At 40.0% G+C, this 130,913-nt stretch overlaps 3 protein-coding genes and 1 long non-coding RNA gene across 6 annotated transcripts; 1 reads left to right on the forward strand and 3 right to left on the reverse strand.

The window, feature by feature from the left end:
* Window positions 1-4,952: 4,952 nt before the first annotated feature.
* Window positions 4,953-40,810, reverse strand: epb41l5 (erythrocyte membrane protein band 4.1 like 5). Of its 2 annotated transcripts, none has more exons than XM_061053784.1 (26): window positions 40,611-40,810; window positions 39,046-39,257; window positions 33,113-33,217; window positions 31,263-31,305; window positions 31,044-31,122; window positions 30,676-30,720; window positions 30,316-30,368; window positions 28,577-28,697; window positions 28,251-28,338; window positions 28,021-28,109; window positions 27,822-27,891; window positions 24,869-25,038; window positions 22,384-22,490; window positions 22,048-22,066; window positions 21,100-21,145; window positions 20,664-20,776; window positions 13,635-13,786; window positions 13,366-13,463; window positions 12,014-12,148; window positions 11,631-11,698; window positions 10,792-10,914; window positions 9,347-9,428; window positions 8,924-9,004; window positions 7,788-7,850; window positions 7,349-7,488; window positions 4,953-6,982 (listed from the first exon to the last, which is right to left on the reverse strand). In XM_061053784.1, the coding sequence occupies exons 2-26, from the start codon at window positions 39,223-39,225 to the stop codon at window positions 6,913-6,915; spliced, it is 2,340 nt and encodes a 779-aa protein (XP_060909767.1). In that variant the 5' UTR covers window positions 39,226-39,257; window positions 40,611-40,810; the 3' UTR covers window positions 4,953-6,912. The 2 variants fall into 2 exon arrangements, with proteins under 2 accessions (XP_060909767.1, XP_060909766.1); XM_061053783.1 differs by having other exon boundaries at window positions 13,366-13,466.
* Window positions 27,568-27,892, forward strand: LOC132987018 (uncharacterized). The gene is made up of 2 exons (XR_009675572.1): window positions 27,568-27,706; window positions 27,804-27,892. It is a non-coding gene; the product is annotated as an uncharacterized LOC132987018 (long non-coding RNA).
* Window positions 40,811-46,011: 5,201 nt separating the features above from the next.
* ptpn4a (protein tyrosine phosphatase non-receptor type 4a) lies at window positions 46,012-120,472 on the reverse strand. Of its 2 annotated transcripts, none has more exons than XM_061053781.1 (27): window positions 119,951-120,472; window positions 92,373-92,527; window positions 84,003-84,110; window positions 82,335-82,377; window positions 81,385-81,460; window positions 77,982-78,026; window positions 77,698-77,750; window positions 73,920-74,040; window positions 72,965-73,052; window positions 72,116-72,204; window positions 65,975-66,038; window positions 64,212-64,384; window positions 62,992-63,060; window positions 62,722-62,871; window positions 62,264-62,425; window positions 56,333-56,492; window positions 55,629-55,712; window positions 55,322-55,378; window positions 55,018-55,174; window positions 53,513-53,679; window positions 53,024-53,114; window positions 52,772-52,833; window positions 50,326-50,472; window positions 49,568-49,696; window positions 47,978-48,126; window positions 46,654-46,789; window positions 46,012-46,560 (listed from the first exon to the last, which is right to left on the reverse strand). In XM_061053781.1, exons 2-27 carry the CDS (start codon window positions 92,508-92,510, stop codon window positions 46,141-46,143), a joined length of 3,138 nt encoding a protein of 1,045 aa, XP_060909764.1. In that variant the 5' UTR covers window positions 92,511-92,527; window positions 119,951-120,472; the 3' UTR covers window positions 46,012-46,140. The 2 variants fall into 2 exon arrangements, with proteins under 2 accessions (XP_060909764.1, XP_060909765.1); XM_061053782.1 differs by having other exon boundaries at window positions 62,722-62,856; window positions 119,951-120,316.
* A 2,728-nt stretch (window positions 120,473-123,200) lies between these two features.
* tmem177 (transmembrane protein 177) lies at window positions 123,201-126,243 on the reverse strand. The gene is made up of 3 exons (XM_061053785.1): window positions 126,110-126,243; window positions 124,479-124,726; window positions 123,201-124,285 (listed from the first exon to the last, which is right to left on the reverse strand). Exons 2-3 carry the CDS (start codon window positions 124,677-124,679, stop codon window positions 123,554-123,556), a joined length of 933 nt encoding a protein of 310 aa, XP_060909768.1. The 5' UTR covers window positions 124,680-124,726; window positions 126,110-126,243; the 3' UTR covers window positions 123,201-123,553.
* Window positions 126,244-130,913: the final 4,670 nt, after the last annotated feature.

Genomic DNA, 130,913 nt, shown 5'->3' on the forward strand with positions numbered 1-130,913 from the left:
CGTAAGTTGAAGTTGGAGGTGGAGCAAAAATAAACAGTTACTGTGCTTGGGTCTATAGAACGTTATCTGTCAAACACAAACATCTGAACGTGGTACTTAACAGTTCAATGCAGCACTGAAGGGATCAGTATCCTCTCACATATGTTTTTATTATACAAAAGGCTTTGACTATGAATACCCCCGATACCACCAAGATACATGCTCTCTCACCCACCCAAACAAAGACACTAAAATGCCTGAGCTTTCAGCCTATTTAAATAGGGGGGTTGTATGCTTCTAGCATTTTAAACTAGAAGCGTATACGACCCCCCTATTAGAACCCGATCTCCTACAGTTAGCTCAGCAGGACCTTGTGAAACCTATCTGTGTGTGAGTAGGTGTGCACGTGCATGTGGTTGAGTCTGCTTTTCTCTCAGAGTAAACCTGTTGAATTTTTAGGCAATGTACATAAAGCCAGGTTCTTTTCAGAAACCACCAATGCTCGCTCATACTCACACACACACACACACACACACACACACACACACACACACACACACACACACACAGATGCTCCAACATTTGTTCACCCTTTGCAGAATTAAACTTTTCATCAAGGTCCGTTTATCCTGCACTAACAGGAAACTTCATAAGGATTTGACAGATAGAACAGGGGAAGTAATGGGAACAGATGTTAGGGCAGAAGTAGAGTATGATGAGTAGAGGCTTTACCAGCATCTGGATTTCAGCCAAGATGAAAAAAAAAAAAAACATGTTTTAATTAGGAATACACTAAACCTGCCTGATACAGATGTCATCTTTCTCCTCACAGGACTCAACGTATGAAGAAAGAGTTTTATCTGAATGTCCGACAACAGCCTTTATCCTGGGGAATTGTCTATTATCATCACAAGTTATTTGAATTTGAATTATTATAGTTTTCTGTTCATGAATATGACAGCTGTGACATTTTTGCAGCCCATGTTTCCTAATTTACATCAAAACTTCTCCCATCTGTGGAGACGTTAGCTGTAAGCTAGCAGCTATGTCTCAAAATTAATCAGAAACTCTGTTTCTGTCACTGTAATGTGTATAACATGGATTTCTAGAAACCCAGTTACATATCAGTATGCTTAAACATATAACAATTGGTAGTTGTTGAAAACCCTAACACATGTATCCCATATACATATTAACAAATATGCAACAAAATGAATGACACTGCTATCATACCATAGTCTCTGATAATCCTTAACACCCAGATAAACTGTGCTGGTTGCTAATCCTAACACTTTTTTATACTTTCTTCAGCATTCAGAGTATATAATGGTTAAAAAGTGTTTTCCCCAAAATGTTCAATGTAATACAATGTCAAAAGTGTTGGAACCCACGCCGTTAAGAAAAAGTTACAAACTCCTTAAACACTGAGAGACACCATCAACTTGCCAAATTGGCACCACATTTCTTGTCTTATAAATATATAATTCTTGTTAAAATAACAAATAACCTCCAACAAAGTCCTGTCATTGAAGGTGGCAAAAGGTGCCAAAACTGCAGTTTTGTCTGACCACTCAAGGCTGGCTCCAATAGTGTGTCAATCCCCATACACCCCCATGTTGAAAATACCAATTTAACAGCAGAATTGAACATTCGAACAGAAATGTAAACAAGACGATTTTGCAATATTTCTTCAAATTGCTGTCGTTCTTCTGTCTTTTGAGCAAAGTACAGCACTTTGGTCAGCTGAAGCTGTTTTTAGATGTGCTTCATGAACACGTTTCACTGGACTTTGGCTTTTTTTAAATCCTTTGTCTGAAGCCTTCTTCAAAAAAAAAAAAAAAAATACATTTTTTAAAGAGGGCTTGTCATGTTCGCTTTCGTGGGATCTAAACGGGTGACATCAGGGCGCGGGCCAGGAGCCAAATCTCCATGAATCCACCTAGAGCTTTGAGCATGCTTAAGCAATCATGACCTGGCATAAGGTCCATGTACGTAATCAATTATTCATTTGGAAGGTGGGGGAGAGTCGGTCCATCTGCTGAGGGGAGCAGTCCTGGCTGAGTTATTGAGCTGTGTGCTGTCTGCTGTTTAATAATGGTCCAACTATGCGTTGCTCTGTAGCCGGGACCAGTCGCAATCGATCAAGTTCAAATCACTGCATACTGAAATGTAAACCAGTATTGCAACTGACAAATAACAGCTGTGTTTGCTTTTCTTCTGCTTCTAATTAAAGATGTTCTACCATGATGCAACCCAAAAACAAAACAATTTTTCTTCCATTATTTCATTTAATTTGCAAAAAAAATTGTCTTAAAGTATTTGATTCCTTGACATTTGTTCACTCCAACATAATTACACAAATAGCTGCTGCAGACATCACTCATATCCTAACATGAGATTAACAGACTTTTCCAGAGAAAATGAAACACTAATCTTAGACCTGGAGATATTAGATTGTGATTTATAGACCTGGCAAAGTGCATCCTGGGGGAAATAATCACTGAAATCCTGTTTGAGTCTGTGTACATTTATTATTATTTTTTACTGTAATATCAGATAAGAAAGTCATAATTCCAGGCGCTGATTTAAAAAATAGATCTGCTCCCACTGAGTGGGCTCTCTCACTCTGGAGCTACACTACACTCTAGAGGTTAACACCAAAAATAATGCCGTCCTGCTGCTGCTGGCACTGAATCTGTATCTTATTAGAAGATCACATATTGGCTGCTTTTACTCGTGGACATATTTTCTAGCAGATTTTCAAAGATCTGACTAATTTGGCTAAATAGTCTGTACCAAAATAAATGAACAAAGACTTCTTTAAATTGTTGAAATTTAAAATAATGACAATAATGAGTTTGTTATGTCACTTTTCTGCAATGTATTAGAGGCTCATAATATATTGACTCATGTTTCACCTTCATGTAGGCTATATGTAAATATGTAAAAAAAAAAGAAAAAAGAAAAGGGCATTGATTTAGCTTTCTCAAATGTTTCTTTCTAAAAAATAAAAAAAGCCTTATTTTTCAGTTCTACCTTCATTAAAACATTATAAATGACTTTGGATATTAGCAGTTTTACATGAAGCTAACAGTATCAGGTTAAAATGTCAACATTTTAATGAGGAATAAAAAGCTCAGCAGCTCCGGTCGCTTCGTTCCTAAATGTTTAAAATTGATGCTATGCTTCCATCTAGTGGTAGATTGGCTAACATGCGCTAAAGTCTGTGATTTAAACTGCGATCATGGAGACAGAAATGTCCTTACAGCTCAGGGACCAAATGCTGCAGTGTTGATATGTTCGCAGCTCACAGCTATAAATGGGTGTCCTTTAGATTAACTCTCTGTGCTCCCTTTAGGCAAAAGATGAAGATTAAATGTTTCTGTCAGAGAATCTTTCTTTAAATACATCTCTATTAAGTTCAGCAAAAAAACTACATTAAATATCTGCTACTCATAACTTTCTTCCTTTACGCACATATATCACATAACATCACTATTTATTTGTTTTTGTGAGTCCAATTGTGATAAATATGCCTTCTTCATCATACACATGTCAAAATAAAATTAAAGGTTTCAAATGAATGATGCTGGATTTCATTTCGTTGCTTTAGCTTCAGGGTCCTGTTGTTGTGTAGACCGACTTAACATCACAATAATGTGTTTTCCTGGCACATTTGAACAGGACAGAGGCGTATTTTTCAGAAGTTTTTCATCAAACACTTGATAATGACGTGATTAGTATTCAAAAGAAAATACTCTGTACTCTTGTTTTGTGACAACAGTTAATATTGTAAGTGTCATCCTCTATAGGTCAAATAGAAAATGAAGCCAATAACCATTCACTACCTCACAGAACAAAAATCTCAAACTGCGTTCTGATGGCACCTAATGAGATTTTTTTTCAGTCTTATTCTGCGATCAACGACTGAAAGCTAAATATGAGGACTAAGAAGTGAATGAGTGTTTCAGATCAGCTAATTAAATACTATAATATCTCTTATTCAGAGAGTATAACACCATCAGTGGGGGCAATGAGGTCATTCATCAATATTCCTCATGATCAGGATCATATAAAGAATTGTTTACTCTCCTGGTGATACCAAAGAGATTACCATTTAAATCTTCTGAAGCACTGTGTTACTTATACCCTTCATCTAATGACACAAAGCCACTAGCAATAACACTCAAACCAGATCATTATCTAAAAGACATTTTATATTTAACAAGCTCTGCTGAGGAACTTGATTGTACTAAATTTCTGATACAATGCCCGACAGTACTCGTGAGTTTACTCTAGGGCTGTTGAAAGATTAAAATATTTAATCATGATTTATCACATTTTTAATTGCATTATTTCCCATTTAAATATAAAAATTGTTGGGCTTTTATTTTGAATTTTTCTGTACTGTCTTCAGCGAAAGTACCCAGCTTTTATTTTGAAATAAGGTAAGGACCTCCTGGTTGATCAACGGTTACAAAACACTCCTGAAAAAGGAACTCCTTACAGATTAAAACCTTAATGAAAACAGCTCAAAGGAACAGTGAAGAAGTGAAATGTCTGATGTCGTGAGGTGGATATTGACTCGTCAGCTGAGCTGTCTGAGAGCTTTTAAAAATGAAACGAGACTTTCAAAGATGCAGCAGTGTTTAGTCGTTCTTTTCTACCACTGCGACTACACAGAGAGGTTTATCCACGGTGACCCTAAAGGGACAAAATAGCAAAGAAAAAGCATTAGTTTCAGACCTTAACTAATCCCAATTAACTAGTTAATGCTGACAGCTCTAATCATACGTTTACTATGATTTAAACCAGACAAAATCTGTTTTTTTTAGAGGGAGCCAGGTTTTAGTTCATGTGTTAAAAAATATAATCACATGTAGACCATACAGTAGCTAATTAAGAATGTCTTGAATCCAGCTGTATCAACAGTCAGTAGCCTCAGAATAAAAATGCATGAAATACAAATGGACTCCTACTGTAGCAAAGCTTTACTGAGTCATGATCAGGTATTCCAGACAAAGAAAAAGTTCATATAAAATTGCATTTGAGATGTATAATCAGTGTTTTTCCAGTCAGTGTGATGAGTAATACATGTTCTACTTCTTCTGTAATAAGCAAACATGGTGATGCAGAAAACTTCTTGGGATGTGGTAAGAATACTGCTGACATCATTTTCAAAAATATATATAAATCTACTTCATATCTACAGCCAGCTGATAGCATTACTCTGACAATACATTACAACTGTATATACGCTACAACACCTTCAGACACTGTTTGAACACTTACACCGAGTAGCATAAATAACTGTCACTGCTAAGAAAATGCTGTATAACAGTCAGCTTCCCTTGTTGAATACAGATCATGACATCGACAACAAAGTGAAAAAAAAAAAAAAACTACCAAATTTAATGAGTCTTATTGATTATAATGTATGGGATACTGAAAAATAAAACAAATACAAGTCTTTCTTTAAGAGTTATTCTGATATCATCCATTAAGATAAAAAAAAGAAGGTAGGCCTCAATTTCACATACAAAACCAGCTTTAAGATATGTCACACGTTTGTCTCCAGTAATAAAATGTATCAGCAAATTGGATTTTGACAAGTTGTAAAACTTTGCTATCGTGGCATCTCCAGCATTCTTAGACGAGACTATTTGAATACATTCATTTTCCATAAGGCAGGGGTAGTAGCTACGACGTGTTAGTACAAGGAGTAATGTTCTATAACAGGGTCAGGTTATGTTATAGCATCAGTTCAGATATCCAGCGGAGTCATTCCAAGTATCTGGACACAAGTGTTTACCTGCAGAGATCACAGTTAACGGTTTAAACATCAATAGAGCCACGTCATGAAATGCCACAGGTGGGAAGAGTGGGTTCAGGAAAAAGGTACAGTCTCACATTCTGCTCAAAATGCTAAAACTTCATATTCTTATATTGTCATCTTTGAGTCATTTGAACACACTCAAGAACTAATTCTCATCAGTAATGATCACTTCCTTTTGCTGCTCGAGAACAGAACAGCAATGGGCAGTTTTAAACATCAGTAAAGACAGCATGAGTAAGAGCTGGATAATAAAAGTAAAAAAAAACAAAAAAAACAAGTGGTCATCTCTGTTGTCAGCCATAAAAACAATTCCTTTCTAGTTCCAGTGTTGCAAAGATAATCCAGTGAAGTCTTCGTAGGGCTGAAGTAGTAGCTGAATTTCACATGACGTATTTTCTGGGTTAAAAACAAAACAAAACAAAAGGGGTTGTAGTGTGCTTCAAGAGCAGTACAGTGTAATATCCACATGTGTGTCAGGTCAAGAGTCCAGGTGTTTCTATCTCTCTGAATCCACATTTTGAGTCACTGCCATTGTAGTTTCTACAGATTCTTTTTGTAGTCCTTCCTCCAGTGTACTTCAGCAGCTCTATGTGCTGTGTGATCAGAAAAGCTCAGAGCAGCAGGGATCCAGCGGTGTGTTAAACAGTGATAAAACAGCATGACTTACAAAGGGGAGAGGGAAGCAGCACTAAAAGAGACACCCTCCCCTTTCAGTCCAGCGGTGGCTGCTTTTACAACGTACCATACAGTGTGAGAAGGGTGAGGGTTTTTGACTGGATGGACTGAGTGAATGGCAAGTCACAGACAGTGAACATCATGTTAATACTGCAGCTACATGTTTCTTTAAAACTAGCCTTTGATTCATGATATCATTGAATACTCCTATTACTTTCCCTGTGTGCTAAGTTCAACTTGTTCAGTCTTTTTGTCAGCGTGGGTGCAGTTGTGTTCATGGTCCCTCTTCACAGGTTCCTGCAAACCCCCAGTGTTCAGCACAGTTGTCCCAGCTTGTGTGTGTAGATGGGTGATGGGGTTATTGGGAAAGTGGTCAGGGTAGAAGAATACTGTGAAGGCTGCTACTGTATTTCCCACCCTCATCAGAGCTCAGTGGTCAGGAGACCTCTGGGTTTGGCTCCATCCTCTGGCGCTGGCTGCTGACCCACAGGGCTGTTAAATGAGGGGTGAAAGACATTTTTGCATCAGAGAGAGAGGGACTTCTAATCCTGACAAATATGCTCATTGCATTGAATTCAAGTGTAGGGAAACCTGTATTTATCAACAATCTCTCCATGAAGTGAAATGTCTGCAGTAACTGACAGGACTTTTACAGATATAAGAAAATATTGAAAGCTTCATAGTGGACTTGACAATACTCATATTAGAAGAAACAGCATGAATTACATTCAGCCCGCCTTGACTTGCTTGCATTAGGAGTTCAGGTTAAGTAGACATTTCCCTGCTCAACCAGCAGGGGGCAGCATTCTACCAAGCTTGCTTTAAAAAAAACGAGCGCTTCGTGTTCTAGACTTTTACCTGGCCGAGATGGTGCTGCGTGCGTGAGCGAGGAGGGGGAGGGCTGGGGTGAGAGCTGCTCCCCCATCTGCAGGCAGAGGAGGGTTGACCTTAGCAGGGGGGTCGAGGTCGAGCAGGCCGTTAGTAAAGACACCAGAAGGCTGCATACGAGGGGGACGAGGGAGAAGGTGTGAGGTCACTCTACATAGCCTCTACATCAGCATGAGTGAACAGCCACTACACAAGTGCATTTGGTAACATAAGAAAACGTATAAGCCTCGTATCACTACAGTCAGGGCAAATAAGACGAATTTAGATTATATAAAAACACAGATGAAATCATGATCCCAAAGTTTCTCACTGTACAAAACTTTGAAAAGTAAGACAGACAATGGCACAAAACCAAACAGAGCAGAAAGCAGAGCTGTTAGATGGGTAGGTAAAGAAATCCATCACTCACAGCAGTTGTGGGAACGATCCAGCGGGGTGTGATGACTGGTTTGGGATGCTGCACTGGTGGTAGCTGAAAAAAAAAAAAAAATCAGAAAAGTATTGTTACACTCTAAGGATCTTTCTTATTTATTACCTGTAATACTTATTCAACCATGTCGACCTACTGTAGGGATGCCATGGTGAGAATGCCGCCCACATATTTATAAACTCATGACAAATCCAACGTCACCTACTTTTATATGATTCAGCATCTGAGGCATCTTTGCCTCTAAAGCTGATATAGTGCATTAATGATAGATTACAAACCATGCCATCATTTTGGCTGAAGAGAGCAGGACAATAAAAACAGGCTAAGCAAGAACTTACAGTACACTGCATGTACCTCTGAAGTTGAGCAAATAAACAACATTAACTGCTTCACTGCTGTATTACATTGAATCAAATGTATCTCTCATTATGAGAGTGTCAATATACTCATAAATGATGTGAATAGATGTAAGTAATAATTACATTTCTATCTCTTGTAGAAATGCCTAAACACTTAATGTAAAATCCGATGTATAAGACAGACTATTTTTTCATCTAGAAAGTTAGCTGCGTTCTATATATCAGTGCAACCAACAAATTCATCCCTGTTCACTCAGTGCAAGCCGTTCTGGGATACAGAACTAGACTTTTTAACCATCTTTTCTCCGTCATGAGAAAGAGCAGTGGTTTACTGTTCAGTGAATAAAGCTTGTGGCGTGCTGAAATAATTGAAAAGACTCCTCCGTTAACAGTTAACGAGTGACCAGCGGAGTTGTGCTGCAAGACGTGAGGGAGTAGGGTATGTAGTAATCCACAACTTTCACTGCAGGCTGAGAGCTCAACTACCGTACTGTAGCTAGCAAACTCCACACAGTAAAAACAGACTGAGCTATAAGAGCTACAGAGCTGCACAGCAATAGAATACAATATAAATATTCACGCAGTAAGACAGTTCAACCTATTTCTGGCTGGGAGACCACAAAAATCAGACTGTGTCTTATATACCAGTGAGATTAAGTATGTTTGAGTCAGACTCTTCCCCGTGTTCTTGAGTGTGTCATTACAGACTGTTGTTCGTCAAAGCTGCCTACACATAAAGTATTTTTGTGAACTTACCACAGGAGTTGGGTCAGTGAAATCAATCAGGTTATCAGAGAGTGGGGCGGTCATAGGCAGGTCAACCTCCTCTGCTTTAGCCTAGAGACAGTCACAACATGCCAACGTACAGTACAAGCTGGTATACATGCTAAATGACAACATTTGTTTACACGAGTGAATACACGTCAAAGAGATTCTTTTATGAAACACTATTCCTCAGTCTCAGTAAGAGTGGAGTTCTGCATCGATGTAAATCCTCCCCGTAGACACATTTTATAATATATTGTCTGCTTTTTATGCTTATCAGACCAGATGGATGTATACAATACAGTGTTATTAGTCATTGTTTACAATTCAACATTTCAAATAGAAAAACATGTATTCTTGTTCCTTTACAGCAAAACAGCTATTTTCTGCTAAGTAATTCAATAATCATGTTACCTTTGGTGCCATGACTTCAGCAGCAGACTCAGAGGGCATCTTGGGAACGGAGGGGTTCAAATCTTCAGCCAGCACCTCGACACTGATGAATGGAACAAGAAAGAAAAATGAAAGACTTCACAGAAGATGTCAAATTAATGAAAAAAATCTTTACACAAACATAACCAGCAATGTATTTCAAGTTCCTTGTTTTTGACAGAGTAGTTTTAAAAAAGCCTTTGGTTTGATGTTTTTTCTTAATTTACTTAAAAAATATCTTCATACTAGTCAAGAGTCCCTCATTTATTTAATTCATTTGATTTTGAAATACGCCACTAATCCCTGAGGGAAATTCTGGTTTACACTTTTATTTTAGAGACATGCTTCTCACACACATAAGCCTGAATCACACTCATGCACACACAGGATCTGTGGACATGTATTAGTGGAGAGATGTCAGAGTGGGGCTGCAGCACACTGCTATGCAGGGAGCGCACCAGAGCAGTTGGGGGTCCGGTGCCTTGCTCAAGGGCACCTCGACAGTACTCGGGAAGAGCCACGGCACCTCTCCAGCTACAAGACCAACTTCCGTATTTTTGGTCCGCACCAGGACTTGTACGAGCGATCCTCCGGTTCCCAACCCAAGTCCCACCTGAGCTACTGCCGCCCCCATGCAACAAGAACAAATATATCGCTTCAACACAACAGGTCCACATTCTCCTCTTCAGAATGAAAATCCCAGGAATAGTGGGAGCCTTTACTGCATCGATGAGCCTGGGGCCATGCAAACTCTGTGAACTGTCTAAGCACGCGTCTGTATTTTTTGTGTCATCCTACTGTAAACACTTAATGAGCAGGGACGGCAGCAGTTTCCAGGCAGAACTCAAGTCATGTGACTCATCATGCTCAGATGCTCACAAACACACACACACACACACACACACAATGCTCATACATGCCAACAGATGTCGACAAAGACTGCAAAAAACACAAAGCAACACCTTTGTCTCAAATTGGATCATTGTGAAATGTGCATTGTATTTGCTTTACGTTCTGCTTCCAGGGGAACGCAAGCTGGAAGTGTTTGAAATTATCTTCTTAAAATAGAAACTGTAGAGGCCAGAATTTTCTTCCAACTGTTCCTTGAATTAACAAAATATGCTCAGTCCATGTGGAGGTTCAAAGTGTATGGTACAGGCACAGTGAACCTTAGAAGACATTTATCCTTCCATTATGATTTGAAAACAAATATTTGAAAGACTTCATTGCAGTTTTGATTAAAACTAAGTAAAGTTGATTTTTTTCCTGAGAGACCTGCAATGATTCACCCTACACTAATGTATTCTCCCAGTTTCTCCCTCTCCCTTGCTTTTTTTAAGCAGCTACAGTGGGAATTATTGATACTCAGCACTTCTAGAGTAGGTGCACACAAAGGTATTCGGGACATAACGGACACACACACTGACCTGGCCCCTGCTGGAGACACCAGTGAGGCTGGCTTGAGCAGGTCCCAGGAGTCTTGAATGTCGGGGCGACTGCTAACAGACAGGGACGAGTTACTGCCCATTCGCCCGGTACGCACCTTCAACCTAGACAAAGACAATACAACATTTTGGTTTGTATTTAGGAATTTGTTGCTTATCTGCATGATACCTTAAGAAAAAAAAAAAACGACCTGCACAACAGGGTCAAATTGACCCCAAAGCACAGAGTGAAATCTTTTCCTAAAAATGAACAAACTCAACCTGAATCAAATCTGAATGTGCGACAGGGGATGAAACACAATGAGTTAACATCGCATTACTACACATCTTGTTAGAAAAAGAGAATTGTACATATAATTTATCATAAACATATTGTATACTCTCACAAATAGCACTAGCCAATCTAACATGGCTCATTCTCCTCTTCTCATCAGGAGCCACTGACTGTCTCCCTCTCATGCAAGACAATGCAGAGCTCTGCTTGTAAGGATGAGCTGAAGATGATGTCATGTTGTGAACTACTATAATAATCCTCATGAATATTCAAGTAGTTAATCGGCTCTAGCAGGAGGGGAGAGCTGCGATTGGACGAGACAATGTGTTGACAGTTGGATGACTCAGGAAGACGGAGGAGGAGGAGGGAGAACTTCAAGACAAAGCCATTGTCACTGAAATGCCAGCGACAATGGCATTCCTCCTCTCCATGTGTACTGCGACTGTTCGCTTTATTAATATTACAAGTTTACCTAAGAAATATGTTTGTAGAATTCTGTAGCAACAGACTTTCTTCTTAAAAACTACTAATAAGAGTGTGAACGTACCTGGAAGAAGGCTCCTGTAAATTACAGTTTTTATCTCCAACTATAACCACATGTTCCTCCGAAGGGCCCTGCACAGGGAAACAGAGAGGGATAAATCAGTGGGTGGGAAGATAAGCAGGTCAAGAGAGGGATGCTGAACTTATAAACTCACAATGACATCATAGCTATAACATGGGCATGTTTGTTTCCAACGTGTTTAAATTCAGATTTAATGCTGCTCTGACACAAATACTTAATCCCATTTTTTTTGGCCAAACTCGAGTTGTTGTCAAATAGAAAGATGATCTCTAAAGAATACAATGAATCAGTGCATTTGATTGTTCAAAGGTTTCTCTTTCCTCCGTCCATATCTGTGTGTACAGTTGGTGGTCTTTGTTCATCACCTTGAGGGCAGCGGCCTCAGCTTGTGCTTTCAGGATGTTGCTCTTCAGATCCTCTGGGGTGCGCAGTGGAGTGACAACTGGACTACTGCCTGTGCTGCTCAGGCCACACTTCTCTGTGAGCTTCACCACATCCTCCTGTTTGAGCAGGACCGAGTGAGGCCCCAATCCCAAAAAGAAGAACAGAGAGAGTGAAATATGGTTTTCACATCTGACAGAACTGAAACGTATGCCATGCCACCCCAGCCTCAGGGTTTAAAGTAGGGCTGCCAAACGATAAAATATTTTAAAATCAGAGGTCAGTCATCAGATTAATCACAGAATTTCAATAGTTAAAAACAATGAATCACATTTCTGATTGCATGTTTGAAATAACATTATTTTGCATCTCAATAAAAGTGTTTGTTATGCTTTTATTTTGTATTTTGTACTGTCTTAAGCTACATTGCTATACTTGCTGTTTGGATAAATACCTGCATTCATTTTAAGTGAAAATAAGGAAGCACTCGCACCGCTAGATCAAAGAGTATGATATGGATTTAAAGGCTTTATATGCGATTTTTCACACTTAAATGTAATAGAAATCAAGTATATCCTCTGAAAATAACTCTGTGAGTCATGACTGTCTACAATGAGTGTAACACCCGAGTCCCACTGTCTGTGATGTTTTCCGAGTTTTCCGAGTCCTATCTTCAGTTTGTTTACATCGCCAGGACGGCCGGCCGGCTCATCCCCGCTCGTATAAAAGTTGTTTAATTGAGGGACTAGAGAAGAGAAGAATAACATACTGTACTCACTGCTTAACTGAATGTCATGTTAGCGTTTCTAGATCACGGTCATTTCAGGTAAATTTACATGCAGTGTGAAGATATGCGCATAATAAAGATCGCTAGCATTAGCATGCTAACACAACAATGCAGCGCAAGTTGTTTTGGGTTCATGCTGGTGCTCAAGGGCGACATCTGCTGGATCAAAAAATTGCATATTCTTCCTTTAACCACGGAAAAGGAACTCTCCACATATCAAAAGTTATTGATAAAAGCTAAATGTAAAGGTAAAAAAAGTTAAATGTTTGGTGTCGCAAAAGGTGGATATTACTTCTGACTCATCAACTGAGCTGTGTGGGAGTCTCTTACAGTGAAATGAGCCTTTAGAAGGCGCAGCGAGCTGTGTTGTTCTTTTGGATCACTCTGGGTGCAGGAACATGTTGTATTAACTAAAGTGTCCCGCGAGGGTCAAAATGCCACGTGATTAACGCAGTTAGAAATGAATAAATGCATTAATTTCGCACAATAATCGCACTGACAGCCCTATTTCAAAGTGTTTACAAAGTAACTATAGAAACAAAAACTCACCTGATTATTCATGGCCATGTTGACATTGATGTTGTTTCTCGGAGTTGCAGGAAGTGGTGGACTGCTCTCTAAAGCCAGCTGCTTCAGACGAGCGGATGCTTCTTGAGAGTGACAATGTTACATTTCAATCAATACAGGTTCATACACATTGACCACACTCCTAGAATGACACTGTTTTCTGTTCATGATAAGTCTGTGAAACCACATTTCTGCATAGACCTGTCTCTGAATGCTCTTTGTTGTGTTTGCCAGGCTTTCTGTAAGCTCACCAGTGAGGCTGAGAGGATCGTCCCCGGCGACACCGGGGGTAGCATAGGCGCTGCTCGGTCCGGCCTCCTCTGTAGCCGTCACCGGTGGAACGACAGGAGCCCTGAGGACATCATCAATGCACGTTTCCATCAGGTCGGCAACCATGGGCACACTAGAGACAAAAAGATAAACAAAAGAGGGGGATAAAACAGAAGCAGCTGATTAATATGGGCGGTAAACATGGTAAGAGATTCAATTTTAAACATAAAGAGAAACAAGTGAGGTGATCAGATGAATACAACAAAAGATTGTACATCCATACAACTTACCTGCAGCATCCATTAGATAAGAACTGACTGCAAACATGGCAAACTCACAGATGATGACAAGGTAAAGTAAATCCCCATCAACAAACAAAAACTTGAATGAAAAAGAAAAATCTCCCTCTTCAACAAAAATGCAATGTCCTTGTAGTCTATTGTTTTTGAAAAAAAGGGGAGATTTGCTGTTTACAAAATGTAATATGTTTATCTTAAAAATCACATCATTGACAAAGTTTCTGATCGTGTAGGTTCGTTCACAGGTTTCATGTGGTCAAACATTCATTCAAACACTCCACTAGAATAATAAAAATATGTTTTGTTGTTCTTACAAGAATACAAGAAAGAATAAAAGACAAAGAACAGTTACTGTACACCTTATGGAAAGATATGGGAGCCCTCGAAAGAAAATCACCAAAATCAGTCTGAAGAGGTTTACATTCAGCCAATGAAATAACTTCAGTGTGAAATAAGGCAGGTTAAAACCCTCAGACTTTAAAGCAAACTGACAGAAAACGTTTGATACACGGGTTTTGGTAGAAGCTCTTCTCGCAGCAAAGTAATTACCTCATATAAATGTAGCCCGAAGACACGGTGAAACACAAGAGGTTTATATTACTGTATGGTGCCTGAAGGGAGAACAGGAGCTAACACACAACACACCCAAAAAAGTAAAAGAAAAAATAAGAAAGTACAGTGCTTTGCACAAGGAGAACTCATAACTCAACCCCCACATGTTAAGTAATCCTCTTCAAAGAAACAGCAAGTTTATATCCAACCTTCATGTGGGCAATAAACACAAACATGACAGAAAGGGAGGGGAGGCATATTTCACATACCCACAAAAGGAATTTTGCAAAGGAAACACATTATCACCACTGTAGTAATCATGCATAGAAGAGGGATTTCATTGTCAGATATCCAAGCAGTCAATATGTATTCAATTGTAACATTGTAATAATTCTTCGTTTAATTCTAAAAATAATCTAGTTGCAATATTTATTTTGTTATTGTACATCAGTGATGTTGATTGTCACATCTCTGTTGTTGATTTAACCTCAAGTTGAGAACAGCAACAAGGTCTCATTGCTAATGGTAAATTGACTCGAGTTTGTTTAGTTCTTTTCTAACCTTCTGACTACTCAAAGCGCTCCACCTGTTCACACACGGGCTGCCATGTAAAGTGACCATCTGTATTAACTAATCCCATTCAAACGCCACCGACGAAGCAGCGGGAGCAACTTTGGGTTAAGTGTCTTGTCCAAGGACACATCAGACATGTAGCTGCAGGAGCTGGGGCTCGAACCCTCAACCTTCCGGTTGAACTGAGCCACAGCTGCCCCAAGTGTGGTCTGCATTTTCAAACGGCTAAGTTACAAGTTTAATAGCATAAAGATAATATCATTAACTTTCCATTCTGAGCCCAACAACATGATAATCTTCTCAGATTGTGTATATACAGTAATGTGGTAGAGACTCATTACACATGAAGTACTCTGTATAAACCTTAATACTCTTCTGTGACAGATTTTGGTCTTTATTCTCATAAATAAAGTTCAACATACAATTCAAAAAGATATACAACCTTTGGTCAGTGATGTTGTAAACATTATACTAAGCAGTATTATTATAAATATCATTATTATTATCTTCTTCATTGGTGGAGCAGTGCAGGGAACATTTGATCAGTGGTGTCGTAAGGAATCAGTGAATATTCATCAGTCAAATCCACCATCGAACTTGGTGGTTGGGTCAATTTCCTTAAAACCCTACCCAACTGTGTCTGCACCATGGCATTGGTGATCACAGAACAAACTGTCACAGTGTACTTAAAAACAGACGAATTAAAAAAAAAAAAGAATTCCATTCAGTGTTGATCATCGTAATAGTATTGTGCTTGTTTGACTTCTTGCAAGAAGATGGAAGAGAAGGAAGCATTAAGGCTACGATATGTTTAGGTCAGCTTAATACTAGATGAGAAAAGACAAAAAAGAAGCATAATCCAGCATTTCTAAAAATGTGTTTGACACAAGTTAAAATGTACAAACGAGATGACTTTATAAAATATAAATAGTCTGTTTGAAAGGCGACATCCTGCTTCATTCTAAACTAGGCTAACAACCTCAGAGACAAATCTCTACGGATGAGAAATATATCAACTTCATTTCAAACAGTGCAGCAGATCCATGAATAGTGTACAACTGATTACATACAAAATATAACAATCACATTTGCTTAAGAGGAAATCATTTGAAGGAATTTAAGTTTAAATCAATAATACAGTTTTGAAAATATAAAAAACAAAGCTATTTTTTTTTAGATATTTAACCGAGGAGGGCAGGTTAAAACTCTCCTTTAAAACTTTGTAGTCACAGGTTAAACTTGTAGTTTCCTTGCAGAGATGAAAGTTAAGCTGAATTCCTAAGCCTTACATCGATACTGTGTCACCCAGCCAGCCTGTTTCATGAGGTTAAGTGTGAAGGACAGAAGAAAGAAGGGGGGGGAAGGGAGACAAAATGTAACATAATGGGAGGGGAAATAGGGAGAGAACGAGCAAATGAGGGTCACTTTTCAGAACTGTCATGAGTCAAGGGGCATGAGTCAAGGAAAAGTGGCATTCAAATACAGTGACTAACCGAAACGTTAAGAAGAAAAGGAGGACATCATTCCCTTCTTCGAGGGATGTTACCAGACTGAATATTTGATACTTTCAGTTGCTTGTGTTGAGGAATGTTTAAGGCTTGTGTCCTTCCATGTGGTAAAGTCACCACCACAAATACCAGACTGTTTTCATAGGCGTGTCACTGCTGAGCCATTCCCATTCATTAACCTGCTGTCCATTTAACACAGTACAGAAGGTGAAGGCCGTTAAAGAGTCACTCGGATCCGTTTGAAACTCCTTTGTAGGAAGCTTTGATGACACATGAGCAGGGAGGATGAAGGGAAATGGAGACCTGGGAAGAACAGGTTGGAGGATAGGGGAGGGGACAAACAGGAGGGTGGGGGGGAGGGGGGGGGGGGTGAACAGATGGGGATAGAGTGAGAGTGAGGGTATGTAAATTGTGAGTGAGATTAGAGGGGAGGAGGAAGGGAAGCATTGAATGACAATAATGCAGGAGAGGGAGATTGTATGCAAATAAGGGAGTGAGAAAAAGCTTGTTCGACACAGGATTTAGAGAAAAAACGGAAAAGAGGACGAGAGCAGAAGGCGGCTGATAACATGAGGCTGACAGAAAAAAAGTGCTAATTCTTATTTACTGCATGTTGTCACATACGTGCTTTCTTTAATGCAAACACGTTTCCTTGAGGATTTTCTTCAGTAGTGCCAACGCCTGAACTTTGTTTCGTCCTGTGTTCACTTTAAACTAAATCTTGCCACGCAAAATAATGCTGTTTAAAGTCATTTAAATGTAATGTTAGTTGCATAACAACTTTTTTTATAAACTGGATGTTCATGTCATGATAGCAGCAGTGTCAGGAAACTAAATAGACAAAAGTACATTGCCTCTGCAACACTGTACACAAGTGCTTATTCAAGAGTACTTTGACATGTGTTGTGAGCACTTGAGTGAAGTGAAGTAGACTGAATCTCTCTGGAGCGTCAGTGACCTGGCTTAGCACCTCTAACATCTGAGGTCTGATGGCTAACATGTAACTTGTGTTTATACATTCAGTCATAAAGGCTCAGAGTCACACGCTTTAAATCACAGTGACAACTCCTCTGAGAGTATGAGGGATGTAAGGGAGTGTATCGTTTTCCAATTGGCAGAGTAACGGCGGCTAACTTGATGATGACTCTTGATAGTGGAAACGCCACAAAATGCGTGCCGTACCGTGACAAACCGAACTGAACTGCTTGGTGGAAACGGGGCTTAAGTAATATGACAGCTATCGTTGTTTGTCCAGGTTCAGGTTAAACTCTTTGTAACGCAAAACAGTCATTATGGTCATGTTGTCATCATTAGGTTATCATCTCATAACTTTACGTGTATGTTTAATAGACTTGCTGTATTTATTCTGATGCAGGTGTAGTTGGGGAATAACGTTAAAGATAGCAGAGATAGGAGACTCATGTTATCAACGAAACAACCGAGGGGTTAAGAGCTTGTTGTTTCGCCGCTCCACGCAATGTTTCTAAAAGCAAAGGGGAGAAAAGCATGGCGTAAGAAGGGAAGAGCACCATGGATTAGTATGATGTATTAGAGATACAGCAATGTCTCTTTTAAAGCGCCCTCTTTTAATATGCTCTTTGAGCTGTAAACTGTTGCCGTGGGATAACAGCAAAAAAAATAAAAATAAACTGAGAGGTCATCTCAGAAAAATACACAAGAACTGTCAGTACTTCTATCTGTGATGGTGAAGCAGTTTTTTTTTTTTAAATCATGAAATGAGTTGATAAGAGAGGGGATAAGACTCCACAGAACTCTGAAGAACATACTGCTTAGTAATGTAGGCGTGTGTTTTGTTTGCAGCCATCTGTGGGTAAAGTTAAATTTTAAACACACTTAAAAGTGAACACTACTGTGGAGTTCAAATCAAGAGAGACCTTGCTGCACAGGAAAAAAAAAATGTGTGAGAAGGTTAAGTTCTAAAACTATTTACTATTACAAAGTCTCAGAGAGTAGGATACAGCATCATCAGTATGAATAGTCACCACTTCTGCAACGCCACATCTGTACACCTGTTATTGTTTTTTTAGGTTAGTAAATGAAGAAGAAAATGGCTGCTGCTCTACAGAAATGACAAGCAATCCTCTTACAACTACTGACCAGAAATGTTCTCTGTTAGAAACAGGATCACCCTAAGCTGTAAATCTGAATGAGCTTTTTTTCCTCCCCTGAAGTCAGAAAAGTCTGCTCAGGATAGAAGAGGTCCTACTTCCCAATCGGGACCAAATAAAGTGTCTCCCAACTTGAAAATCTAAAATTGTCTTTGAGCCGAGTGGCAACTTAACTCCAAATCGTCCTCAAGTATCATTCTTTTAATTTGCGAGAACATTTTACAGCTTAGAGAGGATAAATGAGGGTTTGCAGCAGAGTAGCAGGAGACTCACAGGATGCACAGCAACCCATAAGATGACTGAAAACAAAGACACCTACACAACAGAGCCGAGCAAAGTTTTGAACAGGACAGAGCCAAAGCCAAAATCAAAACCCATCGCTGATTCATGAAGCCAAACACAAGATCCCTGCAGAGCACCCCAAAGATCACATCAACATCCTGCACCGATTAGGTTAAAGTTTCATGCTGATCGAAAGTGGACAGACAACAAATCAAAATGTCATTGCATGAAAACCCATTTCCAAAGCCATAATTAAGAGCTCGCCACTGCAATAGCAACTGATTTGTTAAGCCGGAGTGATGGCGAGGTTCAGCATTTGATCGTACCTACCTGGCCTGCTTCCAGCCAAGGCCAATTTGCCCTCAGTACATGTTTATACTGGAACACACAGGGGAACATGGGTTTATATGTGATGGGAATGTGTATATATTCATCTGCAGCACACAAACAACAGATTTACCCCAGACAAAAAAATAACTGTCACATTGCACATTTACACACAGTTCACACAGAGGCAGCAATGCTGAGGTAATAACGGTAAATATAACACTATAACAGGGGACACATGCGATGTGACATGAGTATAGAAAACTTCATAACTTCATTTTTTGTCAAATAGCTGATCTATTTTTTATTTTGTAAATCTATTTTTTTGTACATTCTTAATTTTTATTTTTTATTTAAATTGTACTGTGTTCACTTTTTGTCTGCAATCTTTGCTCTTTGCTGCTGTAACACTGTAAATTTCCCCATTGTGGGATAAATAAAGGATTATCTTATCTTCTAAAACAACAAAAGGGTATAGTAATCATCATTACAGAGTATGTGTACCTCATCATCTCTTCACCGCCTGCCTGTTTTTTTTTTCATGGCTAACCACTACAAGTTTTGTCTGCTTTTTATCAAACTGAAGTCCATCTTTCATTATTTTTGACCAGACCTCTATGTTCAATATTATAACACTGCACTCTGGGCATTTTGGTATGTGCATTCCTCCTCTAAGACACTGACATACAAGCATAACAAACTTATCTTCCTCCTTAAAGTGTCTAAAAGTGTTTGTGAGAGCCCCTGACCAACACACTGTTCATACGCTGTGCTTCATGCACACTTAAAAACAGTTTAAGAACATGACAATAACAGAATATGACAGCCAATAAGCATCGAAAGGTCACACAGACACAAATAGAAAACTGCACCCGAGTAAACTAACTCTGCCTTCCTCTCTTTCTTCTCTGCCTTCCTTGGTCACAGCAAGACATGGTGAGTGGATAAGCCGTGTTAAGCCACTCTCATGGCATTAGACCGTAAAAAAACACACCAAGCTATCTACCCATTTCTTTCAGCAAGGATCAGTGGGCTGCTCAAACCTTCCCTGAAACGGCATTGTTTCAGGGAAGTAAGTAAGCACTTAGATGTTGTAAGCTTATGCTGGCATACAGTACAAAGCATTAATTGGCCTTTTGATAAAAAAAAGATATATCCATCAATTTTCTAAAGTTAAAATCCTCCTCTGGGGTTTCAAGGGGCAGGACCACATTTCATCAAATACTGGATGTAATGTGGGTTCATAAAATCTTTAGATAAAAAAAATGAAAGAAAAAAGAAAGATGTTCAAAAGCCCTGACTCTAAACCAGGAGGAAAGTTCAACTTTTCAGGTACCAACCTCCTCTTTTCTCCTCCAGGACTCCGGGGTAGAGCCTCGATTTCCATCGGTACACAAGCAGAAGCTGCTACAGGGCTGACCACAGGCACGGCAGACCAGGCGCCTCTAGTAAACTAAAAGGAAGAAAAAGAGAACAATGCATCAGAAGGTAGGGATATACAAACACTTAGTCTAAAAATGCATTAAACATTTCTTTGTAAAACAGCTTTTTCATAGATATTTTATATTCATGATATCCATACAGAACCGATATTTTCAATATGAAATCATCTAGCATCACTGGCATTTTAAGTTGCATGTCCTCAGATCTTTCTGTGGTGGTTTTGGGTTTGATTTCTGAGTTTAAAACATGTCTATGTCTGCTGCACCGCCACGTTTAATTCTCCTCCACAAAGCAGGGAGGATTGAAACACACACAGTAATCGTTTCTCCTCACCTTGTTGTCTTTACTGGAGCTGACTCCATTGCCAGAGGAATGAGCCCTGAGCAGAGAAAACCAATTAAGATTTTAACCAAGCAACAAATGTCATGTTCTAATACAACACATGTATTCATGCTGTAATTACTGAACTAGTTTTAAGTGGGGTATGTCTGAACACTTAAAAGTAATTATCAGGAACTCTTACAGCCTCTCATGATCCTCAATGATTTCCACAGAGCACAAAGCTGAAAGGTGCAGGCCAACATGGGCGACTTTATAGTTTGTGTCAGCCCACACATGAGCTGAATATTGCGCCAATACAGAAGTTCAATTTGGCAACAATTGTGAGAATACTTTTGTATTAATTTCCAGTAAATCAGGTCATTAAGAGCCCAGTTCTTGTTAAACACGTTAATGCAGCATCCTTTTGACACAGATTTAAAAGATGCACATATTTGGTTGCATCCTCACAGTGAAGGTCTGTCTGATCAAATGTGATGAAAAGTCATGGGAGTGTTTATCATCAGAATGGTTTTAGTCAACAGGTCCGGTGGAGGCATAAACTACCACTGATATCAGTCTTTAGCACACACACACATATCCCTTTAACAAAGGGCTACCTCTGTAACAAGATTACAGCGTGGGCTTATGGTGCAACTGAATGAATCAAGAGACAGAGTGAGTGAGTCACAACACTTTAAGCAATAGTATTTCATAACAGTAGACAAATTCATGTGAAATGTAATAAAGCTGTTTTCAATTCCAGCCGTGCACTGTTGACGTCTGTCACAGATCAGACAACAAGACAATGACCAGAGAGAGCTAAAATGAATAGAAAAATCTCATCTCGGGTTTGGTGATGTGATCAGTCTAAAATTAAAGATGTGCAACAAGGAGAGGATAGAACAAGTCATTTAATCAGACAATGGCACAATCACATTGGTTTGATATCAGTGTACTCACTCATGGGGATTGAATGTCCCTGTAAAAACACAAAGAACAGACATTAAGTATTTGGTTCAGAGAGATTCTTTGATGAGTTACGGTAAGTGTGTGTATGTGTGTGTGTGTGTGTGTGTGTGTGCAATAATGTGCTTATTTAGTATTTTCTGACTCTGTATAAAAAGTAATGTGTGATGTGTTTGTACTAAACGTACAGAGGGCTTTAGATTGTTTGCATTTGTATATTTGTCGCTATATTTTGGTGTATACAGAGTGTTAATCCTGAATGTCTTGTTTGGTCAGGCAGTATATTCACATGTGTTTACAGGTGTGAGACTGTGCGAGTGTTGTCGTCACCTCTGCCGTGCATGGTTCTTCTGGAGTAACGTCGACTTGGCCGCCTCTCAAACGAGGCTGACCTCCTTGCTTTATTGGCCTTAGTTGTCTGATATTCTGTCTTCCCACTGGTCACACAAATACAAACAAAAATAAAAACATTTTTTTCACTCTTTAAAAGGACTTTTTTGTCGTATTCTCCATAAAACAGAGACCTTGATAAATGCAGGCCAAACAGTTCAACACAAAACTGCTCGATGATTCTTGGATAAATGTGATTGACTAAAAAAGTAGAAGGCATAGTGATGACCCCTGCTGAACTCTGGACCCATCCAAGCGATAACCTTCTATTAATAACAAACCCTGTAACCTCTGTGTTAGACCAACATTACAGTCAATGCTTATCCAACTGGGTAATGTTTAAACACACATAGAAGGGATCTAGCTGGCTACTGTGGTATGTGGACACTGAGTGCCTGTCTTGTACCACTGCAAGTATCAGTGTGTACACACGTGGGGTTTTATGTTTGTTCAGAGAATGATACTTTGTGCAAAGCTAGGATTATCTCTGTGATATTCAATCACACACGGTACAGAAACAAACATGACGCGCTCTAAATGTGTGCCAGTTAACCTATCGGTAGATTCCCATCCCCCACAGTCTTCACCAACTGCAGTTTAAAATGTATTGTCACAATGTAAACTGCGGACCCCAGGAAGAATAGCTTCTCGCTATGCTGAAGCTAATGGGGATCCAAATAAAGAAACAAACAAACCACACCAATTTCACCTGCATCGCTCTTTCTGTTAGGAGTCAATAGTGTTTTGGGTGTGAGGCCCACAACTAACTTGTCAATCATTCTGACAGCACATGATTTTTTGCTACAGTTTGCTCTTAATGAAATGCATTTTCTAACCTAATAGTCGTTGGCAACAGTGAAGATTTGTGGAGTTGCAATTAAGAACCAGATCACTTTGACAATCATCTATTTCTATTTTAAAGTTTTATTCATTTTTTCCTTACTTAAAAAATGTAAAGTATCTGTCTTTGCCTTGACAATATGTTTTTAAGATAATAAGTACCGGTACATAAACCCCAAATTCATCCATAGTGTATTTTCCATCCACCCATTTTCTTTACGGTTTTTCGGGATCGAGGGGGAGGGGTGTGGAACTGGTCCCAGCTTTTATTGGGCGAGAGGCGGACACCCTGGACTGTTCTCCAGTCAATCACAGGGCTGACAACCAGCCACACTCACATTCACACCTACGGACAATTTAGAGTCACCAGTGAACCTAACCAGAAAGGGTGCATCCAAATTGCTAAGTACCTACTCAATCTATCAGTAGTCAGTAGACAGTACCTACTATCCGTGCTGTATACTGTTTGTACCTACTACTCAGTAGGAGTGCACAGTAGGCAAATATTTGTTCTTACTTCGTCTGATTCATTCAGTAAGGAAGTGGCGTCATTTAAGTTACCCGAACCGGCCGCATCCCCCCGTTTTTTTTGTTTAGCTTTATTCAAGAAGAGTAATGCGCGAATTCAGTCAGGTAAAAAAAAACATATCACAATGTAAATCAAGTAAAAGACAGATTAAATAACTAAATAACATACAGCACATAAAGGAAAGTATAAATGAAAGACAGTAATATACAGAATATAAAATAAACCAATAAAGACGCATTTAAATAGAGAAATCATTATTTAAATAGAGGGGGAAAGGTTTTATAATAATGTATATATTTGTTAAATCTTTTATTGTTAACTAAAAGTGGCGATTTCAGTCGGGACTTTAAATTAAGATTAAATTAAGATTATCAATGCTCGTTTGTTTTGATTTGGAGGCGCACGTGAAGTGACGATTTACGTTTAATTTCGCACAGCATTGTGGGTGGTAAAATACAATTCATTTCCTGAAAGCACGCATCAGATCCATACTGCATAAAACCCGGAAGTTAGTATCCGTGCTGAAATGTTCAGTCTACTGAGGTGAACCCAAAAAATGCATACTGAATGACCACGAAAGTTCAGTCTACTGAAATACCTACTGAAAAGTACGTACTGCATACTGAACTGTGGCTATTCAGAAAGGGCCAAAGTCTTTGGACTGTGGGAGGAAGCCGGAGTACACGGAACACAGAACATGCAAACTCCACATGGAGAGGCCCTTTCCATAATGCATTTAATGTTACTTAACAAAAAAACATGAAATATCAATGCTGTGGTTAATACTGTTCACTCCCACTTGTACAGCACTTTAATAATGTGAAGCGCAAAAAAGCTAGGCTTAACATTATTATGTAAAATCCATCCAACAAATCTGTTCTGTTTATTGTTGCCATGGGCATTACGAGTTCATTTTGAGAATAAAAAATTGCTAGATAACTTTAAGCCCAGTGAATTTTGTACAAAAGGAAATTGCAACCCTTGTATAGCAATCCACCCAGCCTCCAAAAGACATTCATATTCCCTTCGTTCTGACAGTGTATCCGTCTGTATTACCTGTATCTGAAGCGTGATCCCATGCGAATGAATCCAGAGCGCGCAGAGTTTTTCTGTACCGGCCCTCTCAGTCTAAAGAAAGCATGGTGTTCAACAGCACACTTCCACAGGTGCTTACAGGCCTTAGGGTGATCCATCCTGAACACAAAGGTGTGCTCCTGTTCCTTGCCCTGGGGAGGATTAGTGTAAGTTAGATTTAAATGATACAGAGGAGGATGATAAGTTCTCACTCAAGAGACAAACATACAAGACATGTAACGTGCATACGGAACATCTCGTAACAGGCTCTGTCACCAGGGAAAAGTTTTGTAGCAAGCTTCGCACACCACAGTTTTACTGGAATACCTTTAATAGGGCTGGGAATCTTTGGGTGTCTCACAATTCGATTCGATTTAGATTCTTGGGGTCAAAATTCTGGATTCACTGATCCATGGATTCAAAGACTATTTATGAATTAATACTTCAGGATATACTCCAGTCATCTGTGAGACTGGCTGAATTTCTTGTTGCTCTATTTGGCATTCTACTGAGTTAAAGAGCTAGCACTTAGCAGGGAGTGACTGATTATTCCCCCCCCCAAAAAAAAAATAATAAAAAAAAGTTTTTGGGAAGTTATGAATCAATTATAAATCTTAGAAGAGAAGAATCTCGATTTTTACATAAATCTATTTTTTTATCCACCTGTAACATTTAATACTTGAGAGAGAGAGAGAGAGAGAGAGAAGTCAAACAAAGCTCATGTGCTAGCTCATGCTCGTCGTGGAAGAGGACAAATATGTGAAGAATGATTGGCTGTACTGCAGTGTGCAAACGTAGCCTCATTAATCTGATTTCTCGTTGAGACATTAGATGAAAGTCTGTCCAATACTAAAGCCACGTACTGAACTTGATCTGCAGCCCTTGCATTGTCACAGTCACATTCTTTTGCGGTTCTTTTATTTCCCTCTTTTCTTTTGGTAAACTTGCTTCAATAAGCCCTCAAATGTACTTTAAGTGAAAACAAAATGCCTCCATCCGTCTTCTAATGATGTTGTGAACCAGCTAGGAAACCTCTAAATACAAACACCTGATGACAGGTTGACATTTAGAATCACAGGAGTCTTATGATTCTTTCAGATAACGAGTACATTTGTCTTCAGCTGTGATACATATAGAAAGGCAATAATAACTTGGAAAGCCCTTTAAAATCTCAACAATAGGCAAGGGAACATCTAGGTCAGAATGCTGGTTAATTCTTTTAGAGTAAAAGATATGTTTGCATGGCTCTGTACTCTGTAATGTACAATCTGTCTTTTGCCTTTATATCAGTCTAAGTTATTTGCCCTTTAAGGCCTCATTAAAAAAATGCATGATGCCCATTGCAAATGAACAGAATAAAAAAGGCACACATGCTCAGAGACAAACAGAGCATTCTTAAAGCAAGATTTCAAGTAGCCACCTGGTCCTGTTTCTTTAACATGACTGTTTCATTTCCTATGGCAGACATGTCTTTCTCAAACTATTTGCAGTATTTCTTGATGCAATGAACCCATGAACTCGATGTAATGAATTAACAATCAGCCCTCTCTCTAATAGTTCAAACTCTGATGCTCCTGTTGTGAGTGTGTGTTTGACAAACAAGCATCTTGAATGATAATTAGACGTTCAAGTGTATACAGCTCATTTTTGGGTGACCAGACCGTCATAAAAGTATATTACTGTTTTGGACATAGATGGCAGAACAGAACTGTGTGTGTATGTGTGTGTGTGTGTGTGTGTGTGTGTGTGTGTGTGTGTGTGTGTGTGTAGGAGAACAGTGCATACCAGAAATACCAGAGGGGGAAGGCTTCTTTATTAACCTCACTCACAGACCTCCAGGATGGACATAAACAGACTCCTTCTCTCTCATATACTCTAGCCTCTGGGTAATACAATACTACTGTAAGTCTGGTTTCATTTCGATGTTGAACCAACCTTTTCTAGGGCTCAAGCACTTCAAACAAAGCTTTTTAGAAGAAACAAATATTGGGTTTTTTTTTTTTTATTAATCTTTAGGGCAATTTAAAAAAAAATTCTTTCACACTCTTCCTTAGTCTGAGCTGGTCTCTCTTGAGAATGACATGTCTGTCTCAATGAGAATCCTTGTTTTTTTTTTCTAAAAAGGCAGTGGTCTTGATAGCAGATAGCAACATATTGTTTCCATTCCTGGTCAAAATATAATGTGAAAAATAAACCTCAGTTTAAACTAAACTTTAAACCTTCAAGTTTTGTGTCTAATTGTTTTCTTTTTCTGACAGAGGATGAATGCAGAATTTGTAGTTTTTAAGAATAAAATATTTTGCATTTCAGAAAGGAAAGAAGTTGAAATACTACCATTATTAAGCGTTTATTTTTTTAGGTGCATGACTGAATTGGTTGTGAATGACAAGCATGAAAAATGACTGAATAGTCAACAAACAAAAGTTGTGTTTTTAGGCACAGTTTGTAATATTTGGACGCAGGTGTGTGTAACTGGAACATACCAAGCATACAGATGGATACTAGAGGTCAAAGATATGGGGAGAACTGTGTCACCTTATGGAATCTGTTGTTTCCTGAATGCATCTGCAACTCTTCACCGAGCTACAAACTTTACTGCGGCTGGTGAGTGATTATTTTTGTTCCTGTGAATGCCTGAGAGAGCACCTCATAGTTTGATGAGAGTATCAGATGGATAATGATACCATCCATGATTATCTCTGATGAATTAGTAATAAACTAAAGTGCAGTTATCATTTTTTATGGTTTACTTGCAACTGGAATCAATCATAGCAGGTACATTTCATTCCTTATTACCATTAGGAGCTGTATGCTGGGAACGTTAAGACTGCCTTGTTAAATACTGTGTCATCAATGAAGCAGTCAGGTTCGTGTTGTGAATTGAAAACTCCTTACATTTTTAACATTTCATTGAAAGGTGTGTGTTCATGTTCACCTGATCATCATCTTCTACCACCACAAGTGTCAGTTTGCTCTTCTTAAAATCCAGACAGGTGATCTTGGGCCTAGAACAATAGAAACAAATAAACATGCATGGTTGAAGATAATAAGAGAAACATGCATTCTCAAAATGTTGAGTTTTCTATAATGCACTGATGAAAATATTTTAGTTTGTTTGGATTTGTACAACATACCAGAAAAAGAGGCCGATCTTGGTTTCTCCTTCGAACACCAGAACTCCCGTTGGTGTCAAACCCAGACTATATTCATTACCGTCTCTTGCCTGCAGGGAAAATGTAGGAAAAAAAACAGGGGAAAAAAGACAAAACCAAAAAACATTACAACTTTTTCACATATTTAGGTCTTATGTAAATTCTCCCAAACCCCTGTTTTAATTCAGGAACAAAGAGGAGGTGTCAGGTACCTTGACCATATGCATGTCCACACCGTACATTTCTAGCCACTTGGCTTTATTCAGGTAGTTGATTTCAGCTTGGGCTGGCGTCTGACCTCTGAAAGAAAAACGATGCAAAGGGAGGAGAAACAATTAAACAGAGATACTTTTGAATGATCAATAACTCAAAATGCAGCTTAAAGCTGAAAGGATGAAAAAAGAGAAACAAAATAAAAAAACTGTGTTAATACCATGTGGCATAGTGACTACAGAGCCAAGCACTGATCCCCACTGACATTCATTGAAGCTTACAGGCCCCTACATAAATCAGTTTAGTTATGGTAAAAAATGCTTACCTGCATTCCTTCCATGCGTTGTATATGGCCAGCTCTACATCTTCTGTCTGGTTGGGGATGAAGCGAAATTCTGAAATCAGGTCCAGATTGTGGTCCAATGGATCACAATCACCAAGCTCAGCTGGAAACACACAGACGTAAAGTGTGAGAGACGAAATTCACAAGCTAGATCATTCAAAGGGCTGTTTCTGAGGAATGTATGAGGCTGTACAAGTACACTGGACTTTAAAGAGGAAAAACAACATTCTGAAATATTACTAAATTGTTCACTTAAACCTTTACTTTCAACCGCTGGAAAAAGACCCCAGGAGGAGTGCCTCATACTGTGGGGGGTACGTGATCTCCCAGAACTAAACGAACAAACAAACCCTTCTTCAATGTGACAGCACAGAAAACATGTAGCATAGACTGATGAGTATCTGATCCCCCTCTTGACAAGGGGGCATAGATTTTATCAGCTAAAATAATCAGACTTCTAAAACAACACTGTGGTAAAAGGGCATTTAATTAGTGAATAAATAGTCACTAGATAAGAATGAGATTAGTGTGTTGTAAAAAGATTTAACTTTTTTTTTTAATTGTAGTTACAGAAATAGCAGACAAAAAGCCTTGGTTCTGATTTTATGGGTATTTGGGTAAAAACTCGGCCTTCACTGTTTAGAGAGTCCAGCTGTGAGTAAAGCCTCAGGATACAGAGGAGAGAAAAGATAAGCTTATCCTATCCATAGCCCAGTAAATGTCAGTGGACCAACATAACTCCAAAAAAAAAGGAAAAGCAGGACAGAGAGCTCAACTGAAGGAAAGAGAGAAGACAGAAAGGGTGCTGGATTAGGGGGCCTCCGAAGAGGATGGAGCACTAATGAGCTGGCATTTACCCCACAGTGACTATGTGTGTGTGTATGTGTTCATGGGTTTTTGCATGCAATCCCATTCCGAAAACATTTTAATGACTCAGTATTTGCTTCTCTGAAGCAGTAGCTTTAATATTGCGGTATTGAGGTTAATGCTGCAATTGCAACTTTGGAAAACTGTCGGCAAGTGCAGTTTAAAATGCAGAAGAGCAACGGCTCAGGTCTAAATAGTGTCCCACCCTTTCTGAAAAACGGACAAATCACATCTCAGCCACAAGTGTCTGAAATCTCACTCTTTGTGCCATTACTAAAAACGACAGCACTCCTTGTTCATCAGTCTTATGGTAGTGGACGGGTTTATGTCCCCTTGTGCCCATAGCAATGTCGCTGGGAGCGTCACCAAGACGTTAAATCACAGAGACAGCCATGACTGCTTTGAAAGGATCAAGGGAGACTTGGTGGTGCAGGGACACAAGCGTCCCCTCTTGTGAGTACATGGCTCCGTCTGGTCAGCATCAGACTCACTTTATTCACCAAATGTTTCATGCTTGCTAATATTGTACAATAAAACAAGGACATTTGAAAGCCAAAGCTAAATCAAATTTAAAGGTGAGTAGTATACATCCAGCTCTCAGAGCATTAACTACATCACTGCTGACTGAAAACCACTACACTTCCGGTAATATGAGTACACCATGCTCCAACTAATAAACATAATAGTCTGACTCACACTGGACCAACTGCTATAAACAAATGCTATATTTTTGCTAATTAGGCCTTTTGAGGATCTTAATTGCTAACACAAAATAAAATCTCAACCCTGCATACATCCTCCATGTAACAGCTTTCATATTGGCCAGAGTTGGAGAGAGTCTGCTGGGCTCTTACCTTGAAGGGAAAAGGAAGCCAACTCCACCGCTGTTTCAAATGGACACTCTAGCCTGAAAATGCAGAAGATTTAAGACTCAGACATAGAAGAAAAAGAAAGCTCTGATACGGTCGTAGGCCTTATGACATTAATGGAGGGCCTCTGATATAATGAAATAATGAAAATAAATAAAAGTTCCTTTGTGTTCATTTTGTTTAAAAATATGTACCGGTAAATCTGTTAATCTCCAACAGTAGCACTGCAAAGCTAACGAATAAACCACATAGATGTATATGTGAAAAAGAAAGCAACACCATACTTTGTCTTGTTTGAGTGTCATTAAGGTGGATGACAGCTAGTATGAGCAGGAAATGACTTACTTGCCACTGAGGATGTCTTGCTTTAATTGTAACACAAACAGGTATCTGAAAAAAAAAAAAATCACAAGGGATCAGATAGGTTAGGAGATGTCACTTTGTTACTTTTGTCACAATTTAACAATGTGGAACACAACATTTAGGACACACCAGCAGGAACATCAAGGTATCTTTTCTAAACGGCAAACACAAAAAATAAATCTGCTTTGTTGTTTAGATACTGATTTGTTTGAGTGAGATAAAGTTAAAATCAGAATTTTTGGGCTCAGGAAATCAGGCAAGAAAACATTAACACTCAAAGCAGCTTTTTAGTTTCGTTTACCTCAATGAATTTCACAAGACAAAGTTGTAATGAGTGTGTCTTTCCTCACCTAGTGAGCTCCTCATGCAGGTTGTTTGGTTCGGAGGAGTAAAACTTAACTCTCATGTGAAGGCAGTATGGTGGGCCGACTGAAGAAAGGGGGAAATCGTTATTATCAAACTTACTGTAGCAATCATATCATACAATAACCGAAACACCAAGTAAAATTGTGTGTGTGTGTGTGTGTGTGTGTGTGTGTGGGGAGGGGGGGGGGTCTCTGTATACTTACTTTTCACTTGCTTTTTGATACTCTTTGTCACATCAAGCCAGTGCTGAAACGACAAAGATAATATAAAGGCATTCTAATATGAAAGAACAAAGCAGCTTCAGCAGTAGATACAGAGGTTGGATTAAGAAAAATGTCAAAACAAAAGCCAATGCTACCTAAAACATTTGATCTTGTAAAAATATTCTTAATGATAACTTCCTTTATTGAAGATTAAATATTGATATGTGCTACTGAAAATATGAATACAAACTAGGTAAACATTCAGGTATATACACATTGGGAGGGTCTGGAGAAGAGACACACAAACAGTGAAGTCACTGTTCTGCTCTATGCTGTAGCTCTTCTTGGAAGTTCAGGCTCTATGAGGCATGAGAAATGTCAAGGAGAGGCGGTGGTGGCGGTGCTTGTGTAAGTAAGAGAGTTAAAGAGAAACAGAGAGAGATAACAGAAGAACTCGCAGCACTCTCTAGTCTCCTCTCCCCCACATTCCTTTATTGCAGGCCTCTCTCGCCCTCGCTCTCTCTTTACTTCAGCTCCCCCTCCCACTCTTTTGACTCTCTACCCCCCCCCCCCCCTCTCCACTGTGTCCCTCCCATCAGTAACATCTTTCCTCCCACCAGCTCTCCCTCCGTCCATGGCCTTCACAAAGTATCAGGCTGAAGGGACAGGGTCACTGGCAGACCAACTACTTAAAACAGTTTGTCTCAGAGCACAGGCTGACTCTCAGAGCTGACAGGAGTCCCATAACCAATCCCTTTAGCCCATTCACTGGAAGGGAAAGTGCCTGCCTCAAGCTCTCCTTCAAAACGGCTGAACTGTGATTGGTGGTCAAATCTGAATTCAGGAGCTGAACAGCAGCTGTGAAGACTGCTCGAAAATGGTGTAAATATAAACAGCACTGAAGACATGACCAGCATTCCCATCAGTTCAGTACAGTACAGAATTCACAATTATTGGCGCTAATGTGACATGCTTTGTATTTGTGAGGTCACACAGTTCAGGAAACTAAACAGGAAAATGAAATGCTCCCATTAGGCCTGCAAGATATGAGGAAAGATATGCAACGTGCAATAACATTTATCAATATTATAAATGATGATATAAAGTGTGATAAGTGTGCCAAGTGTGCATAATAGCTATGAAACTTTGTTTTATATGATGTATCTGCTGTTCTTCACAATACCTGTGTTTGCAATTTGTCCCTCCTGAATCCAAAATGAATCCAAAAATAGTTGTTTTTTTTCCACCACTGAACTGGCACCAATTAATGAGGATAGCAGACAGCTAGCTCGATCTTTAAACACATGGTGTAAAAGCATGCACTTTACGCACAAGCCTTCGCCAAATGGGAAATGTACACAGAACACTGAGTGGGAAAGCTTTGGTGGTTTATATATAATAACTTTTCTTACTATTGTAATAAATGTAGACTTTTGTTATGTATTATAATGAATGCTTACATGCTGATAGAAATTAAATTGTGATGAATTGTGCAGCCCTAGCTTCCACACAGGGGTTCTAATGTCACAGGAGGGCCCTCTAGCTCTTGATTCTTATTTCTGTTTGACATTGGAGGAAAAAAAAAACTAAAAGATCTCTGCTAGTCCAGGAGTCTGTGCTTAGCTGACTTCAATATTATAGCTGATAAATAACTGTAATAGCCGGGGCATTCCAAAACTTTCCAGGTTAAACGGCTTCTCTGGAGTTTATGTTTCACAGGTTGGAAGGGTCACATGGTCAACTGAACCAAGCAGCACACTAAACCAAATGATTCAATACAAACTAATGTAATGTTTACAGTCTAAAATACATTAATATACAAGGGACTATTTTGTGAAGTGCATTCTTACCGGCACTTGTGCCGAGTCCATGAAGCGCAGTCCAAAGTAGTCTTTCTCCACGATGTCCAGATGGTACATTATCTGGTCAAACAGCTCTTCACCTTTGGCTTTTTTCTGGACACGTAAACACACAGACAAACAAATGACTGCGTTATCTCTGTGACAGATGGCCTGACCAAGGATCATTTAGAAAACAAAAAGCTGTAAACTGGAGAGAATACTGATTATCATGATGGTCATGCAATGTCGGTCAGCACAATGCGCACAATAAGTGACAAAGTAAAGCACGTCTTGTGATAGTGAATACATCAAAAGTGTCCTGAAGAAACTGGCATTACACATCTCAGTTTATATTTCACAGTCCTGTTGGGTAAATATGGTGGTGTATCCCATGTTCAGAAGCCTGAAGATTGAAAGGGTCTTTATTCCCACCATGAATGAAGCCATCTAAAGTCTAAAAACAGGATTTATTAAAGACAACACATTGCTATCAAAAAGCGAAAAAAATACTGGTTAGGGTTAATACTGGCATCCTCTATGGAATTTTTAATTGTTGCTTAAAAAAGATTTAATAATAATATCAAAGTCATTGCAGATATTTATAACGCATAGATTATTTGAGAATGCATTAAAATATGCATCTCATTTCTCTGAAGAGGTTCCAAATTCGGTAGTTCACCAAAGAGAAAGTCTGAACATATGCACTCAATTTTTTTGAATAGGTGTTGCCCTCTCTAAAAAGGCTGTACCAGTTACTGCCTGTGTTCTGCCTGGGACTGGGAGAGCTCTCCCTCACATGAGCACTCACACTCACACAAACACAGGAATCCGACTTCTAAACCCTACCATGAGGCACAGCTACAGGGTTTCCATGGCAACGGGGGCATAAGTGCCCCAGACGCTGAGAAGCTGAGAGAAGTGAGGTGGCTGGTTACATCATGTGATCAGCTGGGCCCTTAGTTAGGAAAAGACGCCATCCAAGATCAGTTTACATCGCTCCTTTCTGTGCCTGGATTATGTCCTCTCCTGTCTCTCTTATGAATGATGTCTTTCCCCATTCTGATGCGAGCTTGACTGAATCTTAATGCTCCCCATTTGTTATTAACTAAAAATCTAATTTTGTATGACTTATTCATTTGCAGAACAAGTTCCATCGGATTGTAGTCTATTTTGCAGTTTACATCCTTATTTAAAAGTTTTTCGCACAGAATTTAGGAAGAAATCACAGTGTTCCTAAAAGAAACTGTGAAAAATTGGATGAGGTAAGCACAGGGACATGGGCTACTTAGCAGTTTCCTTGTGTGTCTTACACTCTGCCTCACACACACACACACCCCAAGAGAGCTCCTGGGCTGCTCAGGGGGGCTGGCCCCATGCTAGCTGGCATAGTTGACAAGGCATACCGCACCCCTACAGTACCCAGAGAGAGAGAGGGAGAGAGAGAGAGAGAGAGAGAGAGAGAGAGCACAAAGGACTCATTGTGTGTGTGTGTGTGTGTGTGTGTGTGTGTGTGTGTGCTCAAGTACTGCACCCAGGGCCTTGTTTTACTGCCTTCAGTATTGTTCGTCTGTTTGCAGTCTTTCTGTCTATCTGTGAGCATACAGCTCTGTCTTTCAAGTTACAACAGAGCCAAAAAACAATGTCACCCCAACCCCCGAAAGAAAAAAAGCTTTTTGATCACAATTACAAAAAAAAGGAAACAGGTACATTTAAATAAAAGAACATTTAAATTGCTGTTTTCAAATTCCTGCACATTCACCTCAAAGAAAGCTGCCCAGTGCATGCACAAAGTGTTTGCCATACATTCATTCATTTGAGGAAGCCGGCCAAAATATCAAAACTGACTTCCACACATTACTCCTCTATTTTTTTAAAAACTATTTAAATATAACATTTTATCTATGAAGCAGCACATTGATTTGTCCAACCCCCTTCATCCCCCTTTTGCTCCCTCTTTCACAAACATTCATAACAACAGACCGATCTTCAAAATAGCCCCACCTCTCCGTGCACACGCCGAACAAAAACATAATCATGACACGCCTGGGGAGAATGGTTGTTGTTGGCTTTTCCCGGCAGAGAATAAAAACAGGCCGTAGCGATAAGTAGACTGTTTCTTGTAAGTTGCCCCTACTCGTTTGGTCCATCCATCATTAGCACCTGGCTACAGTTCTACTAATCACCAAGATCCCCAATTTGGAAATGTGTGAGAGAGGCAAGTTTTTTGTATTTCACAATTCATAGCTCCATTAGTCTCATACAACTACTAAACAACTGCATGAATAGAAGCTGCCACCACACATCAAAACATCATTTAGATCAAATAGGGATCTTTGAAATGTTAAAATTCTCACCACTTATTAAACTAAGATTTTTTTAGTTTATAATAGCGTAAGACTTTCTGATGAGGAGATGTACTACCATCAATTTAAGGACCTATTTATGTAAAAAAAACAAAAAAAACAATGCATGACTTTGCTTCACTTTTTCTCATGGCTACAAATCTTGAATAGGTAAACAGGAAGTTGGAGGAGGTTGACAGTTGTGGGTGGATGTATGGTGGGGAGTAGGGCGAGAAAGAACAAGAGACAAGTGTGGAAGGTAAATAAATGTAAAAGTAAAGGAATGCAATCATAAGGTGGTGTGTAATTATGTATGGACATAGATGCTGCCTAACAGAGGTAACCCTAGGAGACAACTTTGGGTGGCCTCAAATGCAAAGGAACACAAACACAGCTGGAAAACCATTAAAGCATGTGAATGAGGCCTATTCAGTTTTAGATTGAGGCTGTCTATTTACAACCACCTAAAAATGTCTAAAAAGAAAAACAAACTGCAACACTGAGCAGGGGGTCACCTACATTTTTGCCAGCTTGAGCTGAATTGCCATCTACTTTCCTGACACCAGGCAGTCTGTTAACCCTCAACGGAGCAATATACCAAAACAGTAACACTTGAAACAATCGAAAAATGATTTGCTGTCTTTTTTAAATTGACAACCAAACCTGTTTGAAAGGCTGTCATTTATTTTAATCCAAAGTCTTTAGATCCCTGAACCAAATACAATTCACTAATACACAAAGAAACACTGCCAGTAAAAAGCCATGCTATGTCAAGTTGAACTTTTCCCAAAGACTGTTTACCTGAAAAGATAAGTCTGGGTGAAAATGCAAGAGAGAGAGAGAGAAGATACCTCCCTCCATTGTTCACATGGTTCCTCTATTTAAGTCAAGTTCCTCGTGTTAAAAAGCTAGTAGAGTATTTAGGAACTGTTCTGACTGACCAACATGACACAAAAACAACAACTCAAAAGCATCAAGGCTCCAGGAGGAGGTACACAGAAGTCATCTCTGAAATAATAAGACAACATTTTGAGCTGATATTTCCCCAGATGGGGAAATGTATTTATACATTTTCTGAATTGATTTCTGATCAAGAGCTGTGACTTGAAACGATACGCTACTCACACAAACACGTGCATAAACTTAAAAAAAAAGGTCTTGTTGCCAACACATACAGAACATCATATGAAGAACTGGCCTTTGGTTCTCGTAATGCTTTCAGCACTCTGCAGACTCTCCCCCTTCAAACTCAGAAAAGCCAAAAACGCTGAACAGAAAAATGTTTAATGCCTCAACAAAGCAGGGCCCATGGTTGCAAGCTTGCAGACTCTTTTATAATGAAAAGCAGCTGAAGTAGTTGAAGTAGTAGTAAGTTCTCATTTCAATAAGGTAGTGGAACTGTTTTTCTATCAGATGCCAGGGCAAAAGACACTACTCCAACATACTAAGTAAGAGAGGGATGTTAACTTATGATATAGATTGTACATGCAGTGTGTAGTTAGGGGAAATCTTCCCTTGATTTCTTTTCACACTTTTAAGCCAATCATTCAAACAGAGCAAAGCTCCAGAGCAGCTTTTCTATATTATTGTCCTATCACATAGAGATAACCGGATGATAAGACAGAACTGTTCGAAGAGGCTACTGATATCTGGGGGAGGGGAAGCACAAGGAAGGTCATAGGAGATGCATGCAGAGGTTTCCCCTGAAACTTCCTCCACACACACACACACGAGCACAAATCGGAGAGTTGACAGCACACTAACGCAAGAGAAAAAGAAATAAACTAGGAAATCAAACGTGCATTAAAAAGAAACACCTCAGAATTTCAGATATTCCAGCAATGATCACTGTCAAAAAGAAAAGGGGTTTTATAGTAACAGAGAGGAAATGGAACATAGAAAGAAACGCTCCTAGCAGATAACATTCCTGGAAAGACTGAAAGATAAGATGAGTCTAACCTCTCTTTGCACACAGCACTGAGCGGACAGGAAGGAGTACATGTCAACGATTGGCCAGGTCCTACCCCAAAACATGTGTGACATCACTCGTGAGACATCATGCTGAATGATAGAAATGCACCGATTGGGATTTTCCTCAAACCGATTCTGATTTCTACCTGGTCTGAACTGCCGATACCGACTTTTGGCTGATAATGATTTTTTTCTGTCTTTTTATAGCTCTATAACTGACAGCAAACTGACCGTTAAGTAACAGTATTTAACAATCTTAAAAACTGCAGCAGGTTCACTCTCACTCAAACTGATCTCCATCAAATTTTGAGCGTCGACCCCTTTACCTGTATTCTCTCCTTCATTTTTATGAAATGATTTATGGTGGAAGTTTATATACTGTATGTAAAGTAAAAGGTATTAAAACAGTCTTTATTGATACTCTTTAGCCCAAGGTTTTTAATCTAACTCATTCATAAATCTAATTATAAAAACAATGAAGCCAACTGCTTCACTCTCTTCACTGACCAGTCAGCAGCAAGCAGGCTGACAATCGGCAGATTCCTGTCACATGCCGTTCTATCGGTGCACCTTAACTGAATAATATATATTACTGCATTCTTGCGCAGTAAGCTGGTGAGGAATTCCAAAAAGCTGGTTGATAATCATTTACCAGGTTTCAGGGTCACTATTAAGTCACACATCAGTAAGCCATACTTAGACATTTACCTCCTTTGATTTTTAAGGAGAATTAAAAGAGACATGAAAAGGTACACTGTCTTTTTTTAAAATACAGCAAAAGTTGGAGAAGACAGATAAAGTTAAAGAGAGGACATATTGTCTATCAACACATCTTCTTGGGAACTCATGTCAAAGTGATAGATTTAAAGGCATGATTGAGCCTAACAGGACAGTAAGAGACCGGACTGGCCTCGCTGGAATGCTGCAGGCCTGACACATGGAATGCAAGTGGAAACAAAAAGATGAAGAATCTGTGAACCAGGCAAAAGAAAGGTCACAATCAGGGAAAACACACAGGTACTTATGCCCTGAGTTGCAGTCTTGTTACACAAGAAAAGGACTGCATCTCATTTTCCCAAGACAGAAAGTAGAGGTTTATAGAATTACACAACTAACCAAAAGACACTTGGTGAAAAGAGAGGAGGAGTTGGACTGAAGATAGGAGAGGAGAGGGCAGCCTACTTCGTGACAAGCCAACAATGTCATGTGATGCTGTCACATGATCAAGTGTGTGTTCTCCAGAGAGGATCATGGAATTACAGGTGATCAGCATAACTACAACCCATCCACACACAAACCAGCACTCCCTGTAGGCTTAGAGGAGCTGTTCTACTGACACAGGCACATGACAGTCGTCAAACATGATCTATGAACTCAATCTTCTCATATCGCAAATAAAAGTCACTTACAGGAACTTTTCTAAGAATCTATAATGCACAATAACTCCAGTGAAATATTTATTCTAATGTCAACAAATGTTACAACACAATAACACTTACAACAATCAGGTTTAGAAGATGAAAAACATCCGATATCAATGATGAACAAGCATCTATTGGATAAGCACAACAACCTCACTTTGGGGTACGAAACACCTCTGAAGGTTCGAACTCTAGAAACTTTTCTTACCGGCAGTTCAACACTGACGTCTGTCCCGTCCAGCAAGGAAACGCGGCACGTGATGATGGACTTTGCGTCGCCAGCAGCTGGGATGTGTGTAGTGGCACGTTGGGCCTCCCGTAACCGGGCCTTCTCTGCATGTTTGCGGATGGAGCGTCGCCCCAGCGTCCTGCGCAGGAAGCTCAGCATGATGGGGGAGAGGGAAGGTTACTCTACCAAACCTGTAACAGAAAGTAGATAAGATATAAACTCACATAAGTGGTGAATTTTGTATTTGTGAGGCGTACAGGCCTTTAGAAGTGTAACGTTTTTTAAACCAAAGTCTACCCATAAAACAAGCGAGAAGAGGAAAGTCAGCAGATGAGCTTTTGTGTACTAGGACCATAGAAATATACGGGGGCCTTTGTCTTTAAACATTCAGTGAGCAAGCTGGCAATTGCCTGCTAGTTATGCACCACCAGACATTACCTGAGAAAGTGGTGCACCTGCAAACTAGTCTGTGGCACTTTGTAGTCCTTTTTAGACTCTCAAAGTCATAGTGTGCTGGCCCTCAATTACAATGATGTCCTGGCAAATACCTATCTATTAATGTGGGTCTGCTAGCAACTATTATCTTCTCTTAACAATGGGTTATTTTCAGTAATTGCGTTGACGTTAAAAGGTGACAGGCTAACGTTTAAGTCCACATTAAACTTGAGTTAACTTAATGTTTTTGAATTAAGTGTTCTGTTTTGTTTTAATTAATGTTTTGTAAAAGAGGGGCAGATATTATAAAAAAATGTATCTTCTTTCTGCTCCTTTTCGTTCAAAATTTTAGATTTTTATGTTTGTTTGTTTTTCTTAACTTTATTGGTTTTTTTTTTTATGAAATAAAATTGACAAATAAAAAATAAAAAAATCAGGCAACAAATAAAAATAATAATAATAATAATAATCAGGCAACAAATAATAATAATACCAAAGATAATAATAATTTACCTACATTAAGTCGAGGGATGACGATAATGCTTTTTTTGTAATCACACAGATGTCTATTTAATAAAAAAAAAATGCAATGATTAAAGATTGTTTGACTTTCAGTTTATTATATGACTTTTAAGAAGGCACTTACAACTGCAAAAAAAACCAACAAAAAAAAGCATAAATTTAATGTTTAATATTTATTCGAAGAACATGGCCATACTAAGACCCGTAGGTTAAGGTTTAATTAATTATAAAGGCGTTTTTAATAGTAGACAGAAACATGAAAACATGGGAAAATGCTTGAGACAAAAGCTAAGATAGTATTAATAAGGAAAACAAACAAATCAATTTAACTCCCCGTCTCAAAATTCCCCCCAAGCTAAGGCCTGGGATACCTGGTGTAAGCGCACAAGCAACAGGTGTGCGTTTGTTTTATCGCATGAGCTAACCGTTATTAACAGAACGCACTGAGCATATATCACTCCGACCACACAAGCGGCTCTTCAACAGCAAAACAAACGCCGCCTTTAGCTCTGAGTGCCGTGTCCGACAAACACTTGCTCCGCAGCCACTTGTGGATCTGTAAAGGTCTGGAAGAAGGGGGTACTTACGAAAACCTCCTCGTTTGAATTCACGGTGAAAGCACGTCCGCTTGCATTGTCGACGACTAAAAAGCAACCTCGTATATTTCCATGGTTTAGATCTTGTTTCTCTTTCTTCTATTTCTCCTCCTCGGTACCTCTGTGGGGCAATTTTTTTTTTTTTCCCAGGTCCCAACAAAAAAGTAGGAGGCAAAGCTCTGCTCAGGATGTGACGTCACGATAAATCCCTAACAAACCCTGATTAGCATTTTTAAAGCTACAAACCCCTTTTTTGGGAAGAAAATGAAAAAAATATTCGTTACGAAGTAATTTTCTTACCTAATAACTCAATAACTCGAGTATGAGGTAACTTTGGTGTTTAAATTTAATACTAATTGAAATTTCACTTGTAGCGTTTTATTACCAGGCCAGAGACAGCTAGGCAACTAAGCCTATACATGGGCCTACATCAAATAAATTAAAAATGCTAGTGTTATTTTGATTTTATGAAATAGTTAACGTGACATTTTTAAATTCCAGTATAAAAGGATTGGCCTGCACCTTGATTTTTTTTTGTATACAAACACAAACCTCAGAGTGTCGTCTATCTCTATTTGACAACAGCGCCCCCTCCTGGTTATTTTGTGAATGATAGTTGATCTGTGTGGCCTTGCAGAAACAGTCCCGTTTACCCTGAGACTCAATGGGAATTAAAACGTCATTGAACACGATAGTGTAGCAAATTGCATAGTGTGAACAGAGGCAGTGATTAAAGTGTCAAAGTGTAAATTTAAGTGTCCTTCAAATGTATTTGCCTGACTTGCTGGAAGTGTTTAGCCTTATAATCATCGAAGTGTCCAAGTATACTCGATTGGCACTAATTCATGTTATACCTCACATCTTTGCATACATTGAAATAGTAAAACTTGATGTATTATTCGCTTGCAACATTTTTAATCCCTCAGGTCGGTCAGCTGTCTAATACATTTGATACTCTTATCTGTGTGCTTGATCTTAAGCATTATTAACTGCAATAAATGAATATTTTTCTAGCTTATGGTCTTTAATAACAAGTAATACACTAGATCCAAATATGCCTCAGCCTGATGGTACCATTTTAACATGACCAAATTTTTTTTTTTTTAACGATCAGACACCATAATAAATGTTGAAAGTTGGCTTATTTTAGGACAGGACAACTGAAGTTCTTTCCTCACAATTTAAAACTTAAAGCCTTTAATGTGTTTGTGATGCTAGCCTTGAAATAAAAAAACAGAAATTGAGCACTCTGGCTACGTCATATCACTAATGGTTTAACCGTATGGTATATGGTTTAATCACATTCAAAACTAGAAACAAATAATTCTGGTTGAGATCTTCAGAGCAGGTGCCATGTTTTACACCTGCTCACTCTGGCATTGCCCAGCCTCACTTTTACAGTGTGGAAAAGCAAGCTGATCCGAAGCCACATCTCCATGCTTTGACAGACAAGCTTTAATTGTTCACAATCAAGCTTATAGACATGTCCAAAGCACTGTAAAACCATGATAGCAGAAAGAAACAAGCAACTGAGGACAAAGGTTTTTATGACACAGGTAGAAGTTAACCAAGGGTATAATACGGTAAAACATTTCTCATTATTTTGTGTTTCATTATATATACACTCGCTGTTATAGACCAGTTTCAAATAAAACAAAAACTTTGAAATAGCAGTCTTGAAATACACACCATTTGTGTCACATTTGATTTATCCAAAGGAGAAAAAAAAAATCCAAAAATAAAATAAAAACAAAATCTTTCTGCTCACAAATGATTTTCCCTTTTATTTTAAAGATTTTTTTTCATATACAACATTGTATTTACATGGTCTAGTTTTATTTACACAAAATTAACAAGTGGCACTGTGTAGTTAGGAGTTCTCGTCTTTTTTTTTCTCGTCCCCTTACAGGTCGTACTTTGAAACAAAATAAACATGAGAAGAAAAAAAAAAAAAGAAGAAGTTTAACAATGCTTTATGTCTCCAACTTTTTTTATTTTCTTCCAGTAGCACTACCTTTCACTCAGCCTTCTACAAAGTGCTGTCCTTTTCCCTACCTGCCTAGAGCCGATTTCATCTTTACAAAAATACAACTTGCCCCGAGCCCTCCCCTTGTCTGGTCCCCCTCCAAACTACCTTTGATCAGTACCCTAAACGCACAGACAGTACCAATTATATGTCAACAGAACACTTTGAACACAGACGGACCACTGCTGGACATGTTGTGCAGATGGAAACCCTAGCAGCCCTGACATATCAATTATTAACTTTTTTTCAGTACAGGGCCGATGTGTTATTTTGCTGTTAGGAATTGTCAAGGTTTTGTGAACTTGTTACTGATGCCACTTCAGCAGGATGCCTTCAGCTTGAATGCATTTTCACCTTTTGGTAATTTACTTATTGTTGGCCCTGCTGCTGAATACAAAAAAAAAAGAGATGAGAAGAAGCCACTGGAGGCCGACTGTTGTTCTTCCAATGCTCATATTTTGCATGATTTGCAATGTATTTTTAACTTAAACCCCCCCCCCAAAAAAAAAGATTTAAAACCAGTTTTCACTCCTTAGCTAGCTAGTCTAAGCGTGTCCTTCAGGGTAAAACAAGCTAAATCCTGTGCTACCGTACCCCATGGTATTCTGCTCAGATGTGTTATTTGCCTTGAGGCAGTGCTGAGAGAGTGGGATCCGTGTATAATGATCCAAAAAGAGAGGCATCTGGGGTGGAACAATGAGAAGAATGGACTGTGGATGTTGCGTAGGCTTAGCTGAAATGACTGATGTTGCCTGAGAGAAGGATTTAGGAAGATTTTGGAAGAGGGCTGCAATATAGGAGAGCTAAAAAAAAAAAAAAAAAAAAAAAAAAAGGAAGAGGAAAGCATTTTCAAGGCTCTTTTTGATCCCACCTCTCCATGTGACAAAAAGTTATGATTCAGCTGTTTGATATGGAGGTATGAGCACACTTTGAAATGTTTCACAGGCAAAGATTCCGCCTGGTTCTCAGGACACACTTTGAAATGCACCATATATATTAAAAAAAAAAAAAAAAAAAGAGCTTGAGATCAGGTCAGATTGTGGCTTTATAACACAACCCTTCATTCCAGTTAACAGACAAGCAGGCTTAGACCAGACAGCTAACAAACTGTGTGTTAGAAATGGAGGAGGGAGAGGTTCAGAGGAAGAGAAAATTAAAGACTGAAACCTAAACACACACACACACACACACACACACTCGAACACACACTCTCACACACTCACAGCAGTAGGTTTCTCCAGCACAATCCATGGAAGGAGTTAATGACAGCAGGTACCGAAGCAGCCAATCAGAAAAAAGATCTCAAATCATGAAGAGGCTACACTTCATTCCATACCGATATGTAAAAAAAAAAAAAAAAAAAAAGAATGGCAGCTTTAACCTGTCTGTTCTTTGACAATTAAAAAAAAAAAAAAAAGACTCAAGAAAATCGATGCTGGGTTTTGTGAATAAAAATACAAGTCATCAATTAGTCTCTCATCACTCGTTAAACACATCATCTCGCCTTTTTAAACATGTGCCGTAAAATGACGTACCGTAGGGAAAATCCATTAGAAAAGGAAGAGGATTGGTTGAATGTTCTGTTTGAGCTGCCTTGTTGAACTGTCAACTGTTCTCAGGCAGATGATCAGACATTTAGAAAGAAAAAAAAAAAAAAAAAAAAAAAAAAATCGAAAACAGGAAAGGTTGTTTTAAGAGCCGCCGCTCCAGTGACCTCTAAACCCCATTTGCAATTTTTTCCTGAAGAAAGTGTTCGGTGAGAAAATTCCTGTGAAAAGAAGGAGTCAGTCATAACTGCTTATGTGTGCGCAGAGATCTTGGTTTGTCCTCAATGTCTTCTTGACCTTTTAGAAATCAATACAATACAAAAAAAGCAAGAGGAAGTGAGGAGGTCAGTGGAGGAAGCCTTTAAAGTCAGATTTCTTTTTTTCACCATTCACACTGAGGCTGAGATCAGTTCATTGTCAATTCAAAACGCAGATTTGAGTTTGAAACCTTACATGTACTGGTTGCATAACATTTTGTAGCAGCTTGGAGAACTAATTCATGGTACTGCTGTGTTTTTGTTTCTAAATACTGTGACCAATGTCTTTTTTTTTGTTTTTCCAGGTTCTGACGCGCTAACTGTTCTGCTTTAGTTGTCCTCTTCCAGGAAAAGAATCAAGAGTAGAGTGAGAGGTTCATATATAAAATACAGTTGTGTGTTTGTGTTGTCTGTGTCTGGCTCAAGGACACTTCAGCAGGGAGCGCTGACTGCTGCAGAATGTTGAAACTGTCTGCGTGTTTGAAAACACACCTGAACCGACCTCAGCTTTGTTTCTTAGCTTTGTCTGCCATGACGGCTCGGAAATAGCTTCGACTGTAAGTCAGTGAGGCCGTGTGTTTAGCGGGGCCTCTCTTTATGACACCACCTTTCATTTCTTGTGTTGACCTAATGTGCTGCTGAGCTTTATGCAGCGTCAGGAGAAATGTGTTTTGATCATTCAATCACTTCAGAATGTGATGTTTTTTGAAGATCATGTCTAACAATGATAAGTTTGTAGACTCTTTGAGTGGTACGGAAAGCGATAAGAGAGGTGTGCCCAGTAAACACAGGCCCCCTTTAGTTTTTGTAAACCAGTAACGTTCGTCACCACGCCAAACGACGGCCCGCCTCGGAGCGCGCGTGTGCCTGTAAGCTCAAAAAAACACCGCACAACGCAGGAGAAAGAATAACAACTTGCCACAGCACTGAACAAAAGAGGTGAAACACAGAGTGCTTTCAGCTGTCCATCTGTCAGTCTGTGCTGTCAGAACACGTAGACAAGAAAGCCGATAAAGATAAAAACCAAGTACAATAAATTAAATAACTGTTTTTTTTTCTCCCCCCCCCCCCACGAAAAGCAAATGAAATCAAAGAAGTAGTTAGAAGAAGAAGAATCGCACTACTTTACTAGCTAAGATTTAATCAGGAAAGCATGAAACTCTAGATTCATACAAACGAACATACACGTTTTTTTTTTTTTTGTTCAGTGGACAGGGTTTGACATAAACTAAAAACACAATAAATACTCTTTCTGAGGAACAAAAGATAAGGTATATCTCTTTATCAGCTAAAAGGACTAAAAAAAGGCAGGTCCGTCTGGCAGACTCGCTCAGAAGGGGACGGGGCGACCCTTTGGGGAAAATAAAAACAGGAAAAAAAAAAACTTTCCATCGCGAGGGCAGCCCATCCCCTTCATACTTATGGCACTACAGCAATTCCCCATCCACCTTTTATTCTCTCGTACGTTTATCTTTTATCTTTCTTTGAATACTTTTTATCTTGACCCTGAACAAACAATATCCCCCTAATGGTACACAGCTGGATTTCTTTTTTTCTTTAAATTCGAGCTTGTCCACGATTTTCACTTTTGTTCGTTTGTGTTTCTTTTTTTCCATTTTTGTCAGCATAAAGTGCAACAGTGCTTTTGTTCTCTCCTCCGGCGACCCAGTATGACCCTTGAAGATCAAGTGTCACGGGTTAGCAGGGTCGGGGTCTGGGTCAGGGTTCACGCTGGTCTCACTGGTCACGCTGGTGGCGCTTGCGACGCTTGGCTCCTCAACTTCCTCCTCCTCCTCCTCCTCCTCCTCGTCTTCTTCATCCTCCTCCTCCTCCCCCTCTTCTGTCACTTCCCCCACATCCAGCACCTCCACCTCCTCGTCGTCATCGTCCTCTTCATCCAGGCCTCCCTCCAGCAACTCCACCACGGCAGCCTCCCCGTCCTCCGTCGATGCCGACTCCTCCCCTTCTCCTGCGTTCTGCTGCTCTTTCTTCTCCTCCTCTCTCTCCTCATCCACCTTCTCTCTCGGCTGGTAGATGGAGGTCTTGAGTGGTTTGACCAGGCCTTCCTCGTAGACTCTCAGGATGGCCTCACATACAAAGCGATACTGACTCTGGTAGAGACAGATTGAGAAAGGAGTTAAAGCTAAAAGTTTTAAAAGGTTGCAGGAAACAACTAGAAAAAGAAAATCAATGCATATACATACAGGTGTTTGTATCATCATGGCTCTCTGGTCTCTCATCGTCCTGACAATATCTAGAGGATACACTGGCTGACCACACTCCATTAGACACAATGCGGTCTCCATGGTGATCAGAACCCCTGTCCGACCAATGCCAGCACTGGAAAGAGAACAGAAAAAAAAACATTTCAGTGAATTCACAAATCGCTCTTAGGAAAATGTTTCTTCTTAAAACCCACTAAACCCGTTTTTTTTTTTCTTAGGGTATTCTTAGCCAAGAACAAAACCTGCAAATGCTCAAGAGGATACTAGCGGCCATTTGTGTGCTGACATGCCAGTGCATTTTATATCACTTCAACTGGTGTGTGTCCTTTTCTGATGACAGCGTTCTCTGAACGACTTATGTTGTACCATCTGTTTGTGGGTTATATTTTATATCCACAACTGATGCTACTAATAACTCAGCCTGTTGGCTCTTCACTTCCAGCAGTATGACCTCCATTTAAGAACTACTAAAGGTATTCTTACAATCAGACTCCACAGCACAACACCACATTTCTAGATTTGTGTTTGGCCATTCTCAACTTCTGAACTTCTCTTTACAACAGAGTTCATTCTGTTAACGAAAAACAAACGATAACTGTTCATCAACAATCATTTTTCCATGATGAAGACAGGATGTTGATAAAGATACATCTTTGATAATAAAAACTCTGACTGCTTTTTTTTTTTAAAACAAAACAAGACTAAATGTAAGCGGTGGACTGTTAGACATTCAAAATCCATTAATAATAAAGTATTTCTGATTCTGAAGACATTTCCTCCACTCTGCGTCTAATCTGTCTCTTAAAATACAATAGGGAGAGAGGAGAGGTTTGTTTGCGCTGCCAGGCAGAGAACAGGAGGTTGTGTGTGTGTGTGTGTGTGTGCTTGTTTGTGTTTGTGTTGTGCAGAGCGACAGAGAGAGCTGATGAGCTGACGCTACAACGAGCTAACGATAGCCTGCCCAAGCTGTGCGTGACTGAGCTTTGAATGGTATCATAATATTTGTATAAAGATGAATAAGAAGTGGTTTTCTGTCAGGGGCAGGAAATGTACCTTACCACACTGTGAAAGAACCCCACTACTAAGTAAAAGTCCTTCATTCAAAGTCCATCAGTACATACAAGGACATGGCATTTATCAACTTAAGGTACCACTAATACTGCAGTTTAAGAACAGGGTCATGAATCTGCTGTAGACTTTTCTTCATAAAAAAACTGAAGATAGTGCAAGAGGCCGTGTGCACTTAAAACAGTAATAAATAATGAGTGTAGGTTCACCATTTCAAAGAAAAAAAAATCCGTACCTGCAGTGCACCACCATCGGCTGGTCCTGTCCAGCCCGTTTGGTCCGAACGAGAGCCACAAAGTCCAGGAAATCAGTGGAGTCATCAGGAACACCATGGTCAGGCCAAGCTAGGTACTGGATCTGTGTAAGCTCTCTCTGCTGCTCACTCTGAACACACACACACAAATAAAGGGGAAATACAAATAAATCCCTCTATATAACATTTACCGTCTTTCAGAGAGTTTTTGTTTTCTGATCTATAGGATACAAACTCACTTGAACCTCAGTTAAGAACCAAGAAAATGATTATTCTCAGATATTCATTCTCAAGATATGTTACTGTATTGCATGTGGGGCATCCTCATCGCATGATCTGTCTATCGAAGGAGGAGAGACTGACCATCACCCTGTTTGTGTAACTATGGCCTTTAAACATGTTATGAAACAGGTTTTTATTATCTCCCACTCTGCTGGACTGCTTGGTGATTCTGGTAGTTCAACCACATTTTAAGACATGGATGCTGATCACAATTTATTTTCTTGCTCTTCTACAAATTCATGTGTTCTTTTGTGGCTGCAATCATGCTTCAAAGAGAGACATGTCACACTATCTCCATTCAAACATTAAAGCAAAACAAATACAAAGAGTCAGCAAGATTCAAACCCAACAGGGACAAAGGGAGGACTTCTTAAACACACACACACACGCACACACGCACACACACGCGCACACTACAGCAGATAACTACAGACCACTGTTTCATGTGCAACTCAGAGCCCCTGTGTTCCCTTTTTAATACTGCCTCGCTGCATCGCCATGGTAACACATCTATCTCCATGGCAACAATCACAGGCAGAGGAGAATGCTAATTGCCTCCTCCTACAGCTGTACATTTCAAAGGTCACGGTGAACGGGCAACACAAAGGGAGCTAATCAGGAAAACAAAGACAGCGGGGAAGTGACAAGGAAACAGCAGGAACATTAAATCCGACGTTGAAAGTTCATTTTCAATGAGCCTATGTCCTCGTTAGCAGCATGGCACATCGAGTGTTACATAAATTACAGCAACACCACCACGGTGTGCACCAAAAAAACAGCATCGTCTCCAGTTACGAGGGATGTGAAAGTGTTCTGGACATGCAGGATGTAAGCATCTAAAAGGTAAATACAACACAAACTTACATCCTCCATTTGTCTTTGAAAAACTCTTATCATCCCACTCTCGATTTTTTTTTTCTTCTGCTCTCTATTTCAGCAATGTGACTGACTAGGGTGGTTGGGTTGTCATGGTTACCAGATCCCAATACGTGGCCCGCATGCAGCATCGGGAGCCAGAAAAAGAACAGCCCACACCGGTCACTATGGCAACACACCTCCTCGGGGTCCTCAGCGACTCATCCTTTCCTGAGACGCCGGTCCCTCTCTTTGATTGGACCCTGCGTCTCTCTCTGTGCTGCTCTGTTCCTCCTTCCTAACCTGTTTCTGTCAGCAGCTAACACCCTCTCACATCCTCCTCTTTATTAGTTTTAACGTCGCTCTCTGTTTCCTCTGATTCTCCACTCCTGAATGTTTTAAAAAGGTAGTTTGTGTTTGTGACTGTGTGCTTACCGGTGTGTGCATCAGAGTCATCTCGCGGACCAGGAAGGCAGAGTTGCCCTCTTCATTGTGGCACGTTACTGTAAAGTCTCCATAGGTGGCGCTGCTGTCTGGATTGGGCCAGTACTGGTGACACTTCACCTGTAAACACACACAAACAACTCTGTTTACAACTCAACATTTAATTACTTGTCAATCCTGACTGTTGTTTCTTTCTCAGATCACGGGGTCAAAGGTCAAGCTAAGGTACAGAACAGCATCTACTTCTTCTTAAATGAGCTATCTGTTGTTTGCTACTATGTTCAATTCACAAATATACAGTTTGTACAATGCACTCAGTCTGCCTGGAATCATTAAAACCTCCTGTGATGATTCTGAAAAACGTATGAATGAATGTTCAATGGATCAAAGTTGTTTTGATCACACTAATCTCTTTTTGTTTTGAATGAACTGAGCTCAAATTAACAAAAGACGTCAAATGAAAAAAGTTGCAGTGATTTATAAATTAAATATTTTGAAGAAAGAATCTCGTCTGCGTTTCAGACAGCTTCACGGTAAACAGCCATGAACCTGGCACTAACAGACTCACTCAGGATGAGAACTTGGCATTTCTACAAAGGGTAAAAGAAGGTTTTTCTATCAGACAAACTGAGTTCAAAGCTGTGCGGGGCTTTTAGCTGGATTCTTTCATAATAAAATTCTGTTTCCTAACATACTGTAGTCTACATATGGCAACATGGTCCTCATCTGTGCTGAACTCTTCTACATACCCGCCCTCTCTCGACCTGCGTAGTCAGCATGACCACCATGGATGAGCCCTGCTCCCATGTCATTTGCCAGAAGTCGGGGCAGGTGTTGGGCAGCGGGCCTTGGCAAGCTATGTAGCGGTTAATAAGACTGGAGGCTGGAATCTCCATCTAGAGGAAAGAAAAGAAGCACAGATTGAGCTACACAGATACAAGGTTGATAGGATTCCTCTTTATAGTTTAGTTTCTATTGAAAGCGTTTGCTTTGTGCATTTTACAACACAGAGCGAAATGCCTTTTGATTATTCTAAACAAAAAAAAAATCAAGCCTTTTAGACAAATTCTTTAGGTACTTACACACGCTGACAAGTTAATAGTGTTTGGTTTCCTGTTTGAATGAGCCTCTGAGTCACTCACAAGGTCAGACGTAGTAACATTATTGTAACACTCAGGTGTGCGCTCAATGTCACCACAGAGTGCCGATGATACAGAAGCACAAACACAGACACGTCAAGAAATCAGCTGAAGGTCTTAACACAACATCTTGAACACATTGCTGTTTTTTTTTTTTTGCCTTATTATGTTTTTACTGTTAAAAAAAAACAGCAGATATTAGGTTGTTGAGTAGATCAGTATGCGGTGGCTGTGGCTCATTGGTAGAATCAGTTTTCTCTCAACCGGAGGGTTCGATCCCCAGCTCCTGCAGTCACATGTCGAAGTGTATTCGGGCGAGACACTGAACCCAAAATTGCTCCCGCTGCTTCATCAGTGGTGTGTGAATAGATTAGTTAAAACTGATGGATTCTTTACAAAGCAGCCTCTGCCATCAGTGTACAAGCTCAAGTCCATTTACTCGATATAATAAATGTGTTTTCAGCACTCATGGTGACTCATAGAATAAATGAAGACCATTAGGTTCTCATAATATTTACTAAATGTGGTACCTAATTAAAGCCACATATAAATAACAATTTGTTCTGATAAGATATCATTTATTATTTTCTCCCTTATTTCATAATGTTGTAACTCAAAGCAGTCAGGAGCCTGTTACTCTATTATGACTTTGATAAATACAGCCTTGTGATGCCCGAGTAGTGTCATCATGTAGTCTTTTCACTGCGCTGTTGTCTTCATGGAGGTGTGTCTCTAACCTGTGTCACTAATTAGAGTAACTCAGCACACCAGGGGCCCAGTGTGCTAAAGTGACTAAATCTCCTGCAGTCACACACACACTGGCTGTTTTTCAAACCACTTACTATACTAGGAGTAGTATTTACTGATCTGGCCAAAATGCAGTATGCAGTACTGTATGTGAACAAATAGAAGATATGCCAGAAATTCCCTGATGTGTACGGATTCAGGAAAAATCTACAGTATGCATCAGACTAGTCTTCCTCACATACTGTTTCCCACAATGCAAAGCGCCAGGTCAGATATTGGAATGACTTGGAAAGGTCAGCAACAGCTATAATCACAATCCAACAAAACCACACAATGATACCATCAATTATCTTTTTGATTCTCAAAATCATGAAAAAATCTAAATAAATCACTTGTTAGCTTTTTTTCCGACCGTAAGTGGAGAAAACGCTGCAGCGATTATTGCTGTCAGCTTGGCTGTTATATACTTCCACAAGACCGGAAAAGACAGCTTAGCCTGGCCTGGCAAATAACCACCGACAGGCAGTCATACTACATACTACTGTCGAACACAGTCTATGGTCGAACATAGTAAGCAGTACAAACTGCGTTCTGTGTTCAACAGCAGTATGCAGCGATTGGTTTTTGAAAACAGCTGCAGTTACCTTTTGTTATTTTTGCATTTCGCAACACCTGCACACACACTTACTCTACTCACGCACATCACACACCACTGACTGCCACAACTCATATTGAAAATATAGATTTGGCCTAATTTGAGTTAACAAAGAATTGCACTACTTCATTTGGTATAATGGAGTTAATAAAGATTTGTTGGACTAATTTGGTTTGATGTGGTTAATTAAGAAATGTTTGGTTATTTAATTTGGTTTGATTTGGTTAAATAAAGAATGATTTAAACCTTAAACTTTTTGTTATAACATCCTGAGCCAGGTCATAACAGCCTTTAGAAGACCTTTATGATTCAAAGACCTGAGTTTGGCCAATAATAACGTTTCTTTAACAGGCGTGACTGCTTATTAAAACTGGCTAAAATGTGATGGAATGAAGGGTTAACTTCGAAACTCAAACCCAGCAAACATAGACAAGGTGCTTTCAACTTTGCTGGCTGATGTAAAAACATACAGAACATTCACTTACACCGTTATTCCCTCGTAAAGTGGATGTGGTGAACTCATTCACCAGTTATGTGCGTTCAACATGTGTTGTGATAGTTAACGTAACAGACCACCCACCAGGTCTCAAAACCAACAAAAAGCAGATCTATGGACAGGAAGATGAAAGAGAACAGTAAGGAGGAGGAACTCACGTTGATGTAGTTTGCATTGATGTAGTCATCTGTGCTTTTCAGAATGACCCGCGTGGCATCGTCTATAAAGGGAAAGAAAGAGACAACGGACAGGGTTGGAGCGCATATTCAAAAAAAAAAACAAGAACAGAAAGACAGAGAGAGCGACAGAGAAAGCGACAGAGAGAGCGACTGACAGAGCGAGAAAGAAGAGATTTCCAGAGGGGAAAAACACAAGCCAACGGCGAGAGACAGCTGTGTTCAGTCACGTACAAGGAGAGATGTCTCTGTAGCGATTTTTGGAAACGTTCTGAGGTAATTTGGCACACAGCATGGTCATCCCCGGCCTCTTCCTGTACAGTTGCTGTAAGAAAAGGAACACAAATTTGTAATGAAATACAATGAAAAACATCAGACAATCAGCATTTAAGTTAATATTCTTCATAACCCAGATCTCAGAGTAAACAGGATAACAGGATGTTTATGATAAAGTAAAGGAAGCCAGAGAAATGTGAACAAGAAAAGAAATGTGGGATAACACAACATCAGATCAAAGAGTTTGTGTGTGGGGCGTCTGTGACCTAGTGGATAGTTTGCGCACCCCATGTACAGAGACTGTTGTTCTTGAAGCAGGCGGCCTGTCGAATCTGACCTAATACTTCTTTCCCGCATGTCATCCACCCAATTTCAGACTCTACCCACTCTCTCTAATTGCTAAGAGTTTTGTTTGTATCTCTGTGTGAAAAGAATTCTCTCTCTTACATCAAACTGTGCCAATATGGCTCCACCGCTCAGGCCTTCCTTCAGTGTGACCATGGAGTCCCTCAAAGCGTTCTGGTCTAGCTGTGTGGGGTCCTGAGGGGACTTCTCTGGGATGTACTGAAAGTCTGGCTCCGAGTCCACCTTCTCCTCCACCACGTCATAGATGGCTGAGTGGGACAGGAAGGAAAGATGTCACCGTGTGTATACAAACAGCTGTTTATGTAGGCCGAGGCCCGAGGGGAGTATATTTATCTCTAAGTATGTAATGAAAGAAAAAAAAAAACATCCAAGAAGAAGAAACTCTGTAAATCACAACCAACGCACAGGAACATATAGTTAATATGTGTAAATATCTATATGAATACATTTCATAAAAACGGAAAAATCAAATGTGAACTGACAGGTCTTACATACATTGATGCAATCTTATATGTGCTCTGATGTAAGAGAGGATATAATGCATAAATCCCTCACTGACCCATTTAAAATACCAAGAATTTCCATGTTTCATCATCTTTTAAAGCTGCCCCCCACACCCCCTCTAATTCGCTGACTCCGATTAAAAGGAAATCCATCGCATACTTTCCACATGATAAGAACATACAGCTAAGTAATGTACAGAGAAGCAAAATGTACACTCTGTACATTAGATCTCCTTTAAAAACTACACGTGAGCGCGAGCAAGCAGTCCAGAAAAGACCAGAAGAAGAAACCAAACTGGTGAGCAGATGTGCAGCTGTTAATCTTCAGGAGTGGACTGCACAGACCCTCCAGATGTTGCACTTTGCCTGGTTATCACTTTAGCATAAATTGGAGATTCATGCACCACTAATTTATATTCAAGTAAAGTGGTTCTTGTGTTAAGATCAGTTGTTAGAAAACATTTAAACCTGATCACTTCCAGATTAAACTGAAATGAAGAAAATGTAACTGAGAGAGCCATTCAGCCTTAAAAGTGTTTAAGGTTTTGTCTACATCTTTGTGTTAAAATTGTAAAATTATTAGTTGTTTTATACATGTGTACTGCATTAAATAAGTAGTAGTGGTAGGTGTGCGCACCCCAATTACAGAGGCTACATGCCTCTAAGCAGGTTGCCTGGGTTCGAATCCAACCTGTGACTCCTTTCCAGCATGTCATTCCTATCTCTCAAGTAAAGGCATAAAAAGAATCCTTTAGAAATTAAAAAAACCTGACGCTTATATTCAATAAGAATAATGTACCTCAAAGCCTTTCTTATAGTGACTCACAATGTTTTAGGGAAGCATGTCATACAAACAGATTTTAATTAGAGTTACCCTAATAAATCACAAACTGAGCTACATCGACAATACAACAAGCTCTATCTGTTAAAGAGAAGTTTACAAACCAGCTTTTTGACATATAAATGATAAATATAATATAAATAAGGACACCACCACTACAAAAAGGTGTATTCACTTCATAGTGAGGAGTATGTGATTTCAGTCACAGCCAATCTTAACTGTCCACGCAGGGAACAACTCACCGTTTGGTCTGACCAATAGGATGAGCTCCCCAGAGTGGCTTTCACAGCTGGCCTTGATGAACATGACCACCTGATCATGGGTGTGGTCAGAGATGTCCCGTCCGTTAATGAGGACCACCTGGTCGCCCTCGTTAAGGCGTGGCACACACAGGTCGGCCTGAGGAGGGACCAATGGAGACGAAGTGAGACACGAGTTCTGAGACGTTGATAAATAGATTTTTGGAGAGAAAATGTTCTCAGATATTAAAATAATAACTACATGAGTAGTCATCTGCTGGCTAAACTGATTTATTTCCTGACTTACAGATGTTCCTGGAGCCACTCGAGACACAATGATTGGCATCTTCTGGTCAGCTCCACCCTGAAAACGAATCCATTAAAGATCAGTAAACAGCACAAAGCATTGAAGACATGTTCCTTTCTTTCAAGGGAAGAGTCAATATTTCCACCAATGAGGGTAGAATTGGTCATAATTCATACAGACAACGCGTGCCAAAGGTTTTGAGTCCTTGGCACAAGTTAAGAGAGAAGAAGAAAAGAACGAAGGAGAGAGGAGCAACCGAACAGAAAAAGCTATTGGACCATGAACAAAGGTTTTGTACCACACTGACCTTGACATTGAAGCCAAAACGTCCGTGTTCATCGGGTCTCATTTTGATCAGGACGAGGTTATCGTGAGGGACGACTCCATTCAGCTACAAGAGCAAAGTGAGACACAGATACATCATATATATGAATATCTGTGCACTCTTTTCTTTCATACAAACCTCCACAGAATATCAGCTGCAGATCATAGGGTAGACAATATTACTTGCTTGATAAAATAAAAAAAGAAGTGAACTACAATTTATCTTTAGTAATTAGTTTGAACTCGACCTGAATACTAACTCTACATCTTCAATGTATGACCAAGATTTAAAGCCTAAAACTGGGATTTTTGGCCACCAGGGGGCAAAAAAGTGATAAAAAGGTCAAACAAGCTGACAAAAAACAGATAACCATTTCAGAATAATTTCCTTTTTATCATTAAGGATGTTCAACCGTGTTCACTGGCCCTAGCATATACATCTGTAGTTTGATGCATGTCAGGTAATCACACAGGACATTTTATTAAAATCTTTAAAACCAATACAAGAAGAGAGACCAAAGAAGTGTCTAAAGGATGAATTAATATGTCGTACTCGACCAGGAACCCTTTAGTTCTCTATTCTTCATCTTCTTGGTGAATATCTTTTCAAGAAGAAGACACAACTGGGCATGATAATAACGTTCTACAATATCTAATGACTGTGTTGTGTTGTGTCGCAATACTGACCGTGGTCTTGTCAGCATTGACGGGCACATCGTACATCTCGTTGAGGTGGTTGTCCAGGAGGCTCTGCTGGGAGTGGGCCTGGATGATCTGGCTCAAGGTCTTTCTGCTCAGCTGCTTGGGGGGCAGGGCTGGGGGCTGGCCATCAAGCCCCTCTGGAGACCTGATGGAGACAAGGAGAGAGAGAGAGAGAGAGAGAGAGAGAGAGAGAGAGAGAGAGAGAGAGGTGACAGAGATTTAAAAAAACATTTTAAGACATTTTGCATCACATGCTAAATTCAGAACTTAGATGCAATCCGATTGGACAAAGGTTTGGTGCTTATTCCCTTTTGCTTCTCTATTCTACACAATCACATTTCTATCCATTAGAGAGAGACTAATCATGAAATAATGAGTTATAAAAAGTTAATAATTACAAACTTAAGCAGCCTGTTTTTTTTTTTAAAGAAAGGAAGACACATACAGGCACGGCAAAAACACAAGTAGTTGTCTCACAGCTTATTGTCCTGCTTGTCAAAGAGGAGGACATTGGGTAAAAAAAGAAAGGTTGGGAGGCGAGTGGAGAAAACCAGATAAAGGGGAATGGGAGAGACAGAGATTGCAAGAGACAGAGAGGCTTAATAGCACTGTGTTAGTCACAATGCATTAACCTCAATAAAAAAGGCTGCACGAGAAAGGGAAAACACCCCCCCCCATCCCCCCTCCCCCCTCCCCCTCCATCATCGGGACAATAAAAGGCAGTCAGTGAGTATGATGAAACAACGCAGCCAGTCAGGTAAGGCTTTCAGCAGCATCGTGTCCCGCTCTCTGGGGGGTAAGAGTGTGCCATTTCACACCGTGTCTGTATCCATAAGTGTTAGCGAGGGTGTGTATGAAGTTGTGTGCAAGCTCTCCTGAGGGAAAAGAGCACCAGTCAAAGAGCATTGGAGATGTTTTGGCTGCTGCTGCTGGTGCCACTTTGCGTCTTTAACGCACGCACAGAACCTATCATTTATTATGGGTCAAAATCAGGTCATGCTCTCAGAACGAGGGCAATGCACAGCAGGCCTGAGCCAAGACTGAGCATCCCTCCTGCATGAATGTGTTTCCTCCACACGACACAGGCGAGTGAAACGGATATGAAGGCATCTCCATACCAGAGTCTGAGCTGGCCACAGTCCTGGCACCGTCGTCTCCACCAGACATAACCAAGCACTTCTATTTACTAATCCTTATGGCATATAACTTGATTATTACCGAATCCTAAAAGTCTTCTTTTAGGTCCAAGTTAAAGGTGCACTATGGAGTTTTGGTAGAGAAATGTGAAAGCTGGAGAAATGTACAGATTATGCGGTATATGTTCATAACTTTATACACAAACTGTCCTCAGAGGAAAAATTGGTCCCTGAAACACTGTTTGAAGATAAAATGCTATGCGAGAAGTTATGGTGGAGGGCCTGCATCAGTGAAACGTTACCTCTCCTGGTAGACTTTAAGCTCCAAACAGTGTTCCAGGGACCCATTTTTTCCTTTGAATAAAGTTTGTGTATTTAGTCCAGAAAATATAGCATAGACTGGTTTCAATTATCCAACTTTCAAATTTCACTCACAAATCTACATAGTGCACCTTTAAATGTTAGAAGCCTCACACAAGACAGAACTAAACGAACGTGCACAATGACAAAATAATCAGATACCAGTGCATGAGATTCTTAAAAAAGCACCTATAAAAAAATCATATTGGATTAAAAAAAAAAAAACACCAGAAGGTGAATTTAAAAACACTCAAAGTGCACACACAAGAGCATTTAAAACTAAACCGTTTTTCCAAAGCCAGCCGTAGCTTTGCATCTGTGATTAAACAGATCTGATTATAGCGATGTTATGTTTCCATTTATTGTATAATTGAAGCTTTTATTTCCTTGACAGTGTCAGGAATATAGAGACACTGCATTTTAAAAAGCCATCACTGTCATATAACGTGGTTCCCTAAACCGATAATTTTCAGTCTGCACAACTAAAAACACAACATTATAGAGAGAAGGTCCAAGGGTTTGGGCTTTTTGTACTGTGTATGTGTTGTAGCGTACTGTGTGATTTAAAACTGATTCTGGTTTGAGTTTTTATTGGAGGAAAAAGCAGCGAAAAAGCAATGACACTGGCCTAAGCAGAGTCATTCCTTACTGTCTCTGTTTATCAATCTTTAATATTAGGGATGACTTTTTTTTTTTTACTGAAGAACAAAGTCTCACAAACCTTCAGTTGAGAAAAACTAAAAAAGCACCAATTGTGAAATTTAGGGGCGATGGCGATACCGATGTTTAAAAATAACAAACAGACTCCCACAGCGCCGACATTTTCTCTCATGTTTGACAACAAAAACAGGTCAGAGTTTTTTCAACAGGTGAATTCATCTGCCCAGTAAAACACCTCTTCTCTGAATCAGCAGTTTTGGTAGATGTCAGCATTTAATTGATTTGGTACAACAAATCAACATCAGCTACTGACATCGGCTCATGACTCATTATCTGCCGATGTGCCGATGTCTGTCAACAGGACCGATATCAGCTGATACCAATGATGAACTGATGCATCCCTAATGTTGTAAACTGTCCATTTACAACTCTGTTTTTGCACATTTACATTTAATCTTTCATATTTAATTTACAACCATTTATGACTCTGTTCTTGCACATTTACATTTAATCTTCCATATTTAATCTTCCTATTTAAGACTAGTAATGCTTAGTTAAATCCTGGTTGCATATATTCACATTTTTATTTTTGATATTTTTTAGTATTTATTTACTTTGTATTTAATATTATATTGTGTTTAGATTGCTAACATTGTGTTTTTTACTCATATTGTGTGTTGGATAACCTGCTGCTGTAACGCCACAATTTCCCAGTTTGGGATCAATAAAGTAATTCTATTCTATTCTAATAAAAACTACATTTACAGCTAATAGCCCTCTGAAACCATGAAGACATCACAATGGAATTGGTGGATGTGTTAATTTAGAGCCCCAAAAGCTACAAGAGAGATTCTTCTGTTTGTAAATGAGGTTAAAAACGCTTCATCAATAACGAGAAATAAACACATATTTAAAGACAGAGAAAGGTGTGAAAAAAGGCCAGACACATGTTTTGCTTTGAAATGATAGTTTGATATGAAATGGGAATCTTAAAAAAGCATACATGTGATGTTAAAAAACATAAACTGGGGGATAGTGAAAACATGGTGGAAGAACTAAATGAAGCCATTACATTAGTAATACACATGGATAGTGATTTGTCTGAGCAAGCGATTATGTCATCTTTTGGCTCTGTAACCTAGTGATGAACCAACAACTTGGCGCGTGTGTGTGTGTGTGTGTGTGTGTGTGTGTGTGTGTGTGTGTGTGTGTGTGTGTAGACTTGTAGGCAGCAGAACTTATACTGTAATGTTATTTAACCACTCTGATTTCCAACTGAGCAATGTTCCTTCCTCCCACCTCCACACACACACACACACACACACACACACACACACACACACACACACACACACACACACACACACACACTCTCTCTCTCGCTCTCTTTCACTCACATATACACCTACAGTGTCAACAGGGGGAAAAAAAGCATGCTGTATCTACAATGCAATTCATTCAAATCACAGCGACTCAAGCAAAGAAGAGTCCAGGCCAACAGCACACGTTTGCATCTTACACAACTCATTTCTGGCTCAATAAAGCAAAAACAATCCAGCTGGAGGATCAGTTTAACAAGTTGCTTTTTTAAACACATAGTTTGTCTCACCCGCTAAATGTTGTCAGAGTTTCAGAAACTTGTACAGCTTAGCCACTAACATTATAAGATGCTTTAGCAATGTGCTAACTCAAACTGAGGCTGTCTTAACATCCACCATGTATATCGCTGAGTGAGTGAGCAAACAACTTCTGAAAGGTCTGCAGTTTCAACAGGACTTTGATTTCATTCTTTGCATTCCACCAGGTTTGTATTCAATTGAGCTAACAAACATCAAACTCCTGAAGGCCCGGGCTAAAGCATCCTGAGAATGTGAGTGTGGATATGTGAACACTTTGATTTATTGACTGATGATAAAAACAATGTATCCTGTTCAAGAATCAATTATGAACAGTTGATCAGTAACTGAAATAGTAGGTCTGCACGATATGACAGAAACATGCAATGTGCAATCACCTGATTCAATATATGGATAACAATATGAAGATCAATAAATCAACAAATATTAAAGAGATTGTATGTGGTCTATCTGCTGTTCTCAATGTTTTATACAAAACCTGGGACTGAATCAGGTACCTTCTGAATCCATCCATTATTTCATTGAGTTTAATCTGACTACATCATAATGGTGTGAAAGCATGAGCAATACATAACGGTGTGTTACAGTGACCTCCGATCTCAGAGCTGGGAATGACGTCACACCAAAGTGAACCAGTTGCGAGTAGGAAACAAGACGGACAAGCAACATGGACGCCTCCAGCAGTACCTTTACTGTTAGCTTATAACGCGCGGGACCATAACTTGACACCATGTCCACAGATAGAACTTGCACGATACTGTGGGTGTGATTCACTTAATAACATAAAAAGATGACGGTGTACGGATTAAACTACTATTGATGCATTAAGCAGCCATGTTGGATTTTAACTCGGGCTACTGAAGGTTTCTCCCTATTTCCAAGTCGGAATTCCGACTTCAGGAATGTTGATCACACCGTGTCCTAACAGCACGCGAGCGTTACACTGCCACGCCGCATCGCACATGATCGCACGCTGGCTGTCCACACTGCGTCCGTTAAATATATTATTATCTGCTCTGTGTATTTCAGTTTCCCATTGCAAACAATATGACATCTGGTGCTTTGTATTTAGGAACTGTTGACTCAAATCACCACACTCAGAGACAGACACGGCTCCATGAAAAACAAGTTTTTCTCCACAGCTCAACATTTCAATCACTATTAATGCACCTCTATCTCCACTTTGTAAGACAAGCTAACAAGGCTAATTGTGTCACTGACACTCACTTGCGTCACATGCTGTTAGGACAGGTTGTCCGGCCGGCAACTCGGAATTTCCGACTTCCAACATCAATTGAACGCTCCAATACCCATTCCAACAGTTTAAATGTAGGCTAAGTAGTGAGAAAGCATTCCTTGTTTACATAAAGTAAGTCTTCCTATTTGACGTGATCAATTCAGACGTTTGCATCGTGTTAACTGTGAATACTCGTATCATCATGATGAAATTGCATTTAATCATGCAGCCCTAAAGAGAAGTGTGCTTCTTCAAGCCTTAGCAGAGATTCTCTGTTCCTTAACGTGAATTGAAAGAAGAAGTTTTAAAGCTCACTTCACTTTAACAGCCTCATGGAAATGTAAAGGAGTTCACCAGATATTTTATAAAGTGAGAACAATAACATGATGCAGAAATCTCCCATACCCTCACTTGTAAATTCAGCCCAAACATACAACCTCTCCGCCCTATTATTCACTATAAACACATTTTACAAGCGGATTTTCAAAGGGTTCGTCTTTCCAACGCGGCCAGTTAAGAGACACTGTGAGAGGGTGTGAACAGTTGAGAGAAGCCACATACACAGGCAGACATTTCAAAATGAGTCAACTCAGCAGTACACTCAGACAGAGTGGCACTAACACTGATGAGTAAAATTAAACTTCGAAATTAAAGGGCGGCTGTTTTGTGGGGGTGCTTCTTTTATGAGGTAGATCATTTTCAGGGAAGTCTGTATCCCTGTCACCAAGTCAAGACTGAGGTTGGTTTTTTTTTCTCCCAGAGCGACAGCTTTAAAGAAAGTGGGCGGGATTAGAGAGCACAAAAAAAAAAAAGAAGAAAGACGAAGAAAGGACAGAACAAGTAAAACGTGGAAAAATAAGCATTCTAGAGACAAAGTGGAACTTACGGTGTGGAGTCCAAGCTGATGCTGTTAGCCTGCGTGGATGATGCTGATTTGTGATTGGAGGAGAAGACAGGCAGGCTGGGTGAAGCGTGGATCACGTGATCAACAAGGTGCCCGACGGATGACGGGCGTATCCGTGTGCCCTCTTGTACAAACAGTGAGTTTCTGATGAACACACACAAACATGCATGAAGTTAAAGGGCTAAAAAAACAACCTAGCTTTAAACATTTTGGCAATCATAGGCAGGTAACACACGGTGTGTTTGTATACAAGTCATGATGGAATATCATCTCATAATGTGTAAGTGAATCATTTACAATCTGGGGCTTGAAAATCGTACAAAATGAATGAATGACTGAATTATCATTTGAGGTCAAAACACTCTTTTTAAATATTTCTGAACCATTTCGAAAATGATTTCCAGACACGTCTGATATGGACCCTGAAATGTAAAACTCACTGATTGGGCGTCCCAGGCGGCGAGCGAGTGGGTAGGCTTTGGGTCTCCAGTCTCTCATCTGACAGGCTGTTCCTGCTGACTGACTCCCAGTCTGTTCCACCCAGCAACTTCCTGGCCAATGGCTTGCTGGGAGACCTGGATACACAGGGACTTCAATTGAGTTGTAACCAAACGAACTTAATAATGCAAAAAGTGTAACACAGTGATGAAGATCGAATGTTAGAGGTTTGTTGGATAAATCTGAATAACAGATAAAGACATGTTGGTTACCTTGCAAACACTCTGTCCTTGATGCCTTTCTCCTTTCCATACTGCACAGATTGAACCTCCGTCCGCCCGCTAGAGACAGAAACATTAAAAACATTCATCAGAGAGCCCTGCCATGAAAATCAACCTTTAGCTAAAGTGGATCATCTTAAATCTTTATTTTCATAGTTTAGCAAGGTTACAAGAACTTATTGCAAGAGCTACATTTACTTTCCGCACCTTATTTATGAAAAAAGACATTTAGTGAATATTGTATTCACATTTAATAAAGAGCTGATTCAACTACTTTGCTATCAGCTCCTGTAAATTTTCTCTGCTTTGAAATTGCTAAATTGGGGTCGCAGTCACACAAGGCAAAGTTGTCCCCCTCCCCCCCCGGATTTCCTAGTGTGAGAGCGCCCTTAGAGTTGACCTGAGACTTTTCAGGAAGCCAGTAACAAGTACAAAACATGATTAAATAGGGATATTATTATTTTTAATACACGGTTAATTACAAAATAATGAGGCAGATTTTGAACTTGAAATATTTTCCTTAGTGGAAAGTCGGTGAATATCTTCAGGGCAAAATCAGACCCACACAAACTCTGTCTCGCCCGAGAGCAAAGCTCGCTAACGTTGCATCACTGCTGCTCAATAATGCATCACAAGACCTTCAACTTTCATTTCATCTCTCAATCACATTTCAGAGAAATTGTAAATAATACAAAAAAAAGCTACCAATAAAGGGAAAATCATTTGGAGGCCATGGCATACTGCAGTACCAAGAAATGTACAAAAAAAAAATATGTGAAATGGTTTTCACTGGATGCTTGCACACAGACACAAACACACAGACTTTCTTGCTAAACTTTAAAGAATGGCTGCGAGGCCAGACACTAACAACTTAGTTTTTCCTCTTCTTGAGGAAAACCATGAATTATTTAGTTGTGGTTTTCTGGGGGGAGGTAGCATGCGAGACACCCACTAGTCTTCCAGTGATTCAGCCTCTCAACCCAACGTGAAACAACTGCATCAACCTCCAAACAAACAAGTCGGGTTCATGTGTGATTGTTTGTGTCTGAGTGAGTTTGTGTTCGGGTCAATCTGTCTGTGTCTGGCTGTCAAGATGAGACTTCTCAGAGATTACATTTTCTCCTCTGGGAGCGTGTGTGTGTGTGTGTGTGTGTGTGTGTGTGTGTGTGTGTGTGTGTGTGTGTGTGTGTGTGTGTCCTCTTAGTCCTTACCAGTATCTGAACTTTGACCCCAGGGTGAAGTAGTGAGCAAAGAAGTTCTTCTGTGGCGGGATGGGCCTCTCCAGCCTGAAGAAGGTGTGGTGCTCCACACACGCCTTCCACAGGTTTTTACAGGCCCGATAGTTCACCATGTTGAAACCCAGCAGCGTCTCGCGAGTCTCAGTCTGTGTGCAGGGAGGCGGAGAGAGCAGTCAGAGGGCCGCTGAGAAAACGCTTTGGACAGCCAGTTTATTATAATATTAGAGGAAGCACAAATTAAGATTTGACAAAGTCATAGGTTAGAGCTAGAAATAACGAACCACAATGAATGTTACCTGTTGTTTTTAACCTACTCTGTACCACATTGACACATTTGATTGGTCAAATAAAATGTTCCCTTCATCTACATGAGTAGATTTCTTTTCACTACTAAGAAGTGATGTCTACCAGGAAAACTCAGGGGGGGGGCTCATTGCATTTAAAGAGACACACACACCAAAACGGAGCGTTCTGAGAGAGCTGGTTTCTACAGGGTCACAAACCTCCTCTGGTGCTTGATTCATGTTATATTTTGACCAAAGAACAGCACAGATGTTTCATTTAGACCACATGGGACTGTTTGAAAAGGTGGAGGAGGGGGATAATATGTCCTCTTTAAGCTTTCTATTTCAATAGTACAGTCATTACTTTAGGCTTGTCGGTTGAGCCAACAGTTTCAATTGTTACTTCAACAGTCAGCCTTCAGCTTTCTCTTCAGCCTAACTACTCTACAATCTCGTCCCACAACAACTGCAGAGCTCCCTCCCCCCCGGGGATAACAAGCCCGGGTGTGGACTCAGACAGTCATCACAGAGTTTGAAATTACCAGGGGCAATCTCGTGCCATTGCTTTTAAAACACTTTGTAAAAACCCTCATTTAGAGGTGCTATATGAATATAGTTATTATCATTATAATTTATTTCTATAGTGAGTTTATAGAAAATGTACAAGCAGCTTGATAGAAAAAGGTCAAAGCTACATGGATTGTAACAATTGATTCAGCTTCTTTGTTTTTTCTTGAATCTGTGAAGCCTAAAGTCATAACATTAAAATGCACTACCAACATTTTAGAACTTCAGATTCAGTGATTCTTCACTTCGATTTGAAGTTTGTATTGTGTTGTAGTTTGTTTTTTCAGACACACACTTAAGAACAAGTTGGATCTGACTGTTTCACCTAGAATATTCCCCTCTAACAGGAATCAGAGGCCGAGAGAAACAGAGGAAGGACAACTGATGATAATTATATTCATGGATGAAATTCAGACAAACAGAAGAAACGTGAGAGAAAATAAAATTAAAGAACTGGATCCTTTAACTGCTAGATTTAGTTGTTAAATATGAAGATAGACAGTAAGCCGTCAAAGGAATAACAGACGTCTGTGCAGATGTTTGCTTTGGAGATTAGCATCAAGTTGACTGTGAAGGTGACAGACAAGCTGTCTGTTTGTTGTGTTAAGCAGAGGAAAAAGAGATCCACGTGTCAAACAAGGGATGCAGAGTCGGGATTAAAACACAGTTAACCAGGACACAGTCAGCAGGGGGTAAATCTGACACTGATTAAACACACACAAACACAGACACACATACATTTAAAGTCAGAAAGCACAGAGACACACACACACACATTTTGTGTCCATCTGTCTGTTCAAAAAAAACTGGACACAATTTTGAGAGAGTTCGTGTCTAGGAAAAGTGTGTGTGTGTGTGTGTGTGTGTGTGTGTGTGTACACCTACCGCCTCTCTTCTTAGCTGGACGAAGAACTGTTTGCACTTGAAGGAGATTTTCACGATTTTCAACCTGAAAGCAACGGGCAAAGGGAGGATTTTTTCTCTCTCAATGTACGACGTTTTTTACATCCAGGTGAGCTCATAAAGTAATAACATGGCTGGAAATGAATGCTGGACACATGAGGCATGGATGAGAGACAGACAGAGATACTGAAAGTAACTGGGTAATGTCTTGTAGCCTAATAAAGGCAGAATGTTCCAATATATTTTACTTTGATCAATGACTACACATTTCAGGGGACCCCATTTGGGGTTTGGACCCCAAGCTTTAAACTCAAGGTCAGTCAAGTCTTTTGGAAAATATCAGTAATAGTAATGCATATTCAGTGTGGAAATCTTAAACAAAAAATGATACAAGACATACACAGCATTCATTTCATTAACCCTTTTTATTTCCTTTATGGAACTTAAAGGTTGGAAAAACCATCATATCTCCACACTACCTGTTTCAAAAGCAGCTTTCTCCTATCTCTGAGTGAAGCTTTGTGATGAATTAATCAAACACAAATATTGTGGTATTACTGCACCACAAAAACGCTGAGAGATTCATCTGAATGAATAAATTCATAGTTTAACTTTTTGTTTAAAAACTGACATCTAACATATTTTAACAACTGAATTAAAAACCACTTGTACAATATTTTTTAATGAGGCTTCAAAAATATTTTTTGCAAAGAAAAAGAATCTAGGCTGTGATTTATCATTGATGTAAGAATCATGATATGACATTCTTACCCATCCACAGCGCTCTAAACTGACAAACGTTTCTGCAACTTGCACTAACAAACACTCCTGTTTATTTAACATCATTAGACCTATTGACGTAGCTGTAATGGAAATGTGATCTTTGTAGCTCTTCTGAGGTCTGGGACCAGGCTAGGTATATTTGGTTATCTGTTAAATTTGAAATAAATACTTCAGTCGTTACACATTTCTAAGAGCTTGAACTATTTTTGAAGCCGTCCAAAATGACATTTCCTCAAGTCCAACCAATTGTTCGCATTCATAACTGGCACAGTGTTTCCAAGTGTTTAAAAGCAGAGCAGGGAACTATTTCTCTTTCAGGATTAACTACAATGAAATAGAATTTTTATCCACATGTCTCAACGAACCGCCTGTTCTCTAAGTAAGCTGCCCCACGTGTCCCACCCCAACTGTTCATTTAACCTCCAACCTCCTTCTTCTTTGTATAGCTGCAGGGTGGGGGTTATAAGACTAACACCACACCGGAGTACCCCAGTGGTTCAAGATGCTCATCTATGTTCATCACCCTTTGTGTTAACTAGTCCTGCATACAAATCGCAGTACGAGGTCTGCTGATGAGCAGCAGAGTAACATAATCCCTTCCTAGAGCTCTGTTGCTGCTGTGACTCATCGCTCCCTGCTAAATATATTTTACATACTTACTCACACACGCATGCATGGGCAAAAAAAAATAAAAAAATCACACAAACACAGACACACTCATGCTTAGGCAGAGTGTGAGTCATGCCCCATCTAAGTGTGGCTCATTTGTCAAGCTGCTGTGAACAGAAATAGGAAAGAGGCAAAACATCTAAATGCCTCTCTCTCTCTCTCTCTCTCTCTCTCTCTCTCCCTCTGTTGACCCTTCCATACAGTATCGCACAGTTTGATTCATCCCAGAGAAGAAAAAAAACAAAACGAGAAGACAAGGGAGATCCAATGAGGGGTGATGGGACTATTTGCAGAAACAATGGCCCTTGTTGAAGAGAGGGTCAAGATAGAGAAGACGCAGAGGAGAGAGAAAGTAAATGTAAGCACATGCAGAGGAGAAGCTGTTGACTATTATATGCGTCTCCCTCCCTCTGCTTTTCACACATGGTAGTGGGCAGCTGCTCGGGACACCACTGTTGATCTCTAAATTTAGCTCAACTGACGGGATATGCACACATGCAAACACACATTGACCTAAGCTGTTTTTACTCCACACAAGAAGACTTTGCAGTGATTTCAATCATTTCATGGAGACTTGTATCCAACCCTGATTGGTGTCACTTGAACCTGATTATGCTGTTTAATAGGAAGCTTTGTGCATTTGCTCCTTGTTTTCTAGCCCAGCGATACAGAACAAATTATTTATTTGTTTATTGCATAATTATGTTTACACTCAAGATGCATGTTTATCAGAGAATTGGGAGAGCACAGAGCATGACATTACAACATGTTTAGCGGACTACTTTCTTACTGTCTCAATCCACGTCACCAACTCTTAATGTCTCAAACCGGATTCAGGTCAGTTGGTCAACTTAAGTAAGCAGCATCTCTGCTTACAGCTCGCACAGTTTTTAAACATGAAAGGGCTTAATGCTGTGATTTTAATAACTAGGACCTTCAGCTTTAGAACGGTAGAGAATCTCTACTCATAATTCAGCTCCAGGCAGCCTCTAATGACTTCCTCTTGCTGCCAAAAAAAGAGACTCAGAAGCCGTTTTCACACACTGCACTCCTGAAAAGTTCTAGAAAATTTCAGGGCAGCTTGCACCTGAAATCTTTCACACATGACCCTCACAGCCAGTGGTTTCCCTGTACGAATTCATATTTATAACAAGAGTGTGAAAAAGAACATAAGCAGGGAGAAGTGAGCAGAAAATAGTATGAAGCAGCTTCATTACCGGCGCAAAGATCGAAGCTGTCACACAGAGATCACAGAATATAAATGTCATCACCCCCTTTAATCACTAGCAATTAATTTTCCTCTCAAAAATTGGCTCAACCCAACATATCTTACTGGCTGGAAGAAGTCTTGATATAGCCAAGGTGAAAAATTCAGCTGTTTGCATTCACACACGACGCTCACCCAGACAAATGTCAGAACATTTTCAGGAGTTGTGTGCATGAGTGAAATGGCAAAGAGAAACTTCTCTATTCAGTAGATAGATAGATACTTTATTGATCCCGAGGGTAATTCACTAGTAATTCACTAGTTTTAAACCCTTGTTGATTGGTTTTAGAGAAGAGGAGTCCTCTGTGGATAACTCAGCTCCAGGTAAAACCCTCTGAATGACGCACACTGAAGGATAAACCACATAGCAAATAACAAACTGACTAAATGTTTGTCATCCTGATGTCCTCTTGACTGGTGACTCAAATTGTCTAGAGGGGGAGCCTTATCTAAATCCTCAAGAGAACATCCACACTGTATCTTTACCATCTCAATTCAATCCTTTAACTTTTCGTCACCATATGGGGAGGAAAGTCCCCGGATTTATGTGATCCCGACAAAGTCAGTATCCCAAAATCCTTCAATCTAGAAAGCTTACATGAGCACACACAAACTAAACTAAACTGTCCATAAACACACAGATGACCCAAGCTGCCATGTGCATTCGGTCAAAGTGTGTGTGCCTGTGTGTGTGTGTGTGTGTGTGTGTGTTAAGCCGACACATGAGTGAATTATCTTTCGGAGTTACAGGGATTTGAGCAGTTACTGTCCAACCCCAGCGACCATTAACATTTAGCCTCCCACAGTGCAGCAGCAGAGTAAAGGAGATTTCCAAGAATCGATGCTTTGGAGAGCGAACCGGAGCCGGAAACATAAAGACTGATGAGAGTAAGTGAATTAGACAGAGAGATAAAAAATATATATATATATATAAAGAGAGACGCAGAGCAACCAGATTTGATCCTTTAATATTTCCAGGAAACCTAGTTAAATATTAAGCCCTCTCCCTAGAAAAATCAGGTGGAATCATCTACATAATTCTAGAAAAGAATCCAACTATGGCTTAAACATTAATACGCAATGCCAATAATCACTGTGTGAGAGGTTACTCAAATATGGAGCAGTGCATTTCTCAGTTAGAAAGGATCCCTGGTAGCGTTTCAAGTAGACCTGGCTGCAGATTGATGGACAGACAGGTGTTTCTGTGACAAGAAACATCTGCAGTGTGAGTCCCAAGCAAAGGAGATATCTGGGGGGGTGGACTGTCTTCTTGTTAGCAGAATGTGTGAAGCACAGAGAGAAAGAAATCAAATGTTACAGTGGAACTTCACATGAAGAATGTATTTTAAATATAAACTTATCAATTGAGATGGTTTAAGTCAGTGTTTCTAAACTAGTGGGTCGAGACCCAAAAGTGGGTCACGGAGCCATTTTCAGTGGGTCGGCAATGTGTGCCTAAAAGAAAAAATAATGTGTCAGAAAGTCTATGAAGCGCTTTTTTGACATGTTTGTTTTTGTTTGTTTGTTTCTTCTGTCACGTTTTGTACTGTCGGAGGTCCATACTGCAGTGGGGCTTGACCAGTTGAGAACCACTGGTCTAAGTAACCTGTTCTTCATCCATAGCTCGACTCAATCACTCCTGAGAGCTGGCAGACTTCTACTTTTTTTTTTTTTTTTTTTTACACACCTTGCTTATGGGCTTGTCAAAGGTGTAACTCAAGTTATTCAACCTCTGATAGCAAGCTCAATTTCTGCAGTAACGGTTTGTTTTCAGGTGCACATGCTTGTTGAAAAAGCATGTGTTTCATTTGAAATCTCTTTCTGTCTTCTTGACCCAGCTGGTTTGGGCAGATGGCTGTTCCCCAATGAGTCTGGTTCGGCTTAAGGTTTTTGCTTGTTTAATAAAAAAATAACATTTTTTTGCTGCAAAGTGTTTGTTTGAGGAGAATTAACTTCGGCCACTGTAAATAGGTGTAACAAAGAATATGGTCCAGACCTTGTCTTTGTGCCATGTGTCATGGAATAACTTTTGCTGCGATTATGAACTACGCAAACAAGTTCATTGAAAAATCTAGATGAAAAATTAAACATCCCCATTTGCTGTTTTGTTGAAACTACAGACCCTTCCAGCTGCACATTAAAACCCAGTATATCATGATGACCTTACTGGATTAACAGTGTTATCTTTTATATGAATGTTATACAACACCACACGAGATTTCTACATTTTGAGAGAAAAGTTGGAAAATAAATTCACTTGTAGGCTGCCATTGTAGTTTCCACTGCAATCCACTCTGGTGACTGTCATCATATGGTTGCATCGTTCTTCCCCTAATACTCTTTTCTGTATGTGAGTGTCATCCGTTTGAGCTCACTGTTAGTCAAGGGGACAATAATAAAGGGGTTACTTGCAATGTTTGTCTCTGGATGTCACTAACCAGTGGGGATTGCAATGGAAACAACGAGGGCGGCCCACAAGTGAATATATATTTTTCAATTTTTATATTTAATCTTTTTTTGTATGACATACATATAAGATAACAATGTAAATCCAATAAGTTAAAACAATTCTAATTAATAAACAAGGTTATTTTAAACAACAGCACCTCTTCGACTGCTACTCAGTTCCAAGGCATCCAACAGGGTTCAGTCCTTGGTCCTCACCTGTTCTTCGTCTATTCAGCCACTTTTATACTGCGCTTACGAAAAAGTGCCGTAACTAAGCCCAGCTTTGTACATTCATATTGACTCCGCAATGGCGTAATATTCTTGTCCCAGTCACAAGGGTTGGGAGAGCACAGCACATCGGGAGCTCCACAGACACACAGTCAGACATGCACAAACACACAGCTTTCACTCCCCGCTGGCTTAGCTGATCCCGTCTCACCGTGTAACGCCACTCTGTTACTACCTCCAAAGACGGTACAGGGGGGATCACTATGTCCCCCAATTAAGCCCCCGGGACATTCAGAGTGATGGCGAAACGTCACAGGGACATAAATATTGTGCCTTGAAACAGCATCCTGAATAGGACTTTTGTTAATCCTCCATTCTCCAGCCTGATCCTGTCTTACTGATATTAGAGCCCAGCTGTAAATCAACTGTCTAACCCTAACCTTTTCTAAGTACAGAATAACATGATTGTTTGCTAAAACCACAAACAGTATCTCCCTCAAAACTGACAATTTCACTCAATCCCTACGCAACTATTGGCTTAAAGCTGACTGAAACTCCATTTCTAAACAGCCTTCTCAAATGTTTTTTTTGTTTTTGTTCTAACTTTCTTCTTATTTACCAGATTTAAAAAAGCTACTGATAAATATTGCAGTGACACTTGGGTTAAGGGCAGGCACATTTAATGACTCATGTAATTTGATGTTTTTGTGTGTGGGTGTGTCACTCACCATGGGAAATAGTTGATCCGTACCCTGTTCTTGTAAACCACAATCCCGGCAGACATAACCCCAATAAGAATCTCTGTGTTGCTCTGGTCCTGAAGAGAGGGAAAAGTGGGTTAAGGAGTTAGATTAAACTAATGTTCTTGTGCTACATTATAAAGACAGAAACGTTTGATTTAAATGTCTAAAAAAATAATAGATTGCATTTTTCTTTCTTGATTACTTCATTGCTGCTCAATTGAAAAAATAAATAGTTTTACTATAAATTCCTTTATTGATCATTAAAGCCCTTAAAAAACCCCATCTTTTAAAAAAAAAAGAATACCCTCATGATATTTGGGGTTTAGTGCCTACATGTCACATGATTTCATGTGATATCAAGTAAAGAAGTTTGGCCAATCTCTCTACTGCTCAGCTACATTTCTGCTAGTTGTGGGCTTAAAATCAGCTGTACAAAGCAGCTCCTCCAACTTGTTCTCATTCCTCCTCCGCTACTGCAGGAAAGAAAACATCCTTGGGTCGACAATGTTTTGACTGCAGATTGGGATTTTGTAAAATAAATCCTGATATCACTGGTTAACAGTGAATATAGACTTTATTTTGTTTCTCAAAGTTTTTTGTGGAAGAGAGGAAGGAGTGAGATGGACACACTGATATTTCAGAAACACTACCAACAGGTCGCATGACTTTTGACTTGGGAGAAAAAACTCTAAAGCCATAGACAAAAAGAGATAACCAAACAGAAACATCCCCAGAAAGATTTTAACACACACACACACACACACACACACCACACACACACACACACACACACACACACAGGTGTTAAGAGTCACTGAGTCAAACCTTACTTACCCTTGCATAGTGCAGCTCAACCCCGTAGAGCTCCAGCGTTCGTGCTGTGTTCAGATAATTAAACTCTGACTCGGCAGGAGATAGACCGCTGAGAGAGGGAGAGAGTGGGAAAAAAGAGAGAGAGGGGGAGTGGGAACATGAGAGAGAGAGAGAGGGGAAGAGAGAGGGAGAAGGGGGTGATAAAGAGAGAGAGGGAGAGAAGGGGGAGAAAGAAAGAAAGGGAGAGAAAGAGAGAGAGTACAAGGACAGACAGGAATGAGGTTGAAGGTGGGAGCGATGATGACAGGGTAGGAGGGAAGGGAGGAGAGTACATCAGAGAGACAGATGGGGGACAGAAAGTGAAGAGGGGTAAAACAAGAAAAAGTGTTACTTTTTTAAATGTTACCAAGGTCTCGCTCATGGTGGATAAATAATGCATCTCTCTAAATCACAGAACACGGTGTACAGTCTTAACTTGTCTAGAGATAACCAACATGTTTGAAAGATCTGTTTGATTTTTACTAAATAACTGATTTTCATTTTTATAAAAATGAGTCAGGTTACAACGTTGATATGTAAAGTAAACTTAGACAATGTTTCCATGTGAACTAGCAGTATTTGGGCTTTATCTAACTGTAGCTAACTACCATTTAACATTTTACTGAACACATGACACCATGACCATGATAGAGCTGCTTTTTCTCGTCTTGTCTTTTACTGATGATAGGACCCTGGAAACATTGTTGTTTTAATACTGGATGGGAATCTTAATTAATTAGGACTGTTTGTTTGTTAGCATAAACCTGAATGTCTTTTTTTAAGAAAAAATGTTTTCATATAGTTCAATATTACGTGCTCATATGAAAAAATACAGAACTTCAACTACAGCAAACAGTGTATACATAAACTGTATGGTTATAACAGTTTCTTGTACGTGCATGAGCATGTGTGTGCTTGAATCTGTGTGTCTGTGTACCTGTGCTGCTGGTGATGTTTTGAGACCTCTTTGTGGAAGTCTTGAGGGGGATTGGGGATGAAGCAGTATTCCGACAGATAGCCGGATGAATGCTCCGTTTCACTGTAATCCCCCAGTTCAGCTAAAGGGGGAGAGAGAGAGAGAGAGAGAGAGAGAGAGAGAGAGAGACAGATAGATAGTCAATGCATCCCTGCTATCCCAATTGAACAGTCATAGTGGAGAAATGATTTATTCTTGTATCTTTGTAATGAACTGGTGCAAATCAACGCATAGCAAAAATCTGTTAAATCTAGATCTCTCTAACAAAGAGAACGGTTTATCCTTGTGTCATTGAAAACGTACCAGTCAAATACTGGTCTTGACTTGTGTGCCACGTTTTATAATTGAGTTGTTTCTTCTAACGCGTTGTCTGAGCATAATCTATAATTTTCTGACCACAACCTGCTTATTTACAGCAGAAATGGATAATTGACAATGAGAACCATCGAGCCAATTCAACCACAACCATGTGAAGTGAAAAATATTCTCAGGATACAAATGTTTTATGCTATAGCTTAACAACAAAGAAATCACACTAAACCAGCAACAAACATGGAGCCTTTGTCATCATCCTTTGTTTTTTTTCACATATCTTTCTTTGACTCATAGTATTGGATGTTTCTTGTTTAATTTGTGGTGTGAATGAGTTTACTCTGGAGAGCTTCTGTACTATTACAATCCCCGTCATACAAAAATGAAGCTTCACACCTCGGCTGAAAATTCTCACAGCCTCTAACAATCCTCTTCGATGACAAAAGTGTGCATTTTATCCTCATGCACATACAGGACATCTCTGGATCTAATCTTAGTGTTAAGGATCACAGAACAATGGAATCATTCTGTGCGTTGAAGTGTTATTTCATACGGCGGTGCATGAGTTAGTGTTACTATGCCCTTTCAGATCTTGAACCAAGCCAAGTAGCAACACAAGCCTGGTATAGTCATGTTATCAGGCAATATACCAAGCTGGTCCACGAATGGTGACGAATGAAAATCAAATAGTAGATATCATATAGCACGGACCAAAGCCTTTTAAACATGCCTCAAAATATCAGATGAAAGAACAAATCAGTTGAACTACAATATAAAGAAAGTAGGGATTTTATATAATATGATACTCAAAGATCTATGTTAGCTCTCTGAGCGCTCACAGTGAACGAGCACAAAGCAAATCCCCAAAGCCTTTAGCTCACTAGCTGGCAGTCGAAGCTCAGAATCATCAATTCGCTCAAGTAGTCCCTGGACTAACCTTAGTAGCCAGTAGCCTAAGCATATTGAGCGACAAATCAATTCAAGCTGAACCGCTTATTGATGTGCACACTCCAGGGAGAAATTTATGTTCAGTCAATAGCTTACATCTTCACACAGTGGGCTGGTGTTTCTTTTTTTTCTTTTTATGCTGTGGTCATGACTTAAACAAGATTCAATGTTAAGGCCAATGAAGCTCAAAGGACTGGCTGACAGCCTGATCTCTCCGATTGTGTCCATCTTTGGATGTGAAATCCATATGCAAGCGATGACAGGATTTAAGTGGAAAGACTAACCTGAGCTCATTCTTCTTTAAAATGATTTTATTGACCAATTGAACCATTAAAAGAAGATATTAAACTCTCTGTTTGAGATGATGGATTTATGTTTTTTTGGGGTTAACCTGGTGTAAGTGTAGATGCATGCATGATTTCCCTAAGCTTACCCTAAACAACAACTGATAGAAAACCTGATTGTATGTTTACTCTACAAGCACCCAGCGCTATCAATATGAATACATTTTAAAAAGCAGCAGTATGCAAATCAATTAAAAACAGCTTTAAGGCCCTGACACACCAAGGAGATTGTGAGCGATCGTCGCCCTAGTTTTTGTGGTGTGTCCAGCTCTGTCACTACCCATCAGCCCTGTCAGTCCCCTCCGCCTTTTTTTCATCGATAAGACATGTTGAATCAGTGTAGGTCTGTGTGTTGGTGAGAGTAATCACTGTGATTGGCTGTTCAGCTAGGCAAATCGGTGCACTCAACTTTTTATCAGACATTATTCTCGATTGAAAATGCCTATATCATGAGTGGTGAGCACACGGTGTGAAAATGGTCTTCTCATATCATAACAATGGTTCATGTATCCGCATTCTTCTCTGTCCTCTTCCGGTTTCCCCTTTTTAGAATAACGATTACAGACTACTGCCGCCTGCTGGCATGGAGAGTTATTTCCTCTCACGCATGCGCAGTACATGGTGGTTGGCCGTCCGCTGTAGTCTTTGCGGTGTGTTCAAGTGCAACTTTTTGGCCAAGACAAAAGGCGTCGGGCGGCGTCTTGAGGTGACGCCACAGTCGACCTTCGTCGCCACTAGTTCTTTGCCGTCTGCTTGGTGTGTCAGGGGCTTTTGTTTGATGATGCAACATTTTCGTAAATATGAAATGCTGCATTAACCAAGACCACATCTCCTGTTAAAGAACAGTCAAAATAAAAATGGGGTATTTCCGGATTTCTTTCACCAAAATGCCTCGATACTAAGGAGGGGAATGCCGTGCTTTTCAGACAGCATTTGGTCAATTTAAAACAAGAATCCAGGCCTGCTGGGTGGGATTTGTGGTGTGTTGAGAATGCATGCGTAAGTGTAGGATTTAAAGTGATCACTGCTGGCACTTGGGGCTCAGCTAACTGAATTAGCAGCATAGCAGCTGCTTCAAGACAGGTTTTTATTTTTATTTTCCCAAAGCAAACATTTATCTTCATAATCTGGGCTGGCACTGAGGGAAGCGACAACATGCACCTAGCAACCGAGTGTGCGTGTGTGTGTGCATGTGTGTGTGACTGGGGGTAAAAAGCAGTAGTGTCATGATGTTGGTAGTCTAGACCAAATCTCTTCACTGACCTATATACAGTAGCTGTGCAAATTCCCTACAAAATACACCAGAGAGGTGGAGGAGAGAGGAGGGAGGCGGCAGAAAAAAAGGGATAAGCAGAGAGTGATGAGAAAGACCAAACAGAGATAAAAAGATAGAGACAGACAGAAGGCAAAACAGGCTGCGCGAAAACAATGAGCAGCAGTTTAAAAAAAAAAAAAAGATAGAGAGAAAGAGCGAGTGAGACGGACAGACAGAGCAGTGTGTCAGGAGTCATTATTGTGATGACAGAGGGGCCCAGTCAGCATTTAACCCACACGCTACATCACAACAGTAGATGAGATTAGCGCTGAGGCTGAAAGTCCGCTGGCATGAGCTCGACTGTGGGTCGGAAGAGATGGTTTTTAAACCAGTGGTTTCTGCTACATGTTAGCCATGAGGTGTTGGAACAGTGTTATAAGCAAGGAACAAAACAGAGGAGCTGCTGAGTGCTATATCATTTATCTGTTTGTCAATTAAATGTCTGCTTCTGTCATTTATTGTCGATTCTATTCTGAAAACAATATCAGAGATTTTGTTCTTTTAGGCCTTAAGTACAAAGCTTCATGGTTTCTAGAAATACTTTCCATTTGTTTACCTCCCCATATTTGGCCAACAAGGAGTCCCAACAGTGAAGAAAGGAGAACCAACACTACATTTAATATTGATGTCATTGCAGACACAATCAAATATCACCACGCAGCTTAATTGAATCATAATGGCTTCGGAGCACCGGCTATGAATGCACTGGAGCGACCACAGTCATTACATTTAACAGTGTGAGCAGCTTAAGACAGGCCTAATGAATTGCCTTTTTCCACCGCTGTGTGTAGAGTGGATGTATCCAGGGAGCAGTACTTACATTGAACAGCATAGGATGCCAGCAGTGCTGCCGTGTTGTGTGGACAGGGCAATCTGGAAATCACAGGAACACACACACAAAATCTTACATAAAGATATTCAGTTTGGGATCAATGCAAAATACAATACAGCTCCTTTGAAAGATTGATAAGAACTGTTACATCTCTTGTGAGAATTCAGATCTAAAACAATCTCAAATGCAACAACTATAACTCTATTACAGCCGCTCTTTGTGAGGTCACTGTCTCTCTACAGCGACAGCTAATATGCAAAGGACACACTCACCTTCCAGTTAATAAATCCTGCTTGATCTGAAGGAAATATTGGTACCTGAGGGGGGACAACACAATGCATTAGGATAAGAGACCAGTGCACCAATCCCTTAGTATTTATTGGGTTTAATATCATTTCTGATGGTAGATACCCTTTAGAAGAGTTCTTTGTTTAAAGGGGCTATATGTAACTTTCAAAAATACTGCATTTGTAGTGAAACCGCATGGCCGTCAGGCGAACTGCACCGGTAACCTGTTGCTCGCTCTCCCTTGCGTGCTCGTCATACGTGCTCGTACGTACACAAACAAGCATAATCATCGGCCGCGAAACACTGGATATTTACCGGCATAATGTTTACAGAGGAGGTAAGTGGTCATACACATGTGAAAGTCTGTGACGGAGTCTGTGTGTCTGTATTCATTCTCCATCCTACAAACGAGAGCGGGAGTGAGTGATGAGTTTGTCCGCCTTTGAGAGCTCCTTAGGGTGGATAGAAGTGTGTGGAAGGCGGCCTCTGGCTATATCGGGAGTTTGTACTGTTGATCTCTGTAAGTGGAGCGGAGTGAGGAGGACGTTGAGAACGCGCATAAAATGTCACTTCCTGGAGCTTTCGCGGAAAATACGACCCGGGGAAAGTTTTTATACAGGCAACACAGATAGACAGTGAACATCTACTTTTTCACATCAGTTAACCGTTCGCTTATTAATGGGCGATAAAAAACGATTTATACATTTAAAAGTTACATATAGAACCTTTAATTAGAAGTATAATTAAGTCCTTTTTTTCTTTGAGAACTGTCTCTCCTGGGGTGGAGATGGCCTATTGGTTAGGTTGCTCCGCATGTAGGGAGGCTACAGTCCTCCAAGAGTGAGGCCCGGCTTCGAGATCGACCGATGCCTCATTTCCCACATGTCGTTCCCAACTCTCTCTCTATCCCAGGCTTCCTACTCAATCCATGCCATCAAAATAAAGGAAAAAAGCCTCAAAATAAATCTTTCCTTTCTTGTCCTATTCAAATAAATGTTCATGATAAACCTCACAGAATAGTAAGAACATGTTCTTATAATTTAAACTGATTACTAAGGTAGTTTCAAGGAGGGAGGATAAGTAGAGAAAACAGTCTTGCTTAACTATCAGGATCGGGTGTTAGACTTGACTGGATTGCACAACACACCAGATTCACATTTCAGATCCAAGGCTCCCTCCCCGCTGTAACAAGCTGTATACAAAGTGTTAATGAAGCTCAGGGAGCGAGGCCACGACTGAGAGACTGAAATAAACAGCAGGCGGAAAAGGCGATATGGTGCTGTGACGCCTCCTCTGCATGGTGTTTATGTAGAGCTGCGCTGTTGCAGACCTTATGTTTGCAGAAGTGTGGGTTGGAGTCCACATAATGGCCTTGATACAAAACATACAGATTTCTTATTTTCCTTTAATGAGTAAGAATCCACCAGAGAATGAAGCTCCGGTCCTGGGTTTTCATTTACTGCCTATAATTAGATCCCAAAAGCTGTTCTCATATTACCAACCTTTATATTATGTTCTTGTTTACTGAACATGTACAGAACATAAATATGTTTACGAAGCATGAAATATGTCCCTTCTTGTATGATGAGCTGGGGGACGTTGTGTACCCATTCTGAGCTGTGTTCTCCATCGTGGTAATTGTACCAATTGTTTACTTCAGTGGCAGCTTGCCAGCAGTTTAATCTGATGATAAATCTGCTGCCAAATAATCCTACATACTTAGTGATGTATGCATCCATGCTGGCCACACCAGGGATGTCAAGTAACAATGCAAACATTTAACTACCAAAGCGGGGACACAGCCATAACGCCCATATCCCAGGAGGAGGGAGTTAGTGTTTCCTCCATCACGCTACTCTTGCCTCTTGGCAGTAGACATAGTAAAGAGAGTAAATGTAATAAAAAAACAGAGACTCCTCTCTTCTTCAGTATTGCTATGTCGCGGTTATTTCTGTAACATGAATAAGAAACAAGAGGAGACAGGACAACAAGAGATTGACGTTTCACAGGTTTAATTACATTTATAACACGTTACAGGGAAATTGGCCATATCCACCAGGCACAAAGAGAGCGGGAAGAATGCGCACTGAGCCTCTCTTGTGTCTGCTTTTTTTTTTTAAATTAGAGCACGACTGATTTATCGACCAGCCGATAGTAACAGCCGATATTAGCATATCACATGACTAATGGTACCGGCTAATTTGATCTCAGATACAACTAGGTTTATTCAATTTAAGTCGAGTATTTCATTTAATATAGTTTTTCATTCAAAAAATGTTCGTAAGTAAAGATGAGTGTTTCAGTGCGCTGATGTTATTCCGGATAATTAAAGGCTTTTGTACAACTGTAAAAGGAATCTTGTCTTAATTATAAATCTTTGTGTGTTTGATAAAAGCATTTTTTAAGGGATCACCGCAATCAATGTTTGTATATCCATATCCACCGACCTCTAAAGGTCGAAGATACATCTAAGGAAGATATCGGCCGATATATCGTTATTGGAATTTATTTCTTGCGCTTGTATAGCGCTTCTCTAGTCTTCTGACTACTCAAAGCGCTTTTACACCGCATGTCACACCTTCCCATTCACACACTGATGGTAGAGGTTAACCCAAGTGACCATCAGAAGTAACTACTCCCATTCATACGCATGCATTCACCACTGACGAAGCAGTGGGAGCAATTGGGGGTTAAGTGTGTTAAAGTGCCCAAGGAGACATCGGACATGTTGCTGCAGGAGCTGGGGATCGAACCCCAAACTTTCTGGTTGAGAAGCGACAGACACTACCAACAGAGCCACAGCCGCCCCCTCTCTACCTAATATCAGTATCAGCCCCAAAAATCCCAGATAGGTCAGGACCTATTTTATACACATTGGAACAAAATTTTACTCACACCTGTAAGTGGTACATCACTTCTTCTCTGACATGTTCACTTCATTCGTTTTAAAAAAAAATTAATCTTCACCTATGTCCATACAGGCATTTATTTTATACGGTGCTTGATATTTCCCAACACATGCTTCAGCCTTACTGCTCAAAGAGGTCACCCCTCTTTATTTATTTGAATAAAGCAGCACAAATACAAAGGCTGCTCCTCGTCAGTGTCCTAATCAGCAGGGGGAATAATCACATCACAAACTGAGTGATATCGTGTGAAAAGCGGCAGAGTGAGTCACTGTGTTGTTGACCTTTTCATCATTATCATCCAGTGCTCAATGAACAAGAGAAATCCAACACTGACAACATATCAATCTCTAAATCTACACTACAAACATCTTAAAAATCTGAAACCCCTTTCAAGTTTAAATTCATTATTCTTCAGTATTTAACCCTTCCATCAGATGACGTTAAGCATTCACAAATATCTCACATTCAACACTCTTACCGTGTGTATTCTTCCTGAAGTTTGTTGGGGTCAGTCACAAAGAATTTGACTCTGAAGCTCAGGTTATGGGGAGACCCTAAAGAAACATTGAAGGTAAACAGTTAGAGTGGGGGGGGGGGGGGGGGGGGGGCACGACATGTCAGATTTCTAAATAGAATGTTTATTATACTAAAACTCGGTCAGTCAAATGTCTGTGTGAGACAACATGTGCATGTATTTGTGATGTGTGAATGAAGATGTGAAAGTATGTGCTTTATCTAAAGATGATCAAAGAGTATTAGAGTTTTTAATTTATATTTATGATAATGTAGTAACAGTAGAAAAAGACAAACGTCATGTTATACTTCTTGAAAAGAGAAGCCAGTAGTTAAGGCCAAAGAGAAACTATTGTTCAAGGTTCTCACCATTTCTTTTTTTTTCTTCTTACTCTTACAAGAGTGAAAACAAGTACGGAAAAAAAAAGACCCAAAGGGTAAAAAAAAAGAATGCCGACATTTGTACAAACATGTCGGTATAATTCAAAGTATTGTGTTAAAAGTAAAATCCTGCGGTTGTTCTTCAATGAATCCGTCACCCGGCATGAAAACAGAGTTGAAACCCAGTTCAATCATTGCTCGAGGGGCGACTGTATTTCTCACTTTGGCTTCTTCTTAATTGTTCTACATGTTACAAATTCTATTACTCATTATCAAAAAAGAGTGGAGTTGAAATGGAGTTTAGCTGTTGCTCAAGGCAGACTGAGAATGTTTTAACTGGACACTTTTTGCTTTAGGTGGAGTGTGGATTATTAACAGTAGAGTAAGGCCGGACCGCTTCACACTGTTTGTGAAAACTAAGCAATTAAGTTGGACATCAGTGACCTGTCTCTGCTTTAAGATGTTGTGCTGATTCCTGAAAATGCTTTGAACAGGTTACGTTAAGGTGGTATGTGTTGTGTGTGTTTCACCTACTTTTTAACTGTTTCCTGATGGGCTTGTTGGGATCGAGCCAGCGCTGTAAAATATTGATCGAGAGACACTTAGAGACACCAGAACCTTTCCACAGCATGAATACACAACGTCAATTATTCACCACACACACACACACACACACACACACACACACACACACACACACACACACACACACACACACACACACACACACACACACACACACACACACACACACACACACACACACACACACACACACACACACACACACACACACACACACACACACACACACACACACACACACACACACACACACACACACACACACACACACACACACACACACACACAGTATATGCATATATTTCCTATATACAGTGAGATGCTGTAAGTGTACACTCTGGCATTTTATGCTTCTGATTTTATGAGACTGATCCAAACACAGAGCATCTCTAGAGACAAACACATGTATCTTATATTCATGCACACACACACACACACACAGTCATGACCATGACCTTTTGCTTAACGTGATTCACGCTATTCAATCCATTTTCCTCTGACATCATGCTCAGGGTGGGAAGATCAAATGCTGTTATAATGTGGAACAGCTTTGTTGCCTCTCGGAAGTCTTATAAATGTTGTAAATCTGACAAATTATCATCATCACACTGTTGTAAAATTGGATCTGCAACTGAAAGACTGTAATTTAGAGACTGTCTGAAGGGACTTTTGGTGATATGTCCAAGTTCAACAACCAAGGGAGAATAAATCATCTACCACTGACAAAATTAATGTAACCACAACCCAGCCAGAAATACAGTTTCAATTTTATTTTAGGATTTTCTTTCTTCGGGGCATTTTTTATGCCTTTTATTGGAGAGTCTGAAATTGGGGACAGAGCGAAAGACATGTTGGAAAGGAGCTACAGGTCGGAATTGAACCCAGGCCGCCCGCTTTCAGGACTACAACCTCTGTACATGGGGCAAGCTCCCTAACCACTCGGCCATCAGGGCCCCTGCTTTCCCTTTTTTGATCGGCTGCTGAAGAGAAACAGGAAATGTGGGGTAGAGGGATTAGGGATGATATACAGCATTTACCCAGAAACCAGTTTGTCGAGGACTATGCCTCTGTGGTGCATTGGGCGCCTAACGAGGAACAACAGGAAATCTATTATTTCTGAAATATGGACAAACATCTTCAACACATTAACTGTACTGAAGCCTCATAGTGAAACACACTGGGACTTTCTTATCACACAATGTAAGACTATTTAACTGTAACCTCAACGCTAACATGAGCTGATGTCTAATCGTAGCTAAGAAGTTATCCGATACTTCCCTAAAAAGATACACTGCATAGCCCTCTACATTTTTGCTTTCCACAGTCTTTTTTTAAGCTTTATTTAAAAAGGAAGCAGTGGGATTAAGAGTGTTGCCTATGTTTATTCAACTTGCAAACAGAAAGACAGCAGCATGACATAATAACAGCATTTAATAATCCCACCCACAAGGATGTCACAGGAATGATCACTGTTTATGTATGATCAATGTCAATCCCTCTGCTTTTACCAGCTGTGTTTTATGGCTGGCACATGCAGCTCGACGTGTCATTCACACACACAAAATAAATATGTACACACACACACACACTCTTATGGATTACAAACATGATACTGACTGGTGAATCTAAGGAGTCATCAGCCAAGTGCACGCCAAAGTAGTCTCTCTCGGTCAGCTCCAGGTGCTTAAAGACAGCATCCAGCAACACCTGGCCATGATCCGACTTCTGCAGAGAGGGACAGAAAACACACTCAATCAAAGTTTGTTTCTTACCGGTAATTTCCACTCTAAAGAATAAAAGGAAGGACGGACACATTTTACACAAAGAGCTCTGAATCATGTCCGATCCTCTTTGTCGAAAGGTCAGAGAAGGAGCAAGGGCGAGAGAGAGAGAGAGAGAGAGAGAGAGAGAGAAAGAGAGGAAGTAATTAAAGCATATCCTGCCCCATATTATAGAGAAGACAGAAGCGTAGTGCTGTGACTCTTCAAAGAAAAGAAATCCCGTTTTCCCTTCACAGAAGTCTAAATAATTTAATTGCTCGCCTCGCTACTGAAACATTTCTCCGAGTTAGGATTCATGTGTGATTCATCCATCGAGTCTTAACTAATATCTTTCCAACCACACAGGGAAGAACATGTATAAGGGATTAAGCAGATGCGCGCCTGAGGGCTATTGTCATATATTTCTCTGTGTGGTTGATTCAGTGACCGTGTAACGCCATCTGACATCTTTGAGCAATAGAGCAAAGATGTGTAGTCCATAAAAAAACAAATGTAAAACAATGTCAGTGTGGAAATTCAACACAAACTGTATGTTAAACCTCTTCCTCCTTCAAAACTGTGACCCAGAGACAAGTGACACACTGAGGTGTGTGTCGAGCTACGATGAATTTAAAAACCATTAAATGTAGACATAATTACACGTTATTATATATATACATTTTATTTCATGTCTTACACGCACCAAATGTCTTAAAGGGACAGTAACATTTAGTGTCATGGCTTGATGGGTAAGCATCTGATCTCAATCAATCAGTTTTGATCACTTTACCAAAAGAGCTGCTAGAGACCTTACTCATTTTTATATCATCTACAAAGACCCAATATTAATCCATCATATTTTTATTTTTTATTTGTTGTTGTTGTTACTCTGATTGTCTCTATCCTTCTTCCTGAATCTCCCTCTATCCAACTTTCTAAGCCCAACACAGTTTAGGCAGGTGGCTGATCCAAGATGATTCTGCTTTTGCTCAGGGTTTCTGCCTCTTAAAGGAAGTTTTTCCTTGCCACTGTAACTTTGCTACATGTTGCTTATCGTCATGAAAGATGGATTGGGGCAGTAGTTCAGTCTGTAGGGACTTGGGTTGGAAAACCCTGAGGGTTCAAGTCCCGGGACAAAATACGGAAGTTGTTCTGGTAGCTGGAGAGGTGCCAGGCCACTTCCAGAGTATTTGCAGAGGTGCCCTTGAGCAAGGCACTGAACCCCCAACAGCTCTGGTGTGCTCCCTGGGTAGCATTAAGTAGCAGCCGCACTCTGACATCTCTCCACTAATGCATGTCCACAGGCCCTGTTTGTGAATGTGTGTGAGAAGAATGTCCCTAAATAAATGTTGAGTAAAAACTATCACTCCAATAATATGAATTAATTTCCATTATGTGAAATCGTCTTCATACAGGAATCTATTTAACATGAAAAACTAAAGCCACAAAGGCTGTATTGTTCAATACTGACAACAATTCAGCCTTTTACCTCCATAACTAACTGGAAACAGTTTTATAAGAGCAAACAGGATGTGTGGCCAACTGTTCTCTTGAAAGTGTCAGGAGATCAGAAAGCAGCGGATGCAGACGAGCCAGGAGCTTACTACTGAGGAACACTTGGCACCAAACGAAAGCCAGAGCAGGGAAAAAAAAAAAAAGAGAAAGAGTTCAACACTGAAACCACACCGTCTGTCTGTGGTCAAGCTTACATCAAAGAAAGATGTGGAAACAGGAACAATTCAGAGAAAGAGAGCGAGGCTTCAGGAAGGTAATTAAATTCAAGTGAATCAATGAGTGGGTGCTTTAATGTGGTTAAGTAACTTCAAACCTTCTGCTGGCAAACGCTTCGGACAGTAAGCGCTTTGCTATAATCAAACAGGAAGCAAGAAGAATGCAAGAGTTCCTCATTTGTGTCCTTACGGTTAGTTAAGATCGGATCTGTCCCATCTCTAAATAAAACCAATGGTAGGATTTAGGGACAGTGGTCGAACTACAAGAGAACCCTGTTGTAATACAAACAGATCAGCTCTAAAAGGGAGGACAGAGGGCGGTGGGGTGGGGGGGGGGGGACAGGAAGAAGGCAGAGGAATTATTTATCAAACACATCATTAATATCCCATCGTTTCATGAGAGAGTAGGAAGGGCGAGAGGACAAACTGTGGGACCGCAAGTGGAGCAGAAATTCACACCTGATCCTGCCGCGACTTTGAGAGAGAAGGAGGGGGAGAGAGAGAGAGAGCGAGCGAGCGAGAGAGAGTGTGAGTGTGTATCTCCATCAGGGCTCCCATGGGAGAACACACACACACACACACACACACACACACACACACACACACACACACACACACACACACACACACACACACACACACACACACACACACACACACACACACACACACACACACACACACACACACACACACACACACACACACACACACACACACACACACACACACACACACACACACACACACACTAGGTGCTCTAGTAGTCTACTGCTCTCCTTTACCCTGGTGACACACTTTTACAGCACAGCAAGTGTACATTTTGTGTGTGCATGTGTGTGTGTGTGTGTGAAGGAAACAGAGGGAATGATAGTTGACAATTGACATGTTGACATGGCAACCCTCAAGGATCACCGGCAGTCTTTTAGCGCTGTGTGTGGAAGTGTGTCTGCTCGCTATCTAGTGCTGTCAAAGCCTTGTTAAGTCAGTGAGTCAACCCTCATTCCCTCTGCGCTCCTTCCCTCCCCCCTCGCTCACTTCCCTACAGCTTTACTAGCACGTCTGGATGATAGGGAAATTGAATGAAGCGGTTTCAAACATGTTCTTTTCAGCGTCACAGTCTTACAGTACTTGAAGGTATGAGGTAACTTCATGTTTCTTCATTATGTAACTTACCAGATAAGTTTAAAAAATGAAAGTGAAACGCAGCATTAAAAACACTGAATCGAAAATATTGGACAATAAAATAACGTCAATTTGTGTTATAAGAAAAGACCAAAAACATCCAAAACCAAGAATAAATGTTAACAAATTCTGATTAAAGGAATGTTCACAAATCCAATTGTTTTGCTTTTGAATCCAAATGTTTATTCGTCATGAACTTTGACGGACCTCTGCTGTGCTTTTTTTAACACCAAAGAAAAACAGCTCATATCCCATTCCCTACAGTGTGTGCCGATAAAGACATGACTTACTCAAAATAAGGGGCGTGGCTGATTTGACCAGCAGGTAGGCCCGCAACTGTCTGACAGTGAAAATGTTATGTAGACTAACAAAACAAGAAACATATTTGCAGTCAAGTATATTAGATAGACACTACATGACATTATTTTTTTTTTTTTAAACAGACATGTAATCATAGTGGCGACATCATTAACTGGCTCTCGGATTAACACAGTAACCAGTAACGAGTTAAACAATTATTGAGCAATCTGAAGAATTAGGTCAAAAAAACAAAATGAGGATGTGAAAAGACAAGCAAGTCTCTAATTTGATTTTTCCCCATTTAAGGCTATTCATAGACATGTCTGAGAAAAACTGCTTCTGTGAGTGTGTGTGTGTGTGTGTGTGTGTGTGTGTCTGTCCACTGCTTCCCCTTTGTATGAAGCGGCTTTTCAAGCTGGATGTGTGAGCCCTCTGTGCACTTTTTATACTGTGCTCCCAGGAAACTCATCACCCCTGTGTGTGTGTGTGTGTGTGTGTGTGTGTGTGTGTGTGTGTGTGTGTGTGTGTGTGTGTGTGTGTGTGTGTGTGTGTGTGTGTGTGTGTGTGTGTGTGTGTGCGTTTGCGTGTGTCTATATACATACATGTATGTGTTTGCTGGATACCATGTACTTGTGTTCTAAAAGCATGCGTGAGCAGTTGCTGGCTTTGTATGAAAAATAACACAGCCGTACATTGTTAAAACTTAGTCCAGGACATGCACACAAGAGGAGCATGTTACACACACACACACACACACACACGCACACACGCACACACAGTTTTTTTTTTTTTTTTACTCAACAAGCAACAGCAGCAAACTTATTTTGTTCATCCTGTGGGCTACACACTCAGCAAAAAAAAAGACTTCAAAAAGAGCAAAGATAAAAAAGAACACCACAACACATACTAAAGGAAAGATCACCAAAGAAGACTGAAGACAGAGACTCACAGAGACACACAGACAGAGAAGAAGAGAGAGAGATAGAGAGAGAGAGAAAGAAAGAACGAGTGATTAACGATGCGGTTGTGTGAAACAAACGCTCTTTGTGTTGATCTTCATCAGTGCAGCAGCACCACTGACTGAAATAGTGTCTTGTGTGCGTGAGAGCAGGAAAAGAAGAAGAGGGCGACGTGGTGATAGAGCGCAATCAGAACACAAGAGACTGGCTGAGAGGAAGAGAGAGAGAGAGAGAGAGAGAGAGAGAGAGAGAGAGAGAGAGAGATGCTCTGATAAGTTTGTCAAGGATGTTAAGGGGGTGTTCGAGGGGGCTAAAGACCCCCCAAAGATCACACACACTGGGCGGAGAGAGGGAAAATCCCAGTATTTTCACGTCAGGCTAATCATGAAATAAAAGTAAATAGTACACATTTCTCTTTGCCTCTACAGTGAGCAGCTGAATGTGCTGTATGTACGCGTTTGTGTTCAAGAATGATGGCAATTCAGGAATGTGTACGGCAGCTTGCCCGGGCAGGAAAAAAAAAAGAAGAAAAATACGACATAAAGGAGGAGTCACTGACAGATACCTCTCAGTCAGTCGGTCTCCATCTGTCCCTCTGTATCCAAAACAAAAACACTTTTTATTTAGGTCTTCCACAGCAACACTCCTAGACGCATGCATGTTACAGGTGTGATGTAGCTGATGCTAGACATTTTTGTTCTTGTCTTGACAGCCATATCTCACAAAGAGTTGGAGGTGAAGCTTTCCAAGGTTCAGCACTCAGCTTCACCCCTTGGATAGCTCACTCTTATTTGTGATTTGGGACTAGTTCTTCATCAATTCATCAGGAAAAATAGAAAAATATTCCATCTGTTTGAAAAGTTTTCCATCACACCATTGATAAATGACAGTGATCTTACTTTGGCAGTGTGTATTTGCTTAGAAAGCTCGTGTGATATAATCCAAAAAGCCCTGCAAACAGACTTTGTGGTGAGACTGTTTACTCAAAAGCCAGTCTTAAGGATTAAATACCTTTTATCAGACTTAATCTACGAAACAACACAACCTTTTTTTTTAAATCAATTTGATGGCCAAAGGCAAAATATAAAGAGGGGATCACTGAGTAAGCCTGCATATTGTATATTTAAGCTGCGTACCCTCCCATTTCTGGAGATGTAGTTCAGCTCACAGCCACACCCAGCCACCACAGCACAAACACAAATATGCTGAGCCCTTCTCCACACTTTTCACACTAATTCTAAGTCTGTCTCGAACACATAATTAGAAAGAAATAATTATACGAAAACAGAGCAGCCACCGTAGTTTATGTCAGAGATGTCATGCAAACTGTCTGAGATTTTGCTACAACAACTGGGGAAACACAGCAGTCAGGGTCCAGGTCATTCATCAGTTAACTGAGGGTAAAGCATAATGTGTTGCGTTCTGATTATTGTTTAAATCAGTAAGTTAAGTAATAAGTTTAGTAAAAACATTTCTTTATACTCTACAAATTAGGTATCTCAGATGTCTCTCTCTCTTCATTAACTCTGCTCTGTTCTTCATTTAATTGCTCTGTTTGGGAGCACCAATAGCTTAGTGGTTCTGTCATATGGAGGCTATGGTCCTCAACGAAGCGGCGGTGGGTTCAAATCCGACCTCGGCCCTTTGCTGCATGTCACCCCCCCGCTCTCTCTTCCCAACATTTCCTGTCTTTCTTCAGCTGTCCTAACCAGTAAAAAAAAGGGTCGACATTTAAAAAAAAAAAAAAATAGTTCTGTTTGTCTTTAAATCAATACAGTTTTAATATGCATAATAATGTGAAAACAAAGTGTCTCCACATTCCCTCATGACACTATTCTTAGCTAAGAATAAGTTTTCCTCCAACATATTGATACTATATTTTTAGTAACAAGACTGTTCAGTCTTCACTTTTTGCTCCTCAGAGTTGTTCATTATAAAGAGCTACTTGATTACCAAAAGCTCTTGTAAATGGCAAAGGGTCTGTTGGATGTTTAGCGGTTGCTATGGTTACAGTTTCACGTCACTTGCTCTGGATTAATCCTGCGTGTGACCCAGCTTTTGTTTTTGTATTGAGATGGGTCAGTAGTGGGCTTGGATTGTTTCATTTCTCGTCATCAATCAGGCTCTCAGGCTACACCAGATTCTGCTCTTCACTTGTATCATTTCTGCCAAAGACTAACTATCTACAAAGATCATCAATACATGCCCTCATGTGCACCACGAGCACTCTGGTTCCCATGACGAAGTGACCGCTTCTGGATTTTTCACTCTCGGCTAGAATCAAGTTGGCCAGAGAGAGGATCAATAGAAGTATTGTTGCTCTGAGGATGGCTTGGCTTGGCTTTCCAGGAAGTTACTGCCGCTGCAAGGGTCTGATCAATGACATGGACAGAGAGCGAGTCATTCATTCAGCAAGATGGGGGGGGGGGGTGTTGATGGGAGTCTCCAGCAGGAAGCAGAGAGGGCAAAAGAGACTGTGTAAGATAGTGATCCACAAATATGGCTGACATGATCATTTTGATTATTTAGCTACAGTAAGTATCAGATATATTCCAGTTACTTTGCTTAAAACCGACCGTGTAGTCCAAGAAAATGTAATCTAGGGAATAGCAAAGTGACTCGTATAGGTACCGTACGGTTGAGTACCTTATCAAAAAAGTTTAATTTAGCTTCAATTCATTAAAAAATTCATGAAGAGGTTGTAATACAGGGGAAAAAAAACGTACAAACACTATTTTTTTTGGCAGTCTAATTGTATTTTATGTATATATAATATATATATTATACACCACTGCTTCGTCAGTGGTGTGTGAATGTGTGTGAATGGGATTAGAGAATACTGATGGTCACTTTACATAGCAGCCTCTGCAATCAGTGTGTGAATGAGTAGGTGTGATCTGGGGTGTAAAAGCTCTTTCAGTAGTCAGAAAACTAGAAAAGCGCTAAACAAGCTCAAGTCCATTTAGCATTGTTATATCAGTACCCTCAATTAAACAGCTACATCGTGCATATTTGTCATATATCTGTATGTGTGTGCACACAGTCTGTGACCTATCGACAGGATGTTATTGGAGGAATTGTATTTTGTGACTCACAAAGGGAATTCCCCTTCTTGCGCTGTTATAACTCTGATTAAACACGTGGTGACAAAGAGAGACACAAAGAGAAGGAGACAGACGAGAGGATATGTGTCATTACATACAAGATTGCCGTTCTCGACATCAGTCACAAGTTAATTTGTCACCTGATTTGAAGCTAAACACGGCCGGCACACACACAAACACATTGAACCCTCTCTCCCCTCGAGGTGTGACTTGGTGAGACTTATTGCTTGTGACACAAGATAAAGACTGACTCTGCCTTATCAACCTCCTGTAAGTAAAAACTTCAGGGCGAGAAAAAGATCATATTAGAACCAGTGTGAAAAAAAGAATTTCAACCTCTATGTATTGTCTGTTTATTAAATATATACAAATACAGGGCACACACACTACAACCATCCACCACCCACCATCGAGTAAGTTTAAGGGGGTCTCCAGGGCCAAATCTATAGTGATGAGAAGAGTGGGGTGTTATGGGCGGGTGGAGGGGAGGTAAAAAATGGGGGTCTTAGTACTTTATCCTTTTTTGGGTCCTGCATGGATTAATAAATGTTTGATATACTTATTTGCCCGTCAGTAAGACAAAATCATCATAATATAGATTTTTTTTAATGATTGCACAAATGTGTTGATTTTCATTATCTAGGTTTAAAAATAGCAATGACGCTCCTTTGTTTCTACAGAGAATGATCCACATGATGACTATAACAGAAAGGTCATTCGTAATGCACCCATCAATATAAAGACACGCTGACCGACTGATTACTTTGATACTGAAGAAGACTTACAAAACATGAAAATTCCCCAGAAATCTATCCAGTTAAGAAGAGAGCCTTTATTCCATTTCATTACAAAAATACTGCATAAGAGTAAAGAAAAATATCATGATTGAATCAGTATTGATTTCAGTCAAACATAGAGGTATAGGTAATGGTTAGAGATCAGTACTTACGCTGACTTTGAACGCCTGGACTGTGTTGTCCAGAAGCAGTACGTTGCACACAACCTGTGTGTGCTGCCTGTCTCGCTCCAGCTCCGTCGCCCGGACATTGTAGGATCTGCCAGCAGGCAAGCGGAAGCGCGCGCTCATCACGCTCCTTCCAGGGTCTGCAACAAAACCAAAACACACAGCAACGCGAAGAGAATGAGACAGGAGCTGAAACAGCAAACTGAGCAGGACAACAACAGAAAGGAAGAACTGGAGCATTTTTAATGGATGCTTGTAATGCACATACTCATAGGTAAAAAAAAAAAAAAAAGAACACAATAACTAAATGTGATGTAGGACATGCTCTCTTCACAGCCTTACTGAAGGCAGCCATACAGAGAGACAAGCCCGTACAAGCACAGAGAAGCAGCAAAGACAGAGTGTTTCATAAGAAAAGAATGTCAATGAGTAGGCAAGCTGCAGATTCCCTACTGGGGGACGTGGAAAATGAATAGCAGTACAACACTAAAACGCTCACAAGCTACGATACAGTGAGAAAAAAAAAATACGATAAGAAGAGCTTTAAATGTTTAAAAAAAAATGTTTTTCAATGTGACAATATTCATCTGGAAAATAAGCATATTCCAGGTAAGATATACAAAAACAATATATCAGAGGTCCTGGTTTTGCCATGATGAAGCTTTTATGAGATGCCTGCAGCATGCCTTGGTGAAGCGGCTCAAGTGATTGGTTGGCAGATCATGGCAGCACAAACAATGGCTCAGGGTGTCCTCTCTGCTCATCAGTGGGAATAAATCACGATCCATGTATCTGAAGCTGCTCCATTTGAAACAAACCAAAGACCCTACAGAGGCCTTGTGAGCTGGTAGCATGCAGCTTGGATCCTTGATTATATATCCAAAGAAATATTACCTCTTACACTTTCATTCATAGTTTGTACAACTCTGCAGGACATGAATGGATAACAAAGGATGATCATGTGTTAACAAAAAAAAAACATACAGTTCAATACTGCCTTAACACAGATGGGTAGAGATTGACATCAAACTGAATTATCTGTGGTGAACAAATAGCACCATACCTTGGAATTTATTTTCCTTTTTTGCTATTTAAATGGCTTCATTGGAAAGAAAAAGTCGGGCATATACCCTCCCTTGTGGCACTTCGACTAAACAAGCCGTTGGTAGAAAGATTTGGTCTGAGCAGAGCAAGCAGGCCAGGGGTTTCCATTTCATCGTGCTAAGCAACTGGCAGCAGATGCTCCATATTTAACCACAACCCAAAGCTCAACCACCACCCATCAGACTGCGTCGTCCCCACAACCACCGCATCATTCATGCACGGCCTGACCTGAACTCCACCTCAGCGGCAAGGAAGTGTGGACAACAAGAACTGCATTTTATCCCATATGCTCTTTTGTAAAGCGTCTTGAGATAACACTTACAAATTGGCACTACACAAATAATGATTGATTGATTGATTGATATACACACGAGCCATCAATCTTCTCAGCTTGGAAGCTTAGCAAGTTTCCTCAATGGTAAAACTATTCTTGCAAAGTGAATTGTATGAAACAAGTAAGTTATACCTAAACTGCTGTCCTGTTTTTGTATAAACTTGTATAGAGTGAGTAAGTTGGACAGCCAACTTAGCCTCAATAAGACACCTGAAAGGAAAAGCTCTTCTTCTGTGATCTCCTTCATGTGAAGATCATGTGAATGTACTCCGAGTTTCTCTCTTCTCTTTCTGTTTTCTGCGGTCTCAGCAGCGTTTTCAGTGTTTTCCTACTTTGTTGGGTAACATATGCCACTGCAGTGGGATTTGTGCCCTTCCTGTCCACCTCCCCCCTTTTCTTTATTCTTTGGTGATCTGTCTTGACAGGGGACATAATAACCCCCACAAGGGTCATGGCCTCGTCATCAGAAGCTGCTGCATTTTTGACGATGGCTCTGTGTGAGTGTATTTGTGTGTGTGTGTGTGTGTGTGTGTGTGTGTATAGTATATATGGAGGGCTCGCTGCGTCTCTGAGCTGCTTGTCACTATACATCAGCACAAACCCCCATGACCACTGGCAGATGGTGTGCACACTGGGTATGTTCACACATACACATACACATACATATCTATACTTAAAAATGCTGCATTCTCATATCGTGACGCTCAAGATTTACACATCAACATGAGATTAATGCATCTTTTGCAGGTGGATGTTATGATATGCACAGAGTATGATGTATATTATGGGTGATTTGACAACATATGAAGGCGCATATCATAAGAACAGAAAATATAGAAGCAGCATTAATTGAGCAAGAGAAATGTTTCTGATGCAGGCGAGGAAACTATGATAACCATGCAGCTAATAATGACTGATAACAAACAACAACCACCCTGATGATGTCACTTTGGTTATATCAGCTCGGGCCTGGTGATCTATTGGTGCAGTGTAAAATTGTAGTTACAAAGTGCTTGCATGTTATTAAAATCACTCCTACTGAAGCAGAAGAGACTGTAACACTGTTGTGAAATTGTGTGCGTGTCCAATAGAGAGAAAAACACTTCAAATATGTGCCAGCAGAGTTTTTAGTCTGCAGCTGCACTTTTGAAACTCTGCGTTCACTGCCAAAGTCAAAGATGACAAAGAAACAACAGAAACTATTTGAAGGGAACTGGAAAATAATCTTTTAGATGCAGCAGAACATACTCTGAATAACCCAGGGCTTACAAACTGTTGTCTTGCTGCTTTGTTAACAAAGATCATAGCTGGGATGCCGGATGGCCAAGCGGTTATGTCGCACAGCCCATGTTGGGAGGCTATAGTCTTTATCGCAGCGACTGTGGGTTAGCATCCAACCTCGACCCCTTGCTGCATGTCATGCCCCACTCAAAAAATGGAGGAAAAAATGACCCAAAACGTTAAAAAGAAAAAGAAAATAAATGTCTCATAGCTAATCACATTAAACCATGTTTTAAATCCCAACTGAGATTTTTTTCTGATTAGGGTGGTAACAATACCAGATTTTTAAATTTCGATACAATCCTTGTAAGAATAAAACTTATTATAGATTAGAAAACGGTTTCAAAACAGCAACAAAGATAGAAGTCCTAGACACCCATTATTGGACCATTTCTTGTTTTTGAATACCAAAAAGAGCTTTCAGTACAAATGACTGACGATCTGTTTTTTTCTATCTATAGTTTTTGCTTCCATCAATAATTAAATGAATGGATATTGCACCATTGAGAACATTATTCTCAAAGTATTTGACATTACTTATTCTGATTGTGCTCTCTACATGTACAAGAGAAGCTCCTAAATCCTAAAACATTGAGGCGAATAACATACAGTCTCATCAGAAAATGCTGCATTATTTAAGGCCTACTTTGGGATATTCAAATGGAACATGCTGTAAATATGTTCTGCTTTATTGCCGCTCGTGTCTGTGTTCCTCTGATTGATTAATATGCATGGGATCTTGGCTTTCACCGGGATGTGATTGGCATCAGACAAATGATGGTAATGTGAAATGATGATCTCTGATTGAAACCACTTTAAACGTGCATATGGCCCCTGTCAACAACATCTTCATACATTAATAAAGCATCTTCAGCCATATTTACACACTGCAGAACTTCTATAGGCTGTAAACAAGTAGTCTATGTGTAGTTAGTATGGGATTTTCTAAAGCATGACTGGAGGTACTTGTTCACTTACAAGAATAATGAAACAAATTTACTTGATTCAGAATGTTGTTAATTTCTTTGACAGACACGTCTATCTAAATCTATTTCGACAGACAGATAGGGACTGCTGACAGATCACTTCTTGCTCCGAGTCTTCACACAGATAATGTGACAACGTCTTCTGAATATAGTTGGCTAGCGTGGATTTCCGTATTTCTGGACCTCAGTGACATCAGAGCGACGATGCACAGAAACAAAGCACGGATCGAAGCTGGATCACACTTTATTCACACAATCTTGTTTCCCGAGCAGTGAACTGGTGGCTCTAACGTCGCATTGCACTTTGACGAACATGCACAGCCAAGCACATAAACCCAACCAGCTTACAAGCCAACAAAGGCTATATCCATTATTCACGTGGGTCACCTTAACAACACGTTGAAAAATCCCAAAATAAAATCCAAGATTCCACATGAATCAGGAAGAATCACATTCCTGCTTCAAAGTTGTTCTAAGATTTGAATACCCTGCAAACTAGCCCTCTGTGTTTTGATAGGCACATCGCTATCATCGTTCAAAGTTTCTTAAAAGTCTCATGAGGATGAAAAAGGCTCTGTGCTCATTTACAGTACATACTAGGGCTGAGAATCTTTGGCTGTCTCACGATTCAATTTGATTCTTGGTGTCACGATTCGATTCAGAATCTATTTCCGATTCAAAACGATGCATTCAAAGTCTATTTATGAATTAGTACATAATTCAGGATCTACTCCAGTCATCTGTGAGACTGCCTGAATTTCTTGCTGCTCTATTTGGCATTCTACTGAGTTAAAGAGCTAGCCTTGGCGCTTAGCAGGGTTTTTTGATTTTTGGAAGACATGAATCGATTTCAAATCTCAGAAGATAAGAATCTCTATTTTTACATAAAACTATTTTTTTCCCCACCTCTAGTACATATGGAGAAGGAAAGTGAGATCCAATCAGAAGTGGCTACTGGAGCACATTTGGAGACCCATGTCAATGCTAAATAGATTTATATTACGCCCTGAACCTGAGAAATAAACTGAATAAAAGTCTATCATCATCATCCATTAGGATTACTGTCATATTCGTAAACACTGGAAGAGAAGAAGACGAGTGCATTACTTGTTTTCTCTGGCCTGTCAACTTTTTTTTTTTTTTTTTTAAAGCGAGAGTTGTAAGCATTGTTGTGACACCACGCTCATTTTGTTACTAAACTGATCACAAGAAGAGATTCATTTGAATGTCTGATCCAGCTCAGCACATGACAGTGCCTAACATTTCCAGTGACAATATCCTACGAGTTGGAAAGTGGGTGTAACACAGTGGGGGCTGGAGTTTGGGCTCCCCGGATTTGATGTGGGCATTTGAACACGCTGAGAGGGTTTAAGAGAGAGGAGTTACCGAGCTGCATAACAGGAAGTGTAGGTGGTTGAATGCTAGCAGGTAGTATCAAACAAAGCGTGACGCTTGCCATCCCGCAGAGATCGATTTATTCTGACTGCCAACAGAGCCACCACACACACTCGCACAATCAGGCACACATACATATACACACACAAACACACACACACACACACACACAATCAGACACACAATCAGGCACACACACACACACACACACACAGCTTTGCAAGCAGCAAAGCTAACACGCAAACTGAAGCAGTCGCAGCACTGTAAGCTCGGGAAACAGAGTGAATGGGCCGGAGAGAAACGCAGCGATGAAGCCATGCAGAAGGAAGGAAAGAAGATAGGAGGGAGGGGGCGGGGAGGGCCACTCTCCTATCACTGGCTCACACTGCGGGGCTACGGGATACATGGATGATGAGGTCTGACACACAGACTCTCTCCACAGGCTGACTCGCCTTCCCTGCTCCCTCCCTGTCCTAACATTTGTCTGCCATGCAGCTGAGGACAGTTTAAAGACCGCAGAGCAAGGTGCTGGATCATCTCTGCGGTGTGCAACCATTGAATCACATTTCCCCTCCTGAAACACCACTATACAAAAAAAACCTGAGTACTTGGACACAGGAAGAGTCATGTTTTTTTTTTTTTTTAAGGATTGCAGTCAAATGTAAAGTGATATTCGGATTTGTCTTAATAACCTGTAGTCTTTCAGTCCCTGTTGTTAAGGGTTTAGCTCTTAAGTCTGCTCCTGCATGAATTCTCTGCTCGTCTTAATTCTAATATTTGGCTTCTTGTTAATTTTGTGTTCGCCTTTTATTTCGATTCAGTTTTTGTTGTTTTTAATCCTATTATTATTATTGGTTCTGCTCTACTGTACCATTCACAATCCTATTCCATTGTGCCGTTTTCTATTCTACTCGATCCTATTCTCCATGTTCTATCATTTTCTGCTCCGCTGTGTTCTTTTCAGTTTTTCTCTGCTGAGCTGGACAGGGCAGCCGCACTCCCCTGAGAGAAGCCTCCGGAACTCCGGAAGCACGCTACCATTATTGCTTCCTGCAGTCAGCAGAGCTTACAAACAGGCAGGAGTGTGTGTGTGTGTGTGTGTGCGCGTGTGTGTGTGTTGACCCTAAAGCTTCCCCTCAGTGGTGGGCTCCTCTGGCCCTCTCAGCTCATTGCAAACACAGACGGGCCGGGAGCCTTCCTGTCTGTATACACACTGATATACACATATATGAACACACCCATCTCAACATGCACAAAGATACAAACAGAAAAACACACATTATCTAAAATGTTCATAGCTCCACTGAATGTGGACACACACACACACACACACACACACACACACACACACACACACACACACACACACACACACACACACACACACACACACACACACACACACACACACACACACACACACACACACACACACACACACACACACACACACACACACACACACACACACACACACACACACACACACACACACACACACACACACACACACACACACACACACACAAAACAAAAAACAAGCACAAATACAAAAGTAGTCAGAAGATTACCTACTGAACTATGAATACCTTCACATATTTGAGTTATTCTAACAGAAAGAAAAAGTGAAACAAAATTCAGCGGCCTCTCCCAGTTCAAATAAGGGCCGACTGCTGAACTTAATTTGCCCCATACATTCCTATTTATACCCGCCAATTTCTAAACAGGAACTCCAAAGACATGCAACGTATGTTTGTTTTTTTCTGTAGCTTTGTGATGCTTTGAAACAATTGAAAATAAGAAGCTAGCAGTTAGCGTTCCCAGAGGAATTGTACATCAGCGTTAACTAGGCCACAGAGAAACAGGTGGTCAATTACAGATGTGTGCCAGTAAATATGTGTGTGTGTGTGAGTTTTTATAATAGATGAGAGAAAAAACAGCTTTTAAGCCCTCACAGATCTTTTTCTCTGTGTGCATTTGACATTTACCACAATGCCACATGCTCTACTGGAGGTCTGTGCCGGCATGAAACAGACTTAACCCTGACCTCACCGTCATGTGTTATAATTTTGTTACTCAGTCTTCAAAAACAAACAGATAGTTTTGGTATCAAGTGAGCGAGGCCAAAAGAAAAAGACTTCTTCATACCTGTGCCTTTATAAGAAACCTACATCCGTCCCGTCATTTTCCACCCCTCTCCTAATGTTTCCTCACCCTCCAACTAGCCAGCCACTCCCATGATCCCTTTAATTCTACTTAAATTATCTAGGGCAACAACAGCAGCAGACAGAGTGCTGTTTCGTGTGTGTGTGTGTGTGTGTGTGTGTGTGTGTGTGTGTCTGTAATTGACAGATTCAAACAAAGCATTTAAAATGTGTCTGTGTGGGGGAGGTGGGGTGCCAGTGAAGTTGCAGCTACAGGAATGTGGGCAGCGAATGACCTCTGGCCTCCTTTAGGGATAGCCATATGTGGCCCTGGCTGATGGTAAAGCCATACAGTGCAGCTTGTAATCTGGTTGTCAATGTCTCTGAGGAGGAGGCGGAGGAGGAGGAGGAGAACAAGAGTCAAGACTCCTAAAGAATACAAATTATGCCACTTTATGGTTGAAAGGGTTTCTTGACAAATGTCTTCCATATTAGCTACATAAAGTTAGTGGATTGTTCTGTGAATTCTTGAGGTTTGATGTTTCTGAAGCTGAACATGCTTACACCAGCAGTCAGAGATAAACAGTGCAGAATGACAGGAAGTTGCAGGAGCTCTCACACTTCCACCACTGTGAAACTTGTGTACAGCATCTATATGCCCTTGGTATCAGATTTGTTTCTCTCCCAATTATATTCATATCGGTATCGGCCCCATATTGGTCGGCCCTATCCAAAGCCACTTTCTGAGCTGCTTGTCGGTTTAAGTAAGAACCTGGAATGCTGATCCAATCAAGAGTTTTATATTGTGCTCATCATTTTTTTGAAAAGGCAATTGGTTGAATTATCAGTTGTACTTCTTATTATGGGGAGGACGTTTTTTTTTTGGTTCCACATCTTAAAGCTCAAGTTCACCACAGTTCAGTAACTTCACCAAATAATCCTCTTCGACTAAGCGAAAGACAAGACTGAGTCCGCCTTCCTGACTGCACTGTTAGAAAAACTACACAGTTCAATTATGTTGTATGAGTACAGGTAGCGTAAAGTCCTTTAGAATCCATTTGCTCAGAATATTTTAAACACAAAACGATGATATTGTGTCCCTCAGTACGTCCTGTATTAATCCCTTCGGACACCTCAGCTTCTGTTTAAAACACATGTTCTCTGTGGGAAGCTATTCAACAGCAACTTTAGAAATTCATCTACAACCCTGCCTAACTTCTATCATTTACAACCCTTTTTGAAAAAGCTATATGCCATATCACCTTAAAAATACAAACAAAAACTGTCAAGCATTGGCCAAGGAACACCCATTTATTTTGATAGGAAACAATACTTGTCTTCCTTGTGAACATAAAGGATGTTCATTTAAACTATTTTGAACACAGCTTGCTATTCTTGAGGATGTTCTCTCAATCCAAGTGTTTGATATTCATACATGTTACCATGTTGATGTTAAGGATTTGAAAAAGATCCAATTAAGAATGATCATATTATTTAAAAAGTCATCTGAAGATGTACAAGAACACATTTCCAACTGAGCCCCTCCTCCATAACATACTGTATCATAATAAACAAACTCCGTTATGTGTTTTAGCAGTGGTTCATTCATAAAAAACAAATGAAGTGATGGGTGTTTTCCAACAAATAGAACGGGGAAAAGAACAACCAAAGGAAAGTTATATCGATGTGAAATAACAGCCGGTTCCTTTGAAATGTCAAGCACGCTATATTTCTTTAAATCAGACATTTGAATCTGTACTTTTAAATGAAGCACAGCTGAAACTAATGCCATTATGGAGGGCTCTGGCCCTGTTGCAGTATAAACTACAGCGTAGATTATGTCATTAGCTACACATGGGTTTGACAAGGCGAATGGGTTACAGTGCATACAGATAGACGGATTGCAAGATCAGTATTAACTGTAGAATAATCTCTGACAGGCAAGTATTTTTGAACCAACCCTACCAGTATTCTCATTATCGAGAAATCAGGATGAAAACACGCGTATGAGATGGAATTTTAATGGAGCACAAGTTGAGAGAAGCTGGACTACACTTCACATGCAGCATATTTGTTTCTCTCCTCTCTCCTCCTGTCTTTTACTCTCAGTATGGCCTGTGAGTCCATTATGCAAATTATAGTCATCAGTGCCAGGGAGTACCAGGGAGGGTACACACACACACACACACACACACACACACACACACACACACACACACACACACACACACACACACACACACACACACACACACACACACACACACACACACACACACACACACACACACACACACACACACAGCCATTCATAAAACCCAACACCTGTCACAGAGAATCCTATCGAATCAAAGCCTCCGATAATGGAGAGTGAGAGGCCTTTTTCCACGGGAAGTGCTTTCCAGCTCTTTCTTATGTCTACATTACAGACGTCTCTTCGATATGAATCTCACAAGTCCTCTCACCTGCGCGACTGACATGTGGGAGGAGGAAACCCCGCCTCCCCCCCCCCCTCCTAAGACTCTATAACTCCTTCTTTTGAAACACCCTCTGGCTGGAGGCACATTCCTCTCATCACTGTGACTTCCACAGAAATGCTGGACTCATAAAAAGCAGCCTAGGGGGACTGAAAATGCATTTTCAGTAGATAGTTTATAACATTTGAAATTGACATGAGAGAAATTGCAGTTTTTTAGTTTTCAATTTAAAGGACTACATTCCAATATAGAGCCATTTTTTGTAAAGAGAAAACAGCGAACAAAGCTGTTGTGTGCGTGTAAAAATAAAGGTATTGTCCTGTAAGTAAACCGCTGTTACCACACACATCTTCAGAGATTGTATAGACAAAGGTTGACTTACGTTATTGAATTTACTCACAGCACAAATGTAACTGTGGTGGCTCGCTAACAGGCAGAGAGGAAACCCACATGTCCCGCTTTCAACATCTCAAGTATCAACCTGGTGGTCTGTAAACACAACTTCTAAGAACTGTGAAAATATATATGCCCACGCTTTTTACTTTAGTGTGCATAGAGTCTTCTTTACACTTCAACTTCCTTAAATGCATTTTTTACTGCACAACGTAACACAATTATTGCGTTGATCCCTCAAATGCAGTTATTAAACACTTGTGGAAAGATATAAAATATAAGCAAATCAAGACGGTGACTCAACTGGAAAGTAACTGTGCGTATGTGCATCACCGCTCGACACTCTGGAGGGTGATAATGCTAGTCGTAATCCATATAACACACTCTACAGAAAGAGAACTGCTAGTGTTATTCAGCTGTACTCAAATGAAGTGCCATTGGGCTGGTAAATAAATCTAGTAACACGATACAATTAGCCGATAGTCACTGGACGTGCTAATATCGGCCGATATGATCGGCTGGCTGATTAATCGTTCGGACTCTACAAAATATCTCATAATGCTGAAACCTCTGCATTGTGATACTTGTACCAAATTATTTTCCACTCAGAGTCCTTTTCTGTACACATTTCTAAGACCACCACCAAATCTATGATGAACTACACAAATAGCACCAGGAAATTGAAGTGGCACGTAAAACAGCGCTGCATTGAGACGCTCAAAACACCAAAATCATATCAATAACATACACTTGAAAGCAGATGTACAGATTGACACACAAGTGTTTTCGAGAACATAACGGTGAGGGCAGGCAGCAGGGTATTGCTCTTCACATGTGACAGCCATTTGTCTTTCATTCTAATTCACTGAAGTCTCAAGTGGTCCTCAAAGACTAAAACCTGTTTAACTAAGTATTTTCTTCCATAGACTGATGGATCAGTTGGTGAAAAATGTTGTTGAGGTATTGTTGTTTGTTTTATACATACAGGCCTTTATTTACCTCAATTTCAAGGTGTTTGGGGGAAAAAAATTAAGCATTTCAAAATACAATGCTTAACTGAACACACAGATTAGACATATGAGAGGGGTGGGACAGTGTTCAGCTCATTTAAATAACCAGAGGCCTACATACACATATGTATGGTGCAAACACAGAAAAAAACAGAAAGCAGAGAAACAGAGATGCATGTTTGATTAAAGCAGCACATTCCCCTGATTTTTTCCCCTTCCTGCTGACGCTGGCACCTTTAAATGTTAGCGGGGGTCGTGTTCTGAGCACGCTGCATATTTCCACCCTCATCCACCTCAGCCCTGCACATTCCTGCCCGACCGGCAGGGAGGCCAGGTGTTCGGCACCGAGCACAAACCCCCTGCTGCTAGGCTAGGTTAGCTGAATAACAACAACGCATACATAGAGCCCCATTCACCCGTCTGCTCTCTATCGGAATCTCATGTATTTTATATTGTGTCAAACTAAGCAATAACTTGAATTTACCAGTCCCTCACAGATCAAACATGGAGAATTAAAGTCTAAAAATTTATTTAAATATAACATCTTCTTTTTTCTTTTTTAATACTACAAGAATATCAAGTGGATTTTTGTCTGTTAAGAATAGTGACTTATGAGGTTATGTTGGGTTAACCAATAAGAACCATACTGACACTTTCCGGCCGTCTTTCACCTCTTGTTCAGTCAGTGATTCTGTATGCAGAACTGGCCCTCTCTCTTTGTGCCTTGAACATTTGACAGACTCTCGAAGGTATAAATACTTAAACCACGAATCGCTAAGAACAGCATCAGTGTGTTTAACAGCAAGCACAATATCGATAAGCAGGAAGTTAATGAGCCTCTCTGCATCTGAGTGTAAAAGCTCCCTTGACAAAACACACAATACCCGACGTGCACGCTCATACGTACAATATCTTTTATTCATTTACAAATATTTATGTGTGTGAGCTTTTTGCATTTTGCAGAAATTTAAGATTTGAATGTCTACAGGAACCATCCACGCATTCACATTTTAAACACAAGTTCATGTGTTGATTATAAGGATCACAAGTCTCCACACTGAATTTGCAGAGAGCTCTAAGAAGCTTTCAGTAGATTTGAATTGAAATAATGATACTTAATTACTAAGAGAACAATCCAACAGGACCATAGACTACATGAACGTAGGCTCAGTGACATCACCCATTGGTTTCATAAGCATGCTTTTCAAACCCAACAATGGCAGTCGCCATATTGGAAATTCTTTGTCAAACTAACTTTCGGTCAATCAAGCAACAGGCAAAAAGATGGCGCTGAGATTGGCCTTAAGTCTCCTGGCAAACAGCTACAACGCCCGTCAGTCAGATCAGCCAGACTCTTTGCCTTCATGTATTCAAACGGATGAGTTTTTGAAAAATTCACCCCCTCTACAGTGTGTACATTAAACCTACTCATTAAGCCAGGCTGTTAACACCTATATGTCTGATGGGTTTTGATTGGACTTCCTGTGCTTCTGCAGCCAGCCTTAAGACCATTAAGGAACATTAGTGTTTTTGCACTTCCACATTGGCTTAATTTTTCTACAACACAGGTATCTGCTTTAAGAGAACGCATGCACACATGCCGGGTAGTATTGTGAACCTTCATTTTGAAATTATTTATATTTATATTAGTTATTTATATAAGTCTTTTACAAAACTGGGTCACGGTTAAAGTTTTAAATCTGAGCATTAAGATGAAGTGGTTTCTTCCTCGAACAGTTTCTGAGTCACATGTACAAAATGACCACGTTAAAATAAGAATGGAATTATGCATCTTTTATCATTTCAATTCCGATCATTTGCGAGCAGCTCTGGCTATCGCACCAACGCACTCATACAGGTCTCACAATGTAGTTTGGTGTGATGTGCAGTTCAAGTCATTGTGACAAGTTATAAAAAGGGCAGAAATACACAAATGGACATAACAGTTGTTGCAATGAAAATATAAGATAAAGGGAAGGGACAGGCCTAATGTAAAATACTCATATTGGTGCCTGATACTTACCCTAAACTGAACTGCACTGAACCCTGAAATACATAAAAGCGTGAGTCTTTTAGTAAAAGGCGAAGGGAAGGGGTTAGCCTCTGACATAGTCATGATGACTGCATGATTTACTTAATCTCCTGCACCCTCTGGATCACCCTCTATTCCTATTCTTAGAAGCTGTGGCTGTTCAGGCAATGACACTCGAACACTAAACCAATCACAACTCATCTCATCAGATTTCAACCCATTTTGTGCATTACCATTTTCACCTCAAAATTACTCAAGCCTTTGTTCTAAGTAGCCTTTTATATTCCACTCCTGCTCTTTGCTGACAAACAGATTTAGACTGGGGTTGACATTTAAAAAGAGAGAAAAACAGCTGGTAGTGTGTGTGTGTGTGTGTGTGTGTGTGTGTGTGTGGGGGGGTGGGGGGGGGGGGGGGTGGAAAGTGTACTAGGAAAAGGCTTTTATCATAAGAGTAATCTTTTAGCAGCAATACAACTGTCATTTTCCTGGAATATCTGCACCACCAACTGAACTGTGTCCACAGTGTTGAAGTAGTATGTCTCTATACTAGAGAGAGAGGATGTATAGAGTCTGTGAGTCACTTGCTAACGCACCGAGAAGAGATTGCTTGATTTACCCATTCATTTTTTTTTTTTTTTTTTAACTATGACTTCTTATGGGGCGGCTGTGGCTCAGTTGGTAGAGTTGTCGCCTCTCAACTGGAAGGTCGAGGGTTCGATCCCCAGCTGGGCAACATGTCCGATGTGACCTTGGGCAAGACACTTAACCCTGAATTGCTCCCACTGCTTCGTGGTGGTGTATGGATGAGATTAGTTACTTCTGATGGATGATACTACATAGCGACCATTACCATCAGTGTGTGAATGGGTAGATGTGACCTGCAGTGTAAAAGCGCTCAAGTCCATTTACCATTTATGGTTTCTATAGGAAAATCATACAGACTAATCTGAAGACCTAATTCTATGATTGACTTTAGACACACTTCTGAAGAAACCAGGAATATAAGACTCAGGAAAAAGATGTATAAAAACATCATAACTAGCATTAAAAAGACAGCACTTATAATTCCCTTCCTGGAAGCAACAGGGTCTCCTACCTTGGGAAAACAACATGCACAGTGGGCTATGTGATTGCAACATATGCACACAGGTTTGCATTATTACACAACAGCCTAAACCAACACACCAAATAGGAAGCTGAGTGGTAAATCCACAATATGTAACAAATGTGTGAGTTTGTGTAATACAACCAAGAACAAAAAACACATGTTTTGGTGTTGAAAATATTGATACACTTTTATATTGTGATATGAGGTGTTCTTACACTGTTTTGATTCTTAAAAAAAATAAAAAAAATCATTTTTTTAAATTCATAGGGGTTTTTTAAGACATTCTTTCTTTGCAAGGAACAAACAGAGTGTAGTGCTTTGATTTCAGAGTTATTATCTAATATGGATGTGGTCTGACTCTGATTGCATCAAAAAGTTAAACTGTTTTTACTCCCATTTCTCTTGCACACTTACATTTCAATACTCATGTACCCACGCTAACAAACTCATGCACAAGTTCTGCTTCCATAAAACATCTGAACATTAACTGAATAGCATGTTTCTCATTCTTGTACCTGCTATGGCCGGTGTCTGAATTTGTGTGCACCCATGGATAGGCTCACAGAGTATATGTCCTTTTTGCTGATAAATGAGATTCAGTATGATGCATAACTCAGAAAACTTAGAGCACTGCCTTATGTTGCACACTAATGGTTAATTACACGTGACCAGTGTGCATAGTCGGTGGATGCTGCTTTGTCTGTCTGAACTCGTTCCTATGCCAAGAAATTCAACAAGCGTCAATCTACTTTATAACTTTAATGTCACCTTTTCTTGTCAGTTTTGGCCCTTAAACTCTTTGTTTAAAGCTTATAGATCTTTCTATAAGTCAGGGGAGAAAACTAGTAAACTATTCTTATCCTTTTTTGTACATAGAATAAACAAATTTTCAAACTACAAAGAACATCAAGGTAATATCAATGAGTTGAACTTAGTGTGAATTAAATACCCACAAAGCTAAGCAGCTGTAGGCCCTGCTGCAAATCAGATCATCCAAGACGAAGAGACTAATCAAAAGCTGAGTGAATACTTCAACGGCTCACTTTAATGTACTAAAGCTCCTATAGAACAAGAAGCATCAGAGAGGGAGAGGTGTGAGGGGACGGCTTGCTATAAATGGTTGTATATGAAGAGGTGAAGATGAAGAGATGGAGCTGGGTGGAACACATTGTGGTTGGTAAACAGGGCCAAAACAGGAAAGCGTGGGCCAGGTCGACAATCACCTCACAGCCTGCATACAACATTTCCACGCTGTAGAAAATACGGTAAGCTGCTGCAGACAAAAATGCTTATACAGCAATTAGTCACTTTTGGCATGTCGTGAGGTGTGAAGGCAGAATTTTTTGTGTTTTTTTTTTTTTGCTGGCTTAAACTTTTTTCAAGGACACAGTTTGCATACAACACACCGAAGAGCATGCTTAAGCGTAAATGTCACACATCTGATAGAAATCTTCAAGCATTGGTGAAGTTTGATTTCTGCTCACATCACTCAACAAAGTGCAAACAGTGCACTTAATGCACAGATTTGACAGCATATTTTATGAACCCCCATGAAAAAAATATGCAGCTTATGAATATATCCTGTGCTACCGGCATGCATGTGTTCTGACTGCCGTCTGCAAGAATGACAGAGAACAACTTTAAGTTAATTCATCGCAACATACAGAAGTGTGGTTCTTGCAGGGACTGCCGGCATACTGGCAGTTTTTTTATGTTTATATATATTTTTTAAATTGTATAATGCTAAACTCTGTGAAACCAGAGTAAAAGGATGTTCTTAAAATAATAGAAATGTACAAACAGTTGGACCTGAGTCAGGTCATATACCAATGTTAGACAGCAACTTACAGAAATATTCCTTGACTGAAAAATGATGTTTGTAGTTCTTCATAGTCTAACTGGTATCAGATAGGTACAGTACTTGTCAATAGATACACCTTCTATCAAACCAGTATCAAGAAAGGAATGTGTATAAAAACTGTACGGCTGCTTTCCCATTCAACTGGCACAGTGTAACAATAACATGCTTTGACTATGACTCCTACCTCCCTGTAGTGGTGTTGTGCTGCACCTTTGAGGTTTCTGATGAGGTTCATTTTTAAATCATTTAAATTTCAAATATTTGTATCGTTTAATGAAATCACAGCCCTTCAGGCAGGTGACCAGTCCGAGCTTTTAATTGGTATACAGTGTTTCCCCTACCATTATTTTAGGGGGACGGCCCGCCCCCCCAATGGCACCCCCCGCCCCCCCTTGAAGGTCAAGTTAAAGCTGATATATAATTAGATATTATTATTATTAATTCATTCATTCTCCACACACTCCCAGATTTCCTACTTTATCCACTGTCCTATCTAGATAAAAGCAAAAAGACCAAAAATAAATGTTTAATCCTGAGGAACAAGCCCTGTAAACTTAAAAGTCAAATTATTGCAGCAGCTCACGGTGTTAGCTTAGCCAGTGATAATCAGTTGCTAGGTTAACGCTTGAGCAAGAGGTGCATAAAACTGCGGAGATGAATAGCCCTGTACTACTGTGTCTTAGATCAAAGTGTCCGAGAAATGTCATGTATTGTCCTGTTGCTAGTAGCTTCCATGCTGGCAGAGAGCAGCCATGAGTCAGCCTGCGCTAGCCCCCTGCCTCACGCTGAAATCAGAGAAACCACAAGAATGTAACAGCTTCTGTTATTATCCCTCCCTGCTGCCTCCCTGCCTGATGCCCCAGAAAATAGGAACGAGGCTGCCGGTCTCTCTCTCTCTTGCTCTCTCTCGCTCACTCTCTCTCTCTCTCTCTCTCTCTCACACACACACACAGTCTTGTTCTCATGTTCTCTCCGTCTTCTCCTTCTCATCTCTGAAACACACACACAAACTCACACATATACCAATTCTCTCAGGGTATGGTTGTCCATTTTGCTCAGCTTTCCTTCTGCACACACAGTTGCAGACAGTATAAAAGCTCATACAAAGAACCTGACATTGCAAAATCACATACACTGCCATTTGTTTTTCCTACAGAGGATTGCTGCAGACCCAGAGGTACCAGACTCATAGAAGCATCGAGACAAATGCCCACAGAGCGCTCAAGCTGACACAGTACATAACTAGCACACAGACACACAGTCAAATAGATACAAAGATTTCAACATCGACAAACTGATCGTCCAATAAATCAACTTTAAAATCTTATATTCTCTGTTAAATAGACACCCTGTTTGATTTTTTAAAAATGTAAATCAATGCTTTTAACAGATGTTTAAATGTCAGTCAGTGAACAGATACTATTTGTTATTGTTTAGTTAAATAGCTTACAACACAAAATTAACTAACAAAACCCATAAAGTTATGTTAAATACAGTGCCAATGAGGTTATATAATAAAGACATAAAACACATGATAGGGGTTGAACGATTATTGGCCTGGCCGCTTACCTGGGGCCGATATTCAGAATGTGGCCGATTATCTGTGTCGGCATTTTATTTTATTGTTTGCTGATAATATAAATTCATTAAAAAGTGGACAAGTGGCAGGGGTGTCTTTCCCCTCTGGGACTGTTTACCCTCACCACTCTGTCTCATATAATGTCCCGCCCAAAACACTTTCTGATTGGCTAGATGTCATACGAGTAATAGATAATCAACACTGAAGCTCGGGTGTCACTAGCATGCACAGAGACGAGAGCAGCCTGGAACTGGAGGAGAGCCTTGAGTTGTCTTGCGTTGGATATTGTAATATGCAAATTCTAAATTTTAACTAAAATATTTTTTATTTCTACTGTAGATATCAGTTTCAAATATCAGTTATCGGTCAAATTAAGTTATAATAATCGGTATTCATCGCATTAGATCAATTTGACTGAATGGTGCAATGCAACTTACAATTGTTGTATTTAAACTCTGTAGGAACAAGAGTCCTTTGCATTAGAATGGAGCTCTGGAAAGCTGCATGTGAAATGTTCACTGCCGTACACCGAACTCATTTTTGTGTGACAGATAGCTGACTCAGCAGCTTCTCTTAAAGCGTAAAAGTTCTACCTGTCTTATAGGCCTTATATCGTGCTATTCAGGAGCAATTTTTCATTCTATGCTACCGTGAGACAACAGATGTTTTTTTAATTCTCAAACCAAAGACAGTCAGAGACAGAGACTGTTGTAGAAACTACTTCCAAAAGCGATCATCCATTTTGCAAGCAACATGGATGATAACCGATTCAAAATATTACATTTCAGCCAGTAGGACATTTTTTTTTAAATATAAATCATATTGCGTCTCGGCTGTCAATTTATCTGTCTATAGCAAGCCATCTTGCTCATACTACTCGTATCCTGGAGTGCTACGTCTATGTTTGTGTTTCATTGATCAGACCAACAGACTTTGGTCATTTTAACCAGCTGTACTGCATTGTGACGACTTTTGAGCTAAGGTTGACACAGCAGTTAATGTTGCAACACAGCCATACTGTGGTGTTAATGTTTATAGTTGCATTTTCTCTAAATCCTGTTGCAAAACACAGCTCGAGATTCACATAATGGAGCCCTGAGGATAAGGAGACCTGGGGTACAAGGAGCCTCTGGTCTTTTTTGCATAGACGACCAAATGCATGTAGGTTCCCATTGCAAAAGAGAGCAATGGTTTCCACAGCTTTGTTGGTGTCAACACAAACATATGGTTCAATCGGCCTGCATTTAAGTATTACCTCAGCTGAGAACCTATACCGCACACAGAGAATATCATAAACTATTTACTGAATGTTGGCTCACTTTTTAGGTGACTTACATTCAAAATCTACAACAATAGCTTAAGGTGTGCAGCATCAGTTACCGTGGCGATCTGGCTAGGTTAAATGAGAGCCACCTTTGTGACATGGAAAACTCTGGCTTTAAGCACAGCATACCTCCATAACCCTTTAATCTGGCTTTAAAGCACACCCCTGATTTATTGTGACAGAAGTTGGCTTGAGGAAAGGATCACCCCTATCATCAGGGTGTGACTCCAAGAGCCCTGATGTCAACAAAAGAGTTTGGGGAGATGCATGTGCATGATTATTGTGCGTGTTCAGTTCAGCTTACGGAGATGGACACACCCTACAAAAAAAGGAGGCCCCATCAGTTTTTTTAACCAGATATCTCTACTAAAGCTGTTGCTTGTCACTGCATCATGTGACATGTACAGTGATAACATTTTCACAGCCCCCATCTACGTACTTATATGTACATTACCACTCTGTTGACTAAACAGAGGAAATGACGACGAGACAAAACCACCTTAAACTTAAACAAACTGGTTATGTTAACTGGACTATAAGAAACGAAGGGAAATCAGAGGTGATTGATGGAAAACAAGCATGCAGTGGATAAATGAGAGGCAGTAAAAAAATAAAAATTACAATCGTCCTGTGTTTTAGGCCTCCCTTTATGTACTTGTTTGAGTTGGACAGGGAATCCCTTTGCGCTTCCTCAACAGGTCTCCAAGCATAACAAACAGCGGATGAAAAAGGTTTTGCCAAGTAAACTGTTGACGTTCCAGAAATAACCCTGTCAAGTGTCACACAGAATCACATTACATGCCAAAAAAAGAGGGCGAGAAAATACAGGCTATGAAAAATGCTAACCAAATTAATACCTTCAGTGTTCTGGTCATTGGAATATGCATGGCCTATTTCTGACTGGGACACATGAATTATGTGAGGTTGGAAACTTGAGGTTCACAAAAACCTCCAATATCACCATGTTTTAGCTGCACAACGGCAATTTAATCCAACTAAACTCTGGAAAAACATTTGCAAACCAGTGTTTTTCTTTAACCTTAAGCGGTCAAATTTCACCTCAACCTGGGATCAACACAATTATCATGAAGGGAGCACAGCAGAAAAAGGAAGGCAAACCATTTTTGGCTCTAACCCACTGTTCTTAAGCAACCGTGTCCTTTGACCTACCAAAGGTATTCAAGTCTCTTTAAGCAGCTGTTTCAAAGGCAGACCTGAGGATCTGAAGCTGACACACACACACTTATACACACCCATACTAAGCTCAGGTTGCACAAGCAGCAGGTTTGAAATGTGCACCTGGCAATAGGTCTACAACTCTTTGCTGAACAAATCGTAATACATGAAACGGTATTCAGGTTTTTGTGTGAATGTTCAGGGAAGGGGAAGGTCTGTGTTTATTCCGTTTGGTTTGGATGCTGGGAAGGATTTTGAGGAAGAAAAGGACAAGCTTAAGCATGCACTGGAGCATAACTTGAGTAAAGAGTAAGGAGCCAGCTGTACCTGCATACCTGAGGAGCGTAAATGTGGGGGTGGGGCTGCACTGGAGAGAGAGAGAGGAGTCCTCTCTTTGAGAAGAAAATGCAGGGTATAATCATGATCTTGCTGTAATGCTATGATAATGTGCACATGGAGCAGTGGTGATAAGGGAGGACTGATCTCGTCAGCTAAATGGCCCCTTTTTGACATAGGCTTAAAGGCAGCATGCAACTGAAAGACATGTTCTTATTTAAAACAAGAACAATGAACTTTTGTTTCATCATATGTCTTCTACTTCCTAAATAGAATTCTTGAAATTTCTAGTAGGACGTTGCTAGGTGTCTAATTTCCTAGTCAGTTAAACTGAATTTTAAATCCAGACTAAACGCCTAGTCTACAGGTTTAAAAACAGTCTGAATTCATCATAATTTATTTCAAAAAGTTGAGAGTAAACAATGTCAATTTGGCTTACAGAGTGTGGCTAACTTTAGCAATGCTAGCACGGCAAGCCTTCATTCCTCCCAGCAGGTTAACATCCACATGACTGTGCTGAATGTGGTAACGCATTGCTCTGATCAATATGCCAATTTTAATACATCAGTGTTTCCCCTACCATTATAATAGGGGGGCGGCCCACCCCCCTTGAAGGTAAAGTTATTAAAACTAAATAAATAAATAAAAAATTTAAAAATGTATTTACTTTTGGGCTTTTTGTGCCTTTATTGTAGACATAGGATAGTAGATAGAGTCGGAAATCAGAGAAAGTCATTTAAGGATACCTTTCCGATAGAACAGGACAGCTGTCATTAAAAGTAACGCATGAACACCAAGATTCCTTCAGGTGTTTGTGTCAGCGTCCGTCTGCCCGCGCACCTCCCCCTCTTATAGTTTAGCAAATCAGACACTGATACTGCATGTAAATCAGACACTTGCAAACAACAAATGTGTGTACCAAATAATATTTTTGCATCGGTCAAGGGGTACATAGCTAAAATAAATATTTCAGAGGCAGTCCATTATTCAAAACAGTTAATGTTCTATTTCATACTTACGCAGCCGCCTTTTTCCCATTCCTCTATTTACCCGGACGTATGCAGCTGTCCATCTCATACCCAGTGATCACTTTAATCCAGTAATGTCTTTATGTTGCGCTGTCTTAATCCCACCTCTGCAAGGCAAGCTAAATCCATCTCACATCCCTCAAACTATAATCTAGCCAGCTTTATCTCCTGCCTCTGTTGGCATAATCTAGTCCAGCATTTTTTTTTTCAGTAACTGGGTTAGACAACACAAGTGACTCATAATAGGGCAGATACCAATGATAAATTGCAGCTGATATCTAGAGAGTCTATTTATGTTGCCAAGGCCTACAGGCTAGTGGGCTAGTGCAGTAGAGTCAATCCCTTTCAATAAATCTAAGCAGTTTGAGTTCTCGATGTTGATCCAAGACAAAAATGGGTACAGTGTTTTCTTTAGAAAAGTACATTTGGATTTTGCCTATTTTGTATGCTGATGGCATTGTTGAATTGAGGTCGGTTCAATGCAATTAAGCAAGCAAACTCTACCCATGAATATTGCTTAGTCGTACAAAATTATTGATTGGTTTACAGCAGACAGATTAATACAATGCCAGAGCTGTAGCTTGCAACAGGTACTGGACTGTTGGTCAGCAATTACGAACCCAAAAATAACAGTTGGCCGTCTTGTTAATGGGCGTCTGTTTTAAGCTCTTTTTTCACCTCTTGTGTATTTTGAACATAGGGACTGTGTGGATCATGTGGGTTAATGTGTGGCATTAATTTAGTCAGTATGTATATGTTTATTTATTTAAAGTTGTTTAAAAAAATTGTGAAAACCTGATGCTGCCTTAAACACAAATTGTTCCAAATCTCATCATCACCGTGAGGAATACAGGTTATTAATCCAACACTGGTATCAGATTGGCAAATACCCACAGGTATTGGATCAGTATCAGACCTCAAAAAGTTGCATCGGCCCATATCTAGTTATTTAACACATTTAGTGTGTGTCTGTGGGTGTGTATGTGTGAGTGAGTAGTAAGTGAGAGACACAATTAAGAGTAAGGGGTCTGTCTCCAGTGCCTTTCTCTGGCCGGATAACTTGCTGTTTCAGCTTATCAAGTCATTATGACTGCCTGCTAACTGAGAAAACCATTACCATAATATGCAGTTTTATTTGATTAGTTATGCGTGATCCAGAGAGTGCTGGGCAGAGAGAGGGAGAGAGAGAAAGAAAGAGAGGGGGACAGAGTTAGATGGGAGTAGAGGTGACCCTGATATGACATTAATACATCTAGGACTTCAACTACTAAACTGTTTTTTGTAGAGAGGCACTATTGCTTGATTTAGTCATTTTACAGACAAATGATCCTTACTCAAAACCACTGTGTATAATTAACAGTTCTACCCACTGGCTTATTGGATAGAAAATGTTGAAATTTTACTAGCCAGGAATGGATGACCAATCTACCAGTAAGTTGCATAATTTACCAGCAGTTTGCTGGTGCCAATGTATGTGCCCTGCTCAAGCCCTCATATTGAATTCTTAAATAAGCATAAAGAACTTTGAGACCTGGTGGACAATGCTTAACAACCATTCATAAATTGTGTTTATTCTTCAAAGAAATCAGTTTATTCTCTGTTAGAATTAAATCCATCTTCCCCAAATTCCCAAGGTCACTGTTGTTATTATTATGCCAGTTTTCAAAGGCAGAGAATGATTATTTTTAGTGGTGACTAAAAGATTTTTACAAAAATGTGAGTCCTCTATTTTCTGAATGACACGAGAATACAAACCGGAAAGCCAATGAGGTGCCTCTGCATTATACTTAGATTGTGTATTACCAATCAAAAATTCACATGCCACTCTTACTATTCCACTACTTGCTTTCCACTTTGGAAGACGAGATCTGTCCCGGCACCTTTGTCCTGGCATTATGTAGTTGTGGTATCTTGCACAAAATAAACACTGTGTTTGGGACTCGGGAGAAGATTTTCACTGAAGAGTTGTGCCATATCCGCCCCAGCAACAGACCACTAACTAGCTGCCTCTTTGGGAGCTGTCTGAGCTTGATATTTATGTGAATGGACTGCTTTTTGGCTGGTTCAGTTAAGGACTGCCAGTCAGACAGACTGAAAGAACCGTAGCTCAGGACAATAATGGTGATCTGAGGGTGCTGCCAGCATGTGCCATGTGGGGCATAATTGTTCTTCTTCCAGCCTGTTCCAGATCAGGCAAATTTGTAAATACACGCCGACTGCTTTGCATCCCATTTCAGAGCGAGTTATTGGCAGTAATGTCCCTTCATGTAATTACTGATGCAAGATGTACAACATTGAAGGAATAAGCTGGCACAAAATTACCTGTAACTTGGCAACAGTTTGGCCGGTGTGCAGCCACTGTTAACTGAAATGTCTGAACTCTTGTCTGTCACCGGCTCTGCCTACTGTCCTTTCCAACTGCAAATAGGACTGTGAGCTTTCCAAAGGGTTATAATAGAATGAGCAGACAGCTGGTCCTCTTGGTTAAACATGAACAGGCTGCTCTTTGACAGGGCTGTCACCAATAGTCAGCATGGGTCAGAGGGAGCCTGGTCACACTTCAATAAAAGAGGAGGATCTAATGAGGGAACTTAAAGGTAAGTACCACTCAATTTGAAACATTCACAGGCAGAATTCAAATCACCGAGTCATTCATTTATGTATAGGGAGGGAAAAAATATGGCAGCCCTGCTTTAACAGAGAAAAAAAATATGATGACGAAAGTCAAGACAGTTATTACTTATTAGTACTAATACCAAGGTTTTTTTTCATAGTGCTTGGCAATGAATTCATGCCTATTAAAGCAGGATACGTAAATGCTAGTACCTTTGAAGCCTGATAATGTATCTTGCCTGCAGCACCCAGCCATCAGCCTTCTTACCAGCGCTGTCAGTTAACACCAATACTAGGCTGTCAGCACTATGAGCACCATGTTGAGTGGCTGGGTGTGCCTTAACCAATTTTGAGACTAACCAGATGTAATGTGTCAGGCAAAGATAGAAAGAAAAAGGGTGAGCTAAAATCTAAGACAGGAGAAGAAGGTGAGAGAGTTAAGAGACAGCAGACAGAACTCATGATTCAAAAGAAGAAATGCTCCTAGACTGAAAAAAAAATTAAGAGAGTAAACTTCATTGAGTAAAGTATTTGTTCTATTGCCTTCATCTGTTCATTGTGCATAACCCCTTAAACCTTGACACCTTGTTTGAAGCAGATGAGATGTGGGCGCATGAAGTTGCACACATTCTGTGCTCCTAGCCCTTCCCAGAGTATACACATCTCAGCCCTGCAAGAACAATAGTTGACCTTTGACTTCTTTGCTATGTGGGCTGTTTTATGATGTTTACCCAGGAAACTGTCGTCTTTATGCATCTTCTCTACAGGCACCAGTTAAACCTGCGGAGACACATCTGCAAAAAAACGGCACGGTAATAAAGTGGTAGGGAGGTCTAAAGTAGCCATGAATTTGCTGCACCTCCTGGCTTACCACATTAACACTAATGAAACAGCCTAATGCATTGATCCATCAACCAAAAGGATTGAGGATGTAGTGCTCCCAGTAAAAGACTGCAGTTTCTTAAGTTCCCATTCATCCAAAGAAAATCATACGGTGATTAAGACAGAAAAAAAACAGCTTGAAAACTCTAAAGCAACATTATTTATGTCCTAGCTTTCAAGCTACATGCAATGTTGACCAACAGTTTCTCAAACTGTTGTGAATCTATTACAGGCTGCAGGCTATGCCCCGAGACTAAAAATAATTCAAAGTTACGACAACTGTCAGACTGGTTGTTAGCCAACAAAATAACATTCTAAGGTTGAATTACAATTTTCAGCCAAACAATATCAGGATAAATTTGAGCAGCATGCCTTGGGATCTGATTAAATCCCCATTCCTGCTGCCCCTGGATCCCCATGCCCTCTGCTACAACGAGCACTACATCCCTGTGGCCCGTGCCACACCTGTGCCCCCCTGTCTCCTTTCCTCACTTCTTCACCTCACTTTTTTTTTTTTGTATGTTTCCTATCTCTCTCTCTGTCTCTCTCACACACTTCTGCTGTACTCCATGGGGGATGGCAGGTTCAGGTGTGCTGCTCAAGTAAACTGAGGACAATGCCACAGGCAATATAATCTTCACCAGCTGAGTCCATCCTCTCTAAAAACTTCTTCAGCTTCAATGGAATAAGCAAGCAAGGGTTTTCTACAACACAGCGTTCTCCTAGTGCTCGTTATTTTTTAGTTTTTCATTTGCATTAGAATCATTTCGGTTGACAACAAAAGCATTAAAAAAAATGTTCATTTGCCTATTTAGTCTTGTTTATGTGTGAACAATGCAACACTGCACAGCTTCCAGCACTACTGCATATTTCACATATCAGAGACGTCATGTGTTGGACTGACTTTTGTCTGGCAGAGCTCAAAATCTACAGTTGTGGAAAAAAGCCGGATCACCACTACAGCCATCAAACAGCCTCGGATAGTGTCCCAAATTAAAATGTGCAACAAGGCAGGCCTAATTCCAAAGACAAGTGGTTCAGCTTCAGCGACCACCTGCCTTAGAAAAGGATTCCCGAACATATTTAGGTCAAGTCCCACAATCAACATAAGGTTGAACACACATTTGGAAGCCATCTGTTTTGTTCTGTCAATATGGATTCCTTCTTACAGAGACGCTGTCTAACATATTGTCACTACAAAGGGCTCTGGTGCACAATTCACAGATACCTTCAGTTGCTGGCTTGGAAAAACTTAACCTCGCTACTGGATTTCATTCACAATTCCTTCTCTTTGGTGGATTTCATTCAGACCTAATTGCGTTTCTGTAAGATGTTGATTCTCAAGTCGTTTTGCAGCTCAGACAAAGAAAAAAGGACAAGTTAGAGCGGAAGAGGGAGAGAAAGAGGTGAGACAAACAAGACAGAGCAGGGTCCATATGATCTCAAGCAGCGGCAGCAGACTGGCAAGCAGCAGGCAGCGGAGGAACCGACTGCGACCCAAAAGATGTGGCACGGATGGTGGAGGATTACGTCATCGAGAGAAAAAAAAAAAAAAAAAAAAGGAGGACGCCTCATCACAGCAGACCCTCATATTACCATTACTTAACACCTCATGGTTAAAAGCTTTAAAGCAAACGTGGGAACCTTTTTTAACCATTTACTTCATGCAAAAACATGAACATTTATTGCACCATGGGAAGCTAAATGCAGGGTAGCAATAAGCAGCTTATCCATATAGGCCCTCTCTTGTGTCATTTCTAGAATGTGACGCCGGCGCTTTACCAATCATTCAGCAATGAATGACAATAAAACACACATACATTTTTCCATAAAGGATGTGTTTTCGCTTTCTTTACACGCCGTTTATTCTCTATGGTACAAGAAATACATTAGCTCTGTCTAATAACACTTGCCCTGGGGGGGGGGGGGGGGGGGAACAACGCATATTACTTAATAATCACCAATTAATAGTGTTTAAATCTGCATCTTCAACGCCACATGACCCCATAACATGATCCCATTAAACGCCAAACTGGACTGTGTCATAAAAGGGCTTATTGTACACTAAATGAGCTGTAAGTGGCCTGTTTGTTTAATTATAAAAAGACAGGTCAAAGGGGAGTTTTATTTCATTCAATAAACCTTCAATTGACAGTGGATTAGCTACTGTTTTCGCCGCTACGTAAACTCAGCAGCGAGATGTTGAATGGGATGAGAAACAGCTAGCTAACAAGCAAGCAAGCAAGCTACGAAAACCGATGGCTTATTGAGGTTATAAGATAAAATGTATATTCTTTTTCGTGTTCCACTAAAGCAGATGTTAGTGCAGCAACGGGGAGACGCGTGTTTCCATTGTAATATCGCATAACATTAGTCTTTTTTTGTTGCTGTGCGGGGAGCAACTTGGATAAAAAAAAAAAAAAAGTGACAGCGCTAAGCTAGCTAGCTAACGTCAGCTGGCTGTGGAGACTGGTGGCCTGTGAATGAGAGTCTTTCTTACCGTCATAAACTGCTCCAGGGGCGTCCAGTTTTTAAGGAATATTTTTTTTTTTGCTGTATGAGGAAATGGTTTTTGTGTGGGGGGGTGGGGGCGATAAAGCCCGAACATCCAAGATCAGTTCACCCAGTGCCGATGAAACCCAAGCATCATTATCACCGTCTTCATCAGAACTCGGGAGTCCGGCGCTGCTTCACACACATCCATCCAGCAGAGCGGGGCCTCCTCCGGGCTCGACCATGCAACTGGCTCGGCGACGACGGATAATCCACAAGACGGGAGCCCCCGCAGTAACCATTGGCTAAACACGGCGACTAAGCAGTCATTTCAGGTCGAGAGAATGAAAAATATGTTCCCACGCAGGCTTTAAATCAGGACACTGAGACCAGCAGAAGGTTAAAATTGGGAAATGTTTGGACATTAATCGCAGAATAGGCGTCTTTTTGCGTTTCTGACTTTTCCCCCAACACGAGCCTGTCCGTTGAAGTCAGCGATCCCTGGTCTCTCTCTCTCTCTGCAGCTGCTTTGACTGCCTTGTCTGCCTTGCAGCACACAGCAGCGATCAGCATAGCGACGTAATGGCGCAAAGCGAGCGCCGCTACAGGGGGCGGGGCCATGGAGCGTAGAGGCGCGCAGTTTGTTTTGGGGTGTTCACTGTGTACTCTTGCAGAACTCCTTTCTACAATAAAAATCTGAAATATTCTTACAGCTGTCTGAATAGAAACTTTGTTATGCAAAACATTACGACCGTGTTGATTTGATCTTTTTTTCTTATTATTATTATTATTATATATTTTTTTTTTTTCTCTTCAGATTTTTTCTGATTGTGTCATACTGGCTGGTTGGTGGGTGGCTAGGCTTGGGGGAGCATTAAGTGTGAGTGAATGCGAGTGTGTGTGTGTTGGGGTGTGGGTGTCTCTGTGTTTAAATGTTTGGTATTATGTTTTGGATTTACCTTTTATTTTTATTTTGTATTATGATGATTAATTTATGTTTTTTATGATGCATCTCAAGGGAATATCCTTGAAATAAATTACAAATATTACAAATATTGACAGATGTATTGCCACACATGTTAGTCTATGTCTTATCATATTGTAATATTTGGCCTTATATCCTAATATAAAGTGCAAACTGGATTTATGAATTACTGATGTTAAAACACATGACATTTGCATAATAGATCAATATATTAAATAACTTTTTATTTTGTACACTGTACTTAACACAGTAGTTTAACGCTGCTTTATGACGCTGCAAGTGCACGTGTAACATTTGATTCAAAATTAATTGTAGTTATTTGACAACGCATTTTTTTTATCGAAATATATGCTTTGCCAAATACTTCTTTTTATATCTTAATTTATTTGTATTTTTTTTGGTATGGTTACCTGAATTTTATAATGGTATAATAAACTTTTTTTTGTAATGAAAATGTTTCTCAACTTTCATTCCTACACACACACACACACACACACATATATATACACTAGCACACACACTTACACACACACACACACACACACACACACACACACACACACACACACACACACACACACACACACACACACACACACACACACACTTACACACTTACACACACACTCTTTCAGAATAAATATCATTCTGAGTTTCAAGATTTAAATTGTAAAACATATTTCATTTGTTCTCTTTCACTTCAAGTCCAAGCTTGCCCATTCAGACAAAATTAATCTATGGCCCTGTCATTCATGGATAGAGTCAAAGAGAGCTAGATGGTAACACGTTGTGAGAGAGGTAATGTGGAGTGTACTGACCTCAAGTGGCTCGGAACAGATATAGCGTACAATGCAGCTAACAAAGGCCCATTGTACAGCTACTCTGTTTGGCATACAATGAAGTTAGCAGATGAAGCGGAGTGGTGAGAACAAGACAATAAGCCCAGTGTTGTTGATATGCATATCCCAAAAGCCCTTTGTAGTGAGTAAATGATGGAGCAGACCTATATTTCAATACAGAGTTAACTACTGAGGAGAGTGAAATGTTTGATACAGCATTTTTTGTTCAAATATTAGGGAAAACATTTCTTAATGAGGACTGCATCGTGCCAAAGCCCGCAATCTGCTGCACAAAAAAAATGTGCATCTTGCTCAAGGTCAATAATAAAACTGAGCACAAGCTATCCTTATAAACAACAGTCCTACACTCTGCAAGATCAACCATCTGCATGCTTTATGAACAGGTTTCTATCACATGGGCCTTCTCTACTGATCTATTGGAGAAAACAATGGATTCCATTAAGCTGCTTTTTCTATGACATGGTAAACCTTAGGACAATGATGTTAAGTAGTGTCAGTGTATGTATATCTTCAACAATATGAATTATGTCCTTTTATCTTTAGACCTGTCCATACAGGGTGCTAGATCGGAAGTGTACCAACTATAAACCATGAAAATATGAAGACTTCTGACTGAGGAAAATTGGATACATTATGCCAATAATGTGTGGCTTCATAGACTGTATGTCTCCTTAAAGGTTGTTGGAGAGCTCACCTGTGATGACTCATAATAACGCTGTTCATTACAGTTAACATAATTAGATACATAACATGAATAACCTCATAAAGAGCAATGATACATATCAACATATTTTGAGTATGCACGTACGGACACATTTGAGTGAACACTTCAAATCAACAGCAAAATCTTCAGTTTGTTTGGAAATGTAAGTCCATGTTGAATATCTCAAATAGGAAATATGTCTGTTGATGGATGTTCTTTACGACTGACTGTCTTGGCCAGGTCTCCCTTGGAAAAGAGGTTCTTAATCTGAATGGGCCCAACCTGGTTAAATAAAGGTTAAATTAAAAATGCTGATTGTTTGGGATGAAGAAATAAAGTTATCTTTGATGAGTGAAGAATTGGGATTTAAAAACATTCAAAGCTCTTAAGGAGTAATGTGTCCATGTGTATACTGTATGCAAGTTCTGAATGATAAATTACAAATATAGTATCAGAGCATCTCTATCCTGGATATCTCAAGTCCCAAACAAATAGAAGCAAAACTAAACTAAAACATTCAAGGCAGGATACCTATACATGTAGTTCAGGAAATATAAAGTTATTTGTAAATGTGGTGAACCTAGCTATTAAAGTGAGTCTTTTGCAACACTGTTAAAAACTTTCACACAATGACACATAAAGTATAACTGCGGCTGTTCACTTACGTCTTTCCGACAACATGTATTTCATCACATGAACATCATCTGAGCAAGCTTCAAAAAGTTTTATTTGTACAACACAGTACAGGCTTATCAACCTTATAAATAAAACAATTGAAACCCCATCTTACTGTCATTTGACTGGTAACATACTTCAAGATTCAAAAATGTTGCAAACATTTTTTTTTGCATATGTGGGAAGACAATTTGTATGCCAACAATTCTTTTGGCCAAGATGTTTTTTTTTTTTGCTGCAAAAAAAGGTCAGACACGCTTCCAGGTTTTTTTTTCTTGCAGTCTATTCAGAGAAAAACATGATTTCCAGTAGAATACTAAAGTGTCAGGAAAAGCCAAATGAGATCCATGTTAATTGTGAACACAACGTCCCCTCTCTCCATCCTTTTCAAACTTTCTCCTCTTTCAGCAGATAGAGGATCCTGTCCCTCCTGGATGTGTATGGTGTGTGTTTCAGCTGAAAGAGGTGAGCAGGAAACAGGTTCCCACTGGGAGCATACATTTCTTCTCCCTTCTGTCCCATCAGAGAACGCAGAGTCTTGTTTCTGGAAAGAATCTTATCGTAAAACTCAACACCACCTTTGGCATAATCACGGGACACTCCAGCTGCAAGCCGGTCAGAGCTCATGTCATTCCAGTGGCTGACAGCATCCGAGGTGAGGAAGTAGGACACGGCACCGAGCCCCAGTGCGACGATGTTTGCAGCCCCGCGAAACAATGGCGAAATGGAATGGAGACCAAACACCTGCTTCAGCACCACGCTGTACACCCAAACACCACTCAGGCAGAACGGGGCAACGACAGCATTCAAAACAGGTCCTCCTGATTGCAAGCGGGCCACTTCTCTCGCTATGGCAAACTTCTGTGCCTCACGGGAAAACACTAGAGCTTCCTTCAGAGCTGAGCCGGTATCACTGCTCCAGTCCACCGCTTTACCGTTTATGAAAATGGTGCGGTTGGTGATTCCGCTCGGGTCATCTGCTGAGCTGTTAAAGTTTGCAGGGATGCCAATTTGAGCGCCTTTAGGAAGCCAAGGGACACCAGCTCCCACTGGATGGAACCCAAAGGAGGCGAACGCAGAGAAATTCTTGGGGGAGCTCACACCATAGTCCTGTATCACCTACAAATGACGACATCGAAAAAGTCATATTTAATGTCACATTTTTAGCACACAGTGAAACACTCTTCCACATTGTTTGAGTTTTCCCATGATCTATTAGCTTCTTGTTCTGTGAATAGAATCTGTAAGTACCACAGGTAAGACAGCAAAGAAGAGAGAATAAAAAGCACTAGTAAAACCTTCTGCACAATACCTGCTGGACAACTCCCTCCAGCTTCTCAGACAGCTCTACAGGCTCTCCTTTGTGCCAGGCCTGATAGAGCTTACGGTACGATATGTCGGGGAAAACATGGTAGAAAATGTTCGCCGCAAAGACCCCGCCACAGCTGGTGAGAAGCAGGGGAGTCCGGTACTTCTGAAGAAGCACAGAGAACTTGAGGAAGCGAGACGCCATTATGGATTTTGTGTCCGTAATGTGCTGAAGGTTTTAGAAGGTGGCAGCTGTAAAGAAAGCAGAGCATCTCTTCATTAGTATGACAATAGGTCTGCATGTTACAGATACACAGAGAGGTAGCAGGGTAGCAATGTCGCTCAAAGAGTTTAAGTGTCAGTCTGTAGGACTCAAACCTGTGTTGTAACTTTTGTCAACAGGTGTACCTGTTCTCACGTCTTTTCTACTCCTTTTGTTTCAGGAGCTCCAGATTCTTATCATTTACAGCATTAATATTTGTTAAATATGCGTTTTAAGCCCTTTGACTGACTGGTCCAGGGTGTGCCCCCGCCTCTCACCCCAAATGACAGCTGTGATCAACTTGTCAAGCTTTAGACCTTCATCCTCCGAAATGTTATGTTTGCATTCGTCACTTTTCATTACAATTTAAAGGCAACTAATTATTGAACATCTGGAAAAATCCTGTTTCTCAGTAAAATGTTACAAAACATGCCTAAAAAAATGTACTTTAACTCATCCACTTTTTTTTTTTTAGCTTTGGTGTAAGAATAGATGCTGCATACCTACACTCTCACATACAGGTATTCATCAACCTCATAATATTTTCATACACGTCATTTTCAGATTGTCAATTATGTGTTTTTTTTTTATTTGGTGATATTTTTAACATTATTTAGGTGGAGGCTTTACAAGTGTTCTGGCTCCTCCTGCACTCTATAATGTCTATGTCTGTTTTATTGTGTAAATAAGTAGAAATACAATGAATAAATAAACCTGACAGTCGCTGTTCTTTTGGCTTAAGGGTTAACAAAGAGGAAAGTTGCTTCTGGGTACTGCTTTGCTACATTATGCTGCAATATGTGTCAAATAAATAGGACATACACAACTAAAGTATAATTCCATTTATTTTGAAGCTTCAAATAAGGAACAACAGAGGGTTATGTTCAGGCAATGTAAGAAGACATAGCTACATAAAAGACCATAAACTATGTGATGCTAGCTCTACAGATTGAGCTTCCTACCAACATTGAGATGTGGTAGCACATCTTTAATTTAATTAGAAGCACATGGGACTATTACATTTTAGAGCATGTACCCCCTCCTTAAATGTTTTATTATTTTATGTCCTACACAAAAGAATGAGAGTGAGGTTGTTATATTACTACTGATATACACACATATATATATATGTATAGCCTAGAAGTATCGTTAGGTAAGGAGCCAACCTATCTTTAGAGTAATAAAAAGACCCTAATATTCTATTAAAACAACAAAATGCCCTCGAAACTATCGTGAGACAACTCAGTCGCTGCAGACTGTCTTACCAGGCACAAAGATTGACCTTGACCACATTGAGCGAAAACTCTCTGCGTTCATAAATACAAATCTAAGTTTGATGTCTCAATCGAAAGAAAACATAGCTTCGTACTCACATGTCCACATCTTGACAAGGACAGCCTCGCAATATGTAACAGCTTCATTCGCTGCAGAAAATCCTTTCCGTAAAGCGACCACGACCGTCTCCATGGCGTTGCACGACAGTTTTACGACAGTCGGTTTCCAAAGCAGATATCTCATCTGTGTCTGTAAAAGCACCAGACAAGTAAAGCTCTTAAATATTATTATTATAGTCATATGCTTTACAGAAAGTACTTCAGCATATCAAAATTCCAGCATATCTGCTGACAGAAAGATGAAAATGATAAAAAAAAAAAACATATATACAGTAGGCTATAGTCCTAAATAGCCATATCTTAAAATCACATATATTTATATATAGCCTATATGGTGTTTATAAAGTGTTTGTTAAATGTTAATAAACCAAATATATTCATAATAAATGAATACTCATGTTTAATGTGCAGAACATAAGTAAAAATGTCAAAGTGGCATGGTGGGTATATTTTGCCTTCTGGTGTTTTTTGGATTATTTTACATTGCACAGATCTGAATACAGCTGTTACCCTACTAGTGCTTGACTGATTGACTGTGTGCGATTTTATTATCTGTGTAATTTTATCGCCTGCTGTGAAGCTCTTTGTTACCTTTTGAAATGTGGAATACAAATAAATTATTAGGCTATTATCATTATTACAATTCTTTGCTATTTCCATGTATTCTTTTTTTGTGTGTGTTCAAGTTTCTTGTACTTTACTAAGCGGAGTTCTCGATAAGTGTTCAGGATTAGCCTTTAAGTAGAGATTTTAAGGCTCATATTCCTCAGGCATTTGGCACCATCAATCAAGCCTCCTGGTGGGGGGTGGGGGGTGGGGGGGGGTTATTATTCGGCTCATCCGGCAGGGGGCGCTAAGTATCTCTCCTCAAATTCTTCACTTTTAACAGAGACGTTTAATGTCGTCTCTCTCTCTCTCTCTCTCTCTCTCTCTCTCTCTCTCTCTCTCTCTCTCTGTGTGTGTCTGCAAGTTCCTTCACACCATCGCGGTGGTATCCTAGTAGAAGACACTATCTTACAAACGGGACTTTGACACAGGTCAGATATAACACAGACAGTGCAGCTTTGACGGGGTCTTTGAACCTGACAGACTGAACAGGAGACCTCATTTCTTCTTAGCAGTTACTAGACGCTATTTCTTCTCTTTTCTGTGGCATCCTAACAGCGCCCACCTCCAGGCAGCAGAGAGCAATCTGTTTATAAACCATGAAATAAAAAAGAAGCTACAATTTAGTGTAAAACTAGATTGCAAGATCTGTATTGAACTTCAGCTGTCCTGCATGGTGCATTTGAAATTGCAGACTGAGGTTGATACAAATCTGTAGTATAGGCCACTTCGCCTTTCTTTCTTCCATTACAGGCCTTTCTCTGTATTAGCCTACATATCATAAGACCTACATATATCTGTATGCCTACATATATCCATAACACAGACATTTCACTGCAATTTGATAATATTCCTGTGAGGCCCCTTGTCATTCTATGGAAGAGAATTAGGGCCACTGACAAAACAATTGGGGCTCTGATTTTTTTTTATCAGCACTCTGACTCTTTCCTGAGATTCTGGGAAGAAAAGTCTGACACCCCCCCAACTGGAAAAAAAAAAATCAGTGGCCACATTCTTCTTCCGTACCATTTATAATGGTCAAACCTTGCACTATAAGGAATATTTATTGTCATGAAGATGCTCCTTTCAATATAATCATATTTTCTAGAACGATTGATGAATATAGTACTATACATACAGAGTAATTATTTAATGTAAAAATGTGACTAATGTTATCTGCTTTACTGTACGAAATGAGCTGGTGGCAGAGCTAAGATTGATTAAAACACTTATTGTCAGGTCAAATTCTCCAGCCAGGACTCACAAGATCAGGAAAGGAATTTGGATGTCAAATAAAAAAAACTTGAGTTCCAGTGAGCTCAACTTTGTAAAAAGAAAAAAAAATGTTGTTAATAGAATTTAAGAAGTATTTTAATGTTTTTATTTCAAACAAAGACATCTAGATGGCGGTCTACTGTAGACTTAATTGCCTGTTACATGCTGAAGAAGAGCGTCTGCTCAATTTTGGAGTGCTGCCCTAATTGTTTTCTGTAGACTTACTCATTTTGTAAGTGTTCCCCTGGTCAACCTTTGGTCGTCATTATGAAGATTGATTGGTTAATTGATTAAATGGTTACAGTTAAATAAGGTTACTGAAGGCGCTTTTGGTCCAAATAGATTATAGCCTATGTCTCCATAGGCAAATGTTTTGTCATGTATTATTCGAATGTATATTATGTGTCAGTGGAAGAGAAGCAGCAGTTCAGTAGAGCTTATGTTGAAAAAGGATTCATACCGGAAAATTATGAGTTGGTTGATTAGAATAAATCAGAATAATTAGAGCAGACAAACGAGGAACAAAGCAGGTTGAAGTCACCAGAATAAAAATAAAGAAGCCTCCCCCACATGGAGTCACTGCTGTCAGCTGTGGGTGTAATGGGGAGATGGGAAGTGTACATTTCAGCTCTGATGGTATTTTACATTCCTGTGAGAGAACTAGTTCCCCTCAATAACTGTGTGGTTGCACATGTATTCTATGTTTTATCTTCCACATTTCTATAGATAGAGTCAATTATGCACGCAGGCTGTTGTAGATCATAAAAAAAAAGAGGAAGAGGTGAATGTGTTTGTTTGCTGCTGATCTGTAACCACGTGAATTTTGTTTTATGATCTTCCAGATGTGGACACGTGCATGCGAGCTGTAGAAAAATGTAATGTTGCTCATGCATTCGATGCAAATGAAAGCTGGATGCAGGTACACAAAACCTGATTTCCATGCAGTCTCTGGCTGCACATGTCACTGGGTGATAGAGGAAGTGAAAGTTGTGCAGTTGCCTTTTAGAAAACTAAGTATTGTGACTGTCTTTCTGCATCATCTTGTGATTACCTCTTTTTCACAAGGTTAAGTAGTAAAAAAAAAGTGTTTGTTTTCATATTATTCTTATTAACTTGGAGTCTTCAATGCCCCCTTGCTTTCCAGATGCCAAATTGGCAGGGTGTATGTGTTATGGTAGAGTGTACTGGGCTGGGGCGACGATAACGCTCTTTAAAAAGAATGTGTGTACCAGAGGATGGCCAAGAACGGGTTTAGGAGCAGAGTTATTTTTGTTTAAATCTAGTAAAGATTTCAGGACAGCATTTTTCTCAGCGACCTCAGTTGCTTCATGTGTTGAATCACAGCTTTCAGCTTTCAGCTTTTGCCTTTAGGACAAAGATACAAAGTCCCCTGTGCAAAGAAAAACTTTAAAAATAAATTGTGTACTTGTCATTAAAAAGCCTAAAGTTGGGGCACTGGTGGTGCAGTGGTTAGTGCTCGTGCCACATGTATGGAGTAGTCCTCAAAGTGACCTGTGGCACCTTTCCCCCATGACATTCCCCACTCTCTCGCCCTGATTTCCAACACTATCCACTGTCCTATCTCTCCAATAAAGGCACAAAGAGCCCGAAAATACATCTTTAAAAAAAAGTCATCAGTTTTCTCTGAGGAATTCTTCCTTTTTCTTTCTTTTTTTTTTTACTGAGGGCGGCAGTAGCTCAGTCTGTAGGGACTGGGGTTGGGAACCGGAGATTGACGATTCAAGTCCTGGTGCAGACCAAAATATGGAAGTTGGTCTGGTAGCCGGAGAGGTGCCGGGGCACTTCCCGAGTACTGTCGAGGTGCCCTTGAGCAAGGCTCTGAACCCCCAACAGCCTGGCATACACAGGTCCTGTTTGTGCATGTGTGTATGTATGTTGGGCCTATGTGTGTGAGAAGCATGCCTCTCAGTAACAGAGGGTAAACCTGAATTTCCCTCAGAGATTAATAAAGTATGTCAAATAAAAAGAATGTAATTAAAAAGATCAATTAACCGTCTGCAGGGACCATGAAAGGGAAAAGCACTCCTCTACGGCTATTAACCCATGAAAGACTTTAATAAAAGCTATGGGCCACAATAATGTTCCTGTGACTATTGTAGCAACAAACACATTTTATCCTCTCAACTACTAATCCCCATCTGATCATTGTGCACAATTTACACCTATTTGGCTTTCAAGTTTTTTGCAATATTGTTTGAATAAAAGACCAATGTAAAAATTCACATTTCATTTACCATTTATTTTTAAATATTCATTTCTTCACTTAAAAAAATGAATCTACAAAATCTGAGATAAACTATTATCTGCAAATCAGAGATTTACACTGTAGCAGTAGTAGCAGTAGGTTGTACAGATGTGTAAATAACACCTGTAGAGTAATAATGAATGGAATGGAAAACAAAAGCCAGAGGTTAGCTGTGAGTATCATAATCTATGCAGCACTGACTAATCTGGTCAAACTGAAAAATTCATCAGTTGTGTGTGCATGCATGTGTGTGTGCATATGTATTGTGATCAAGACAGATGGTCTGATCCTACTGGAAAGAAACAGCTCTCTCCTGTCTCCATGGAAACAGACGAGAGGCGATGGAAGTGAGAATCCCTTCATGTGTGTAATGCGTGTGTGTCTTTTTCGTTGCTTTCTGTTCTAGTCTTTTTCGATCTATTTTTGCTCTATTTCTGTTATATCTCTTCTATTCTAGTCCATTCTGTTCTATTCTACTTTATTGCATCAATCATTCAATCTTTACTTGTAAAGGTCCATTTTAATACATTTGTTAGCTCAAGACACTTTAGAAACAGAGCAGGTGGACTGTGCCCTTTGTTAAATTATTTACAAAGACCCAACATTAATCCACCACTTTGCAACATTTAGCAAAGT

Source organism: Labrus mixtus, chromosome 13, assembly GCF_963584025.1.
Source record: "Labrus mixtus chromosome 13, fLabMix1.1, whole genome shotgun sequence".
Taxonomy (NCBI): Eukaryota; Metazoa; Chordata; class Actinopteri; order Labriformes; family Labridae; genus Labrus; species Labrus mixtus.

What these genes read in the sequence shown, in the direction of transcription:
- epb41l5 (XM_061053783.1), bottom strand. Translation starts at nt 39,225, where the DNA reads ATGCTGAGCTTCCTGCGCAGGACGCTGGGGCGACGCTCCATCCGCAAA. An exon ending in AACGCATGGAAGGAATGCAG is followed by an intron (nt 28,339 to 28,576) that starts GTAAGCATTTTT and finishes TTTTTCTTTCAG; the next exon opens with AGGTCAGACGCCAGCCCAAG. An exon ending in ACATGGCCATGAATAATCAG is followed by an intron (nt 12,149 to 13,365) that starts GTGAGTTTTTGT and finishes CTGCTCAAACAG; the next exon opens with GAGGATGTGGTGAAGCTCAC.
- ptpn4a (XM_061053781.1), bottom strand. Translation starts at nt 92,510, where the DNA reads ATGAGCGCGCGCTTCCGCTTGCCTGCTGGCAGATCCTACAATGTCCGG. An exon ending in TCCAGCTAAGAAGAGAGGCG is followed by an intron (nt 64,385 to 65,974) that starts GTAGGTGTACAC and finishes CCCTGCACACAG; the next exon opens with ACTGAGACTCGCGAGACGCT. An exon ending in TGACTCTGATGCACACACCG is followed by an intron (nt 48,127 to 49,567) that starts GTAAGCACACAG and finishes GTGTGTGTTCAG; the next exon opens with AGTGAGCAGCAGAGAGAGCT.
- tmem177 (XM_061053785.1), bottom strand. Translation starts at nt 124,679, where the DNA reads ATGGCGTCTCGCTTCCTCAAGTTCTCTGTGCTTCTTCAGAAGTACCGG. An exon ending in TGGAGGGAGTTGTCCAGCAG is followed by an intron (nt 124,286 to 124,478) that starts GTATTGTGCAGA and finishes CGTCATTTGTAG; the next exon opens with GTGATACAGGACTATGGTGT.